Source organism: Arvicola amphibius, chromosome 4 (assembly GCF_903992535.2).
Source record: "Arvicola amphibius chromosome 4, mArvAmp1.2, whole genome shotgun sequence".
NCBI classification, from domain to species: Eukaryota; Metazoa; Chordata; class Mammalia; order Rodentia; family Cricetidae; genus Arvicola; species Arvicola amphibius.
Window position 1 is genome coordinate 98,795,435 of NC_052050.1, and position 121,896 is coordinate 98,917,330.

Here is a 121,896-nt window from a genome sequence, read left to right on the forward strand (position 1 = left end):
AAGAAGAAAGAAAACAAGAGGGAGAAGGAGAAAGAAGAGAAGGAAGAGGAGGAAGACTGGCCAAAAGGAGAAACTGTGAAGAGGTAGCAGAGGCAATTCCATAGTATCTATATTGACACCGAGAACATAGAAGTCTTCCCCAGGGAACAAAGATGGGTGCTATTAATCCAGTGTCTCCTGGAGCTAAGCTCATCCCAATGCTCCCACTAATGAAGTATAATATAACATAAAATATGGGCTTGAGAGCTGATTAAGTTCAGATCCTTGAACTTAATACCATTGTGATGTTAAGCAACTCACTCAGCTCTCTGCCTCAGTTTCCTGATCTGACCACATATTATCACCCATAGCACAGGATGACCATGTGAAGGCAATGGACCTTTATGCACAGACCATGGAGTGGTATCAGCACGTAGGACGTGCTGATAACCTGTGCCTGAAGTCATTCCACATGACTTCACCGTGAAAGCAGCCAACACCATCCATGTCTCACCATAAGAACAGTTTCTGTATGCAACATGAGGAGATCAACCTACTGTGGATAGTTTTCATTCATGGGATGCTTGCCTGCATATCTTCAACCCACTAACATGTGACCTATCTAAAAGCAGGGACCGAGTTCTAAGTTTCATATTCACGAGATGGGCATGTCTCTCAGTCTACAGACTGCTTGCCTAGCATTCGTGAAACTCTGGGTTTGGTCCCCAGCACCACATAATCTGGCTGTGGCGGCACACTGCTGTGATACCATTGCGTGAGAGGATCAGCATTTCAAGGCTACTGTTGGCTACATAATGAGTTAAGGCCAGCTTGGGCTACATAAAAGAATCACATTGGGCTGGAAGAAGGCTCAGGGGTTAAAGCACTTATTGTTATTGCAGAGGACCTGGGTTTGGTTCCCAGCATCCACACGGCTGCTCACGACCATCTGTAATTCCAGTTACAGGGGATCTCATGCCCTCCTCTGACCTTCATGGGTAACAGGCACACACAAGGTACACATACATACATATATGCAGGTAAAACAATCATACACATAAAATAAAATAAACAAATATTTTTAAAAATTCACACGCATTCCCCCAGACTGAAGCAATTGAGAAGTTCTGATCATTCTCTGCAAACGAAGTAGTATTGACACCCGGGATGCAGGTCAGCCCCCCAAGTCAGCATGGGGAGAAGAGGATTGTTCCACTGCAGAGGACAGTGCTAGAGAGCCATGTCATCTGGATTTGCTGGGACTTCATGCAGACAGTGCCTTGAAAGTACAAACATGCTGGGTACATGCACGTGCATACTCATGCACAAACACATTAAAAAATAAAAAGAAATGTCTTAAAAAGAAGAATATTGCCAGGTGGTGGTGGCACACACCTTTAATCCTAGCACTCAGGAGGCAGAGGCTGGTATAGCCCAGGAAAGACCTGGGCTGGTATAGGCCTATCTTGAAAGGATCTGGATCTCCCAAAGTCCCAAGGATCCCTGCAATTGTTGAACTCGCTACTTGCCCCAGGAAGAGGTGGACTGCAAATTGGTGAGAAGTTTGAGCCCAGAAGGATGGAGCCATGGGGAATGTTGGTAGGAAAAGGCAGCCTGCTATTTAAGTTAGCCTACCACCCTGGCAGCAAAACACAGCCCAGAGGAATGACAGAGGCCAAGGGGAGAGGGGCTGGGTCTCCTGGTGAGACGCAGGTACCTGGCCTCTGCCCTGTGTCCTTCCATGGAGTGCAGGAGACAACTTTATGCAAAAGCCATCCATGCCTCCAAAGTCATCTGCGACTCAAATCCCAGGTGTAAGTGATTGGTTGGGGGTGCTGAATTGAGGTCCAAATCTAGGTCTCCCTGACCAGAAGCCCAGGATACCATGCAATTGTCAAGCTGGCTAAATGTCCCCCCACTGCAGTATAGCTGAGCTATCCCAGCACTCTGGGATCTCACTTCTAGGTGTGGACCCAAGAGAACTGGAGCATATGCCACCACCAAACATGGACACAAATGCTTAGTAACTATTCCTGAGAACTGAAAAGCAGAAACAGCGCAAATACCCTGCAGCTTATGAATGATTAAACAAAATGTGGTACATCCATAGAATGGTATCTGGTCATAAAGAGGAATTAAATGTGGCTAAATACCCAGATAGAGACAAACCTGGAATCTACGAAGGCTAAATTGGCAAAGACGAACCTGGAATCGGTGATGGCTAAGTCAGTACAGTGCTTGCTGTACAAGCATAAGAACACAATTTCAATCCCCAGCAACCATGAAAAGTCAGGTGTGGCAGTTCCTGCTTGTGACAGCAGTGCTTGAGAAACAGACAGGCAGCTCTCGGGGGCTCACTGACCAGAGAGCCCAGCCTAAGATGCAGGTCCCATGTCCCAGGGAGAGACCCTGTCCCAAAAAACAAGGTGGGTGGGTGGGTGGGTCCTGAAAATTGAGAGCCAAGGTTGACTTCTGGCCTCCACGGATATGCACACACATGCACACGTACCTGTGCATGCTAGTGCACATATACCCCACACACATTGTATAATTTCACATGCTAATTTCACTGGGCAAAGGGGTACCTAGCAGGCTGATAAGACACTATTTGTGGATATGTCTCTGAGGATGTTTCCAGAAGGGACTGGAATTTGAATGGGGGGCCATGAAAAGGAGTCCGCCAGCAGTTGGGATGCAGACCTCTGCCAAGGCCTGAGCACAGAGCAACAGGGTAGAGGAAGAGGGGTTCACTCTCAGGCTGAGCTGGGACCCTAATCTCCTCTACCCTCAGACATCAGAGCACGCAGCCCAGACTCAACACAGACTGAGTTGTGTACAGTGGGAGCCCTGGGATTCAGACTGGGCCTCATGTCACAGGCCTCAGGTCTCCAAAGACTTTGGACTGGGACCCTCACCAACTTAATGGGAGCTCCAGTTTGTTAATAGATTCTAGTATTTCTCAGGCTCCAAAATCATGTGAACTAAGTTCTCATTATGTATGTACACACACACACATATATATACCAAAATATATATAATGTATAATTATTGATTCCATATATACACACAGACGAACACATACATACACATAACACATTACACAAACACATATACACATTTATGCACATACACTCACAGACATCTGTAACATTCCCACATATATACAAATATACATGCACACCTACACATGTACATATACATACATATACACACAAGCTATTTCTGACATTTATATCAAATTCCCAGAATAAGCAGATTATGAAGCATACTGGTGGCAGCTGGGGGCTTGTGGGAAAGAGAAATGGGAAGTGATTGCCTCATGGGCACAGAGTTTCCATCTGGGATAGTGAAGTCATTATGGAATAAGGTCATGGTCATAGCTGTACATCTCTGTGAATGTACCCAAAGCCACACTGAGCTTCAGGCTGTCAGTGAGTTGAACATACACATATACAACTCCTTGATATATGAGTTTGAGGCCCGTGTGGTCTACATAATGAGACCCTGTTTCAATAGAAGAAAACATCTCTTGGGCTGGGGGCATAGCATGAAGTCTTAGGCCCAGTTCCAGCACCCCAGAGGTCTTGGAGTCCCAGCACTAGACAGAAAAACCAGAAACCCAATGTCCTCCTTGGCGACCAAGGGAGCTCGAGGCCAGTCTGGGCTACATGACACCCTGCCTCAAAAACCAAAAGCACAGCAACCCAAAGCAAACCAAAAGCCCTCCAGAAAACGCTGCGTTAGCAAGGGCGTAGAGAGTCCACCAACTGTAAAGTGGCGTGGCTGCTCTGGGAAACGGCTCACAAGTTCCTCAAAACATAAAAAGAGAACTTTCATCCAGCCCACAGCCCCACTGCTGGGACTATATGTAAAAAAAAAAAAATCTGAGGCACCGTCTCAAAGGTGGGGTGTGCAAACCCATTTGTAGGGCAGTGTTAGTCACAAAGGCCAAGAAGTGGAAGCTGTGAGTGTCTGTAAGTGAGTGTGTCAGACTCATAAAGTGGACTAATATTCAGTCTTAAAGGAGGATAAACTTCAGGGAAAAGCCTTAAAAACATTATAGTGAGTAAAAGAGGTGGCCATAATGGGCAAACTCCGTGATTCCGTTTTTATGAAATGGCCTCAGCTTCACGAAGACAGGAAGCAGATCGTGGGTGAGCAGGTGGTTAATGGGATGGAGAATGCTTTAACAGGCACCAAATTTCACTTTTGCAGGCTTAAAACATTCTGAATTTCAGAGATGTAAACTTACCCAGCACCACTGCCCTGCACAACAGGAAAGACAGATCGGATACAGTGTTGTCTTTTAAAAAATCACAGTAAAATAAAAAAACAGACCAGTTATGATAGCTCAATCCTGTAATATCAGCACACAGAGGTTAGCCTGGGCTACCTATGAGGACCCTGCCTCAAAAAACTCTCTCTCTCTCTCTCTCTCTCTCTCTCTCTCTCTCTCTCTCTCTCTCTCTCTCTCACACACACACACACACACACACAAGCGCACACTCCCAGGATGGCAGGTATGTCCTCTTTAGCTATGCTGTGGAATTACACCATCCACGGGTGCCCAAGGAACCCCAACCTCAGCACTGTACCTCCCTGACCTGGAACCACAGGCAATAACTGTAGGGCACACATTGGCCACCTGGTCACTAAATAGTTACTGAGTAAACTGTTTGGCAGTCACATGCCAAGGTCGAGCTGGTCAAATCTTTGCATGGTACAGACTAGTCAGTGGAGGCAAGGCATGGTGACCTGTCCACAGTCCCAAAGCCATTGAGATAAGGAAAGATGTGAACTCTGGCTGTAGCCCTTCTATGAGAGTATCTGACTTCAACATGCAATCAACACGCAGTCAACATGGGATTAGGAATTCCCTACTGCAAAATGGGAAATAAACAAGAAATTCCCCACAATGGTCTTCAAGTTATACTAGTGATTCAGAATTTGGCGGACCTTGGCCTCTTTAATAATTCATAGAATGACCTACATGAAACTCAGATAAGAGTTTTCAAAGGTTCATGGACCATCCCCCCCAAATTTACCCAGATACCTCAGTTAAGAATCCCCTTAAATGCTTGTATAGTCCTGAGTTCAAGTGCTATGAGGTTAGTTTTATGTCAACTTACATAAGCAAGAGTCACTTGGCAAGCAGGACACTCAGCTGAGAAAATGCTTCCATAACATTGGCCTATAGGCAAGGTTGGAGTGTGTTTTGTTGATTAATGACCTGTATTGAAGGGCCCAGCTCAGTGGAGATGGCACACCCTGGGCAGGTGGTCCTGAACGCTGTAGGAAAGCAGGCCGGGCAAACCATGGAGAGAAAGCCAGTAAGTGGCGTTCCTCCATGGTCTCTACTTGTTTCAGCCTCCAGGTTCCTACCTTGAGCTCTGGCCCTAACTCCTTTCAGTGACAGACTGTGACCTGAGAGTTGTAAATCAAATAAACCCTTTCCTCTCCAAGTTGTTTTTGGTGATGGTGTTGTATCACAACAATAGAAACCACAACTAAGACATTCTAGAACCACACAAACCAAGTATGGTGGCACACACCTGTCAACAACACTTGGGAGGAAGGGGCAGAAGGATCAGAGATTCAAGATCATAGCAAAACTAGCCTGGACTACATGAACTCTGTCCAAAAAAAGTAAACAGAAAGTAGTAATAGAATCCACTTTAATGCCAGGTGGGGGGTGACATCTTAATCATAGCACTTGGGGGATGGAGGCAGAAGGATCCTGCGGTTGGGTGAGAGCACCATTTCAACAAACACACAAAAAACAAAACAAAACAAAAACCTAATTCTTCACACTGTCCTGAGTGCATTCTTTCTCAGGATTGTCTACACATCATAGCCCTTTGGAATCTCACGATTCCAAAATCAGCATTGGCACTCAGAGGATTCTGGGCTTGCAGCTCTCAGACTGATGAGTAGCTGCCTCCAGACCTATGGTAAGTATAATTCTTCCAGCTCCCAGGTGCCTCCCTGCTGTTCACTAAAGCTAAAGGCTCTATGACAGACCATCAGGGACCATTCAAAGCTCAACATCTCTGCCCTACAAGTGCTCCTTTAACTTTGGGCCCCAGACCAGAAGCATGAACATCATCCTTGACTCCTGACTACCTGTCTCCACCCCACACGTGGTATGTGTGTGCATGTGTGTAGTGCCAGAGGAGGGCATTAACCTTGAGATAGTATCTCTTACTGAGCCTGGACCTCATTTTTTTGCTAACTAGTGGCCAGAAAACCCCAGGAATCCTGGTCCTCCGGTGTCGAAGCATTGGGCTTATAGGAACGCATAGCCACATTCACACTTTTCTGTGAGTTCTGGGGATCTGACTCAGGCCCTCACACTTTCATAGCAAGTGCTTTATACTACTAATCTCTCTCCCCAAGTTCCCGCTCCATCACCCACCCACACCTCTACAGTGAAGGTGAACTGTACCTCCCAGTTCTGGGCCTCCCTCCTCACCTCTGTTTTCTTCTGTTCTTACACTAGTCTATGGTGGATAATCAACTACCACTTAAGAAGATCTAGAATTATCTGGGACACAGGGGATGCTCAATGTGGTTATCTTGAGTAAAAACCAATGGAAGCAGGAGGCCCCACCCACTGTGGGCATGCACCATTCCCTGGGCTTAGCTCCTAGACCATATATACAAATGGAGCTGACACAAGCATCATCACCTCTATTTCCTGACTAGAGATGCACTCTGACCTGCTGTACATGCTCCTGCCATGGTGACTCCCACATGCTGCACTTGGCTTTTGACCTGCGAGCCCAGACTAAACCCTTCCTTCCTTACGCTGCTTTCTTTTAAAGTTGGTATTTTATCACGGCAACAGAAAGAGACTAAGGCGCTGTCTTCATCCTGCAGTCCTGACCCCAACAAAATCCTTCCAGGCGAAAAGAGCTCTAGAGTTGATTCATCCAGTACAGCAGTTGAATGTGGCCATTTAGATTTACATTAAAATTAAACAGAATCAAATCCTATATCTCTAGCCACAGATAACTAGTACCATCACATTAGAACCTGGGTGAACGTGGCTGGGTGTGATTTAACTGTCAACTCGATACAACCTAGAATCACTTGAGAAGATCTCAACGCGGAATTTATTCAGGTTAGGTTGGTCTGTGGGCATGTTTGCGGGGAATTGTCTTGATTGGTAATTAATGGAGGACAGAGACCCAGTCATGGTGATTGGTACCATTCCCTAGGCAGGGCTCCTGAGCAGCATAAGGAAGGAGAAAGCAAGCGAAGGGTGTATAGGGCAGCCCCACAGCACAGCAAGAACCGAGCCTTATATAGCACAAGTGTCCCTATACACTAGCCTGGGCAACTCCACAGGTGGGGCTGGGTCCTGCACACGGCATAACCCCAGCCAGCAGCCCAGGGTCAGGCACATAGGTGGTCCTCACCAGCTACTGTACCATAATTGCCTCGATCTCCCAGACTCCTTCACCTAAGACTCCGGCTCCTACAGTATGGGAGGATGGATAATGTGCCTTCAACACCTAGGTCCCAGTCTCTGGAAACTGTAGGTGCTACAGTTTTTAGAAAAGGGACTTGGCATCTTCATTTAGTAAAGGATCTAAGAGAGACAGACAGAGATAGAGAGAGACAGAAACAGAGAGGCCCATGTAGTCCAAGCTGGTCCTGAACTCACTACGTGGCTGAGGATGACCAAGAACTTCTAATCCTTATGTCTCTGCTCCCCATGCACTGGGATTACAGGTGTGTGCCACTATGTCCAGTTTATTTAGTGCTAGGAACAGAATGGGACCCAGAGCTCTGTGCATGCTAGGCAGGAACTCCGCCAGCTGAGTTACACGAAACCAGCACGTTTACGATAATTTGTTATAGTGAGTGTATTCCATTCTAAGGGACTATTGTGTTGAAATCAGAAGATCTGAAGGCTGAGGGAGATAAAGGAACAGTGAGGATGTAACAGAGTACTCGTGTCTCAAGGCCCTCAGTTCCATCCCAAGCACCAGAAAAACAACAATAAAATGAAAGAAAGGCACCAGGGACTGGGCCCCAAGTGTGCTAGTGAGTGCGGCTGAGCTGGGAAAGTTTCTAGAGGGTCCGGTGCATAGGCCACTGGCCAGTAAGCTTCCACGTCACTTCCCCACCTTGGTCCTGCTGCCTCCTGGCTGCTGAAGGTTCCAAACAGGTCTGTGAGCTGACTTTGCATGGGGCAAGCACTTTCTCATCTTCCCAGCACCCTACTGACTCCCCTCCTACACAGTGCTGCTAAGGCCGCCAGCTTTTCAGTCACTCAAAGAGAACAACCGCCACTCAAAGAAACACGGTCCGGTTGCGTGAAGGCGTGAGTGATGGCATCTCTTGGAACCGTCTCTTGCCTCACCATGCTAGTTTTTTTTCCTACCCCTATAAAATTGTTTAACCTCATAAGTTAGTAGCAGGGTTTGTGTAACTGCACACGGTAAGTTGCTCCGTGTATTTTAATGAAGGAATTGGAGAATGACTGCAGTTGGGACCACTGGCCCAACATACCTGATCTTGGCCTTCCTAAAAGCCAGCTCTCTTCATTGCCGAAGTCTAGGGACACATCCTCAGTGTCGTCCACGAGGGCCTGGGGACACCAGGAAACAGATGGCAGGCCCCACTGACGCACACCCTGCCTCCACGGCAAAGTGCCATTTTCCTCCTTGACGGTCTCTGAGCTTCTTTTAGTCTTAGCCCCTTACCCGCTCCAGGCTTTCCCCACCCTCTTTACACTGGGGCCCAGTTCAGCCTTAGGCTCCAAGGCCAGCGCATCTATTTTCCTCCCTCGGGCTCTTTGCCATCATCCTCCTCACGACATCCCCGCATCCCACGGCATCCCCGCAGCCCTACCTGTTTCATTCTCCTGGGTACCAGTTGACCCTATAGCGCAGGCTCCAGCTTCACCCTTCACCGCCCAAAGTTAAGGAAGCCCAGCAAGCAGCCTGCCTGAGGGATGCTAGGAGCTCAGGCTCCACAGCTTTGGCTCTGGTTGACTGTAGGGGGAGGGGCTCTGCGCAGTGCGCAGTCTCCGGCTAGGGCGGTTCCAGAGAGGATCCCCAGGGAAGCTGTGACAGCCGCGAGCCTGGAGCTGTGGCAGGGAAAGGACAGACCTGCAGGACCCTGGACAGTGAGGGGATGGTGGCTGTGTGTGTGTGTGTGTGTGTGGTGTGTGTGTGTGGTGTGTGTGTTGGGAATGTTGTGGAGATTCCAGAGGGTTGAATGAATGTCTGTTCATTAGTATCCAGAAGCAACATTAAGGTTAGAAGAAAAGTTTTCAGGCTCTATGAAAAGCAGATTTTTCTGAGCCAGGCATAGTAGTAGAGACCTGTGACCCCAACACCTGGAAATCTGAGGCAGGAAATTGTCTGGCGGCATAGAAAAACAAACACACAAACACACAAACCAGGTGTGATCAGGATCATGTTGCTTGGCTCGGGGACTGTGGTTTTGTCTTAGAAATGGGCACACTGAGGAGGTAGCTATTGACATGTGAAGACCTTATTGCCCTCTCCTGGCCCAGGACAGGACTCCACCTCCCCTAGGGCCTGCCCATCTCTTTTTCCAATTCCTACATCACTACCTCCACAATCTTCCTCAGCCTGCACATCCCTGCCCTACTAGCCAAGCCTGTTGGTTCTTCTTTGCTGGTTCATGTTATTCCCTGCCCACAAGCAGGTGTTATCTGGTGACCCCACAGGGGACACTGGGCCTCAGATCCATGGCAGTTCCTTCCCTGCTGGTTCTGGTTGGGGTGCAGAGGAGCTGACTTACCTCCGATCCTCTGGCCATAGAGATGCTGTCTGGTGAAGGGATGGAGGGGACTCCTCCTAGGACAGAAGGTCACCCTCAGGGGCCAAGTCTTTAGAAGTGTTTTCCAAACCATGCCTGACATGGTAATGTTGGCCTGTAATCACAGTACTTAGGAAGGTAGGAGCAGGAGGGTCACAAGTTCTAGGCTAGCCTAAAGTACAGAACAATCTCAAGGGCAGCCTGGGCAACTTTGTAAGACCCTATCTTCTTAAAAGTTTATTTAAAAAAGGAAGTAGGGTATGTGTGTGTGCGCGCGCGCGCGCGCGCGTGTGTGGTGTGTGTGTGTGTGTTGTGGTGTGTTGATAGAGTTTCTAGAGTGTTTGCCTTGCATATAGAGGCCTTTGGTTCAGTCCCCAGTACCGTGTGTGTGTGTGTGTGTGTGTGGTGTGTTAGGGAATATTGTGGAGGTTCCAGAGGGGTGAGTTAATGAATGTGTGTGTGTGGGGGGATGTTGTGGAGACTATATATATATATATATATATATATATATATATATATATATATCCAAGTCCAGCATCCAGCATCAGTTCTAGAAGCTTCTAAATCCTCTACTTCTCAACTGCCACCATAGTCCACTGGAATCAGTCCAGTGGATTGCCAAAGCTCCCAGGGGTCAGACCCAGCGACTTCTCTCTGGCATCCCAGCTGGCAGTGTCTGTGGAAGGGCCTGAGAATGGAGTTTGCCTCCACTACCTGGGCAGCAGGGAGTTCAATTCTCTTGTGACTTCGAAGTGAGATTAAGGCCGGGATTGCCCTCGAGGCATCATGATCTATGACTACCGAGGTTGCGCTTTCTGGAAAGTTCGGTTGCCTCTTCCCCACCCACAGCTGCTCCAGGCACAGATGTGACACTGAGAAGCCAACAGGAGTGGACTGGGGGAAGCGTTCACAGTGGAGACCAGGTGGACGTGAGCATTTAGGGGTTTTTCCTCTGACCCTGAACACCTGAGCTGGGGACAGTTGGGAAAACCCCCTTGGAAGCCCCATCAGGGTTAACTCTCAGGGTGGGGATCCTCAAAAATGACCACGGCATCTGCTGCCAAGGTTACCACATGAACATGAGGTGACTGTTCTCCCCCTGACCTGGCCTGTCCTCACAGGGCAGAGGATTGGAGGGCAAAGACCAAGCACTCTTTAGGGAGTTTACCATCAGCCTTGAAGTTGGCTCCAGCCACTTTGTAAGCAGGGTTTGAGGGCAGAAGTCAGGGCTCTGGCAGCATCAATCAGCCAGGCTCAGCTACCCACCCCATACTCCAACAGGAGAGACTCGGTCAGGGCCTGGTGACCCCGTCTTCAGGGCACAGATACAAACTTAGTTTAGTAGAGGGGACAGGAGTGAGAGGTGTCACGTACGCCCAGTGAGGCAGTCCTGGTTGAGGTACGGTCCTGCCATTCACTGTGTCCGTTGGTCTCAAATATTGTTACTCTCATATCACTGATATGAACGGGGGAGTAACCTGCTCTTCCCAGGTGATCTGCTCCAGGTGCTACTGCATTATGAGGGCTGACATCGTCTGCAGTCGGTCCGCCAGGGAAGTATGCTGTTCTGGAGTCCTGGGTGACTGCAGGTCCCACATACTATCCTGTCTCTTCAGTCTTGAGGGGAAATGAAGGTAAACAGACAAGTCTTAGTAAGTCCCATGGCTATACCTAGAATTAGGCAGGAGTTCAAAATAAACACAAGGAGAGACAAAAAGTGAAGGAAGAGATGCCAGGCTTCCTCCCGGCTTTTAGTTAGCGAGGAAGTTACCTTTCACTAGGTAGGTTTGAGGATTCTGGTCCAGGCCTGGGACCACAATTGTGTATCACCATGTCTGAAACTGGGACTTGGTGAATGCCAGACAAGTGGTCTACCAACTGAGTGATAGTCTAGCCCTCACCTCGTGTGTGTGTGTGCACAGCCACATATGTGTGTGTGGTGGAACAGGCCTTCTGCAATTGGTTGAGAGAGTGGAGCCTGCCACCTCATGAGTAGGTGCTTCCTGGACCTCTGGTTTCCTCTGAGTGGCCGAGGTCCAGCACCTTCTCCATAGCTCCTGTGCTGGAGAGTACATAAGAGCCACCCCTACCCTAGCAGCTAGAGGTGCAGTTATGTTAGCCCCATAGAGAGGGTGACCTGCCTATTCAGAACCTTTGACCTTTCTTCCCTGACGTGGCCCCTAACTCTTGTGATACTCTGGTAACACCTGCCAGGCTGAGATTCCTAGAAAGTCCCAAACTCCTTGCTACCTCAGGGTTCCTGTACCTGCTGCTCCCCAGTTCCACATCCTCTCTCCCGAATCCCCCAGGGCCAAAAGTAGGAAGGCCCTTCTCAGGAGTGTCCCTCATCTGGCTCACACCCTACCCACAGGCTAAGTCCTCTCTAGTTTTAGGATCTAAACCCCAGCTGGACTTGTTTCCTTCCTAGCGCTTTCTGATAAGCTTCAATCTTCTTGTCTTAATGGCCTGCTGGGCGTTCACCTCTCCACACTCTATCTAGGACTTACCTCTAGATCAGTGGTTCTCAGCCTGTGGATCGCAACACCTTTGAGGGCATTGAATGATCTTTTCACAGTGGTCGCCTAAGACTATTAGAAAATGCAGATTTTTACATTTTGATTCATAACAGTAGCAAAATTGCAGTATGAAGTCGCAATGACATAATTTTAGGGTTAGGGTCACCACAACATGAAGAACTGTTTTAAAGAGTTGCAGCCTTAGGAAGGTTGGGAATCACGGCTCTAAAAGAATAAATGTGACTTTGAGGGATGAAGGAAGCTCCCTGCACATTCTGGGCACCGGGTGCTGTGTGGTTAGTGAGGAAAAGGTGAATAACCCCATGCAGTATGCCCGGCAGAGTCTCCACCCAGCCTAAAGAGCTAGAAATGGTGAGGCTCTAGAACCAGGGAGCAAAGAGAGGCGTGGATACCCATGCACGTCCTGTCTGGAGCTCTGAGTCTCCACTCACACACACATTGCTAGCCTACGGCCCCTGCTTCCCTGCCAGCCCAGCTCTCAAACATCCGCTCTGTATATCCAGGACACGTTTCTGCCCTGAGGCTCTGGGCCTGACGCAGTGGAGGCAGCTGACCTGGGATGAACTGGGAGTCCTGTTCTGGGGACTTTTCAAGATTGTTGTTACTATTTGGAAACAGTTCAAAGGCCTTGGCCAGCAGGCACAACACTATGTTGTCCTTAACAAAAGGAGACTGGCGAGCCTTAGAGCCAGCAGGCAGAATCACCACTTACGGGAAATGCACCCGCTGAGGAGAAAGACCCTGGCACCTACCCAAACTGGATGAGGAAGCCTTATGAGCCACAGCACACACTCTCTCTGGATGGGGGTGTGCACCCTGCCTCCTTTCACTAGCACGAAAACAAAACAGAAGCAGCAGCCACTTGAGTTGCCAGAGTGCTCACACCCTCTTCAGCTTGTTCAGCTGGGTTTGCCTCCTATCAGCTGGACTATCTCTGGCAAGCTGCTAAACCTCTGAGTCTCAAGTTTGTCATGCAATAGGTGAGGCTACTGCTGGGGGCAGCTGGATGGAATAAGAGACCCTCGTTGCCATCTGCTAAGAAGGTAGATTACATATACCGCTTCTTTGCTAAGTGTCTTGGTTAGGGTTTCTATTGTACAATAAAACACGTGACCAAAAGCAAAATGGGAAGGAAACTGTTCATTCCATCTTATAAATCCTCAAATCCCAGGCTATCATTAAAGGCTGTCAGGTCAAGAGCTCAAGGTCTGAACTGGAAGCAGGAACTACAGCAAAGGCCACGAGGGGTGCTGCTTACTGGCTTGCTCACTCCTGACTTGCTCAGAACACCTTGCCCAGGGGTGGTACCACCCACAGTGGCTGGGCCCTTTGTTATCAGCCACTAGCCATGGAAATGTCCTACTGACTTGCCTACAGGCCAGTCCTATGGAGCCGTGTCCGCAACTGGTATTGCTTCTTCCCAAATAACTCTATCTAGGACAGTAACAACTGACTGCGGCTGCTTTGTCAATTGCAGAAGATTAGAAAGGGGGACAGGTGGTGTCCACTGTGTAGCCCAGAGACTGTGGGGTTGAGAGCTCAGAAACCAGGGAAGCCACTGGGTAGCAGGAGACTTGGGTCTGTTGCCTTCTGCTCCTGGATTTTTTCCCCCAAGGGGGAATGCAGAGAGGAGGTCTCTGCAAAAGCTGTAGTGCAGTTGAAACTCAAAGCCACGCTGACCTTCAGGCATGTTTGAAGTTAACTGGAAAGAAATAAGTAAACAAGTGAAGTTTCTGGCCAATATCCAAGTCAGATGTCACTGTGGTGATATTCCTATTCCTGGTATCTTGTAGGGACTGGAAATGGAACCTGTCCTGCGACTGAGTGGCCCAAACAACAGACTTTTGTCTCCCAGTTTTGGGGGCTGGAAGCCTGAAGTCCCAGTGTCAGTGGAGCCTGCCCTCTTCAGCCTGTCCCAGGCCTTCCCCTGTTTTCTACATTGCTTCCGTTTTTGTATGGCTGCCTGTGCTATCTTAGGAAGACTCTGACTGGTGTTGGACATACAGATAATGTAGAGGTTACTGGCCTGTTAGCTACCTCTGGTTCTGGCTGAGGGAGATTGATACAGCGTGGCCCAACAGATAACACAGGTCACCAGGTTATTAATCTCCTCCAATTCTCAGATTTCTGGATGGAAGGGCAGGTTTTGTTTTTTGCTATTGCTGTTTTGTTTATTACATCTTTCCCACTGGAAAGACAATCCTGCATGTGCTAACATTCCTGGCTTCTGTGGAGATCTCTGGGAACCAGGGCCTTCATGCTGTGCTCCCAACACTCAGCTAAGCTACTTCAGACAGCTCAGGACCATCTGTCTAAGGTTATGGAGTTTGAATCCATCAGGAAAAGACCAAAAACTCAATCTAAATTATAATTAAATTAATCTATTATTACTGCTAGCAAGACAACAAAAAACTGTGTCCCTTGCTGTTCGATGTCTCCTGTGGCCCCCATCAGGGTCTCTTGTTGTTTGATGCCCCTTGTGTGACTCCCAATCAGGGTCCCTTGTTGTCCAATGTCCCCTGTGTGGCCCCCATTTGGAGCTTGGACAGAGTCTAGTTCTTTTGGCCATCACAAAGGAGCCATGTGAAAGTTGTCACACAAACCAGGTTACTTTGGGGAAAGGAAAGACATGTCATTAATGACTGGGCTAGAGTGGGGTCTTCCTGGGCAAGCAATAGCGCAGTGTCACCAGCTTAGGGCTGATTATCACAAAAATACCACTTGTGTTGAACTGGACCCTCCTACATCAATATCAATCAAGATAATCTCTTACAGATCTACCCACCAGTCAATCAGATCTGGGCAATTCCCCCAAGTGAGACTCTCTTCCCAAGTAATTCTCGGTTGTGTCAAACTGACAATAAAAACAGACCATCATAGATGAAGAGAAAGAGACCATCATAGATGAAGAGAAAGAGACCATCATAGATGAAGAGAAACAGACCATCATAGATGAAGAGAAACAGACCATCATAGATGAAGAAAAACAGACCATCATAGATGAAGAGAAACAGACCATCATAGATGAAGAGAAAGAGGAAGGTGTTTTTGGATGATGAGAAGAGATCCCTAGGGACAAAGTGAGGACAGAGAAAGAAAACAAAGCAAAACAAAAAAGCCATACATACTTAAGAAGAGTTGAGCCGGCTCCAAGGTCAGCATGGGATACTGCCAGAGTTTAAAGAGAACTTCCAGAAAAAGAGAAATCGCCATTTTTGCAGCTTTTTTCTTGATAATTGGAAGATGGTAAGGCAGGCCCTGGTTTTTAGTCCCTTATGGGATTAACAGTTTGTAAAATAACCCAGCATGCTTTTTGCTTTTGGCAAAATTTGCTAGATGTATAATAATTGAATCTTTGGCTTATGAGAATGCCAATATAGAATGCAAAAGGATCCCTGGCCCTTTAAAGATCAGATCAGCACCCACGGATAAATGGGTCTTGCATACAATGAATGTCGAGACACTTGACCATGGTACTGAAGCTTGGGTAGGAGAAACAATTTCCAATTGTTTCAAATGTTTTAATTATGGTAGAATGGGACATCTGAGAAGGGATTGTAGACAAGAGATTCCCAGGAATAATGTCTCCTCTGGGAATGGCAGAAATAGGAGGACTCAGCCTTCAAGTATATGTAGGAGGTGTGGCAAAGGCCAACATTGGACCAATGAATGTAGGTCAACGAAAGATAGACAAAGTAACCCTTTACTGTCTGGAAACACCGTGGGGGTCCTCTTGAAGGCCCCCATGATGAATGTAGTTCAGCCATTCCCAGTTACTCTGGAGAACATGTCTCACCAGGAAAATTTAAAAATCCAATTCCTGCTGTTAACAATACTGGTCTGAATGATGGGTTAAATGTGGAGGATGACTCAAAAACTCCAGTAGGATATAGGAAATGTATATTCTGGCAGCCTTCTATAAATGATCAGAGACCAAAGCTAAGAGTGTGTATAAATGACATTTTTATTGAAGGCTTATTAGACATGAGTGTGAATGTAAGTATCATTACTTCAGAATCTTGGCATCTGAATTGGCCTCTTCAAGAGGCAGATGTTCAGTTCCTGGGAATTGGAGCCCTATCTTGGGTAAAATAAAGCATGAGATGGGTTGAATGCATAGGGACAGAAGGGCAAATAGGAATACTGAGGCCATTTATAGCCATATTGCAGTAAATTTATAGGGTCATGACCTATTGTAGCAACGGAATACCCAGATTAACATTCCTGCAGCCCCAAAAACTTATGCTTCTGAGGAAAATATTAGAATATATTATAGATGATAGACACCAGCCATTCAGGCTTTATAAGAAAACAAAGCAATTGATAAACCTTCAGAGGTACCAACAGCCCTATCTTTAAAATGGTTAACTGAGAAACCAATATGGCTTAAGCAGTAGCCTCTAGCTGAGGAAAAGTTGAAGGCTTTAGAACAGCTGGTAGAAGAGCAACTAGGTGCTTGACATATAGAAGAATCTATCAGACCTTGAAATTCTCCTGTATTTATTGTTAAAAAGAAATCTGGAAAATGGAGAATGGTGACAGATCTTAGAGTTATCAACAAGGTTATTCAACTTATGGGCCCTCTATAATCTAGAATTCCTCTGCCTTCTCTGTTACCAAAGGGATGGCCTTTCATAGTTATTGATTTAAAGGATTGTTTCTTCACTATACCTTTACAAGAAAAGGATAGAGAAAATTTTGCCTTCACAGTGCCTACTTATAATAATTCTCAACCTACTAGAAGATATCAATGAACTATCCTCCCACAGGGAATGCTCAATAGCCTCACTCTGTGCCAATACTTTATCAGTCAGCCATTGGAAATAATATATATATACAATTTCCTAAGTCTATAATCTATCATTACATGGATGACATTTTATTATCTGATTCAAATACAGATACTTTAGAAAGGATGTTTGAAGAAGTAAAGAAAGTCTTGCCTAAATGGGGATTACATATTGCTCCTGAAATGATTCAAAGAAGAGATTCTGTTAATTACCTAGGTTACAGAATAGGTTTACAAAAAATTAGACCACAAAAGGTACAAGTTAGGAGACCAGTTTCGGACTCTTAATGACTTTCAAAGATTATTAGGAAACATTTCCAGTCTATGGCTGACTGCTGGGATAACATCTGATCTAATAATACATTTAAACAAAACCTTAGATGGTGATAAAGACTTGAATATCCCCAGAGAATTAACAGTTGAAGCAGAAAAGGAATTGACAATTGTTGAGGAGAAACTACAGGAGGCATATGTGGATAGGGTGAATCCAAATCTTAATTGTATTCTAGTCTTATTGCTTTCCAGAATTTCTCCTATAGGAATTTTAATACAGAGGGATGATGTTATCTTAGAATGGATCTTTTCACCACATAAACCAAGTAAAAAATTAAAAACTTATGTGAAAAAGGTCTCTGAATTAATTATAAAAGGTAAATTGAGACTTCGTCAATTAGCAGGTATAGACCTAGCAGAGATTATAGTGCCTTTTACTGCTGAAGAAATAAAAAAGTTATGGGAAGACAATGAACCCTGGCAAAGGGCTTGTGCTATTTTTTGGGAGAAATTAATAGCAATTATCCCAAAAGCAATAGACTTAACCTTATAAAGAGAACTTCTTGGATTCTTCCCCGAATTGTACGTGATGCATCAATAACTGGAGCCAGTACATTTTATACTAATGCTAATAAATCAGAGAAGGCAGGTTACAAATCAAGATAATTAAGTAAGGTGGAACAAAGCCCTTATAATTCTGTCCAGAATTATATGCCATTCTTATGGTGCTAAGTGATTTTAAATAACCTCTCAATATAGTTACTGATTCACAATATGCAGAAAGAGTTGTCTTGCATATTGAAGCTGCTGAATTTATACCAGATGATATGGAATTAACTTCATTATTTATCCATGTGCAAGACATAATCAGGAATAGGCTTTGTCCTATATACATAATACATATCCGATCCCATATAGGTCTTCCAGGTCCTCTTGTGCAAGGTAATGCAGAAATTGATAAATTATTGATTGAAAGTGTGTTGCAGGCCTCTGAATTTCATAAAAACATCATGTCAATAGCAAAGGTTTAAAGAAAGAGTTTTCTATTACATGGCAACAAGCTAAGGAGATTATAAAGAGATTTCTTACTTGCTCTTCCTATAATTAAACACCGTTGCCTGCAGAGAGTAACCCTAAGAGTAGATGAAATATGGCAGATGGATATGTTCCACTTTGCAGTATTTGGTAAATTAAAATATGGACACCACACTATAGACATGTACTCAGGTTTTCAATGGGCAATTGCCTTGAGCTTGGAAAAGGCTGATTCAGTAATCATGCATTTATTAGAAGTTATGGCCATCATGAAAATTCCTGCACAAATAAAGATAGACAATGGTCCAGCATATGTATCTAAATAAATAAAATGTTTTTTTGCCTATTATAATATAAAGCACATTACAGGTATACCAAATAATCCTACAGGTCAGGCAGTTATAGAAAGGTCAAATTGTACTATAAAGGATTTGAACAACAGAAAGGGATGGAAAATACCTCCAGAAATAGATTGCATAATGCTTTATTAACCTTGAATTTTCTTAATGCTAATGAGAAAGGAACAACAGCAGCAGTAAGGCATTGGATAATGGAAAAAATTCTGAATTGAATCAACCAGTATACTTCAAGGATGTGTTGACCTCACAATAGAAACCAGGAGATGTGTTACATTGGGGAAGGGGTTTCACTCTTATTTCCACAGGAGGAGAAAAATTATGGATACCATCAAAATTAATAAAGTTCACTTTGAAAAGGAGAAACCTATTTAAACAGAGAAATGGCAGCTCATCTACAATGGTGAAAACCATACAAGTGGTAAGGAAAGTCATAGAGGGTTGGGGCAGGGTTCTGCTCTTTTCTTTACAGGAAAATACACATCATCAAAAATTCAAGAAACCCTGTATGTTTGAATGCTGACAGAAGGAAATAACTATCCACTAAGGATCATCTAGAAAATGGAATATGGATTATAAATTCAGGTACTGGTTACACTTACATTTACACACACACACACACACACACACTAATATATTCAGCTGGTTTTGGAGTTGGACAATGACTCTGTACTTCTCTAAATCCAAGCATATTGTTAAAAGGAGCATTCAAAGTTTTTGTCTCATATCAGGAGCCATCTGGTGTGGGACAGAAGGAAGACTTTAGGAAAAATTTTACTTTCTCCATGCCTATTTTGTCTATATTGTATTCTTCATGGAATGTATGTTTATATGAATGATGTTTAAGTTTTCCATGATGAACAATAGATTTTCCTACAGATCCTTTTCCTGCAGTAATCTTTGAAGTTTTCAGGAAGAAGATGGGGCCCCACAGCAACAACTTCACATAATTGAGATAACATCGTGGTGCTGACAGTGCTACTCTAAGACCACTTTTTTGGGTACCAGCTGCTAAAATGGTGCACCTTCTCATGTCATTCTGGCCAGAACTCCAAATAAGAACTTTGAAAGAAAAAAAACACCCCTATCGACTGCTTGGAAATGGTTTGCAACTATACTCGACAGTAATTTTGAAACTTAACCATTACTTTACTTCTGCCAGATCCCATTAAGAGAATATTGCCCCTGTGACAGCAGGAAGCAATTCTAGAGGATGACACCGCATCCCAAAAAAGTTTGTCCTTAGGGTTGAGAACACTATTTAGGGGTTGTTGATTATTGTACTAGATAGAGGGTTGGGGTGAAAACTATGTTTGTTCAAAAAAAGGGGGGATAATAATAGTGGGGTAATAGAGTGAATACTTGTGAGCTATTATTTATGGATAATTTATATTACATTGGTATAGTTTTTGTATATTGATATAAGTTCAAATTATATTTGTTATTTTTGTTTATATTATTTGTACACCTATGCAATGTTATTCTGTCAGATTGTATATATGCATGTTTCTAACTCTGTTGAGGACATTTTGTATATTGATACAACTTTTAGGATATACTTTCATATTGCATTATATATTACTCCTACCTCTGATCAAGATACTTACAGATTTTTTTATATTTTGAGGTCATTGTCTTCATTTGTTGCACATTTGTTTACAGATTATTTAATATTTTGACATGAAGTTTTAGTCTTTAAGTTATACAGGTATTAAATATTATAGGTCAAAAGTTGTTCATGTTTGTTGTACATACAGTCAGATCAATTAGGTTCTTTAGATACATAGAGATTGTATTCTGTCTAAATAGGTAATCTTCAACCACTTCAAGGATTTGTGGAACATGGCATTTAAATAACTTAGGGTTCTGTTGACATGAGACATGATTGCTCCTGACAGCATCAATCTATTCCAGAGAGAATGTTGAGCACTGAAGACATTCCAGTCAGTGTTTGTTTTCTTCTTGGCACAATTGGTCTTTGGGCAAGCAACTGCCCAAACCTCAACCCCTGACAAAGTACATGGTATTCAGAAATGGGTAAGCAGGACACAAGGAAAAAGACTGTCAAATCTTGCCAAGACAGAGTAAGGTGGTTCTGAAAATTTTCATGCTTTTTAAAATGGTCTGTCAGTTACACTAGGCCTTAGCCAAAGTTGCTTGCTTCAACATTGCAAAATAGGACTCTGGGTGATTGCTCAGGTAGCTAATTGTCTCTGTCATATATTGCTTGCTTTAGAAGCAACTCTTATACAGGAAAATATTTAATTGTGATAGCTTTCTTACAGTTCAGAGGTTTAGTCCATTATCACCATGGTATGACATGGTAGTGTTCAGGCAAGCATGGTGCTTGAGAAGTAGTTGAGTGTTCATCTTGCAGGCAACAGGAAGTGGTATATCTCATAGAGGGCAAACTTGTACAGACACTATAAAATCAATCTACATCAAGACCTGGCTATACCACTCTTGGGCATATACCCAAAAGATGATCTACCCTACTACAAGGGCATTTGCTCAACTATGTTCATTGTGGCTTTATTCATAATAGCCAAACTGGAAATGACATAGGTATCCCTCAACTAAAGAATGGATAAATAAAACATGATGCCTTTATACAATGAACTATTACTCAGCTGTTTTTTTTTTAAAGGCATCATGAAATTACAGGCAAATGGATGTAACTAGAAAAAAATTCATCCTGAGTTTGGTAACCCAGACTCAGAAAGACAAACACAGCATGGGTTCACTTCTAAGTGGATATTAGCTGTTAAGTAATTAATCAAGCTGCAGTCCACAGATCCAGACAGGTTAGGTAAAGAGGAGGGCTCTAGGTGGGAGAAGGCATGGGTCTCCCTGGGACTGTGGACTAGAAAAGCAGTGAAATGCTTTAAGTGCTGCTTAATGGGCCATACCAGTAGGAGCATGGAAGACAGTGGTGTTGAATGTGACTTGATGAACTGGAGGGCTGACTCAAGAGGTTAAAGAAAATTTTAGTGTGTTGCCTAGAGATCATTCTTTTGATATTTTGGTGAAAAAAAAGTGGCTGTCTTTTGCCTTTGTCTAAAGTCTGCCTGAGGATAAAGTGTTTTGGATTAATTCCATTAGCAGAGGATCTCAAAACAGCCTAGTATAGACTTCATTTAGTGGTTACTAGTGTTAACTCTAATGAAGATATATAATGAAAAGGAACAAGCTGAGCAAGAAAAAATATTTGAGGAGAAAATGAGCACAGGGAGTGGAATGGAGCTAAGTTCTGTGTTCAAGGAGACAAAAAGATTAAGAAATAGAATAAAGGGAGTGACCTCAGGGCAAGATCCCATCCAGCTAAGTTTCCAATTTGTAAAAAGGAATTAAAGAAAAGTTTAGAGCCGATTGTGGTACACACATTTAATCCCAGGACTCAGAAGGCAGACACTGGTGGATGTCAGAGTTTGAGGCCAACCTGGTCTAGATCCTGTTTCAGGACAGTAAGCTTAGGCAGTGAAGGGCAGAAAGCTGGTGAAGATGTAACTGAACAAGGGAACCATGTTCCTGCCCCAGCAAGCAGCAGAACTTGGCAGCTTCAGTTCCATGGTTCTGGAGTTAAGGACAGAAGGAAGGTGCTATGGAATTTGCCCCTAAGGAAAGTCGGTCAGTCAGGTGTGTGTCAGGGGTATCCCTGAACGGAGGCCATTGCATGAAGCTGTGAAATTGAAGCCTGGATTGCCTTGGGGACCACAAGATGTTAGAGATGCCAGAGCTGTTGGGATTCCTGTCAAGGAAAGCTGCCAACAGTGAGTGGATCCAGAGAAAGAAGCATGCTGCAGTCAACAAAGTCTTTTTGTGTTTCTTGGTCTTTTTCCTTTGTAGTTTTTAACATTTTTCTTTGTTCTGTACATAGAGTTTTGATTATTATGCTTCAAGGGAACTTCCTTTTCTGGTCCAATCTATTTAGTGTTCTGTATGGTTCTTGTACAGGCATCTCTTTCTTTGGGTTAGCATTCTTCTATGATTTTGTCGAAAATATTTCCTAGGCCTTTGAGCTGGAATTCTTTTCCTTCTTCTATTCCTATTATTCTTATATTTAGTCTTTTCATAGTGTCCCAGATTTCTTGGTTGTGTTGTGTCAGAGATTTTTTTAGACTCAACATTTTCTTTGACCAATGTATCCATTTTTCTATCACATCTTTCTCATCTATCTCTTGAGTTCTGTTGATGATACTTGTCTGTGTAGTTCCTGTTTGCATTCCTAAATGTTTCACTTCCAGAATTCCCTGTTTGTGTTTCCTTTATTACTTCTAGTTCCATTTTCAGATCTTGAACAGTTTTATTCATTTCCTTTAACTGTTTGTTTGATTGTTTGTTTTGTCTTGGCTTTCTTTAAGGCAGTGGTTCTCAACCTTCCTGATGCTGTGACCCTTTAATTCAGTTCCTCATTCTGTAGTGACCCTCAACAATAAAATTACTTTGCTACTTCATAACTGTAATTTTGCTAGTTATGGGCAACCCCTGTGAAAGGGGTCATGACGTGCAGGTTGAGAACTGCTGTTTTAAGAGGTTTATTCAGTTCCTCCAATTATTTGTATTTTTCTGATTTTCTTTGAGGGATTTAATTTTTCCTCTTTAGGAACCTCTATTATCTTCATATAGTTGGTTTTAAGCTCTTTTTCTAGTGTTTCAGCTATGTTGGAATATTCAGGACCTGCTGTGGTAATAGCTGGGCTCTGGTGGTGGCATATTGCCCTGGATGTTATTGATTGTATGACTGTATTTTCTCTTCTTTCTTTCTTTCTTTCTTTCTTTCTTTCTTTCTTTCTTTCTTATTTTTTTGTTTTGTTTTTTTTTTTGGGTTTTTTTTGTTTTTGTTTTTTTGAGACAGGATTTCTATGTAGCTTTGGATCCTGTCCTGGAACTAGCTCTTGTAGACCAGGCTGGCCTCGAACTCACAGAGATCCGCCTGCTTCTGCTTCCGGAGTACTGGGATTAAAGGCGTGCGCCACCACTGCCCGGCTATTGATCGTATTTTCACACTGGTGTCTAGGCATCTGTTTTGAAGGTGACTATAGGTCTAGGTGCCAACTTTCGGGTTTGTCTTTGTGGGGTGGGTGTTTGTTCCTTGGTTTCTGTTTCTCTCTGGATTTCCAGAGAATGTGTTGGCTGTGTGTTACTTTTCTGGCTTGTTCATGGGGAATTCTTGCTGGTGTTGGAGACTTGTGGGGGGGGGGGCGGAGGGATGGTCTGTTGCAGCACTAGAGGCGATCCTGAGGATCAGGTCTGGGGGAACAGAGAGAATGGAGAAGGTCCACACAGCCTACCTACCTAGTCTTCTGACAGCCATCGCCTGTAGTTGAGTCCACCTGAGTTGGGGGCTGGGACACAAGGATGAGGTAGGAAGGGAAAGCAAGTGAGAGGAGGGGTCTGTGGGATCCACAGGAGGCTGCAGCTGTGTTCTGTTGTAATGCTAGGGGTGACCCTGGGATTGGGTCTGGGGCAACAGAGGGGATTTAAATTTTTGTTTTGCCTTTTGACACAGCGTAGCCTGGAACTCATAATATAGATCAGGCTGTCCTTGAACTCACAAAGATCTTCCTGCTCCTGCCTCCAAAGTACTGGAATTAAAGATGTGCCCCACATTGCTCAACTCAACCTCTAGTTTCTGGTCCTTGCTCCTCCACTTCCTGAGTGCTGGGGATCATAGGCATGCATCCCCATTTGAAGCTTTATGTGGTGCTGAGGATAAACCTGGGCTTCCTGTATGCTAGGCAAGCATGCTACACATTAAGTTACATCCCTAACCAAGAACCTCATTCATTTTTATAGCTGAGCAAGGTTCTGTTAAGTGTGTGCGTAGCATATGTGGGTACATGTGTTTATGTGTGTATACCGAATTTTATTTATCCATCCATTCATTGATGGACACCTTGTTTTATTTTTCTTGGCTAAAAAGTCTTATTTTCTTTTTAAAAAAAATTTTAGGTGGTCTGAGAGCTGCTTGGCCTGCAAGGGGACCTGACAGTCTGCCAGAGGATCCATCATTCTTTGGGGGGTTATTCTCCCCGGATACCGCCTCTCTTTCCCTGTCACTTCCCAGCTTGCACCCAGAATCCTCCCCCCCTCCCCCTGCCTCATCCTCCCGTCTTTGGGGCCACAAAATCCCACAGCTCAGCCTGTTTGGGCTCTGGGGACCTGGAATTGAGTGCACCCAGACCGGTGGGAGGTCCCCTCCTTCATTTGACTGCCCGGGGCAAGGTAGGCCTCTGTCTGAGAGCTGCTTGGCCTGCAAGGGGACCTGACAGTCTGCCAGAGGATCCATCATTCTTTGGGGTGAGTGAGGAGTGAGTGCCCGAACCGCGGCAGCTGCCCGGAGAGGGACCACCTACACTCCATAACTCCCCCTGCCTCCAGCACACTTCCTGCTCTTCCTGCAGGGGTTATTCTCCCCGGATACCGCCTCTCTCTCCCTGTCCCTTCCCAGCTTGCACCCAGAATCCTCCCCCCCTCCCCCTGCCTCATCCTCCCGTCTTTGGGGCCACAAAATCCCACAGCTCAGCCTGTTTGGGCTCTGGGGACCTGGAATTGAGTGCACCCAGACCGGTGGGAGGTCCCCTCCTTCATTTGACTGCCCGAGGCAAGGTAGGCCTTTGTCTGAGAGCTGCTTGGCCTGCAAGGGGACCTGACAGTCTGCCAGAGGATCCATCATTCTTTGGGGTGTCCTGCTCCAGTTCTAAGGCCATCCACCCAAAGGGGTCAGACTCTGGCCTCCAGGCAGGTCTGAGGATTCCTGCGGAGGGGTGCGGGCTCCTTCAGATTGTGCTGCCAGGTTCGCTGTGTGGTATTCCATCCCGCCCTGCCCCCACCTTGGCCCTTTTGTCTGGGCTGCGACCCTGGGCTGCCTGGAATCCCTGATCCTGTGCACTGACATTCCATCTGAACTGGTGAGTGAATGCGGACCCTGGGGCAACCTGCCCTGGAAGAGAGCACAGACCCCCTACCCCCACTTCCCTCTGCAGGCTTGTGTCTGTTTCTCCCGTCCACGTGTCTCCCAAGCTTTCCCTAGTGTTCTCAGGTGTCCTGCTCCTGTTCTAAGGCCATCCACCCAAAAGGGTCAGACTCGGGCCTCCAGGCAGGTCTGAGGATTCCTGCAAGGGAGTGCGGGCTTCTTCAGACTGTGTCGCAAGGAATAGGTCCTCCTCTGGCACTGGGGAGATCCAACCAGTTTCAGTCACAGCAAAGATTGGTCTAGGACACCAAACGCCTCCGGGCCCCCTTTGAAGGAAGAGATGGGCAGGCGCCAAAGCAGGAGCTCCTCCAACAACATGAAAGGCAACATGACATCACCACAAGCCAGACATCCCGAAACAACAAGAATTGAACACCCTACCCCAGAAGATATAGAAGAAACTGACCTTAAACAGTACTTTATGAAAATAATAGAGGACCTTAAACAGGAGGTAAAAAACTGCCATAAAGAAATGGAGATGACAAACAAAAAGGTAGACGAAATAAATAAATCTCTCAAAGATACCCAAGAAAAACAAGAAAAACAAGAAAAAGCAATCAAACAGGTAAGGGAAACAGTACAAGACCTGATGAATGAAATGGAGGTATTGAAGAAAACACAATCTGAGGGACGACTGGAAATGGAAACTCTGAGTAAATGAACAGAAACTTCAGAGACAAGTATTTCCAACCGAATACAAGAGATGGAAGAAAGAATCTCGGATTCTGAAGATACTATAGAGGAAATAAACTCACAGATTAAAGAACTAAACAAATCTAACAAATTCTTAACACAAAACATTCAGGAAATCTGGGACACCATGAAAAGACCAAACCTAAGAATAATTGGGGTAGAAGAAGGAGAAGAATTACAACTCAAAGGCCCAGAAAACATATTCAACAAAATTATAGAAGAAAACTTCCCCAACCTAAAGAAGGATGTTCCTATGAAGGTACAAGAAGCCTACAGAACACCAAATAGACTGGATCAAAAGAAAGCATCCCCACGCCATATAATAATCAAAACACAAAACATACAGAATAAAGAACAGATATTAAGAGCTGCAAAGGAAAAAGGTCAAGTAACATATAAAGGGAAACCTATCAGAATTACACCTGATTTCTCAATGGAAACCATGAAAGCCAGAAGAGCTTGGATAGATGTGCTACAGACACTAAGGGAACATGGATGCAAGCCTAGACTATTATACCCAGCAAAGCTTGCATTCACCATTGATGGAGAAAACAAGATATTCCAGGACAAAAACAGATTTAAACAATACGCAGCCACAAATCCAGCCTTGCAGAAAGTAATAGAAGGAAAATCACAAACCAAGGAGTCCAACAACGCCCACAATAACTCAGGCATCTAGCGACCCTTCACCAGCACAACTAGAAGAAGGGAAACACACAAACTCTACTACTAAAAATGACTGAAGATAACAACCACTGGTCATTAATATCACTTAATATCAATGGACTCAATTCACCTATAAAAAGGCACAGGCTAAGAGACTGGATACGAAAACAGAATCCAACATTTTGCTGTTTACAAGAAACACACCTCAACCACAAAGACAGACATCTACTCAGAGTAAAGGGTTGGGAAAAGGTTTATCAAGCAAATGGCCCTAAGAAACAAGCGGGTGTGGCCATTCTAATTTCCAACAAAGTTGACTTCAAACTAAAATCAATCAGAAGAGATGGAAAGGGACACTTTATACTCATAACAGGAAAAATCCATCAGAATGAAGTCTCAATCCTGAATATCTATGCCCCTAATATAAAAGCTCCCACTTATGTAAAAGAAACACTTCTAGAACTCAAGGCAGCCATCAAACCACACACACTAATAGTTGGAGACTTCAACACTCCTCTCTCACCAATGGACAGGTCAATCAGACAGAAACCTAACAGAGAATTGAAAGACTTAATGGAGGTAATGAACCAAATGGACTTAACAGACATCTATAGAACATTCCACCCAAATAGGAAAGAATATACCTTCTTCTCTGCAGCTCATGGAACCTTTTCGAAAATTGACCATATACTTGGTAACAAAGCAAACTTCCACAGTTACAAAAAAATATTAGTAACCACCTGTGTCTTATCGGATCACCATGGATTAAAATTAGAATTCAACAACAATGCTACCCCCAGAAAGCCCACAAACTCATGGAAACTGAACAGTCAACTACTGAACCACACCTGGGTCAAGGAAGAAATAAAGAAAGAAATTAAAGTCTTTCTTGTATTTAATGAAAACAAAGACACAACATACTCAAACCTATGGGACACAATGAAAGCAGTGCTAAGAGGAAAGTTCATAGCACTAAGTGCCCACTTAAAGAAAATGGAGAAAGCGCTCATTGGGGACTTAACAGCACACCTGAAAGCTCTGGAAAAAAAGAAGCAGACTCACCTAGGAGAAGTAGAAGACTGGAAATAATCAAATTGAGGGCAGAAATCAACAAAATAGAAACACAGAAAACAATTCAAAGAATCAATGAAACAAGAAGCTGGTTCTTGGAGAAAATCAACAAGATTGACAAACCCTTAGCCAAACTAATCAAACGGCAGAGGGAGAACACGCAAATTAATAAGATCAGAAATGAAAAGGGGGACATAACCACAGACACAGAGGAAATTCAGAAAATCATTAGATCTTACTACAAAAGCCTGTATGCCACAAAATTGGAAAATGTAAAAGAAATGGACAGTTTTTTAGATAAATACCATATACCAAAGTTAAACCAGGACCAGGTAAATGCTCTAAATCGTCCTGTTAGTCGCGAAGAATTAGAAACTGTTATCAGAAACCTCCCTACCAAAAAGAGCCCAGGACCAGATGGTTTCAATGCGGAATTCTACCAGAACTTCCAAGAAGACCTAATACCTATACTCCTTAAGGTATTTCATAATATAGAAACACAAGAGTCACTGCCAAATTCCTTCTATGAAGCTACAGTTACCCTGATACCTAAACCACACAAAGACTCAACCAAGAAAGAGAATTACAGGCCAATCTCACTCATGAACATTGACGCAAAAATTCTCAATAAAATACTGGCAAACCGAATCCAAGAACACATTAGAAAAATTATCCATTACGATCAAGTAGGCTTCATCCCAGAGATGCAGGGCTGGTTCAACATACGAAAATCTATCAATGTAATCCATCATATAAACAAACTGAAGGAAAAAAACCATATGGTCATCTCATTAGATGCTGAAAAAGCATTTGACAAAATTCAGCACCCTTTTATGATAAAGGTCTTGGAGAGATTAGGGATACAAGGGTCATTCCTAAATATAATAAAAGCTATTTACAGCAAGCCGACAGCTAACATCAAATTAAACGGAGAGAAACTCAAGGCTATCCCACTAAATTCAGGAACACGACAAGGCTGTTCACTCTCTCCTTATCTCTTCAATATAGTGCTTGAAGTTCTAGCAATAGCAATAAGACAACATAAGGGAATCAAGGGGATTCAATTTGGAAAGGAAGAAGTTAAACTTTCATTATTTGCAGATGATATGATAGTATACATAAGCGACCCCCAAAACTCCACCAAAGAACTCCTACAGCTGATAAACTCCTTCAGTAACGTGGCAGGTTACAAGATCAACTCCAAAAAATCAGTCGCCCTCCTATACACAAAGGATAAGGAAGCAGAGAGGGAAATCAGAGAAGTATCACCTTTCACAATAGCCACAAATAGCATAAGATATCTGGGAGTATCTCTAACCAAGGAAGTGAAGGATTTATTTGACAAGAACTTTAAGTCTTTGAAGAAAGAAATTGAAGAGGATACCAGAAAATGGAAGGATCTCCCCTGCTCGTGGATTGGGAGGATCAACATAGTAAAAACGGCAATTCTACCAAAAGCAATCTATAGATTCAATGCAATCCCAATCAAGGTCCCATTAAAAGTCTTCACAGAGATTGAGAGGACAATAATCAACTTTATATGGAAAAACAAGAAACCCAGGATAGCCAAAAAAATCTTATACAATAAAGGTTCTTCTGGAGGCATTACCATCCCTGACTTCAAACTCTATTACAAAGCTACAGTATTGAAAACGGCTTGGTATTGGCATAAAAACAGAGAGGTTGACCAATGGAATCGTATAGAAGACCCGGATCTTAAACCACAAACCTATGAACACCTGATTTTTGATAAAGGAGCCAAAAGTACACAATGGAAGAAAGAGGGCATCTTCAACAAATGGTGCTGGCATAACTGGATGTCAACCTGTAGAAGAATGAAAGTAGACCCATGTCTATCACCATGCACAAAACTCAAGTCCAAATGGATTAAAGACCTCAATATTAATTTGAACACATTGAGCTTGATAGAGGAGAAAGTGGGAAGTACTCTACAACAAATGGGCACAGGGAACCGTTTCCTACGCATAACCCCAGCTGCACAGACTTTAAGGGCAACATTGAATAAATGGGACCTCCTGAAGTTGAGCAGCTTCTGTAAAGCAAAGGACATTGTCACTAAGACACAAAGGCAGCCTACTGACTGGGAAAAGATCTTCACCAACCCTGCAACTGACAAAGGTCTGATCTCTAAAATATATAAGGAACTCAAGAGACTAGACGGTAAAATGCCAATTAACCCAATTAAAAAATGGGGCGCTGAACTGAACAGAGAATTCTCAACAGAAGAAGTTCGAATGGCCAAAAGACACTTAAGGTCATGCTCAACCTCCCTAGCTATCAGGGAAATGCAAATCAAAACAACTTTGAGATATCATCTTACACCTGGCAGATTGGCTAAAATCCAAAACACCAATAATAACCTTTGCTGGAGAGGTTGTGGGGTAAGGGGTACACTCATCCATTGCTGGTGGGAATGCAAACTTGTGCAACCACTTTGGAAAGCAGTGTGGCGGTTTCTCAGGAAATTCGGGATCAACCTACCCCAGGACCCAGCAATTCCACTATTGGGAATCTACCCAAGAGATGCCCAATCATACAACAAAAGCATATGCTCATCTATGTTCATAGCAGCATTATTTGTAATAGCCAGATCCTGGAAACAACCTAGATGCCCTTCAGTGGAAGAATGGATGAAGAAACTGTGGAATATATACATGCTAGAATACTACTCAGCGGTAAAAAAACAATAACATCTTGAATTTTGCAGGCAAATGGATGGAAATAGAAAACACTATTCTGAGTGAGGTAACCCAGACCCATAAAGATGAACATGGGATGTACTCACTCATATTCGGTTTCTAGCCATAATTAAAGGACATCGAGCCTATAAATTTGGGATCCTTGAGAAGATAATAAGAAGGTGAACTCCCAAAAAAAGATATAGTAATCCTCCTGGATATTGGAAGTAGACACGATCGCCAGGCAAAATTGGGAACTTGAGGGTTGGGCAAGACTGGGCCAAGGGAAGATGGGGAGAGAAAAGTGTGAAGGGGAGAACGGGGGGAGCTCGGAGGAATGGGGTGCTTGGGATATAGGAAGGGTGGATATGGGAGCAGGGAAGCAAATATCTTAATTTAAGGAGCTACCTGAGGGTTGTCAAGAGACTTGACCCTAGAGGGGTTCCCAGGTTTCCAGGGAGATGCCCCCAGTTAGTTCCTTGGGCAGCTGAGGAGAGGGAGCCTGAAAAGGCCAGTTCCTATAGCCATACTGATGAATTTCTTGCATATCACCATAGAACCTCCACCTGACGATAGATGAAGAAAATGACAGAGCCCCACATTGGAGCACCGGACTGAGCTCCCAAGGTCCTGATGAGGAGCAGAAGGAGAGAGAACATGAGAAAGAAAGTCAGGACCGTGAGGGAACCTCCAGCTGGCGACAGATGGGGAAGGTGACTGAGCCCCACATTGGAGCACTGGACTGAGCTCCCAAGGTCCTGATGAGGAGCAGAAGGAGCGAGAACTTGAGGGAGAAAGTCAGGAACGAGAGGGGTGCGTTCACTCATGGAGACAGTGGGACAGAACTAATGGGAGATCACCAACTCCAGTTGGAATGGGACTGATGGATCATGCGACCAAACCCGTCTCTCTGAATGTGGCCAACAGCGGGGGCTGACTGAGAAGCAAAGGACAATGGCTCTGGGCTCTGATTCTTCTGCATGGACGGGCTCTGTGGGAGCCTTCTCAGCTTGATCGATCACCTTCCTGGACCTGGGGGGAGTTGGGAGGACATTGGTCTTAGCATAGAGTGGGGAACCCTGATGGCTCCTTGGCCTTGAGAAGGAAGGAGGGGAGGTATGGGTGGAGGGGGGGGGAGGGAAGGGGGAGAAGGAGGGGAGGGAAGGGGGAGGAGGAGGGGAGGGAGGGGGGAGGAGAAGGGAAGGAGATGGAAATTTTTAAATATATATAAAAAAAATAAACCATGAAAAAAAATAAAAAAATAAAAAAAATAAAAAAAAAATTTTACACATGTGTATGCATATTCACATGAATGTGGGCACGTGTGCATGCAAGTGTGAATGCATGTGTGTGAGCATGTACCTGGAGGCCAGAGTTGGTGCCAGGTATATTATTCCATCACTCTCCATCTTATATTTTGAGGCAGGCTCTCTCTTGCACCCAGAGCTCACTGATTTGTCTAACCAGCTAGAGTTTTTGCAGGGATTCCCTGTCTCTGCCTCCTGTGTTCTGGCATCCAAGACAGACTTCAACAACCACTCAGCATGTATAAAGGTCTGGGGACCTGAACTCCAACCTCACCCTTGCAGCACAAATGGTTTACCCATTGAACCATCTCCGCAGCCCCTAGTCCTATTTTTCATAGAGGACAGAGATCCTGGATCAGTGGCTCCCTGTCACCATCTTCCACAAAGTGTCCCATCTCAGAGGCGGGCCTCCAGAACTCACATGGGAGTGCTGCCAGGGCCTGTCCACTCTTATTGGCACAGAGCATGACAGACACGAACCCTGATGAGCTAGCATCCACTTGTCATTGGGTTTCTGTGATTGCCCTTGGGACTTGGGGCTGTATTTGGGGAGGAGACCATGAACAAGGCTGAACAGGACACACTGAAATCTGGGACCAAACTTTGATCCCACCTGGGAAAACCCAGCATCTGTATTCACACAGCTTTCTCAGAATTCAGATCAACCTTGCCTTGGTGCAAAGGGTGAGTCAGTGCCATGATGCCAACCACAGAGACTCAGTAGCTATACTGTCTGCTCCCACGTCTTTCATCCCGGCCCCAGGGCTAGGTGCCAAGCACTTCCAGGTTGAGCTTTCATTTCTCAGAACCACGATGCACAGGATTCTTCATTTTAATTATTTTTAAAATTTGGAATGTGGCTTTACCTTGAAATACATCTTTGTAGATGTATTTGAAAACCTGTTTGCAGGTATGCACAACGTGTGGCTACAGTTGCACATGTCCCAGGGCACTAAGAATGAGACACATTGCGTGTGTAGATCTCCATTGCAATGTTGAAAGTTCTCCTGGCAGGACACGGTGGTGCGCACTGTGATCCCAGCACCCAGGAGGTGGAGGCTGGAGGACCAGGATCCAGAGCAGGACACTGGATAATTTTCACTCTGGAAATTCTGCTTGGAACGTTCCCTAACCCTAACCCTAATCCTAACCCATTCCCCTTTCAGGAGAGAGACAGAATCTCAGATAACCCAGAACTGCTTTGAACTCGTGTAGCCCAGTCTGTCCTAAACTTCTGATTGCCCCGGTCATGTGTGAAAGGCGTGGAGGCCACTGTCGAGCCTGACAACAACTTCATGGAGCCCTTTCTCTCTTCTACCTTTATGTGAGTCCCAGGGATTGAACTCAGTCGTCAGGCTTGTAGGGCTGTCGCTTTTACAAAGCCCCCTTTGTATGTTTCTTTCTCAGTGCAGCGGACTGAACCCAGGGCCTCACACATGCTATGCTAATGCTCTGTTACTGAGCAACAGCCTCGCCTTTTGGTATAGTTTTCAAAAATTTACAAAATATGTTTTCCAAAGCCTTCCTGAATTTTCTTCTCCAGGCTAGATTCATACTCCCTATGTAGTTGGGGATGTCCTTGAACTCCTGATCCTCCTGTCTCTACCTCCCGAGTAACAACTTTGAAGGCATACAGCACCATGCCTAGGGCTGAATTCAGGGTTTCATTCATAATTGCTAACCACTGTACCAACTGAGTTACCTCCCAGCCCCTAATTAATTTGTGTGTGCATGTGTGTGAGTGTGTGTGTGTGGGGGGGGTGGTGTGGATGCATTCCCTGGCTGTTTACACACACAAATAATTTATATGCGCATGCATACCCAGTGAAGCCCCAAATCTCGTTGCTGGTACATGGTGTGCACCCAGCACTGGGAAGACTGAAGCAGTCCAAGCTCAGCCTGAGCTATGGACAAAACATAAAGTCATAGACCCAGTACCCAGAAAACAAACCAGGATTCTGCTAGCACCCAGAAGCTCCTGTGAGTGTGTGTCCTCTCCCCCTCTCCCACGGCCGTCCCTGTTCCAGGGGGACCAGAGTCCTGCCTTCCAATAGCATAGTCTCGTTTTTTCTTCCGGAAGTTGAGTGTCTCACGCCCCCATCATCCACAGCTGACTCCACAGCCCCCAGTACTGGGTTCCATCAGTCATGGAGGTTCAGAGAATGTCTGCCACAGCTTCAGGTGTGGACCCTGTTTCCCACTGGCTCTCAGTTTCTCTCCAGTTTGTGTAGCAGGACTAACCAGAGAAGCCTCCAAAATGAAACTAAACTCCTTCTGGCCTCCCATGATCTTTTCTTCTCTCTCTGCCCTGCGGGAGGAGATAGGTAGGCCAAGGAGGCTGCGCAGAAAGCTGCCAGAGAGAAGCGGGGCCTGGACTGGAGCCAGGAACTCTCACAGAGCTCCAGGGTTTCATCTCACAGCTCCTTGAGGCTTTCCACCTGCCGGGGCTTTCCAGAGGTGCTTGACCAGGAAAGAAGTGTTTTCCAGTCTTAGGTTTCAGCTCTGACTTTGAGCTCCTGCTCTCACCTTGAGATCCAGAGCTGGACCGCCAGTCTAGGCAGTGGCTTTCCTCACAGGTATTTGGGCCAGGGTCCCATGGCCCTGAAGATTGCCCATGTGGAGGAATCCTAATGACTGAAGTATAGCCTGAGGCCTGACAGAGTGCCTTCTCAGGACGGCTTTAGGACACAGGGGGGCATGGACTATCCTTCTTGTCCTCCAGAGGAAATCATTCCCTTCTCCAAACTCTTTTCCTTACATAATGTCCTCAAGAGAGCAGAACTAGTGGGTGCCCCATGCTCAGCGTCCAGAGCACTTATTAGCCAATAAAAGGCCCCAGAAGGGGACTCGCGGGTTGAGGACAGTGGGCAGTGGCGAGTGCATTGGCGCTTCTGGCTTCCCCATCAAAGAGGGTGGGGGCTGACAGACAGAAATTGTTATCAATTCACTAATTACTGCTCTCCAGAAAAGAGTCCAGTGTGTCTCAGTGCAATTTCTTTGAAGAAGAAGCTGAGCCAGAACTGATGGCTGTGCCTATAATCCAGTCTACTTATTCATGAGGCCAGAACTGGTGCCCACACCAGGCTATTCATGAGACTAAGATCAGTATTAGTCAGGATTCCCTAAAGGAACAGGACTTACAGAATGGCTCTGTCTCTGAGACAAGAGAGAAGGGGGATTTATTATATTTATTACAATGGTTTACAGGCTGTGGTCCAGCTAGTCCAACAGTGGCTACCAGCAGATGGTTCAAGAACTCATTAGTTCAGGGCATGAAGCTGGATGGCTCAGCTGGTCTTCAGTAGACACTGGAATGCCGAAGAAGCATGCTCTAATGCCAAGGAAGGCGTGGACTTGCCAGTGAGAGCGAGGGGAAGCAGGCAAAGAGAGCAAGCTTCCTTCTTCCATGTGTTCATATAGGCTGCCAGTAGAGGTGTGGCCCAGATTATGAGTGGATCTTCCCACCTCTACTGGTCTGTATTAAAAGTGGGTCTTTGGAGGATGGAAGGGGAGAAAGGAGGAAGAAAAAGAAGTGGGAAAATATATAGCTCAATAAAAACAATTAATTTTTTTTAAAAAGTGGGTCTTCCCACTTCAAATGATTTAATCAAGAAAAATCTGTCATAGGTGTGCCTGATCATCTGACTTTTAGTTAATTCCAGATGTAGTCAGGTTGACAACCAAGAAGATCCATCACAGGAGGATCGATCATAGGTTCATGGCCTACCTGGACTACTGAGAGAGTTTGAGGTTAGCCTAGGCATTGAGGAACTGTCTCAAAACTTAAAACAAAGAGGGAGGGTGAATGATGTATGTCAGTGGTGGAGTGCTTGCTAGCACATGAAAAACCTTAGTTCAATCCCCACCACTGCCTTTCCTAACATTAATAATGATAATAATAATGATTAAATAATAATGATAATAATAATATCAACAAAAAGCTCAAGGAAAAGCAGTAGTGATAAGAGGCTTTGACTACCCTCCAGACAAGTCCGACTTACAGCCCAAATGCTGTGTGCACCCTGGGATAACCATGAATGCAAGCCAATAAAAATTATAGACTTAATTAAAAATGTGTCCACCTGGATCTGTTAACTGTCACATATCTAGAGAGGTAGAGAGAGGTCCCTGTGTTCAGGACAGGAGGCAGCAGTTCAAGCTGAAACAAGATGACCATCTGTTCCACAGGGCCTCTCACCCACACAGTCTGGGGCTGGTGAGTTCTCTGTGAGTGTTTGCTCTCAAGGCTCGGAGGCAAGTGTTTTGGTAGCAGACTCACACCTCATTGAGAGAGAAGGGGTTAGGAGTGCAGGATGTTTTAGTATATCTGTGAGTGTACATGTGTGTTTTCATGCATGTGGAGGCCCAAAGACAACCTTGGGTTTATTCTTCAGGAACCCTAAATCTTTTAAAAACAATTACTACATTCATTTACTTATTTGCCTCTTTTCTCTCTCTCTTTCTCTCTCTCTGTGTATGTATATATTTCTCTCTGTGTCTCTGTCTCTCTGTGTGATCTGTCTCTGTGTGTATCTGTGTCTCTGTCTCTCTCTGTCTGTCTCCCCCCCTCTCTCTATTCGCCCCCCATGTGTGTGTGTTGCCCTGATGAGTGTGTAGAAGTCAGGGCACTACTTTTGGGAGCTGGTCCTTGCCTTCCACCCTGTAGATTCCAGGGATTGAACTAAGGTCAATCAGGTTCCATAGCAAGCACCTCTACCTCCTGAGCCATCTTCCTGCCCACCTGCGGGAAGGACTTGACTGAGACATGCCCTGTTTGTCCAGTTGTGGGTCTCTGTACTGGCTCCCACCTACTAAAGGAGGAAGCTTCCTTGGTGATGGCTGAGCAAGGCACTCATCTATGAGTACAGCAGAAAGTCACTAGGACTGTTTTATTGCTCTATTTCTTTTTTTTTCATGGCTCCAGTTTTATTTCCTAAGTTTATCTGTGCACCATGGACTTCAGTATCATTGAGGATGATTAAAAACTAGAAGAGAGTGAAAAGTGAAGCAATAGTGACATCTCCAATAAGAAATAATTGTGGGAAAGGCGAGTTTACTCTTTCAAATGTGGATGCCTGAGGAAATACTGACTGGATTCTTCTTTGACTTCTGAACCCTGATTGCATGGTTTGCCATATTGTTGCCATATTGTTGGTCCCCGGTCATCTTCGCTGGGACCCCATATTTTGTGATTTTTTTACTTTCTTTTTTAACTTATTCTTTGTGTTTTTCACATCCCACATTCTGATCCCACCATCTCCTGTCCCCTTGCTTCTGCACTCTGTCCCTGCAACCTCTCTCCATCAAATAAAACAAAAGTTAAGATTAAAAAAAAAAAGAAAGGGAGAAAGGGAAACTCTCCTCATGGAAGCTGCAGTGTGACACAGTGAGTCATGCAGTAAGCTCCTCTGTCCATGCATTTTTACATGCAACCGTTCATCAAAAAGAATTGCTGGTGTGGTTTGAGGCCTCTAGTCTCTGCTACACTATTGACACTGGGCCCTCACTGGGTCTCTTTCTGGACATCCCATTGCCTCTCTGTGTTGTGGAGATCCTGCAGCCCTGGGTCCGCAGGACCCCCCCCCCACACACACACCTGTGCTCCAGGAGATTGTATAGACGGGGTGGATGTTGGGGTGGACCAACACTTAACCCAGGTTGTAGGTCTGGGTAGTTGCAGGGTTGGGTAGCCTGCCAGCTCTCTTCCGTCTTCACCACCAGGGTCTAGCATTGCCTCCTCTTTCCCTGGCTAGTCCACCCTTGTAGCAATGAGCAAAGAGTGGGGTCAGTTCTCCCACTTTCACGTTCTCAGGCTTGGCTCTCCCACACCTACAACTCTGTTGTCAAGTCATGGTGTAGGGACCACTCTCCCCAGTGCTGCAGCTGATGAGGACAGGGCCAGCTCTCCCACCTAGGGTTTGTGTGTAAGGAATATCTCCCCCGCCTATGCCACCACATGGCAGATCATGGGGACAGCTCTCCCATCTGCCTCGGGTGTTGATGGGGCGGGGAATCTCTCCCCCATCCATGCCACCACATTACAGACAAGTACGGGGAGCTATTGCTACATTTCTTTAGCAGGACAGTAGTATTTGGTTTTCCTCTAGGTCCATGGCCTTTTTAGTCTCAGGTTCTTGGCTATGCAAATAGTGTCAGGCATGGGTTTCATCTCATGGAGTGGGCCCTAAATCAAATGAGATAGTGGTCAGTGACCCCATTGGTGCCATGATTGTATCACATAAGAAGGTCACCACTGTAGACAGATGGAGCCTGCAGTTGAGCTGGTGCTCACGTCTCCTCTGTTAGTGCACAAAGGACCTTACGTGAACACCAGTCAGTAGGGTGAAGGCTCTAGGTATCAGCCTGACTTCTCCAGTTCAGTGAGATATATAGATGTTTTCTTCAGCAAAAAGGGCCTTACCACCAGTTTATGGAGAACAACCAATAGCCTGAGTTGTTTGGGGATCCACTTGGAAGATTTTTAAGGATAAAAATGTGTTGCAGATGATTGACCAATACCATGGATGGTTACTTAATTGCTTTGGGGGGGGGGGGGCTTCTAGATTTACCAAATAAAAACACAAATGCCTTTTGCTGGCATGGTACACGCCTGTACTAGATAATTCTTAATTATTCTCTGTGACATTCAAAATCAGATGTAACTGGCCATCCTGTATCAGATTTGACCTCCTCAGTCTCAGGTGTCTGGGGTATGTAGTCAAGGCAACGGACACTGGCATCACCATCCAGCCTTTAAGGACCCTCCCACTTGTGTTTCCACTGATCTGGAGTGATGGCTGGGTTTGATCATTAACTTGACTATATCCGGAATTAACCAACACCCAAGATGCTTGGTATGCCTGTGAGGGATTTTTCTGGATTGTATCTTTCAAGGTAGGAAGACTCAACCTAAATCCAGATCATTTGAGATGGGAAGATCCACGTTTAGTCTAGGCCACACCTCGCTGGCAGCCTATATAAATCCATGGAAGAAGAAAGCTTTGCTCTTTGCCTGCGTGCCCTCGCTCTCGCTGGCAAGACCATTCCTTTACTGCCATGAGAGCATGCTTCTTCAGGATTCTGACATCGACTGATGGCCAACTGAGCCATCCAGCCTTGTGGACCAAACAACTGATGGATTCTTGGACTTCCCATCGGGAGACAATCACTGCTGTCTCCCGTACAATCAGATCACTGGCCATAAGCCACTCCGATTAATCCTCCTACTAATTCTGTTTCTCTAGAAACCCTGACTGATAGGTCTGGATTATGCATACTCCCACAGTAAAAGCAGGTTCCATGTGACCCAGCCTTGTGAAAGAAGCATCCACGCCATGAATATGACAGTAATTTTGGTCTCAGTAACAGCTCTCAGAGGGCATCCAGTGAGACTCAGAAGACCCAGGATAGTCCCAGCTCTCACAGTGACCTGTGCCTGCATCACACCAAGCTATGAGCCTCTCGGAGAGGTGGCATCTCTGTCACTTTCCAGGACCCACTGCACTGGAGTCAGTGGTGGTGTGAAGGGGTGGTCAGTGCATGAACAGAAATACCCGCAGTTCTCCAGGCCAATCTTGGTTGCTCACTGGACTAACCCAGCTCCTGAGCTTCTATCCCAGTCTGATGAGGTGTTTTGGCCTGAATCTGAAATGTTGCCCAGGTTTATATTTTGAGTACTCATTTCTTAGCTAGTAGTGTTTCAGGAGGATGTGGGTCTGGTTGGTAGAAATAGGGCATGAGGGGGTGAGTCTTGGTTCCATGCTTGTTGACTTGAAGGCCATAGTAGGATGAGCTACTATGGCATGCCCCACAGCTGCAGACGAAGCCTGGACTTCCCCACCAGGCTGGATTGAGACCCTCTGAAATGAAGAACCAAATACAGCTTCTTCCCATACATCATTTCCCTCGAGCTTCCTCTTATAGGAACACAAAAGTAACTAATGCAGGCGAGGTGCGGGCTGGGCAGCAGGCCTTTGCACACTTCCCAAAAGATCCCTTACATGGGTATGTGTAGACTTCAGTCGATTTTTAAGCCTGTTTTCCAGCCTTTGTGCTTTCCCGTGTCTGGATCAAATGCTACCTCATTGTAAGGAAGATCTTTTACACCAAGGATACTGCTAAGGATGCATCCTTGGCCTCGCCTGCTGGGGCCTCCCCACTCTCAGTGGCATTAACTGACAGTGTCTCCAGCCAGGTTCAGTGTCTCCCAGGATGCAAAGTCACTGTGATTGATCCACTATTCTAGTAGAGCACTTGCCTAGTATGCACAAAGCCCTGGCTTCAATTTCCAGTGTTAGATAAACCAGACATGATGGCTTAACCCTGTAATCCAGCACTTGGAAGACAGGCAATATTGTTAAGAATTTGAAGCCACCCTAGGCTGCAGAGTGAGTTCTAGGCCAGCCTGTGCTACAGTGTCTCAAAAAAAAAGCCTGTTTCGTGGCAGCAGGAACTGAAAGACTGAGGACATGGACATGGTGTCATGAATTTAACCCAGCTGTGATATCCTCCGCGCTGTGGTCTGCCAGACACACGATGCCAGACACAATGCTCCACAAATCCTGAAGGGGAAGATGTTCCCTGGCCTGTTAAAGCTGCAGGTTTGCATTCCTGTTACTCAGTATGTTGACACAGGACTCCCAGCTGGCTTCTGCCTTCGCATGGCCTCCTCTTCCATCCCCACTGGTCTGTGTCTTAAACCTCTGTCATGTTTAGAAACACCATTGGAGTTACAGCCCAACAAACTTTCCACATGCTTCAATAAATCTGCACAATTTAGTTGGGTGTGGTGACTCTAATCCCAGGACCCTGGCTGCTAAGTTCAAGTCTAGTCACATAGCAAGACCTCGTCTTAATCAATCGGCCACATAATAATTTGATTCCTGTGCAACCCTACTTGCTCCCCAGAAAGCAAATTTGCAGGCTCTCTTGCTGTTTGTTGATTGAAAAGATGCTGTCAGTGAAGAAGCCAGCACCTAGCTGGGCTCCACACATTTCCTGCTCTGCTCAGATTCAGAGAAGTGGATGAATGTGTTTATTTGGAAAGGAGAACTTACTCCTGTGGTTTCTCCATCTTGGGAGGAAGTTCTGTGAAAAACAGAAAAAAAACTTTTGAAGAACTTTTTTCCAAAATATTTTGGATACTTAGAATTGACCTCAATGGTACCTAACATGGGGACAGTCGGGAGCTGAGTCAGCCTGAGCAGCAGCTGACCCTCGCCCACTGGTCTTCCTCTGTGGTTCTGGAGATGATCGGCACACACGTTCATCCTCGACCTCTCCAGGCATGGCAACATCAGATAAGCACAGATGAAGTGGCCACTAATATTTGGTGCTTAGCTGTGGACGGACTGACCAGCAGGCTCCCCAGTAGGTGGGCCAGCTCAAGGCTTTGAAATGAAGTATATTGACAGAGGGGGCTTAACTCTAGATGGGTCAGTTCAGCGGCAGAGAAGGATGTAAGGGACGAGCAGGACAGTGGTACACACTAGCTAAGTCAGATTCTAGAAGCTGCAGGACTTGCTCTCTAGGAGAGCATACACAAAGTGCCATTTACCCTTTCCCTCAGTAAACTTTTCAACTTTGGGGACACTTAAATTTTAACCTATACATATTCTTTTTTTAAATTGATATTTATTGAGCTCTACATTTTTCTCTGCTCCCCTCCTGGCCTCTCCCTTCCCTCTTCAATCCTCCTCCAAGGTCCCCATGCTCCTAATTTACTCAGGAGATCCTGTCTTTTTCTACTTCCCATATAGATTAGATCTATGTAAGTCTCTCTTAGTGCCTGCATTGTTGTCTAGGTTCTCTGAGATTGTAGTTTGTAGGCTGGCTTTCTTTGCTTTATGTTTAAAAACCACCTATGAGTGAGTACATGTGATAATTGTCTTTCTGTGTCTGGGTTACCTCACTCAAAATAATGTTTTCTAGCTCCATCCATTTTCCTGCAAAATTCAAGCTGTCGTTATTTTTTTCTGCTGTGTAGTACTCCATTGTGTAAATGTACCACATTTTTCTTACCCATTCTTCCATCGAGGGGCATTTAGGTTGCTTCTAGGTTCTGGCTATGACAAACAAAGCTGCCATAAACATAGTTGAGCATATGTCCTTGTGGCGCAATTGAGCATCCTTTAGATATATACCCAAAAGTGGTATTACTGGATCTTGAGGAAGGTTGTTTCCTAATTTTCTGAGAAATCGCCACTCTGACATCCAAAGGGGTTGTACCAGCTTGCACTCCCACCAGCAATGAAGAAGTGTTCCCATTTACCCACAACCTCTCCAGCATAAGTTGTCATCAATGTTTTTGATTTTGGCCATTCTTACAAGTGTAAGATGGAATCTCAGAGTTGTTTTGATTTGCATTTCTCTGATGACTAAGGATGTTGAACATTTCCTTAAGTGTCTTTCAGCCATTTTAGATTCCTGCTGAGAGTTCTCTGTTTAGGTCTGTACTCCATTTTTTTTTATCGGATTATGTGATTTTTTGGTATCCAATTTCTTGAGTTCTTTGTATATTTTGGAGATCAGACCTCTGTCTGATGTGGGGTTGGTGAAGATCTTTTCCCATTCTGTAGGCTGTCATTTTGTCTTGTTGACCATGTCCTTTGCTTTACAGAATCTTTTCAGTTTCAGGAGGTCCCATTTATTAATTGTTTCTCTCAGTGTCTGTGCTGCTAGGGTTATATTTAGGAAGTGGTTCCCTGTGCCAATGCGTTCAAGTGTACTTCCCACTTTCTCTTCTATGAGGTTCAGTGTGGCTGGCTTTATGTTGAGGTCTTTGATCCATTTGGAGTTGAGTTTTGTGCATGGTGATAGATATGGATCTATTTTCATTCTTCTACATGTTGATATCCAGTTATGCCAGCACCACTTGTTAAATATGCTTTCTTTTTTCCATTTGATATTTTTTTGCTTCTTTATCAAAAATTAGGTGTTCGAAGATGTGTGGGTTGATATCTGGGTCTGCAATTTGGTTCCATTGGTCCTCCTGTCTGTTCTTATGCCAATACCAGGCTGTTTTCAGTACTGTAGCTCTGTAGTAGAGTTTGAAGTTAGGGGTTGTTATGCTTCCAGAAGTTCTTTTATTGTACAGGATTTTTTTGGCTATCCTGTTTTTTTTTTGCTTTTCCAAATGAAATTAAATACCATTCATTTGAAGTCTTTGAAGAATTTTGCTGGGATTTTGATGGGGAACCCATACATATTCTTGCAGTTTATATATCTACACACAACAGACTGAATTCTGGGTAAAATGGGTTTCTATGGAAAAAGTCACACCTCTTTTCTAGAAGTGCTCACTCTGGGAGAGGCACAGAGAGGGGACAAAGGGGGGGATTTAAGCCACTTGCTCTCCAAGATGGTGTCGTTGCTTGGCTCTGCCCACTCTTCTGAAGAATATATTTCTTCCGTCATTGCATGCCCTGATTGAGCTCTTTACTGCTTATTTTATGGTGTTCCTTTTGAAGTCTTCTCCTTCGGACATGTAAGAGCTGAGGTAGATCTGGTGTTGCTGCAGAGGAAGCTGGAGACTTCCCTGTCCTAGGACCTCCTGTAGTGGGAGGGGAGGGAGAAGGCCCTGGGTTTTCAAGGGTGAAATGCTGGGTTAGCACAAGGCTTGTTTTATTTTGAAACAGGGTTTCTCGTGTAGCCCAGAATAACTTCAGACTCACTAGGATGACCTTGAATTCCTGATTCTCCTGCCTCTGCTCCCCAGTGCTGGATTGTAATTACAAGTACCAAACCCATTTAGCACAAGCACTCTGATGGTGGCTTTTGCCACTGCCTGCTGGGGGATCCACGAGCAATGGATTTGTCATTAGGAGTTTTAGTTTTCTCTGGGAAATGACTGGAAATGCCTATGCCATGCTGTGTTGTTGCTAAGAGGGTAGCAAAGTGAGAATGCCAACAGGGACATATTTCCAGAAGCCTTGATGGCACAAGGGTCATCATTGTTGTGGGTAGGACTGAAATCAGATGGACTCTAGATTCACTTGTGAGTTGAATGCCAGTGACTGCTCTTTGAAATATCAGACTCAAAATTCCTAAATACGTGAGGAACTAGAGAGGAGGCAAGGGAGGGAGGGAAGGAGGACTTTCCAAAGTCCAAAGCAGTTTGTGTTTGCTGCAAAGAGCTGCAAGGATTGCTCCATCTTGGCCAAGTGCACACATGCATCTGGGAGAGGTTGAAGCAGGAGGAGGGTGAGCTCGAGGCCAGCCTGCATAGTGACACCCTGTCTCAAAAAACAAACAGGCTCCCTCACTGTGTGTTCTGAGTTCCTCACTGGTTAAAGCAGATGTCACCGTAGCCTTGGAGACTATGAGGATTTGAAGCCCATGTCCTGTTTCCTTGGCATCTTCTGCTTTACCTCTATGTAGAACTTAGTTACCCTACGGAAGGGTGGAGGCTATCTGGGTGGCCTTGATGAGGCCTGGTAAAGCAAGCTAGTTCTTATCAAAAGATCAGAATCTAAGTTCTAGATGGAGACCTGATCTGAGCTACCCATGGTTGCCTACTCTTTGAAGAATTAATTCAGCTGGGCCTGTCTGACACCTAGTTAGGTGTCCACTTGCCTCAGGAAACCCAAATACTCCAAGACTGGAGAAAGAAAAAGGGACAATCCCCTCAATGAGATAGCATCCTTTTCCTTCCTGGATGTCCCTCCTGGGGCAGTCACCTGTACAGCTAGCATCACACAGCCCTTTGGAATCCTGACTTCTCCTTTCCTGCTTGTTTTGTTTGGATACTTTCCCAATGCTGTGACAAGACATCATGCCCAGGAAATTTCTAGAAAAAAAGGGTTTCAATGCTTGGAGACGGCAGAGCAAAGGCATGGCAGCAGGAGCAGCTGGAGAGCTCACGTATCCAGCTGCAAGCAGGAAGCAGAGAACATACTGGAAGTGGCATAAGTCTTTGAAACCTCAAAACCTGACCCTGTGACACATCACCTCCAGCAAGGCCACACCTCCTAACCCTTCCCAAACCATCCGCCAACTGGAAATGAAGCATTTAAACTTATGGGTCTGTGTGGTCATTTTCACTAAAACCTCCACAGCCTGGGCATGATGTCCTTGAGGCTCCGGGCCTTCTCACTCTTCTGGAAGCTCTCCTCAGTCCCCATCCTTCTGCCTTCAGTAGCCAGCCTCCATTACAAAGGCAGAACTCTCTCCCTTCCCTTCCTCCTTCTCTCTATTCTGGGCCACTGTTGAGGTACACGGATGGAATCCTCCTCAGGCTTCCTTTCAAGTATGTTTCTAGCTTATTTTATTAACAAGGCTAAGAACCCATGAAAGGGAACCCCCCATTTCCTCAGGAGCTAAAGACTGGAATATCTGCTGTGGGGATGGAGAAGTGGCTCAGGTGGAATGCTTGGTTGTACCACCACCTCTGAACAAAGCCATACTAAATCCGGACGTTTAGGAGGTGGAGACAGGAAGATCTGGAAGTCTGGCCATCTTCATCTACACAGTGAATTCAAGGCCAGTGTGCGATACACATGCGGAAAATCCCCCACTGTAAGCGTGTAATGTATGCAGTGTAGCACAGAACAGTGGTCGATTCCCAGACAGATCCGGACCCAAAGGAGTACACCTTGTCCTTGGGATGCGTGAAGTCTGCTTATCTTAGGCTTAGGGTTAGTCATTGTGATGTAGAAGAAGCTCAGAGTAATGGAGTGGATGTTAGAAAGGGGTTGCTGATAGATTTTCTTAGAAGACACTAAATCATACCAAGTAGAATTTAGCTAAGGGAATACTGCTTCCAAAATACCCAAAGATAAGTACCATGCTAACCTATTAGAGATAAACAACATTCACAATGTTAGGTTCACCAAAGCTGGCCAGACATTAGGCCCATCCCCAAAGAACATGTCTCCAACCACCAGCTCAAGGGAGAAAGAAGCACAAGCCCACAGCCACCCTTAAGTCCTGGTTTGCCTTGAAGTCTCCTCGCACTCTTATCAGGAAATGTACAATTCTGCCAGGTGGGCAAGATGAACCTGGGTAATAACTGTTTGAGAAGAACAACGCTGGTGTTGGTAAAATAATTCTGGAAATATCTAATATCTTTGCTGTGTAAATATCCCATCTGCCCAAGTGGCCAAATTTGCAGTTTCCTGCCTCTGTCTAAATTGTTCAAAATGTAACCTGGGGCCAGACCTAAAGAGATTTAAGGATGACATCATGTACGGAAAGTGAAAACCTAGCGTTTAGGTAAGCTAGGGAGATCTCCATGTAAGGCTGGTTCTTCCTTGGACACCAGCCTCACCAGCTGTGCCCCCCCCCCCACTTTTCAGTAAAGAGTTTTCCCTTTCCAGCCCCTAAGTGTATGGAGCGATTTCTCACCAGCAAAGAGTATCATTTCTATTGGAGTGGGAGAAGGAAGCCATGTTGCCTGAGAATCTACCACCACGTGCAGATGGTCATTCTGATTTGTGGCTGGAATTCACAGCACTATGTAGACAAAGAAAACCTCATGCACGTCATTTAAAGATGTGACAAGTCGGAAATAAGTATCCAAGGGCTGACAGGGTGATGTTAACTGCTCTCTGACGTCTTGAGGGTGCCAGCTTGTACGGTCTCGGAAACCCAGAGACAGACGCAGAAGGGCAGTCAGTCTAAGGTCAGCCTGGTCACTCTGCCTCAAAAACAGTGAACAAATAAGAAGAAAGAAAGACAAAGAGACGAACAGAGAGAAAATGGAGAAGAAAGGCACTGCCAATGAAGTTAGCAGGGAGACGAGCTGAAGATGACCGTGAGCTCCCAGGTGCCGTGGCTACAGGCATGTGCCACCATTCCTGGGTTATAGAATCCTGGGGATTCAACCCAAGGCTTCACAAATGCTACCAAGTGCTCTACCAACCAAGTCACATTCCCAGCCTGGTTCACTAACTCATAGAAAATATGAAAGGTCTAGACAGGTAGGTGAGACAACACACTCCTGAAACTTTGGTATGATATGATATGGTGTAATATAATACAATGTGGTATGGTGTGTGTGGTGTTGTATGGTGTGAGGTGTGGTGTGAGGTGCGGTGCGGTGAGGTGAGGTGTGGCGTGGTGTGGTGTATGTAGTGTGGTGAGGTGTGGTGTAGTATGGTGTGGTGTGGTGTGTGTGTGGTATAGTGTGGTGTATGTAGTGTGGTGTAGTATGGTATGGTATGGTGTGGTGTGGTGTGGTGAGGTGTGTGTGGTGTGGTGTGGTGTAGTATGGTGTGATGTGGTGTGGTGTGATGTGATGTAGTATGGTGTGGTGTGGTATAGTATGGTGAGGAGTGGTGTAGTATGGTGTGGTGTGTGTGGTGTGGTGTGGTATGGTGTGTGTGGTGTGGTGTGGTATAGTAAGGTGTGATGTGGTGTGGTATGGTGTGTGTGGTGTGGTGTATGTAGTGTGGTGTGGTGAGGTGTGAGATTACATGAAATGTAAATGTAAACACTGCGTTTACCTCTCTAGATCATGAAATGAAAGAGCTTCATAGGAAAAGGGAAAAGTGCCTCAGCTGGAGAACTGAGCTTCCCTCTCTTCCCTAGTCCACACTAGCTGCTTTGATTGTTTAACCTAGGTCCCATTAGCATTCCTGGGCAGAGAGTACTGGAGCTGGGGACAAGCACTCTCACTGAGTCCCTGGTTCACCTGTAACGGAGCTGCTGTTGTCTAGGGACCACTTGTGCATGGCTCTGGTCACCTATATTCCCCGGTCTCGAAGGACTCTTAGCTTGTTTGGTTTGCCTCCAGTTGATAGGAAATCTTCAAGGATTGCAGCTTTAGCTAACAGGGTAGGCTCCACGTGGGCGGGGACTTCTGTTTACACATACTCCACCCTCCCCCACCCCATCTCCCCAACCCAAGTGCACCCAAAGCCTCACACTTTAATTGGACACTGAACAAAATAATAAATATTCCGATGCCTACTCTGTGCTGTCTTGGCCTATTCTGTGCTGTGCTTGCTTGTATTTGTGTGTGTGTGTGTGTGTGTGTGTGTGTGTGTGTGTGAGAGAGAGAGAGATAGAGAGATAGAGATAGAGACAGAGATAGAGAGAGAGAGAGACAGACAGACAGACAGACAGACAGAGACAGAGACAGAGGGTGTGTATGCATGTGTGGTGTATGCAGGTATGTACAGGTGGGCACACTCATGGAGGCCATGGGGAACACTGGTACCCTGCTCTATCCCTCTCTACCTTATTCATTTGAGTCAGGGTCTCTCACTGAACCTGGAGCTAGGCTGGTGGCCAGCAAGCCCCAGTGGCCTCCTCTCCCCTCCAACAACACTGGCTGTAGGTATATGCTACCTCATCCAGCTTTTTACATAGGTTCCGGGGACTTGTGCGCAGACCCTCGTGTGTGTCCAGCTAGCACTCCTACCACCAGGCCCATCTTCCTACTTCCTGGTTATTACATGAGCAACACTATTTCTTGGGTCCTGAGGTCCAGAGGTGTTCAAGGCACAATAAAACTTGTTCATGATAAATCGGGGATTAAATCCATATGCATCAACAGAGTTCAGTGGCATGGGACTGTTAACCGAGGCCTTAGGAAGGCAGGAAGGTGGAAAGTTCAAGGCCTTCCTTTTTTGAAGAATGAGTTGAAGACCAGCCTGGACAACTGAGTGAAAGTCTGTCTCAAAACCAAAAGTAAAAAGAGATGCGGGATGGGATGGTGGAGCACAGCGGTGGAGCATAGTGATGGAGCACAGGGACGGAGCTCAGTGATAGAGCACAGCAGTGGAGCACAGCAGCAGAGCACAGAGACAGAGCACAGTGGTGGATCACACTGGTGGTGCACAGCAGCAGAGCACAGCGGCGGAGCACTTGCCTAACAGGTTAAGGCTCCCAGTTCTGTCTTCAGTACTTTAAACTGTGAGAGGGGCCCTGGGAGTTGGCTCAGTCTTATGGTCAAGTACTGACCTTGCGAGCATGAGCACCTGAGTTTGATCTCCAGAACCAGCACAGAAGCTCTGTATGATGACACAGGTTTGTCATCCAGTGCTGGGGAAGTGAGGGCAGACAGATGCCTGGGCAAAAAGTGAGAACTCTTGTTTTAGAAAACCAAAGTGGACTGAAGAAGACTTTCAAAGCTAACTTCTGGCCTACACACACACACACACACACACACACACACACACACACACACACACGCGCGCGCGCGTGCGCGCGCGCGCAAACACCACACACACACATGCACACATACACACAAGCATGCACACACATGTACACACGTGCACACATACCACACACATGTACACACCACACATACTCCATGCACACGCACACGTACACACACCACACACTACACAATACACATGCACACAAAGATACACCACACATACACCATGAACATGCACACATGCACATACCACACACACACACACCACACATGCACACACACACACACACACACACCACAACATGCACATACCACATACACGCAAACCACACACCACACAAACATGCACACACACACACTTCACAGGTGCTAGAAACAAAATCCATCTTGCCCTTTCCATCCTGGCTGCTTTCTGGTGTGAGGCATTGACCTCTGTAGCCCATTTACAGTCATTTATAGTTGCAACAGGGTACCAATGTATTGCAAGATCACTTTGCTGAGCTGAGGAGAGTCTGGCAGAAGTCGACACTGGGGCCTAGGGAAAACAGTCCCCTGGCTGTGGTGTAAATTTACACCTTTGGGTCATTTGCCTCCAGGAAACAAACAGCAAGACAGAATTGGGGTGCCAGAGGGCTCCAGGCATACAGCCTCTGAAGGACAGTGGGGTTGGGGACATTCCAAAAGAGTGGGTAGGTCTGACATAGGGAAAGAGGAAAGGAAGGGGTTACAGGAAAAGCTTTCAGTGGGGTTGGTCACAGAGGATGCCACACTGTTTAGACTCATCCTGACTGGTGTCACTGCACTTCTTCTTGCCCAGAACTGCCTGGAAAGCACCTGGTGTCTACTTACAAGCCGAGGAAGAGACCATGCGCTTCTGCAGGAGGCTGGAAGCTGCTACCCATGGCATGTTCTCTCCGGGGGACCAGTGAGTCGCATCTCAGAGGCCTTGGTTGTTTGAAAACGGGTGTACTTGCTCTTGTATGTGTGAGTACCTATGCACAGGGACGAAGTCCAGAAATCAGCTTCAGGGACCAGTCTTCAGATGCCTTCAGGTATCTGAATTTTTACCTGGAGCTCACATATTTGGCTGTGATACTTGTCTCTGTCTCTCCCTCTGCAGTGCTGTGATTAGTGTGGGCCACTATACTGAAATTTTTGTTGTTGCTGTTATATCACGGGTTCTGAGAGTCCAGCTCAGGTCCTCATTGCTTGAGAAGCAAACATTGGCCAACTGCACCATCTCCCCAACCCACACAACCTTGACATTTCACAATATCAAGTCCTTGAAGTCCTAGCAGGCCTTTATAGTCATTCTCTGCGAGAATCCTAGCACTTGTAGGCTGTGTGGGCTTTCACAAGATGCTTGACATCTCTGAACTTCAGGTTCCTGCAATGCCCACGTTGCCTCCCTCTGTCCTGTTTTTTTGTAGAGAAAGCTAGTTGGCCTCTCTGTGTCTCCAGACCTGAATCATACATGAAAGTAGTAGTAAGTGGTTACCCATACTTGCATGTTAGGAGGTTTAGAGAAAACACATAGGCACGTTATGACCTTGAATCTTCTTCACATCCCTTACATCACAGTGAAAGCAGGACTACAAGATCTCTGGCTATGGTAGAGATTATTCCAAAGAGGAACCTGGGCCCAGAGGCCACTGGAGGGCTTGTGGTGGGATCAGTGTTGACCGTGGTGGAGTATGGAGTTAGGGAGCCCATGGTCATCAAGAAGAAGAAGAGATAGTTATGGAGGAAGTACAATTGGCAAGACCACAAAAGGGCTAACAGCAATGACAGAAGTGGTAGGAATGGTGGCACAGATGACAGAGAGGAGCAGTGGTGGTGAGCTTGACTCTGACACCCCTTTGGCATTCTGTCTCCTAACTCTCATGGACCATGCTGTCTTTCTGGGACTGCCAGTCTGTTCTGTTCCGCCCACTTGCCCTGTGCCTCTTCAGTCTAAGCGAGGAGCGCACTCCATGTGCCTTGGGTGGGGGGAATCCAAGAAGCAGAGGAAGCAACATGTATCCCCAAGCAGCGGCCAAGGTGACTCAGGCTGAGATGTTGTAAGGTATTGCCCTGGCCTGTGGGCAGACATGCAGGAGCCACAGGGACCTACCCAACCGCGCCTGTAGACCTTGAGAGCATGTCTCCTGACCTCTCAGAAGGAAGCAGCCACTCTGGTGAATGCTAAGTTCCAGGCCCTTTTCTCCTTTACAAACCCACAGCTGGCCTCCTCTAGAGGACCCCTCTGTACCACTTGTTTCCCCTCTCTGAGTCTCCTAAGATTCTATGGGCCAAGACCCAGGTCTCATTTTATGACATAATTATGAGTACAGGCACTACAGCAGTGCTTCTTCAAGCAGAGTTCTTGTACCACCCTGCTAGTAACCAACAAAAAAGAGAGCAAGTTCAAGTCACCATCTTCATCACCATCACCACTATCATCATCACCATCACCACCACCATAATCATCACCACCACTATCATCATCACCATCACCATCATCATCACCACCATCATCACCATCATCATCATCATCATCATCATCACCACCACCATAATCATCACCACCACTATCATCATCACCATCACCATCATCATCACCACCATCATCACCATCATCATCATCATCATCATCATCATCATCATCATCACCACCACAACCATTTGGGTCTCACAAAATGGAATGACAATTTTAAACAAATATTTATTTTTTAAATTTTATTTATGTGTATCTGTGGGTATGTGCAGCTGAGTGCAGGTGAGTGCAGGTGTCTGTAGAGGTCAGAAGGTGTCAGATCCCCAGGACCTGGAGTTACAGACAACAGTGTGAGCTGCCTCCCCAGTGTAGGGGCTGAAAACTGAACTCGGGTCTTCTGTAAGAGCAGAACATGCTCTTAACTGTTGAGTCATCCCTCCAACCCCTGGAAACACTTTATTTATACATAAATCAAGATAAATGTCAGCAATTTCATGTGACTGTTGGCTATGGCTTTAGACATATGTGAAGTTATAATCAGCCAAGGACCAGCTCTGAAGTCTCAGCTAATGAAGTGAGGCTGAGCATACTCTCCAGGCTCAGGAGCTCCCTTTCCCAGGCCCTTCCCTCAAAAGGTTTGCCCATGTGGATTGTACTATTTCAGTTTGCAGTTGTCATACCTTTCCCTGTCTGAACCTTTCAGCTGCTTGGCTGCTTTGTGTCTGTATTGGTTGCCTTTATGATGAAGCCGTAAAATACCAGACAAAAGCGATCCTTCAGGGAAGGATGAGGTGCATCGTGTGTGTGTGTGTGTGTGTGTGTGTGTGTGTGTGTGTGTGTGTGTGAGAGAGAGAGAGAGAGAGAGAGAGAGAGAGAGAGAGAAAAAGAGAGGGGGGGCTGGTGTTCAGCTCCTTTTTCTTGTTTGTTTATTGAACACAGGCCCTGGCCCATGGGGTGGTGTTGTCCACATTCAAGGCAGCCCTTCCCTCCTAAGTTAAATCTCTCTGGAAACATTTTGACTGAGGGTATTGGATACTGTTGTGCAATATACATGCTAGATGTCTGAGAAGTTTATCCACAAAACTTGGAGACATTCATGTTACTATGCTCTGTGTTTACTTTACTTGCCAGCTACTTTTTTAAAAGACAGAGTCTCATTCCAGGCTGGATGTGAACTTACTAGGTAGCTGAGGCTAGCCTTGATAGTCCTGTGTCCTTCTCCCCACTACTGGATTTCAGATGTGTGCTACCGTGATGGCTTCAACCTCAATTTTGTGTTTGTGTTCCATTTATTCCGAGTTTCAGAGAAAAATAATTTCCCTTTTTCTTTTTTTCTGTCTTTTTGAGGCAGTCTCATGTAACTTGGGCTAGGCTTGAAGTTGCCTGACCACCCCGCTTCTACCTCTCTTATGGGGCTGTACCGCCACACCTAGCTTCTGTGGTGCTGGGGATTAAAACCAAGGTATTATAGAAGCAAAGCCCTCACTCTGCCAAGTCAGCTACTTCTTCTTCTTCTTTTAATTTTAGGTGTCCTAGCTAACTTACCTAGAATATTATATTAGCATATGGAGGGCCTGGGACTTGAGCCCTCGAAGCTTAGTTCTGAAGCCAACCTTAATGCCACAGGGCCTTCATTCCATGATGAGCCATGAGCAAGATCCATCACTTAAGGGACATCACAGAGGCAGGTTCCTCTCCATCTCTCCTGGCTTGGCTCCCACAGAATCCCCAGGCTGGGAGTTCTCAAGCATCTGCACCCGGGTGGTAGGTACCCAGAGCCGAGGAGGAGTGTAACAGGGATCATTACAGGTTCAGGTAAGGTTAACCCAAAGAACTGGGGTCTCAGAAACTCCAGTCACTCCAGCAGTGGTTTCTGGGTTGCTTTCCTCAGGATCTCAATGGAATGACCACAGTAGAGGGCAAGGAGGTTTCACTGAGCTGGGAGCCAGCTCCCTAAACAGAAGGAGCCAGCTCGCTGGAGGGGCCTCCTCTGGGGTCATTCTTAGGCCTGGTACTAAAACTCATTGACTAGAGCCTGTGTGTAAACAGAATTGAGCTGAGGAGCTTCTGGGAGGCTAAACTGGTTGGGTGTTGCATGGGGAACTAGGAGAGGAGAAGGACCACTCAAAGTTTCAAAAGAGAGGGAGAATCAGGAAGAGAGGAGGGCAATGATTGTGACAAGGTGAGGCCTTTTACAGCTTGTGAGCTAAATCGACGGAAAGGACTTGCCAAGCTGAAGCTAAGGCGCCCCTGTGCTCACGCACAGAAGGGCTTTCTGAGCTCAGTGCGGTTTTGCAGTGTGCTGTCTCCACTCACTCTCAACAGTGTCTGTCAGGAAGCCTTATGTTGGTTTGCTGATAAACTTCTGCCTGCATGGCACTTACGGAGGGGTGCCCATCAGCAATAGTTTTCCTACTCCTCAGGGGCTTCTTATCTAACTTTTAAAAAGATAAAAATAACTTGGCTGGGCAGAGGTGGTGCACAACTTTAACCCCAGCACTAGGGTGACAAGAGTGAGTGGATCTCTGTGAGTTCGAGGCCAGCCTGGTCTACAAGAGCTAGTTCCTGGACAGGCTCTAGAAACTCCAGGGTAACCCTGTCTCGAAAAACCAAAAAAAAAAAAATAAAAATAAAAAAATAAAAAAAGATAAAAACATAAATTTTAAAAGCAGAAAGAAAAGCAGAAATTCCCTTATCTCTATCCGAATCACCCTGAACTTATTTCCGTTCGCCAGGCACCCTGGTCTGCACACGAATGAGGAAATATTCCTAAGAAGGAATAGGCCACACTGACAGCAGAGGTTCCCTCATCCTGGCTCTCACTTCACGTTTTGGATGCTGCAAGGCTGGGTGAGAGAAGACTCCAGGCAGCTGGCCTGCCCCGGGCACTGCCATGAACCACTTCCAGGCCATTCTGGCTGAGGTGCGGATGCTGCTCTCCAGTCAGCAGCCCAGGCAGGTTCAGGCCCTCCTGGACGGCCTGCTGGAGGAAGAGCTGCTCTCCAAGGAATACCACCGTGCCCTGCTCCATGAGCCTGACGGCGAAGCTCTGGCCCGGAAGATTTCCCTGACCCTGCTGGAGAAAGGGGGCTTAGGCTTGGCTTGCTCGAGCTGGGTCCGCAGCAGGCTGCAGGACCCAGTGGTAGAGAGGGCCACCAGCTACAGGGACCATGGAGGTAAGCCGGCATCCCTTGGAGTCAAGAGCAGTGATGTGTGGACAGCCCTAAGGTGTCCTTTCTTCTCTGAAAGGGAAATCCGTGGACAGGATGCAGGGAGAGCTCCTGGAAACCCTGGGTGACTGAGTGCTGGGGGCATGTAGCATGCTTCCCACATTGAGCAGAGCATCCTCAGGGGATACTGCTGACTACCTGCTTGGTCCATGCCTAAGAGCCATCAACACTGGACTGCAAGGTGCATGGTAGACAGAAGGACTCTTGCTTCAGGCAGGAAGACAGAAAGAGGTGTAATTAGTCACTTCAGGTCAAAAACAGAGAAACTGTGTCTGGGGATGTAATTGAGTTGGTAGAGAGCTGGCCTAGCAAGCACCAAGTACTAAGTTTGATCCCAGCATTGCTTAAAGCGGAAGTAATAGTGCACATTTGTAATTTCAGCACTTGGAAGATAGAATCAGGAGAATTAGAAGCTCATCCTTGGCTGTACAGTGAGAGCAGCCTGTGCCACAGGAGACCCTGTTTAAAAACGTAGGGAAAGGGAGGTTATGGAAATAAGGGGCAAAAGAGCTGGGGATTCGAGGGCAGTGTGTTTGTGTGTGTGTGAGAAAGAGAGAGAGAGAGAGACAGAGAGACAGAGAGACAGAGACAGAAAAAGAGAGACAGACAGACAGACACACACACACACACAGAGACAGAGACACAGAGACAGAGAGAACTGACTGGCAAAGGGATAGAGAAAAAGAAAACCAAAGATGCCCAGGTGGACCAAGAGAGAAAAGGGAGGAGACAGGAAAGCTGGAAGGAGGGGATTGAAAATCTGGCAGGAGACAGAGACATGGAGAAATAGAAGCCAGTTCACGAGGAAAGAGAAGGGGTGTCTTATTTTTTTAATTACATTTATTTCTTTGTGAGGGAGGTCAGAGCACAACTTGTGGGAGTTGATTCTCTCCTTCCATGTGTGTTCCAGGGATTGAACTCAGGTCGTCAGCACCTTTACTGCCGGTCCTGGTGTCTTAGGGTACCGCTACAGTGTTCTTTTGTTCACTTTCTTCGGTGCTGAGGACGGAACCCAAGTCTTTGTGTGTGCCGGCATGTGCCCCATCACTGAGCTCCACTCTAGCCTGCTTCTGCCTCTTAAGTCCAGAGAGAAGTCAGTGTCACTGCCTCTGCTCCCATCCGTCCCTCCCTCAGCATGTCTGACTTCCTCCTCAGTAGCAAAGAGATGCTCACCAAGACAGAGCTTTTTCTGTTCTCCATCTGTGCTGTTTGGTATCAGATTGGGGTCATAGATTCCAGCCTCTTCGGTCCCATCATATTTCCAAAGCTACATCCTGCAATTGGTACCTATGGAGTCCTTAGAGTGTGTAGGGCACAGGTGAAACAATCCGTGCCCACTTCCCAGGTCTCCCACCCATCCCAGCCCTTTGAATGCATGTGTCCCTCATCTAATGCACAAAGCACAGGCTAACTATGCCACAAGGTAGGAAGGGGCAGAGGCCAGTTTAGAAGACAGACAAGTGCTCCTGAGTCTGACGGGGGTGGGGAGTGTTCAATGTTTTTTGATGACTATGAAACACTAGACAATGCCAGATTCCCCCATGTTTCTGCTATGGCATTATATATCAGCGGGGCTGGCTGTTCTTGTGTATAAATTCCCAAGTCGATGGTATCTTTCCTCTGCTGAAATTCTCATTCTCATTCTCTCTGCTCTCATTCTCTCTCCTAACATGGACACAGTAGGAAACCTTTACTCTCTTTCATCTCTCTGGATTTCCAACAGGGTGAAAGTGGCCAACGTCATCCCACTAGGGCAGAACTCCCCCTGGGGAAGCAGTGCAAGTCCTTCCTCTTTCTCCCGACCACCACCAAGGGCAGCTCCCTCCCTCCACTGATGCCCACACCTCAGCCACGCTATCCCCTCTTCCTGAATACACTGGTTCCTGTTTTTTAACTCTGTTTCCTTCCTGGGGGTGTAATATTTTGTTTTGGATCTCACGTGACTTCAGAAAATGGAAGTGGACTCAGGGTATGATCACCAGGGGCTGGGAGACAGAGGGGCATGTTCCCTATTCCCTCTTCCTGTCCTCCAAGCCAGCTCTGTCCCAGACTGGGGACACACATGGTGTGTGTGTGTGTGTGTGTGTGTGTGTGTGTGTGTGTGTGTGAGAGAGAGAGAGAGAGAGAGAGAGAGAGAGAGAGAGACGGAGAATGGAGGAGGGGGGAGGCCCCACAGGGAAGAAAGCACACTGACTGAATTCAAAAGAAAGTTGCAAAAAGGAAACCACTGGTGTTGGGTTTGTGCTCACTTGGGAACGATCTAGGCCCTCCACTGCCCTGACACTGCACTGACTCCTGCTTCGCTGAGGAAAATCTGGATGATAGCACACAGGCCTGCCCCATTCTGGTTCTCATCATCTCTCCGGCCTCGATCCCTGCTGTTGTCTACTCAGCCCTCCCATGTCCTCAGTGTCCCAGATGCATCTGCTCACCGCCTGCCTCAGGACCTCTGTGTGTTCTCTCCTCTGCCCGGAGTACTCTTCCCCAGGAATCCTCTTGACCAACGGCTTAAAATGTCCTTTACCTCTTGCTTCAAATATCACTTATCGTCAAAGCCTACCCTGAATATCCCAAGTCATACAAGTCCCTCTCTGTTGTATCCCTGTGCTGAGGGGGCAGGGACAGGAGGGTCTCTGGGGCCTTCTGGCTGTCACCCTAGTGCCGAGTTCAGCAGAGACTGTCTCAGGGAATAAAGTGGAGAGAGAGAGAGCAGGACACCCAGTTCCCTCCCTTGACCTCTGTGCCTGCTGCAAACCTTGCAAACCCCCCCCCCTCTCTCTCTCTCTCTCTGTCACACACACACACATACCACACACACACACACACACACACAGCACACACCCTGCCCAGACTGACTTCTTTTTAACCATGTATATAATTTATTCTTGTGTTTTGTGTGTTTGTGTAGAAGCTCCACAAGGACACGTTTATGTTTTAATCATGATATGTCTCAAATACCCTATGGTATCATCCTAGGGAAACTTTTGGCATGTAATACGTAATCATTGAATGTTGGATGGTTTCGTATATGGATTGATGAGTGGATGGTGGATGGTAGATGTAGGTAGATGAATATGTGGCAGTGAATGGATAGGTAAGGGAGTGGGTGAACATGATGGGTGGGTGGATGGATGGATGGATGGATGGATGGATGGGAGGATGGGAGGATGGATGGATGAGTGGGTGGATGGGTGAGTGGATGGATGGATGAGTGGGTAGATGAGTGGGTGGGTAGATGGATGGGTGGATGGATGGGAGGATGGATGGATGAGTGGGTGGATGGGTGAGTGGATGGATGAATAGATGGGTGGATGAATGGGTGGATGGATGGATGGATGGATGGATGGATGGATGAGTGGGTGAATGGATGAGTGGGTGGATGGGTGAGTGGATGGATGGATGGATGAGTGGGTGGCTGGATGGATGGGTAGGTGGGTGGGTGGGTGGATGGATGGGTGGATGGATGGTGAAAGGCAGTTGAATGAGTGGCTAGATTGATAAATGGATGTATGACTGTGGGAATAGGTTTATGGATGGATAAGTAGATGAGTGAGTAGGTAAATAAGTGAGGTAGAAGAAGGTAGATAGGTGGATAGGTGAGTGCATGGGTGGATGGGTAGGTGAATAGATGGATGAATGGATAGATGTGTATATGTACATATGTATGCATGTATTTATGAATGGATGGATGGATAGGTAGATAGGGGTGGGTAGACGGATGAATGGATAGATGTGTATGTGTACATATATGTATGTATTTATGAATGGACAGATGGATGGATAGGTAGATAGGGGTGGGCAGATGGATGAATGGATAAATTATTGGGTGAGTGTGTGGGTGGGTAGACAGATGGTGAATATACACATGTCATGCACTACCACCATTCTCTCTTTACAAATGAATAAGCTGAGGCCCGGAGAAGTTAAATAACCATGTGCCTTGGAGCTAGGAGAGGGCTATTTCATCTAAAGAGAGTGGACCCATTCTAGACTTTCTGCTTGACTCCCTTTTCTGAACAGCTCCAGGATCCAGAAAATCTACCAGAACAGGTGAGCAATCTCTAAACTTTGATGGGCTGATGACAGGTGGTGGCCTGCCCTCACTGCAACCGTGTAAGAAAGTCCTGTCTGGAAGAAGACCCGGAAGGTGGACTCTGACCTACAGAGAGCAGCCTGTGTACACACAGCCTCAGGAGAGCTCCAGGGAGTCTGGAGCTCAAAGTTTCATCCTGAGGAAACTCAGTGGGCTCAATGAGAAACCAAATCAGACACTCAGACAGAAGCTAGTCAGTCATAGCTGATAGCCCCTGAGAAGGTAGTCACAAGCCAGGGAAAGGCAAACTCGGAAGGGTCCTGATGAAAAAATTAGCTGTAAAATAGAGGTGGCAGGAGTCACATAGTCACTTTTCTGACATTCGATGTGAGACACGAACATTCCCAGTCCCTGTCAGCTGCTTCTGACTCTGAGACATCAAAGCTGGTGTCTTAGGTGACCATGGTCTGGTGTGACCAGGAGAGGATGGCCCCTGTCTTGGGTTTGTTGATGAGCTAGGAAGTCTTTTGATCTTTTTTTTCTGATATTCAGGACATCCCTTCCAAGCTCCTGACTCTGGGCTATTTTTTATTGCACCATACTCTGTTTTGAGTACTACATTACTGCCCACTGTCTCGGGGACTCTGGGATTTCTTCATATGGGTTCCACTCTGGGAAATACAACATAAAGTCTCCCTCTAGGATGCTACCTGATTTATTGGAAAGGGATGTTCCCTAGCCCCCAAATTCCTTCCCCATTTGGAGATTAGGGTGAGGGGGCTGCCTATATGGGCTTCCTCCCTCCTCCCTCTTCCAGGTGTCTTCCCCAGCTCCTGCCCTGCTCCCAATAGCATGCCTCCTTGCCTTGAGGACTCAGTTTTCCCCTGGTATGCCTCCCAGCAGTTAGCCTGTGGTTCTTTCACTCCCAGAAGCCACAAAAGGAGAAGTGCGTGTGCTGGGAAGGGGAAGTTGGCTCTTCCAGGAGGATTTTCCCAGCCTGCTCTGTGTCCTCTTGCCTCAGAACTTGACTCCTGACCAAGCCAGCGACTATTTCTGATTCTGATGCTATTGCCTTGAGTGGCTCACCTGGACCCTTTCTTCCGGTCACCTCCTGGGCACTTCATATCTCCCTCCAGCACACTTTCTTCATCCCCAACCTTCTCCAATCGACTTCTTGATGAATCCATTTATAACCCATATTGACTTACCAAATTCAAATAGCTTTTCTATTTGCCTATCCACTCACTTGTGTATATTTATATAATGACCTACTCACCTACTTTCCTACCAGTGGGTGAGTCCATTTACATATCCATCATTCTGGAAGTGGCATTCTCACATAACTTCCTGCCTTCCTAACTTGTAACATGCCACCTTTATCCTAACTTATCGTTTTTGTCTCCTCCCCGAGTCACTTATTTAGCTCCCCCTGGGAATTATGTGTATACCAAGAACCATGAGGCAAGAAGACACTTATGGCAAGCAAAGGGACCGTCTTCAACCACTTAGGACTCAAGCCAGCCTTGGTCAGCAAAACAGTTGCCCTCTATCCATTGAGACAATTCCAGAATTGGGTGTGTGCACACACACAGGGCCATGTTTGTGCATCTGTACATGTTTGGGGAGTGGGGTGTGCATGCACACGTGTATACCTACCTGTGAATAGGCACCAGAGATCACCATTGGTGTCTTCCTTAATCACTCTTTACCTTTTGTTTTGAGACAGAGCCTCTCACTAAACTTGGAGCTCACTAATTGCTCAACACTAAGGCCAGCAAGTCTTAGTGATCTTCCTGCTATGGGATCATAGGTGCAGATCACCATGCCAGTTTTTACTTGGGTGCTGAAATCTGAGTTCAGATCCTCATGTTTGTACAGTAAACACTTTGTCAGTGGAGCATCTCCTAGTTCCCAAATAGGGGCTTTGAGGAAAAGATTGCCCAGGGCTGGGTTGACCCTTCCTTTCCATGCCTTGTCTCCATTTGCTGTCTACGCTATCCTGTGCCCTTCCATTGTTTCCCCATCTTCACTGACCTCTGATGGGTACCAGCATTGTTCTGAATCTCCAGCATTATTCTCCTGGGTGCTGATATGGCACCCTGTCATAGTGCTGTTCAGAAACTGTCTGCACAGGCATGGGCACACTTCTCCTTAGTTATTGAGGCACATGGGTCTGGGATCTAGGGATGTCAAGGAGGATGTAGAGAAACCAGGTAAGAGCACAGGTATATGGTGCTGCCAGCCACGTGTATTCAGGCTGAGCCCTACTGTAACACTGACTGGCCTTGGTGATGCAACTCTGGGGTGGCTGGGGGCCATCAGAACTAGCTGCCTCTAAAAACAAGAAGGGACCTTACATGTGTCTCAGAAGAGCAGAGTATCTGATGCCAGTACCTCTCCTTGTTCCAGGTCATGAGGCTGGGAAGGGGCATAGTGAGATTTCTATTGTTAACTGTTTTCCCTACCAAACAAAAGCTGTTTCAAGTTGACTCCTGGCATTTCTCATTTGTCTGTCTACTTCCCTCTTGGGACTTTAGCAAGCAGTGGTGATGGCTATAAAACTGTCACCATACAAAGACAGTTACTGCACACATTTTACCCATGGGGAAACGAAGACTCTCAGATGGGAATCGAGGGGCTTAAGGTCACCCAGCTGCCAGGAACAGCCACACCACCCTTTGTCCCCCAAAATTCACCCACTTTGGTGCCACCTCCACAGTCCTCCTACCACCCACACGAGGATTTCCTTGACGTGTTTTCCAAGCCGTTCACTTTTATAATTCATTTTCAAAGCAAGTTTTGTTTTCTGCGACGAGGAGGGAAAAGAGTCCAAACAGCAGTGTTGTTTGTTTTCGGCAGGGTCTTGTGTAGCTAGTCTGGCCTCCAATTCTCTGCAGCATTTGGGGTGATCTTAAAGTTCTGATTCTAACTACTGGCCTCTACATCCTGAATCCTGGGATCGCATGTATGCACCACCATACCTGGTTTGTGCAGTGGATTAAACCCAGGGCTTCATGTATAGTAGGCAAGCACCTCACCAGCTGAGCCCCAGCTCCAGCCCCAGCTCCAGCCTCAGCCCCGGCAAGTCATTTTTAAAGAAAAAAAAATCGAGCAATAATAGTAGATTCAAGCCAGATACTGCTCCCTGATAGGGAGCTGCCATCTGTGAGGCTTTCAAAACAGAGTCATCCAAACCAAAATTCTTTTTTCACTGATGTCACCTGAAGGATGGGCAGAGTGAAAAGGTACTCACTCTCTCCGTCTGTGACTCAATGTTGCTTATCCCTACAACTAAGTCACCCTGAGCCAGGGAGCTCTCAGGCTACACTCTTTGAGTCAACATTCCGTGTGCAACTTGGGTTTTAATTCAACATGTAGGAATAAAAATGATGACCCTTCCAGCGAAATCCAAAGCAGTTTGCTATGTCCATGAGGGTGACAGTAGGGAGCAGGAGCTAGCACTCCCCCATAAACTGAACAGCTCTTTGGTGTCTTGTGGGCATGCGTGGGAATCTGATGCAGGCCCTGTCCTGCAGAAGATGGCAGAGACGGTAGCAGGCACCAGTGTGGATCCATAGCAATCATCCTTTCAGGTGTCTTAGCCAATGTGCAGCCTTCTGTGGTCACCCAATTTGGCTTGCAATGAGGAACTGAAATTAAATAAGAAGCTGTGGGTGGCTAAGGGAGTATGGGCAAATTAGAGGGTATCCAGCTACAGGATATGAACCGTTTGGGCTTCATTGCCATTTTCAGTTGGTCCCCTATTTGCTTCCTTTGCATGCTAGCTGAGTTTGGTAGGCTCTGGGCTCCTGACTGGTCTAGGGAGGCAGGTGAGTGGTGAGGTCACCCACTTCTCACCTGGATATCTGAGGACCTTTTTGAAGAAGTCTAGAACACCAGGAGGGACAGCTGAATCCCAGACACTGTGCATCTCTGCCCTCCACATCATGCGCAGCCTGGTTCCTTGCCCTTCTGGGTCTTACCTGCCGGAGTTGCAAGGTAAAAAGGAGGGACGGACAAAACTGATGTGACTAGAGCTTTCATGAGCGTGGTGAGGGGCTTGCCGGACAGACAGAGTCGCTGCTGCTGTGAGTTGGTGGAGGAGGTAAGGAAAGGGGTCTGTGTCCCACTGGGGTGGGCCTAGTGGAAAGTCTTTTCATTTGAGAGACACTGGAAACATCTAGATGCCTGGCAAAAAGTCTTTCTCAGCACTCAGATGTCTAAGGGCTGTGTTGGCAGCACTTGGCTCTGCTGAGGTTTGGGGGTTACCTGGTCTTTCATCTCCTCCTCTTCTTCTTCCTCCTCTTTCTCCTTCTCTGCTTCCTTGAGGATATTGAACCAAGATCCTGAGCACGCTAAATAAGCTCTCTACCCCTGAGCTACATCTCAAGCCCAGCTCTGTCTTTGGGTAACTGAGACATGTCTCTGTAGGAGACTTCTACTCCATCCCTGGGAAGCTTAGCACTCCCCAAACTGTAATCAGGCCTGGTGTGTATCTGGTAGGCACAGAGCTTCTGGCAGACTCTACTCTCTCTGGTCTCCGGGGGGGTTGAGGAGTAGGTACAGGGACAGACGTTGAGCATTGACTCTCTCATGGAGCATCTGCGTTGGGGACAGCACAGTAGGTTCACCACCCAGCTACACTCTTTGCTGCATCTGTGTTGTGCCTCTGAACCACCGCTAAGCTCCGAGTTTCAGTTTTCCTCAGCGGTCACAGAGTGGGCTCACAGGAATGTGTCTGTGGTAAGGTAACAGTGAGAATCAGACAGTGCAGCGTAGTACCTGATTCTTTGTAGTAACCTCCTGTCGGGGTCCTTGGTAAATGTTACTGTATGGTTAGAAAGGGTTGCATCCCTTTTCTCAGACGACCCTGAAATGTACCGACTAAACCATAGTGGCAAGTGTTCAAGCGGTTGACGGTTCTGGGTGTGAGGCAGTGTTTTAGGTGGAGGGAGAGGTCAGAATCGAACTTGACTGAGCGCCACAGATGAGGAAATCTAGCCATGAAAGGGGAAGTGACCTCTCCAAGAAGGCATGTCCTGGAAAAGCAGAGGGTCTGAGAGCCTTATTAGTGAGTCTCAGTCTAAATGCCCCAAGGAGCAGCTTATCTGTCGCTGTTGTTGGGCTGAGTGGAGAGAAACAGAGGGCCACTAGGGCTGTAGGTGAGATGGCCTGCAAAGTCAAACACGTGCTCTGGAGCTCAGCTCCGCTGCCTCAACTCTGAAGCCCTCTCCTCCTACGTAAGAGCTGGCCTAAGTGAGATCTGCCTGAGGGTGAGTCTCTGGGGACACTCAGTCCATGCAAACTGGGTTTGCCATGTGGATACTTCTGAGAAAGCACGTGGTCGGTGTTGCTTGCAGGAGGGAGGGTGTTTATTTCTTTCTTTGTCCCAAAGCTGGAGGTGCAGATAGAAAGTGAAAGGCGGGGGGAGGGGGGCACGGGGACGAGGGGGAGCCGCCACAGAGCAGGAGTGAAGTGGCTGCCAGGAGACTGCCTGCCCCAAGCTCCTAGGAGCCGCTGAGGCACTGGCGGCAGGAAGAGGACTAGCAGAGCCCAGGAGTTGGGGCATTGCCGCGGTAGATGTCGTCAAGGTGCGACTGGGAATCTGAAGTTCTGAGGCCGGCAACTCTTTGCCCGAGGTCAGACGGCCAGGCTGGAAAGAGCTGGACGGGTGTGCAGACGGTAGGGAGGCTTCTCCAATCCTGGGCTGCTCCTGGACTGCGTGGGGGACTTGGGAGCTGGGAGTCAGAGCCCCTAGGCTGGGCGCAAAGCTCACGGGGAGGGCATGAGGTGGGGGAGGGGCGCGGGGAGCAGGGGAGGGGAGACAGCCTTGCAGAGTGTTTGCCGCTCTGGCAGACAGGCAGGTGTGCACTTCACCAGTCCTCGACATCTACCCAGGGACGCGCGCAAAGGAGGGAGCCGGGACCTTGGACCAGGGAACTCCCATCTCTAGACCTTCATTTGCCTGTAGGGACATACCACTTTGGAGTCTGGATACAGGGCACTTCTTGCGAGGATTTTTGCACATAGGGTGCAGAGTTCTGGCAATGAACATCTAGGGGGTGAGGCAGAGGCATCTGCCTTACTTTGCCACATCCTTTAAAGACAGTTGCAATGAATGCCAGAAGGGGTGGGGAGAGTTCTCCTGGGGACCCAGGCAGTTGTAAGGGCAGCCACTGTGCCTAGCTTTGTATGGGACCTTACGCAAGTACTCTCCTCCTACAGAGTCCCACAGCTCTCTTCTTCTCCCATGCCTCATGCATGCACCTAGTCCCTCACAAAACGGACCTCTTCCTTTCAAGGCCAGTGGTTCCTCACTTCTGAGCAAAATCTTAAGCAATGCTTCCAAATAAATAAATATAATTTCTCAGGCAGATTGATGAAACTTAACTAAGGAAACTTGGCTTTCCTCCTTTGTAGCCTGGTGTAGCCAAAGGGCATCACCTTCCCACTGCAAATCCCGCTTTCCTGGAGGCTCGGAATGAAGGTGGGGAGAAGCCCTCACAGATGCTTGAGCAGCACGAACCAGTAGCCCAGGTTTGGGAAATCTGAGAGGCTGTTCAAGGCAGGTCCCTGGTCACATGGTCCCAAGCCCTGCCCCAGGCTCGGTTCTCAGATACCAGCCCCAACCCCAAGGTCTCAGGCAGGCCCTGGAGTACCAGGCCCTGCCTCTGTCCTACAGGTGTTCCCTGGGTGCATAGTCTGGGAACCTGGGTTAAATAACCTCTCCATGCTGATTCTAGCGACTTTCAAGGAGAAGCACTAATGTGATCTGAGGAAACTGAGTCTGGGGAAGTGGTCTTTTGTTGTTTTTAAGTACATGCTAGTATATCCACATATATTAATTTACTTTAAACTCATAATCAAGCAATATATAATTTATATATACACATAACCTATAAAAGTATATATAATCACATTTATTAATTAATATATTTATGTTTGATTTTGTTTTGTCAAAAGTCATAAAGCAAGCTGTTGAGAGGATTTGAACCCAGATCTCCTGAGAACCCTGTCTGCTGCCTGGGTAGCAAATGTGAATTCCCATGAATGTTTGTGGGCTCTGAGCAGACTATCAAAGAGAAACCCGGCAGTTAGTAGAGCAGAGGCCATCTGATGGGCCAGAGATTTTATTTGGCATACATTCTGGAAATTAACTGGAGGATGATGTGCCAAGGCCCTGTCTCAGGCAATCAGGGGAGTGGCTGGAGGGCGGGGAAGCTTCTAGCTTTGACTCTCAGGCTTGTCTTCACTCATCCTGGCTGACAAGTGGCTTTCCTTCTCCCTCACTGCTCTGTAGAACATGCAAAACACAAGAGATTTCTGGACAGCTGTCCGACTCACGCAGGAGTGCTTTGGAAACTCACCAGTGTGTGTCAGAAGGAAAGGGCTTTGAGAGAACTGGTGCACACCCAAAGGAGTGTCACAAAGAGGCAGTGGCTGAGGAAGCTTCTCACTCGGGGAACCCTTACTCAAAAGAGAATCTGGACTTCACTGTCACTGTCTTTAACAGACTAGTGATTTCCTCCTCCTCCCCCTGCTCTTCCTCCACTTCCTCATTCTGGTCTCTCTCCCATTCCTTCCCCCTTCTTCCCTTTCTCTTCCTCCTCTTTTCCCCTCCTCTTAAAAATGCAATTGCACTTTGTTTATTATTTATCTAGCTGTGGTGTGGAAGGGGGCGGCACATGAACCAACGTGCGTGTGTGGAGGTCAGAGGACAACCCTGCAAGACTTGGTTCTCTCTTTCCACCACGTGGGTCCTGGAGATTGAATGTAGCTCTTCAGGCTTGGCCGCGCTAGCTCTCTCTCCCCTCTTTTGAGATAAGGTCTAGATGTAGCTCAGTGAGACTCAAACATACCATCCTCCTGCTCAGGTCCCCTGAGAACTGGGGGTTCTTGGGGGTTGCCACTACTGTTAACACAGTGCTAGAAAAGTTGATGCTATTTCAATAGTGCTGTTTTGTTTTGGTGGCAGGTGGCATCATTGTTTCCTGGCAGTTCAAGACAATGATAGAAAGTATTACTGTAAAAGCGTGGTGAAAACGTGCAACATAAATCTACTACTGAGCATGCTCATAGTGTTCTGGAACCATCGCTACCTCTGTCTCTAGAACTTTCCACCCCACTCCCAAATGGAAACTCTGGGCAATGGGGCAGTAACTCCTCCTCTCCTGGTCCCTGGCGACTTCCATTCTGCATCTGGCTCTCTGATTCCGACTGCTCTGAGTGCTTTGTGTAAGTGCAGTCCTTCGGTGTCTGGCTTCCTTTGTTAGCACATCTTCAGGGTTTATCTCTGCTGCACCCTGGGTCTGAACACAATGAGGGAAGAATATCCTAACACAGAGAGACCATGTGTCATGCTTGTAGGCAGTTTTGGGGTGTACACAGCTTGTTTCTGCCTTTGAACTTTGTCTTATTTTCCTTTTTTGTTGTATTTGTAGTTGTTTGGGTTATAATTTTGAGACCTGGGTATAACGTTCTCACTCTGTACCCCAAGCTGGCAGTCTCCTGCCTCTGCTTCTGCAAAGTGCCGAGATTACAAATGAAGTGAGCACCACCATGCCCAGCAGCCTATGGACTACTTGTAATATTGATGTCAATGATCTGCTTGGCTATTTGCTTTTAATTTCAAAAATTTCTTTTTTTCTTTTATGTTTTACTCTCATTCTAGCCCAAAATGGCTTCATGCTATGTTCAGTAACATCATCTACTTCAGCATCCAGAGTGCTGGGATTACAGGCATGAACCACCACACTCTGCCAGATTTTTTTCATTTATTTCTTTGCACATTTATTCATTTATTTGGTTGTCTAGGTTTGGGAGCCAGTACCATGGCATGCCTGTGCAGGTCAGAGGACATCCTGTGGAAGTCAATTCTCTCCTTCCAGCTTGTGGTTCCTGGGAATCCCCTTTACCCGCTGAGTAATCTCTACCACCTGAGTAACTTTCTTTTAAAATAAGTATATTTGAGTAAGACAGCGACACACATCTGTAACCCCAGCATTTAGGGACTGAAAGATACAATGAGACCCTTTCTCAAACAAACAAATTAAGACCCCAAACATGTGGTGGCACATGGTTTTAATGCCAGCTCATTGGTGGCAGAGGCTGGCAGATCTCTGACAGTTCAAGGCCAGCCTGGTCTATATAGCAAGTTACAGGCCAGCCATGGTTAAAAAATCATCATTATCATCATCATCATCATCATCATCATAGTGAATAATCCCAAACAATAAGCCCACACTTGTGTTTCTTCACAATGTTAGTTACGGAAGATACTAGAGTAAATAAGTTGGGTATTGTCAAGCAACAGTCCAGAGCAGACTGGACAACACTGAATTAGAGGAAAGGAAGATGAGACTGTGGAGAAGTCCAGGCCAAGGGCCAGGTCACTCTATGGAGGGCAGCCGAGACGCTTTCAAAAAGAAACCCAGAAGAATGGAAGAAGTGTCTGACCTGCTCCTGAAGTTGCCCGCTGAGGGGAAGTATGGGAAATATGGCAGAATGCAGGGAACTATGGGAGGAGCCAGGCAAGCTAAGAGGTGGAGTCTGCCTGGCAAGGGAGTAGGCATGGGGCTTTGGAAATTAAGCCTCCCTTCTTTTTAAGAGAATATTTATTTTTGTATCATTTTTAATTATGTGTAGGCATGCATGTGTATGCATGGGGGTATAAGCATATGAGTGTAGGTGTCCACAGAGGCTGAAGGCATTGGGTCCTCTGGAGCTGTGAGCTGTCTGCTGTGGGTGCTGGAGTCCAAACTCAAGTCCTCTGCACGAGGTGCAAGCGCTCTTAACCACTGAGCCATCTCTTCAGCCCCAGCTCCACTCATTCTTCAGCGTCAGTGGAGAGCAAGTGTGAGGAAAGGAGCATTATGGGGGATTCTGGGTGTTACATGTAAACAGAGTTAGTGCACGCTGGCAACCAGCACTTGAGAGCTGAGGCAGGGGAACTGAGTTCCAGAACAGCCTGGGTTGCACAGAGAGACCGTCTCAGAAGAAAAACATCAACCCCAAATCCAAGGCCTGGGAGCATAGCTCAGTGACAGAGCTCATGTCTGGGATACAGGACTCTAGATTCTCTATCCCACCACAAGGGGCGAAACTTAGAATAGTAATTACACCTGGAGAGGGAGAGACACATATTAAATGGCAGTAAGGCAGTCCCAGATTCTCTGGGTGAAGCTTTCAGACTTGTCAGGCATCAAAACCCAGAGAGTATCCCCTGACCACCAGAAAACATCAGACAGGCCGAGTGCCATGTATGTCAGTGCACATTTGTGAACTGAGACAGGAGGATTGCTATGAGTTCTAGACCAAACTAGTATAGAACATAGCCTGACCCTGTCCTTAAAAACAAAAACAAATAACAAAAGCCACAAAAAGTGCAGCTCCCGGGCTCAGCTGAAGACCCTGTGCCTGGTGTGAGCACAGGATGTTGCTGTATGATTCCTGCCCTTGAAAGTGTGTTCAAGGTTAAGACTGGGACCTCAGAGTCAATACAGAACACACCAGATCCAAATTCTCAGCACAAAGGAGATTTATTTACTCTGAAGGGGACAAGGAAGGGAGGATGCCACCTCTGGATCAGACAAAGACAGCAGCAGGTGCTGCACAAGAATAGTTTTTAAGAAGAAAACTGGGGAAATCTGCATTATGTGAGTCCTGGTTGGACATGTTAGTGGGTGTAGCCAAATAATGAATTTTGGTTGCTGGACCTTGGTGTTTTGATACCTGAATCTTGGTGATCAGCCTCAGGAGTCAGTCAGGCATAAGGAAGTGGCCAAATAAGGGAATGGACCTGAGTGGCTAGCTTTAGGAATGTGACCTAATGGTTTAACGTGGGAGAAGGAAGTGGCAGGGCAGGACCTGCAGGCACCATGTTTACCATGCTCCGGCCTGTGAAAGTCCTTCAGTGAAGGCCTTGGGTCTCCACCTTCAGCTTCCTGAAAGCAGGCCACTCCTAATTCATGTCATGGTTGGGGCTGGAGTTTAGGGCCCTGCTTTGATAAACTACAGCTGTAAGACCTTCCTCCTCCCTGCTCACCCTCTGGTTTGGGTTTCTTTCTAGCAAAATATGCTGACTTTTCTCTCCAAGTCACTGGTTGCCATGGGAAAGTTGAGACTCACTGGGCTGCCTGGAGCTGGGGAGGGGTTCCTGTTAGAGACAGGGTGCTGGCACCCCTGGTCCTCTGTCTGCAGCTCTCCCAGTGTGTCCCCTTTTTCCTTTCCTGTTGGGAGCAGTGAGACCCCAGATCCTGAATTTCTTGTAATTCCCTGATCTGAGTGCCTATAGCTGTTCTGAGCACAAGACCTTCAGGAGTTCCTGATGGCAGAGTGGTTTCTGGTGGGTTTGGCTGGGGCGTGGCTATCTCTATATAATCTGCCCCTGAACACAATAAAGGGGGCATTCTTGGGGAATTCAAGGATGACCCGTGTCGCTGCCTGTCTGTGTTTGTGTATTTTAACCTCCTGCCCCTTGCCCGAATCTCATGAACTGGGTGCCAGCGCACCGAACACAGACAGGGGGGTGTGGTGCACGGCACTTTTCTAGGCCCCAGATGCCTGCCATTTACCAGTACCTGTGGAGGCTGCATTTGCTCCATTTGTGGTTCAGTGGGTGCTTCCATTCAGGGCTCAGAGCACAGATGAGGAGGCTTGCTTGTAGTAGCCACAGTAGTGTCTTCTTCCATATGATTTTCAGTTCATATTCGGGAAAATGTATTTTAAAATATCATCAGAGGTGAGGCTCCCATAGAACCCAGCACTGAGCTGGAGATGCTCATATCAGAGGTGGCCTGGGTTTGGAGTGAGGTTCACTGGGGGACAGAGGCAGAGCTGGATAGACAGGGGACACGGCTACAATGAGGTCACTCTGCAGATCACAGCACATCCCCTAGGGAGCCTAGGAGTTGACTCTCTGAGATATCTCAGATTAAAGCGAGGAGAGGAGACCTTGTGCCTATGCTTGGGTGTGAGCTGGGGTCTTTGTCCGTGTTCTGATGCTGGAGCTGAGTATCACCGTCGGGTGGAGGTAGGCTGAGCTTAAAGTCTGAACTCTGGAAAGTTCAAGAGTTTGGCTGTGGACCCTGTCAGGGACCTTCTTACTGTCATGTGGCAAGATGAAGCCAGTGTACCCTCAGGACTATTTCTCTTTTGAGGAAGGGTTTTGCTAACCCAACCATGAGGTTTCCCCCTAGTGAAATCATCTAACATTAATTTTCCCTCCTCTGAGTACCAGAAGGCTAAGGTTAGGTGACTGGTACATGAATTCTGAAGACATCCTCTGGGAGAAGTGGCGTCACTTTGGTCCCAGGGAGACCTATCAAGGACCACAAGCTGCTGGATGGTACTCCAGCATCCACACAGGCTGATGCATCAAGCCAGAGCACTGTGGGTGTCACACTTGAGCTGTAGTGTAAAATGGTTGTTATTTCTTTCCTTCCTTCCTTCTTCCTTTCTTCTTCCTTCCTTCCACCTTCCTTCCATTTCCTTTCTCTCCTCTTTTTCTTCCATTTCTTCCCTCTTCCTTTGATTCCTCTCCTTTTTTTCACTTCCATTTTTCTTTCTTCTTTCGTTCCTCTCTCCCTCTCTTCCTTCTTTTTTCTTATTCACATCTATTTTTTTCTTTATATGTGTATGTGTGATTGTGCATGTGGGAACCAGAGACCAACTTTGGGTGTCACTCCTCAGGCGTTGTCCACCTAAGGACCACATTTCTGAGATAGTGTCTCTTGCTGGAATCTTGGGCTCTCTGACTAGGCTAGGTAGATGGCCAGTAAACTCCAGGAATCCTTCTGTCTATACCTCCTCAGGGCTGGGACTACAGGCACTTAACACCATAACCAGCCTTCTTCATTGTTGTTGCTTTCTCTCTCCATCTTGTGTGTGTGTGGTATGGTGTTCGTGTGTATACATGTGCATGTGGGTGTGAGGGTAGTATGTGCAAATCTTATTATTCTAACAAGGTCCCTCACTGAACCTGGAGGTCGTTGATTGATTGGCTACACTGGTTGATTAGTGAGTTCTGGGAAATCTGCCTGTGCCCACGCTCGAGCACTATGAATAAGACACACACGACCTTGCTGGACTTCTTATATGGGTCCTGGGGATCCAAACTCGGGCCCTCGCTCTTGTGTAGCAGGCATTTTCGTGTCTGAACCATCTCCCTAGCCTTGATCTTCTTTAGATTGTTTACTTTCTTGCTTTTTCACTTTTTGAAACATTATTAGGGTTGTGGTGATACTTAAGAGAAGTCGGAGAGTTGTGTTTTATTCTCGTCTACCATGTCCATGAATGCATAGCCTCCCCAGCTACTCACCTGCATCCCATAGCAGTCCAGGTCACCATCTTTGACTCTGCAACAGCACCTCATAGTCACTTAAAAATCAAAGCCAAAGTTTGTGTTCAGTCTTGGTAGGGTGCATTCCATGAATTTGGACCAGTGTGTGTTTGGATCAGCATGTCCATGATGACAGTGTCTTCTAGAGTGGTTTCCCTGCCCCATAAACTACAACACTCCAGCCATTATTTCTCTGTGGCTCTGCCCAGGCTCTGGCAGCCCTTTGGAGTGGCGTGAAGTTGGTATTACACAAGTTGGGTCAGTGTCTTTCACTCAGAAAAGTTGTTGGAAGCTGTTCTGTTTGCTTCTGTCTTATTGTCCTGAGGGCAGAACTCAGGGCCTTCCCATGTTGAGTGATGGCTCTCTATATGTCAACCCTGTGTTTAACTTTTGTTATGTACCCCAGACTGGCCTTGAACTTGCAATCTCCTTGCTGCCACTTGAAGCTGGTATCACAAGACCTTCCACCAGGCTTGGATCTCAGTGTTGTTGTTGTTTTGTGTGCTTGAGATGAGGAACTCATGATCCTCCTGCCTCGTCTTCTTGAGCAGTTGGTATTGCAGACCTGTATGATCACATCCAGCTACAACTGTGCTTTTGAACTATTCTGTGAAGCCCCTTTTAGAGAAAAGGAGTTCTGGGCTCCTCAATGCCCTTTCAAACAACAACTTTTTCTCATTTGTTAAAGGATCTGGAATCCTTGTAAAATGTCACTTGAAAGCCATTGTTCCCCCTGCAACTCTCTTATTTAACAGATGACAGCCTTGGTAACTAGAGACGGGAAAGGGTTTTCCCAGAGTCACACAGCCTCCAAAGCAGACAGGGCTTGGCTCTCAGGGTCCATGACTCTTGCTTTGGTCTTGTGCCATTGGATTGTTGTGAACTTAGTCATCCCATGGTTAGCTACCCTTGCTTCCTCTCCCACCTCCGTCATGGAAAAGCCCTGTGGGTTGCTGCCAGAGACCAAAACCAAATCTATTTCCAGTTTTTCTAATTACTATATCTTGCCATATACTGGGTGGCTGCTCTGAGCCCAAAGGAGCTAGGGAGCTGGGATAGAAATGCCAAGATGGTTGAGAGTTCTGGGACAGAGAGGACAAACTTGGCAATAGGGTGAGGACAACCAGAGGGCGAATTCCTCTCAGATCACCTTTCCCAACATCACACAGCTGCAGCCCCGTGTTCCCTTGACATCTCTGTGCTCAGGACAGTTGTGGCCCTCAGGTCACTCATACTGACCCTGTCCCAGTGACTATCCTGAGCGATCTTTTGCAGCAAGAAGGCTTCTGCCAAGCCAGAAGGACCTAAGACAGCCTCCAATGCAAGAGGCGCAAACCAGGAGCTGAAGAAGTCATAACTGAGAATTACTAGCCTCTAGAGGACAGTCAGGAATTGGGGTTGTTAGCAACAGCAGGTTGTATGATCTGAAGAGAAACATTGTGTTGGCCACATGAACATACATGTGTACGTACACACACCACTCAAATACACTCATTAGCTTAGGAAACAAAAACACTAATATCATGGACTGATTCAAGGCCCAGTTCTGAAGCCATACTTCAACCTGCCATTCACAGTGGCAACCAAGAGTCAAACAATTGCAGCATTTTCAGAGATTCCTGATGTGAACCTTCTCATGCATGAGCCTTCCAAGCTTCCTGACTTCAAAGGAAATACCAGACCTCCTGTTCCCTTCTAAACTCCAAAGTCCCTCAGCACAGCTTTCTGGTTTGTGTGTGTGTGTGTGTGTGTGTGTGTGTGTGTGTGTGTGTGTTAAGTGTGTGTAAATGCATGTATGCACTGGGGATGGAATCCAAGGTCTTTCACATGCTAGGCAAGTGATCTACCACTGAGCTACATCACAGCCCAGCCTCTCAATATTGCTTACGTGCCTCGGTTTCTCTTCTGTCTCTTGAGACCACCTGAAGCCCCTGAAGGAAGTGAAAGTCTTAGCTGAGAGTAGCAGTTTCCGTCAGTCTCCTCTGTGTCATGGTCTTGAGCCGCCTGCCCACTCTGAGACACAGGCCTGAAAGCCATTTCCTCCTTTGTCTATGGTACTTGCCTCCTCCTGCCCAATCCTAGTCCTCATCTTCTTCCATGAGCTCTTGGAACAGGGTCATTGCCCCCCAAACTCCAGACAGCTTACAGGGTGGCAAGAACACAGTATTGTTCACTTTTTTAAAAATTATATGGGCCTGGAGAGATGTCTCAAGTGTTGATGCTGCTTGCAGCTCTTTCAGAGGAGCAGAGTTCAGTCCTCAGCATCCCCGTCAGATTGCTCACAACTGCCTGTAACTCCATCTCTAGGGCTACAACGCCTTCTTCTGACCACCATGAGCACTTCCCTCACACGCCAGCCTATACACATAAAATATTATCTTCATAACTGCAGCACAGCATCAGCTACCATCACACTTGCTGTCCGTTTAGTGGACACTTTGGGAACCTTTAAGTCTTGAGTTCATTGAACCCTTCATCTCCCAGCATGGTCATTAACCCAAGTGAAACAAAGCAAAGCCTCCACTGTGGGGCTGGATTGGTGGAATGCACTGGGGTGGCCTCTTAGGTAGGCATGGAAACCTCAGGGAAGGGCAGTTTGCAGAAGGCCCATTCACCAAAAGGCAGCCCCTGCCCTCTGGTGTGCGCAGACATTTTTTTCAGAAGAGGAAATTGTCTTGTCACCCACATGTTCCCTTCTCAAGTAACAGCCCCTCCCATGGCTGCAGCAGAGGATGTGGCCTGCCACTCATTATCGTAATCTGGTTCTTCACCCAAGAGACAGGAATGTAATTAGTTAAGGTGTGATGAGACCTAAGGGGTGACATGTGTGAAGCTCGTCATACAACACGAGGAACTGGGAGTATCTGTGCGATCTTCCCTGCACTGTTCCTAGGTGCGGGAATGTGCTGCAGGCTTGGGGCAGGGTGCTGTGCTAGCTACCGGTCGGTCTCACCGCTGTGACAAAATACTTGACAAGAACAATGTGAGGGATCCTTGGCTTGGCTCACAGTTTGAAGGGACATTGTATCCAGAAGGCACAGTGACTGGAGAGGGAGGAAGCGGCTCACACTGCACCCACAACCAGGAAGCAGAGGGAGATGCATGCTGTTGCTCAGTTCTGAACCCCTAGCCCACAGAGTGATGCTGCTCACAATTAGGATGGGTCCTCCCGTCTCAGTCACTACAGTCTAGAAACTCACAGGCCTGGCCACAAGCTTGTCTCCTTGGTAATTCTAGATCCTGGCAAGGTGATAATCAAGATGAACCATTACAGGTGCGAAGTGGGCAGGGTCTTTCTTTGTTCATCCACACATGACTTGAGCAGTCTACCCTGGGCTGGGGCAGATAAAGAGGACCCTTCTTCACACTGGGGTGAGCAGGGTCATCTCTGCCTTTCACCCCTTTTGGAACTGCCGGCAGAGGAGAAGGTCTATTTCAGTGACTTTTGAAAAAATTCCTAAGCAAGCAGAAACATGGGGAGCATGGCCCCCAGAGGCATTGGGAGCCCTGGGTGTGAGTGGAAGCAGGGTTAGTGTGGCTAGAGGATCCAAATTGGGAGAGGAGAGTCCCTTCTCTGAGTCCCCCAACATAATGAACTTCCTTTGACTGGAGGTTTCCATGTGACTGTCACACTGCACCACGCCACCCTTGGCCTTTCAGGGTTCTCCCCATGTCTCCAGAGAACTGATACTTAGAGAAGGTAAGTCACTTGCCTAAGGCCCCACAGCTGGGCCTCAAACTCCCATCTCAGTGCCTGATGCCCCTTTGTTCATGACCTCTGGCTCCTTCCACTCCCAGCCATCAACAGTCTTGGATGTTCATGCACTGCCTTTTCCTACCACCTGTGAAACAGCTGAATGTGTCTTTCCTCCAAGGCCATAGTCTGTGTGCCACCATGGAATTGGGGCTTCCAGAGGGCAGCTACCTGGAGCTACTTAACAGCGATGCTGACCCCCTCCACCTCTACCACTTGTATGACCAGATGGACCTGGCTGGGGAGGAGATCGAGCTCAGCTCAGGTGAGCCTCTTTCCTCCCCTCTGCTGGCTAAGACAGTCAGCAAGCGTCAGGACCACGGACAGCTCCCAGCCCATTGCACTCCCCTCAACTGGAGACTGCTGCTCTCCTTCCCCATCATCCCTCCTTCCAGACTCCCAAGATTCACCCTAGGGGCTTTTCCCTTCCAGAGCCAGACACAGACACCATCAACTGTGACCAGTTCAGCAAGCTGTTGCAGGACATGGAAGGGGATGAAGAGACCAGGGAGGCCTATGCCAACATCGGTAAGACCAGAGAAAGGACAGAGAAAAAAAATCTCCTTCACTAACCTCACTGAGTCACCTTGAACAACAAAAATTTCCCTCCTACCAAAATTGTAGCTAGGGGGAGCAGTTAGGGCTGAAAGAGGACTGCAGGGAGAAAGGAGGAGGGAGCTGGGTCCCTTCCCTGATGACTGTCAAGCCAACCATGGCCTTTATGGTACTTCCCTTCCTTTCTTTCCTTTTCTTTCTGATTTTTGTGTTATGTTCATTTTATTTTATTTTTGAGACAGGGTCTTATCTAGACCATGCTGTCCTGCAACTCACTATACATCCCAGGCCAGTCTCAAACTCATGGCAATCCTCCAGCCTCAGCTCCCCAAGTGCAGGATCATAGGCACACACCACATGCCCTTCTCTGGCATCTGAGCCACTGAGTCTGCCATTGCAGCAACTGACACTGGCAGCTTGTTCATTGCTACACTGTATGGCCAACCAAGTCCTTGGTGTGAGAGCTTCCTGCTTACAGAGGAGGAAACTGAGGCTGAAGGAGGTGATGCAGCCTCAAGGCTGATGCACATGGCCAGGAGCAGATGTGAAATCGGCTGCCAGGGCTTCCTCACTTCCAGGTCCTGACTTCAGCATGAAAAGGAAGTGCCTGAGATTGAGCAGGTTGCTAAGGCATGTCCAGCTTTGAAAAGAGATTCAGGGCCAGAAGGGTAGCCCTATGGGTGAATGGCAATTGCCACCAAGCCTAATGACCTGAGTTTAAGGTGGAAGGAAAGAACTGATTCCTGCTAGTTGCCCTCTGACCTCTACATACATCCCATGGCACTGGTGCATGTGAGTACACATACACAAATATGCACACACACACACACACACACACACACACACACACACACACACACACTGAGTTCCTGCCCATGCAAATGTCTTCCCACTAGCTCCAAGTCACGTACCACACCATTTGCCATCACTTCTGAAGTGCTTCCCATCTACCATGTTGAATGCTCTGAACACACGTCTAGCTATTTGTGTCCACCTCTGGATAGTATGTGCTGTTTGTTCTCTTTGTTCAGATGAGGAAACAGGAACCAGAAACATTAAGCAATCAGCTCAAGATTGTCCAGCAAATGGAGCTAGTGGAGAATAAAGACCTAGCTTGAGCTCAACCCCAAGACCAGCATTACTGTTCTTCTTGGAGTTATTTTATGATGTAGATATGTTTTCATGAGCACATATTTTACTCATTCCATGAAAGGCAATGTCTCCCTGTTGTTCATTCAGCTTACACTCAGCCACCTTTATAGAGACCTTACTGTGCACCAGACCCAGGAAGCCCCTAGGCTTGACCCACGGCAGGACCTTTGGGAGACCTTCTGACTGACTTTGTGCTTTCTCCCCTGGCAGCGGAACTGGATCAGTATGTGTTTCAGGACACACAGCTGGAGGGCCTGAGCAAGGACCTCTTCAGTAAGTCGGGGGATGCTGATAGTGGCCCTGCCTCAGTTTCTTCCTGTCCTGAAGAAATGCCTGGCAGTCACAGCTACTCACTGTAGAGACCCTACTGGGGGCTCTGGGATTGTGACATGGGTCTCTGGTGTTTCTCCAAAGTAGAGCACATTGGAGCAGAGGAAGGCTTTGGTGAGAGCATGGAAGTTTCTGGAGAAGCAGGACAGAGGCCCCAGAAGAGACGTGAGTGAACCCCTTCTTGACCTAGTCTGGCCTTTCTCAGATCTAGTCCCTCCTTATCTCTGCAGCCTGCTGTGGTCACAATTACTCCATTAAGTCCTGTCTGCCTCCCACCACAACCCCTGCCACTGCTTCCCAGGGAGGAACAGGCATCTCATGAGCAAAGCTCCCTCCTCCTGGTAGAGTCTCTGTGGGCTGCTTCGGTTCCTGTTCCTCAATGACTTTTGAGTCCCACTTCCCCTTCCCTTGGGGTATCTGAGGGAGGTCTCTTTAAGCCAGGGGTATGGCCTCAGCCAGGATTGGGTTGGAATCCTGAATAGCTGTTTATGGGCTGTGTGACCTTAGCTAGGTATCTGCACCCCTCTGAGCCTCCTGCCCAGACTCTTGCCTACTTAGTCTGCCCTCATCTAGTGGTCATCGGTGCTTCGCCGTACAGATTATGGTATCCCTGCTTTGCTGACCCTCCAGCTGTCACAGGATACATTCTGAGAGGCCTGTGTGTACCATCCTTCCTCTTCTTCTGGCTCATAGAGAGACACTACATTGGCTACACTCTTTTCCCCATGCGGCAGCCCATGCAGACTGCCGCATTGCCCCTCTTCCTGAAGCATTTCCTCTCTTCCCGTAGTTAGGTCCTTCCAAAGCATTAGCCCACCTCACCCAGGAAGTCCTCCCTGACCACTCATCCACATAAAGTCACTGTCTTATTCACGTTTAGCTCTCTTCTTTAGTGTGTTTATTTAATGTGTATGAGTGGTTTACCTGCATGCATGTCTGTGTACCACATGTGTGTTTGGTGCCCACAGAGGCCAGAAGAGGGGGATGAGATATCTCTCCAGTTTATGTTTATTTCTTGTGTGAGGTTGGTGTGTGTGTGCATGAGTGCGTGTGTGCTATGGGGATGAAGCCCAGGCCTTTGGAATGCTACACAAACACTCTACACTGAGCTGCAACCCCAGGCCTTGCACACTTGTTTACCGGTGGGCATGGAAGTCTGGTGTGTGCTGTAATCTAGCGTGCCAGGAATGGGCAGTGGGAGAGTTTGCCTCCAGCCCATCCCTTCCTTAGCACTTCCCCCCGAAGGCAGTTTGTGTCCACCTCTCCCTCTGAATCTTGTCAGAAATACTCTACTCACCTGATCCACCCCCACCACATATACCAACATATATATGAACATACACTTACATATATGCACAATATACACACATGTACAAACATATGTACATATATACAAATACATATGCATACACTATTTCACTCTCTGCCCTTAGCATGTCTTGGATGGCATTTCTAGATTGCTGCTGGAGAACACAAGGATCTGTCTCCAGAATACCCCCCACTTCTCCTCTTCTTCTTCTTCTCTCTTTTCTTCTCTCCCTTCCTCTTTGCAAATTTCTTTCTTCCCTATTATTGTGTGTATGGGCACATGCATGCTATATGAGCATGTCCATGTCAGACAGCTTTGCAGAGTCAGTTCTGTCTTTTCAACTTTACATAGTTCTGGGGATTGAACTTGGGTCTCTGGGCTTGCATTACAAGTATTGTACCCACATAGCGACCTCACAGGCCCCTCCACTCTCTTTCCTTTTGCCCTTTCTCTCCTTCTTCCCTTTCTCTCTCACTCCTTTTCTTCCCTACACCCAACCTTCCTCCCTGCCAACCTCCCTCCCTCCCTCCTTCCTTCCCTTCCTGTCTCCCTCCCTCCCTGCCTCCTTCCATTCCTGTCTCCCTCTCTCCCTGCCTCCCTCTCTCCCTGCCTCCCTCCATTCCTGCCTCCTTCCCTCCCTGCCTCCCCACCTTCTTCTCTCCCTCTGTCCCTCCATTCTTCCATCCCTCTGTCCCTTCCTCCCTCTCTCCTGCTACACTGAGCTAAGGTATGAGTCCCTCTGTGAGCAAGCATATCTCCCCTCTTCTTGAATTCCATAGTTAATATTGGGACCTATGTGCCTTGAGCTGCTTCACCCATTGGTAGATTCCTTGATCCTTCTATCCATCTCCTTTTGGTGCCTTCCTAGTAAATTACAGCCTGTGATTCCCCTTGCCACATACCCACCAGCATCCTGACTCTTTCACATCTGGCCCAAGCTGGGTCCTTGACTGGCTGCCCCACAGTTGGCTGTACAGGCCTCTTGCTGAGGTACATGGTTTTTGCCACTGATCTGTTGAGACATTCTCTGCTTTTCACTGCTGTCTGCAAGTGGACAAGTGTTTGCAAGGGTATAGCATCCATAGAGGAAGCATTAACTCTCTCTGGCAGGCTATGGGGGCAACCTGGGCAGAGCCCAGAGCAGCGGGCTCCAACCTCACATGATCTGTGACTTTGTGCCTCTGCCTCTCCTCTACTCTCACCTACCTGCCGAGATTCTTGTAGCTGAGACTTGGACTCAAGCAAGAACTGGCCAACACCCTGAGGAGTAGGGAGGAAGTGGGGCACAGTACCTCAAGACCTCAGGCAAGGTCACATGACCTGTTGAGAACCAAGAAAGTCCCGTGGCTGGGCACATCCCAACCCAGGGCCACTGATCTCAGGGTTCTCTCTGCAGGCCCCACAGAAGAGCACGCTATGGACTCCAAGCACAGGAAGCTAGGTGAGATGGGCAGATGATCCAGAGAGCCACTTTTGGAGGAGCATAGGCCTCCTCAAATGTAGCACAAGCTGACATTGAACACCAGGAATCGGGGTTGGGAGCAGTTCGGGGTTAAAATGTGTGCCTATTGTGAGCAAGGTCCTAGGTTGTATTCTAGCACCATGGAAGAAGAAAGAAAGAAAGGAGGGGACAGAGGGGAGAAGGGGAAGAGAGAGGAAAAGAAAGAGAGGATGGAAGGAAGGGAAATCCTAAGAGAGAAACCAAGGGAGAGAGGGAAGGAAATAGCTCAGAGAAACAAAGTCACGTGACTAAGATCACACAGCTAGGAGAGAATGAGTGAGGTACAAACAGAGATGGTGATTCCTCAGCCTGCGCTGTGGTAGGAGGTTCATCTTCCGTCCCCTCCAAACCTCTCTCCTACTAGCTTCCATGGATCCCCCAAGATGATGGAGAGGTAGCTTCAGTCCTTAGGGAGTCCCAACCTGATGAGGGAGGCAGGACCCATCCCATCTCACAGCTCTCCCATTCAGTAGAAGAGAGTGCTGTGTCCACCCTCATGGGAGCATGTGGTACTGCTCCCATCCATTGGACAGAAGCTGGAGGCTGAGGGTAGTGCTTAGTCTCCCAGGGGTTTAGTGACCTGCTGTCTCCGAGTGGGAGGGGCCAAGTCATAGGTTTCTTGTGTGAGGTTTCTAGGAAGGCCCCTAAGCCCAGCCACAAGGAAAGGCTGGGTATTGTTGGCATAGATCAACAGCTGAGCAACCCAGCTACTTGGGGTCAGAGGGGGGAAGGCATTTCCTTTAACTCCCAAGAGAGAGATTCTTGCTGTCCTGGGAGGCCTACCCCATTCCAGGTGTCCATCCAGCCTCTAACCCACCCCTTTCTCACAGCCGAGCCCTCTTCAATGCCCATATTGACTGGCAGCTTCCTGATGGGACCAGCAAGCCTCTCCACCTTGCCTTACTTATCACCTGCTCTATCCAATCAAGAGCCAGTGTCCAGCCATTTATACCTAGAGGAAGCTGTTCAGACATCTGGTATGTTGAGGGATTGGAGAAGATGTGAGAAATGAGAGACCCTTGGGAGGGAGCTGAATGTTCACCCCACATCCCTAAACAGAAGTACAAAATGGGTGCTGTGGATGGTACCTGCTCACTGCCTCTGTCTCCTGCAGGCCCCCCCCCCTAGGTCCTCACTGAACTGTCGGGATCTCCCCATCAGACACGTCCAGCTTCTTCCGACTCTGCCCCAGGGACTTTTGCAAATCTCAGGGGCTGGCACAGGTCTCTCCAGTGTTCTGATCTACCATGGTGAGTGTACAAGCCAGCATCACAGCTGAGGGTCTCTCCTTCCTCCCTCCCCCTTACCAGCTCTCTCTCATTGCAGGCACTTGGAATTATAACACAGCACCTATTCATGAATCCTCCCTCCCCACAACACCTTTCTCTATTCTCATTTCCCCCAAAGTCAAGGTAGTCTGCATAGGTGACCAAACTCACAGCCTTCTGTGTCACTATTTTCTCTCAGCTTAGTTTTTCCTCAAAAAAAAAAGTTTAAAAAGATTTTGTCTTAATTTTGTATGTGTGTGTGTGTGTGTGTGCGCGCACACACACACACACACACACACACACGAGAATGCTTTATTGCAGTTCCTGAAGAAGCCAGAGGTGACTTCTCTCTGGAGTTGGAGTTACAGGTTGTTGTGAGCATCCTAACATGGATTCTGAGAGCCAAACTCAGGACCTCTGAATAAGTAGTACATGCTCTTTGCCACCGAGCTATCTCTCCAGCCCTTAAACAAACAAGCAAGCACCCTCAGCTTTGTTATTAAACTCAATGACACTCATTATGAAGCAAAACAATAAGAGACTATAGAGTTAACTGTCTCTTTGCCCCTCTTCAGTGTGTTGTGGGCAGTCTTGTGTGCATCCTTGCACGGCTCTCTCTAATTTGCCTTTTTTCTGATCAATTAAATGGTGCCTGTTGACACACCATACTGAGGCTTCCAATAAGCCCTGGGAAGGCATGTCTGGACTCTCAGGGATGAGGATGGTTACACTACAGTCCACAAACTCCTTTTAGGGTTGCATGACTGTTTCTATTTAAGATAATGGTGTCCCAGAAGCAAGGGAGCAACTTCTAACATGTAGGAATGCCAGGAAGCATCTGTCCTGAGTGCCCTGTGAGCTGACTGTGTCCACTCCACGGATGGGAGTTGGATGTAACTTGGGGTTCCCTCCCTAGGTGAAATACCTTCACTAGGAAGTTTCCTCTCTCCCCAAACTCACCGAGCACTCACCTCAACAGCAGTAAGAGATCATTTTCTGGAGCCGGATGGGAGAGACCATTGCCAGGAACACAGATTTACGATGCCCCAAATACCTCAATCCAGCGTGACAATAGCTAAATGAACTTTTAATAGTAACAGACCAAAGAGAGTTATAAGCCAGGTCATCTTTCAGATGCATTAGTAGAAACCCCAGGCAGGTTACAGCAAGGTAGGGTACCTCTGCTAGAGTCCTCGGATGCTACCTGCTGGCATTCTTAGCTTTGGGTGGGTGGAAAAGGCATCTCCTGGTGCATTGCCAAAAGGATTTTTTTTTACCTGAAGTCTTGAGGATGACAGGCCAAATACAGAGGTTTGGCAATTAATGTCTATGAGGGTGGGTGCTAAAGACACCCCAAGACAATTTGGCTCTGGACCTGCAACTTTTCAGAAGCTCTAGTTATTCAGTCGATGCAGCACCCCCACCCTGGGAAAGTCAGTTCACACTCCACAGTGTAGTTGAAGTGTAGTGACCCAGCACACTTCTGGATGAGTCCCTAACGGTTCTTACACTCCTCTTTTCCTTCTGTACAGGTGAAATGGCCCAAGTCAACCAAGCAGTCCCTTCAGGCAGCCCCACTGTCCCCAGCCTCCCCAAATCCCCAGGGCGGCCAGGCTCCACCAGCCCCTTTGCACCATCTGCAGCAGACCTGCCCAGTATGCCTGAACCTGCGCTGACCTCCCGTGTTAATGAGACGGGTGAGGACCGGGACTCTAATAAAGGCTTTGGAACCGAGACAGAGGGCTTGGGGCAGGATATTTCTCAGTCAGTCAGAGCTGCCTGAAGAGGTGGGCAAGCCACATACATTCATGGGTGACTGGTCATGAGGAAGGGTGTGTGAGGGAGGGTGTGTGAGGTCTGGTGAAGCAGGGAGTGTAACTGAGGGTTGGGTGACAACTGGAACATGTCTGTCCACCCAAGCAGAGCCACAAGCCACAGGCCTCCTGTTGATCTTTAGGGTGTAAGAGCACGCCCAGCCTGACTGGGCCTTCTAAAGCTGGAAGCCCAGGTTTTATTGAATCCCATGCTTTTAATTTTGCTTTTCTTTGTTTGGAGACAGGGTCTTGTTATACATCATCAGCTGGCCAGCAACTCAGTTTGTGCCTATTAGTCTGACTCTAAACTTGCAAAAATCCCCCTACCTCACCCCCTGAAGGCTGGGATTACAGATAGTACAGTGCCTGGCTTGCAGTAATCTTTAAAACACTGGTTTAAAAGGTGTTTGTTTGTAAGTACAGCTGGCTAAAATAAGGATCTCATATACAGTTGAGCTGTCTTCTTGTGACCTGGCCTTGGAGGCTCAGGCACATGGTTCTGTCCTCTGGATGCCCCTAATACTGGCAGGAGTTCATGGGGACCCTCCATACTCTGATTGACATTTGTTTCTCCATCCTCAGAGAACATAACATCCCCCTCCCCATGCCAGGAAGGTCCCGAGTCTTCCATCAAGCTTCCAAAATGGCCTGGTGAGTGTTACTATTGAGCCCTTCTGTACTGGAGACCTGATACAAAAAGCTTCACCCATGTAATACTTAGCCAGGCCCTCATCAGCACACTTGCTTGTTCATTCATTACTTATTCATTCATTTATCACCCAATTGATTTCCCCACTGTTGCAACGTCTGCTCAGCCATCCAAGTAGTAGTACACAGGACATAAGTCACTATTCCTAGGAGTCACCTGTGGGAACTGAGCTTGCATTGTGAGGGAGAAGATAGAAGAGGAGAGAGTGAGCTAGCGGGTGAAGGAAGTGCAGGGTAGTTAGAAGGGAAGGACTGCCAGAGGAAGTGAGAGAAAGCTAAGCCACTGGATGGTCCTTCTAGGCCCACCCCAAGCTTTGCATTAACGCCTTTCCAGCCCCTGCATCACCCCCATTTCACAGATGAACTGTCCTGAAGCATAGCAGGGCGTACAGATGTTCATGGCCACACAAACAAAGGAGGCAGGATTTGACTCAGACACATGGGCTCCCAAGTTTTAGCTCTTTTCGTTGCTGTTGACATTATTTATTCAGAGACAGACTCTCACTATGTTGCTCACACCCTTGACCTGACTCTGTAACTCAGGCTGCCCTTGAACTCACATCCCTACTGTCTCAGTCTCCTGAGCACTAAGATTATAGGTGTGCAACACCATGACCACTGCCTTCGTCTTCCTTTCTTCCTTTTCTCCTATTCTCTTTCTTTCTTTCTTTCTTTCTTTCTTTCTTTCTTTCTTTCTTTCTTTCTTTCCAACTTGCTATGTGTTTAAGGAAAACTTTGAATTTCTGATCCTCTTGTCTTTATGTCCCAATTCCAGGGATTATAGGCATGTACTACCACATTCATGGTTTTGAAACCCAGGGCTTCGTACTCACAAGGCAAATACTCTACCAACAGCTAAAATTTCACCAGTTCCATCGTCTTTTCAAAGGCCTTGAATTACATGTATTTGTTTGGTTTTTATTCAGTGTGTGTCTGCATATGTGTGTATATGTGTGTGCATGTGTCCGTGTATAGTACACACATCAAAGAATGTCTTGCAGGAGTCGGTTCTCTCCTTCCACCATGAGGAGCCAGAGGTGGAACTCAGGTTTTCAGGTTTAGCAGGAAGTACATCATTGTTAAAATGATGGATTTCATCCTGACAATTTCATACACACACACACACACACACACACACACATACACACACATATATTATTTTATTCGTACTCACACCTTTATCATCTGTTGTTCCATTTCCTTCTCTCCCAATGGTCCCCTTCCTGCCACTTAATGCTCTTCTATTTTCATGCTCCCCTACACACACACACACACATATACACACATGTATATACACATATACACACATGTATATATATTATCTATATCTATGTATCTGTCTCTGTGTGTGTTTCCAGGCTCCACATATAAAAGGAAACATGTGATATATGTCTTTCTGAGCCTGGCTCATTTCACCTAACATGATGAATCCACAAATAACCAATTCTCCTTCCAAACCACAAAGGGATGAGTGGCCCAGCCTAGTGGTAACTGAAGGGGCTGGGGAGCAGTTTAGTGGTAGAGGAAGTGCCCAGAATGCTGGACACCCTTGGTTTCATCCACAATAAACATCCTCCCCCCAGACACACACACACATACACATACACACACACCACAGAGTAGCCAGATATAGTTGAGTCTGAGGTCATCCTGGGCTACAAAGTAAGATTCTGAATCAAAAGCTACAAAAGGTTTTGGGACTGTAGTTCAGCCGGTGGGCTGTAGCTCAGCAGGTGGACTGCTCGCTTAGCATGAATAAAGCCCTGGGTTCAATCCCAAGACCACAACACTAAGGAGATGTAAGCAGGAAGACCAGAAGTTCAAGGTCATCTCAGCTATTAAGTAAGTTCAAGAACAGTCTGGGTTATATGAGCCCCATCTCATAAATAATTTAAAAGGCGGAAAGAAATGGATAAAAAGATAAAATTAATGGTGTGGATGAATGAATGGGCCGCTGACTGGAAATGGGCAGTGAATGGGAAAGTGGTGAGGTGAGAGGAGGCTCTGGCCACCTCCCCTTCCCCAACCCCTACTCTGCTAACTCTCTGGCTCACCCTCTCTGGCTTTCCTAGAGTCTGTGGAGCGGTTCCAGCACTCCCTGCAGGACAAGTACCAGATGGAGCCTGAGAGCCTGAGCAGTCCCCTGGTAACCATGGAGCTGGTACGGGCCAGGTTGGAGAGAGGCAGCAACAAGAGCCAGGAAAGGGAGCTAGCCACTCCAGACTGGACAGAGCGCCAGCTAGCCCATAGTGGCCTAGCTGAGGTGCTTCAGGTTGTCGGCAGCCGCCGGTGGCCACGAGAGACACAGGTGGTCGCTGTGCTGGCCAAGGCTGGCCAAGGCAAAAGCCACTGGGCTCGGATGGTGAGTCAGACCTGGGCCCGTGGCCAGTTGCCACAATACGACTTTGTCTTCTATGTCCCTTGTCACTGCTTGGATCGTCCAGGCGACTCCTACCACCTCCGCGATCTGCTCTGTCCCCCAAGCCTGCAGCCACTGGTCATGGATGATGAGGTCTCAAGTCATATTGTGAGGCAACCAGACCGTGTCCTGCTCATTCTAGATGCTTTTGAGGAGCTAGAGGCCCAAGATGGTCTCCTGCACGGACCATGTGGACCTCTGCCCCCAGAGCCCTGCTCCTTCCGGGGACTGCTAGCTGGGCTGTTCCAGAGGAAGCTGCTGCGCGGCTGTACCCTGCTCCTCACGGCACGGCCCCGGGGCCGCCTGGCTCAGAGCCTGAGCAAGGCAGACGCCATCTTCGAGGTGCCCAGCTTCTCTATTAAACAGGCCCAGACTTATATGAGGCACTACTTTGAGAACTCGGGGGCAGCAGGGGACCAAGACAAGGCCCTGGGCCTCCTGGAGCGCCAGCCCTTTCTCCTCAGCCACAGCCACAGTCCTGCTCTGTGCAGGGCCGTGTGCCAGCTCTCCAAGGCCCTGCTGGAACAGGGCACGGAGACCCAGCTGCCTGGTACACTTACAGGACTCTATGTCAGCCTGCTAGGCCCGGCAGTCCGAGACAGTCCTCCGGGGGCCTTAACTGAGCTGGCCAAACTGGCCTGGGAGCTGGGCCGCAGACACCAAAGCACCTTGCAAAAGACTCAGTTACTATCCGTGGAGGTGAGGACCTGGGCAGTGACCCAAGGCTTGGTGCAGCCCGCCCTGGGGACCACAGAGGACCAGCTGGCCTTCTCTAGTTTTCTGCTACAGTGCTTCCTGGGTGCTGTGTGGCTGGCACAGTGTGATGAAATCAGAGACAAGGAGCTGCCACAGTACCTGGCCCTGACCCCGAGGAAGAAGAGACCCTATGACAACTGGCTGGAGGGTGTACCACGGTTTCTGGCTGGATTGGTTTTCCAGCCGCGAACCCACTGCCTGGGAGCTCTGGTGGAGTCTGCAGTGACAGAAAGGAAACGGAAGGTTCTTACCCGGTACCTGAAGCGCCTACAGCTGGGGACGCTGCGTGCTGGCCGACTGCTGGAGCTGCTACATTGTGCCCACGAGACACAGGAACCTGGGATTTGGGAGCATGTAACCCACCAGCTCCCTGGGCATCTCTCCTTCCTGGGCACCCGGCTCACACCCCCAGATTCGCACATGCTGGGCAGGGCCCTAGAGACGGCCAGCCAGGACTTCTCCCTGGACCTTCGTCAGACTGGCATTGAGCCCTCTGGACTGGGGGACCTCGTGGGACTCAGCTGTGTCACCAGTTTCAGGTGTGGGCAGGATACAGGGAAGACATGGACTGTAGCTCTGGGGACCCCTATCCTATGAGCACAGCATCAGATGGGCAGGACAGTCCCCTCCAATTTTAAGATGATAATGCTGGGGGTCAGAGAAAGGTAATTAGCCACGCAGCCCGTGGGGGGAGAGTGCCATTGTTCTAACCAATATTTGAATGCCTGCCATTCACCAGGCGCTGGAACACCTCTGCAGTCTCAGCCTAGCCCATCCTTCAGATTGTCCCCATCCTTCCGTTGCCACCGTGTGCCACCATTTTCTCATGCTCAGAGACATGGCCCCCGTGTCTCTGCCTCAGCCTCCTCTTTCTCTCTGCTCTTTGTATTCAGTCCGCAGAGCAGCCTTCCCAGAATGAGAACGAGGTCGGGTTCCAGGGGTGCTCGCAGCCCTGCAAGGACACCCTGCACCTCAAATGGGCTCTGAATTCTTTCATTTGACTCATTCAAGTCCACTTTGCAGTTTGCTTGAGCACTTCAGGGTCTCTCCAGAAAAACTTCCTCCCATGTTCCCGATAAACAGATCTTACTCAAGTTATGAGGTCTGCCACAGGTGAGCCCAGAATTTAGCACTGAGCTTCCTGGCAGTCAGAGAAAAAGTGGGCCTTTTTCAAGAAAGGTAAAGCCATAAGGGTGGGTGAGGTCACGGGAGTTGGAGATCAAGCTAAGAAAAGAAAGGATCTGAGGATCTGAGATAGGCGGTCCCCTTATGGAGCCACACCCCTGTTGTGTAGACCGGCCAGCGTGCCTAGGTCTGAGGCCCTCCCTCCACAGGGCCTCCTTGAGTGACACAATGGTGCTATGGGAGTCCCTACGGCAGAAGGGAGAGTCCCAGCTACTCCAGGCAGCAGAGGAAAAATTCACCATTGAGCCATTCAAGGCCAAGTCTCCGAAGGATGTGGAAGACCTGGACAGCTTGGTGCAGACCCAGAGGTGAGAAGGCGAGGGGTAGGAGGTGGCTATGCGGATGGGCTGCATGTCACATGCATGTCCTGTCCACAGAGCTGCCTAGTGCCCTGACTCTTGGTATAGCCACCCAGGCCCTGCGCTGCAGTCCACTCAGACAGGGACACAGATTTTGCCCTTTGCTCCATTCTAAGCCAGACCCTTGGCTAAAGCCAAGGAGTAATCACCTGCTGGGGATTAACAAGGATCCCATCAGCATCTGCTAGCTGAAGGAACCCTCACTGCCTCTCACGCAACCTGGTCCCATTTCAGCCATAATAGAGTCAAGGTACAGAGGATAAAGAAGAGGGGATACAGCATCGCCTAAGACCTAGGTGTTGCTGAGTGCCTGTTTTTCTCTCTCTGAACCTCACACATGCTAGGCAAGTTCTCTATCACTAAGCTAATCTCCACTTTTAGTTTTTATTTAGAGACAGGGTGTTACTAAAAGTTGTTCGGTGAGGCTGGCCTGAGATTGGATATGTAGTTGAAGCTGGCCTCTGATTTATGATCCTCCTCTCATCCTCTCAAATGACTGGTAATAAATAGGCTCATGCCACTCTGCCTGGCCCTAAGTCTCTTCTTTTAAAAGTGTTTTATTTTTAACTATGTATATACATGTGTGTCTGAGTGCCTGTGAGGCCAGAAGAGGGCATCAACATCCCTTAGAACTGGAGGACAGGCAGTTAGGAGGCAAACTCTGGTTCTCTGCAAGAGCAATACAAACTCAACCATGAGCTGTCTCTCCAGCCCCCTAAGGTCATTCTTTTCAGTGGAGGATCAACAACAGCTCCCAATGAAGACAGTCTTGGAGGTACACCCATGGGGCTACCCCTACTTACTGAAGCCCTTTCTCTCTAGGCTGAGAAACCCCTCGGAGGATGCAGCTCCAGATCTTCCTGCCATCCGGGACCTTAAGAAGCTAGAGTTTGCGTAAGTGAAGGGTGGACAGTTGCCTCAGTTTCTGCCATCTTAGCTGATCTGGGGTCAGAGGCATGGTGAGTGGCTGGGCAGAGCTGGGATGATTCCTGCTCTCTCAGTTACCACTGGGAAAGCAGTGTCCATTGCTGGGTGTGACCTGTCTAGGTGAGTGCAGGAGATGCTCAGAACAGCAGAGAACTGGCCCATTTGCAGGACAACACACACGTACACCCCACCCCATATACAATGCACACACTTATATGTTTACACACTCACATGCACACATATAACACACTCACACACTTGTGCACACATACCTTGCACACACTCACTCATGCACTCACAACTCACAAACATATAACACAGATGCCTTACACACACACTCACATATGTATAAAATACACAACATACACACATATAATACACACATACACTGACAAGCACACATATAACACACTCATACACATTTGTACACACGCATGCCTCACACACATTCACATACACACATATAACATACACATATATGTGCACTAAAACACATGCATGCAAACATACACACTCACACACATGTGGATGCACACCCAGGAGCTCATGTTAATTCACTCATAAAAGCTCTTTGAGGAGCAGAGGCTGCTGTCCATGATGAACATGTGCCAGCAAGTTCCCTTGCAGGGTGGGCTGGGGACTTCCTGGAGGAGGTCTTGAGAAATTGAGATGAACTCACAGGGGCTGGAGAGGAAGTCTTGAAGGAATGCCAGTATTCCCAGACCACGACCTCGGTCCCCAGGACCTCAGTTTTGGCCTTTTCCCTGCTGAACTAGGAATTGCATCCTCTTCCTATGCCTGGGCTGATCGCTCCCCTGGGCACATGTACTCCCCCAGGGGAATGCAGAGCCTGGCCACTGCCCATTTAATTCAGGCATCCTTACTGTCTGCAGGGACTGGGTCCAGCCTGGGTGCTTAGTAGACTTACTAGGGTTCCCAGTCATGCACATGCTTAGACCCCACCCTACTTCATACTTGCTTCTCTGGGTGTTCCTTCAGTTAGAAGGATCCTTCTTGAGAAATTCTGCTGTCTAACTCCAGTGAGCTAGGGTCCAGCTTGCCTAGGTTTGGTCTAATTTGGCACTGAGAATCTCAGCAAACTGGGACCGTTGGTCTCCAAGCCTATGCAGCCAGGCCTGGGAGCCACCTTCCTGAGCAGTGCCACCAGGGTAGAAGGAACAGATGATGGAGCACAATAAGTTCTAGGGAATCTAGCATGGCTGGGTTATGACAGGGCCAGAACATGGGCCCTGAAGAGCCCCAGGAGTTACGTTGAATCTGACTGCCTAAACAGCTCGTCCCTGCAATGCTGGGGATTGAGCCCAGGGCCATATACATACTAGGTGAGCATTCTACCACTATATCACCAACCCATTTATTTGCCTGTTTGCTTATTTATTTACTTTTTAGAGTTTCATGTACTCCAGGCTGATTATATAGCCAGGTCAAGCTGTATAACCTTTAACTTCTAACCCCGCTGCCTCTCCCTCCCAAATGTTGGGGTTATAGGCACACTCCACCACACAAGCTTGTGCAGAACAAGGAATAGAACCCAGGGCTTTGTGCACGCTAAGCAAGCACTCCGCCAATTCAGCTACATTCTCAACTCATGTGTTTCTTATTTTGAAAAGGGGTTTTAATATTTAGCCCAGTCTAGCCTTGAACGTTTGCTTCCCCTTGCCTCAGCCCTGCCAAGTGCCCAGCAGTGAAGGTGCGCACTCCACCACCAGCTGTTACACAGCTTCTCAACTGCAAAGCATTTCCACCCCGGTATCTGAGACAGCTGGAGGAGGGCACTGCTATCCTCTCTCATTTACAAACAGGCATAATGAGACCTGAGAGAAGCACAGTTTGTTCAAAGTTATAAGCACCAGGTTAGCCTGTCTAGTCAACTGACAAGCTCTATCGATGTTTGTCCTGTTAGAGAGGAGATACGGCCAGCCAGGTGTGGTGGCACACACCTGTAACACCAGCACTTGGAGACCTTGGTGGGAAGATAAAAAGTCTAAGGCCACTCAGGACTACACAGAGAGCCCTTGTCACAAAATCAAGAGCGCCACCCACAAGATCCCCGGAGCCTTTTACAGACAGTCTCCTTCGTGGGAAGAGCTGTCTAGGAAGAGAGTCAGTGGGCAGATTTGGAAACTGAGGCGATGTTAGTGATGTGTCTGCAGTCCAGGCTGGTCACCCACTCACTGCCAGCTCCTCTGCACCCCCACAGATAATCAAGCCCCTCTTGTTTTCAACAGAACATAAAATGCCAAATTTGTAAAGAGGTAAAAATATTGCTGAAAAGAGGAAATGTCTGAAGACAGCCGCAGGGTGCTTTCTGGCTTTGAATTATTTTCAGCTTAAAAAGTCCCTCCCTGGAGGTCGGAACTGCGCTCTGGGTACCGGAGGTTATGGAGTGGAACAGGCTAGGGCCAGACCAACAGCCACCTACAGGCTGGAAGCCCCGAGACGGTTCTGAGGAAGAAAGGAAGGAAACAAAAGACTATTTTGGGTGTCCCCCACCCTGCCAGCCTCTTTGGCTGTCTGATCAGTCCACGTGAAAACCCCACATGTATGTGAGGTGCAGGTGGACATATGACACTTCCTAGTGTACATAAAGCGCTGGTTCAATCCCCAGCACGACCTACCTTGTGGCACACACCTGCTGTCCCGGCACCTGAAGGTAGAGGCAGGAGAACCAAGTTGGAGGCTTAAGCTAGAAAGCTCCTCAGGCAGGCTCAGAGCCTCGGCACTCCTCTCCCATCTCCCCTCCAGTCTCTTCCTGAGTCCCTGCCTACCCTATGCTCCTCCTTCTGGCCTTCAGTCTCCTGAAATGAGATTCAGCCCCAGGCCTTTGCCATGGCAGCACCTCTGCCCTGACTACTTTTCCTTACACAGCAGATCGACCCAAGCTAAAAAGTGGCATTGTGTGTTTGCTTATTTGTTTAGATACATGTATGTGCATGCATGCCTTGGTGTGCCTGTGGAGGTCAGAGGACACTTTGCAGCAGTTGGTTCTCTCTGTCGTGCTGGTCTCAGGCCCCAGTGCAGACCCCTTGACCCATTGACTGTGTATCTCAGGTTCTGAACTCCTTCCTGCACCGTTTGTAGCATTTCTTATCTCACAGACTAGAGCCTGGCTAATCCCTGTGATTATCTCTCCCCGCAATGGCAGCTCCATGCAGGTGGGAACTTCTGTTTGTTTGCTCATGGCTTTCTTGCCTTGGTCTGGTACCTGGCAGACAGGCAGTGAGATTAGGTGCTGGGTAAAGAGATGATGGCCTTTCTATTCCTGACGGCCTCCTGAGAGCAGTACAGAAGGACTAAGACCCAAGGGATCACAGGGGACCCCAGCACAAGGCTGAACCAGCTCTGAACTATGGCCTTTCCTGAAAGTTGGAGGTTTCAGAGTGTGGGCCCCAGACATGGAGGACATTCCATAATGAATTTACGTTACTATGTACAGTAATCTCTTGATGTTCACAAGTATGTTCATTTAAACAAACAAATATTAAGTGTAGTTAGTACTCAGGGAGCTGAGGCAGGAGGATGATGATTTCAAGGCCAGTCTGGGGAAGGAGAGAGAGAGAGAGAAAGAAAGAGAGAGAGAGAGAGAGAGAGAGAGAGAGAGAGAGAGAGAGAGAGAGAGAGAACCTCAAATAGCAATCATAAGAATCCCCACTGGTGTTGCCATAATTTTATCAAACAACGACTATTTCAAAAGAATTCATGCTGGTGGCACAGCCAAGAAGAGCCCACACGTCAGGAGGAAGAACCATCTCCGGCAGCTGTCTTGGTCCTCACATGTGTATCTTGACATACGTGTGCATGCACACAATGAATCAATAAGTAAGTAAGGTAATAAGTTAATTAACAAAACAAGTTTAAGTCCAAGGGCTAGGGAGACAGCTCAGAGGTTAGGGGTGCTTGCTGTTTTTTCCAGGTACCCAGGTGCAGTTTCTGCATCGAGGAGCTCACCACAGCCTATAACTCCGGCTCCAACGGCTCCAAGGTCTCCTGGCCCCTACAGCCACCACCCGCACCCCACATGTGACGTGCAGTGCACTTACATAAAAATACATTTTAAAGGCTCAAAAATGTAATTTTAGACTAAAAGTTCTTTTTAATTATATCTTATAATTAACTAAAATCTAGAACAAAGTCCTTTACACTGAATATATTTAGCCATTTTTTAGAAACCAAACCATGGTCTCTGTGCTGTCCTTATCTTATTGGTTCCCTTGAATACTGGTCAATCAGGCTGTGTGAACTTGTATGAGTTACCTAACCTGTGCCTTGGCTTCCTAATCTGTAAAATGGGGGTAAGAGGACCCTCAGCTCAGAGCTGTGATTTACATGCAACCTAAGCTCACAGGCTTAGCACGTGCTAAGTATTCAAGAAATGGTTCTCTCTTTCTTGTTCCTTTGCTCTCACTCTTTTTGAGACAGAGTATCATACAGTCCAGGCTGGATTCAAACTCTATTTAGCCAAGGATCCTTCTGTCTCCATCTCCTGAGAGCTAAGAACTCCACCAACTGAACTGTCTCTCCAGCCCCCATCCAATGTGTGTGTGTGTCTATGTGTGTCTCTGTGTGTGTGTGTGTGTGTGTGTGTTATTAAAAAGCAAAGAAGAAGTCTAAAGAGAGAGAGAACTCAGTGATAAGGTGCTTGTGGGAGGGCCTGAGTTTGGGTCCCCAGAACCCACAGAAAAGCCTGGTGTGGATCCTAGCACCGGGGGAGAGAATTTCCCAGTTTGCTAAATCAGTGAGATTTGCAGGTTCAGTAAGACCCTATCTCAAAAATAAAGTAGAAATTGAAGAAGATCCCTAACCCTGACCTCTGACCTCCATATCTATGCACATGAAACTCCCCCCCCCCGACACACACACGGGAGGGGGTAGATATTTAAAAATGCAAAAACAAGCTGGGCTGTAGTGGCACACATGTTTAATCCCAGCACTCGGGAGGCAGAGGCAGGTGGATCTTTGAGTTCAAGGCCAGTCTGGTCCAAAGACTGGGTTCTAGACAGCTAGGGCCACATAGAGAAACTTGTCTCAAGCACACACACACACACACAAATGCAAATGCAAAGACAGGCGATCTGGTGTGACCTTGAGAATGGACCTTGGCTGGCACTGGGGAGAACATCGCAGTGCATGTGAGGGTATGTGACATCAGCAGGAATGAGACCTGGCTTGATGCTGAAAGTGGAAAGTGAAGTCAGGAAGTCTCAGCAGGCCTCTCAGTGGTCCTAAGCAGGCATTGGGAGCCCAGCTGGTAAGTCAGGGAGGCAGGGAAAGGGCCTCAGACTGTCCTTCCAGCCTGCAGTCCACTGTGACTGTTCAGTGTCTGACTTCTGCCCATTTCTTCCTAGGTTGGGCCCGGTATTGGGCCCCCAGGCTTTCCCCACACTGGCAAAGATCCTTCCTGTGTTCTCATCCCTGCAGCACCTGGAGTGAGTTACAGACCCTGGGCCCCCTCCCCCCACACTCTGACAAGTCCTGGGCCCCCTCCCCCCACACTCTGACAAGTCCTGGGACCCCTCCCCCTGTGCTCTGACAAACCCTGGGACCCCTCCCCCTGTGCTCTGACAAACCCAGACTTGGGGAACCTTTCTTGTTTTTTTCTCCTCTGTTCCCCACTACTTTCTCAGCGGGAGAAGTATATGGGGGCCAGATAACCTCATTGTGGGGACTTGTGACCCCCTAGTACAGGGAAGGGACAGAGGACTGGAATCCCCAGATTTAAAAAAAGTTTAGAGTTCTTTTGAAAGTTTTGAAGTCCTTTTCCCCACACAGCCCCTTCACTGCTCTTAGCAACCCCAAAGGGCACACCAGCAGGAGCAGGAAACTGCTCAATAGTTGAGGCTCCAGGGGGTTAGAGAAGCCGACCTGCTCAGGAGACTCCTACAAAGCCAAGCTGAGGTTCCAGTTCAGGGTGCTAGCCATGGCCCCTGGCCAGCTGATGGTGCCCCCAGGTGGTGCACACCAGCTCCCATAAGCTCAGAGTGAAGCAGGTGGCACCAGGGTTGGAGGTGGCTGATCTGGGACCAGAGGGCTAATGACCACCATCTGATCCCACTGCAGCCTGGACTCACTCAGTGAGAACAAGATTGGGGACGAGGGTGTGTCAAAGCTCTCAACCACCTTTCCTCAGCTCAAGGTCCTGGAGACGCTCAAGTGAGTACAATGGGGTTGCCTCCCCACCGCCTCGGTTCTGCCCCATCATCTGCCCCCCACTCTGCCATTCACTCCTGTTCTGGGTCACCATACACTCTCCCCTCCAGCCACTGCTTGTCCATTAGTGTTCTTCCTGTGTGTGCACATGTGTGTGCATGTGAGTGTATGTGTGTGCGCGCGCATATGTGTGTGTGTGTGTGTGTGTGTGTGTATTATGTGTGTGTTGTCCAGGGACCGTCTCAGCAACACTGCCCACCTCTTTTAAGACAGTGTCTCTCTCTGGCTTGGAACTCACCAGTTAGTTATGCCAGGTTAGCCAGCCAGTAAGCCCCCGAGTTATACTCGTGCTGGAATTACAAGCATGCACCACCATGCCTAGGTTTCTATGTGGGTTCTGGGGATCAACTTCCTGTCTTTATGCTTATGAGACAAGCACCTTACTGAGCCATTTCTCCAGACCTCCAAGAACCCTTCCTGTCTATCATAGGCAACAGTGAAGAACCTGAAGATCCTGCTTCCAGGCCTCAGGCATCTTTACATATGATAAGCCTGAAGCAAACAACAAATAAATCATAATTATAATACAGGAAGCTGGGCATAGTAGCTTGGGGAGGCTGAGACAGTAGGATGACCATGAGTTTAAGGCCAGCCTGGAGAATCAGTCTCAAGAAAATAAAAGGTAGGGGAAGGCTGGCAGGGTGACTTAGCCAGCAAAGGTGGCTGCTGCCAAATTAACAATTTGAGTTCCATCCTCAGGACCCACACGGGAGCAGGAGAAAACTGACTGAGTCCTGCACATTATCTGACTTACACACACACTAGAAAAGAGAAAGAGAAAAAAATATATAAAGTATGACATAATAAAATCCATTGTAATAAAAGTTGAGTGAATGATGGTGGAAGGGAAGCAACAGATTAGGGTTTACCAGTAAAGCACCTGGCGATGGTCTCGTTTGAACCATTCTGGAGTGGGTATGGGGATTAGACATGGTTTCCGGTTGAACCACGGGGCACACACCTGTGATCCCCACACTGGTGAGACTGCACAACAGGGAACCCTTGAGCTCACGGCCGGCCTGGTCTACATAATCAGACCCTGCCTCAGAATAAAGATTTAAAAGGGGCCAGTAAGATGACACAGAGGGTGAAGGTACCTCTGAGTACAGCTGGGGGCCCGAGTCTGCTTTCCGGAACTCATGGGAAAGTGTGCCAATGCCGAAACACCGCTCTCCTCCTAGACGCACTTAAGAGTTTATTTGGGAGCCATGAGGAGTGAGCAATGCTTGGGAACACAGATTTAGACACTTCAATTCCAGGTTCCAACATGGATGCATCTCATGAAGTGTTACAGTTTAACAGAACAAAGACAGCCATAAATCAAGGCAGTTTAAAGTAAGTTGGGGGTGGGGCAGCGCATGCCTTTAATCCCAGCACTCGGAGGCAGAGACAGGCAAATGCCTGAGTTTGAGGACAGCCTGATCTACAGAGCAAGTTCCAGGACAGCCAGGGCTGTTACAAGAGAAACCCTGCCTTGAAACACAACACAAAACAAACAAAAAATACACTGGTGTCTTCACCAGAGAGGCGGGTACAGCAAGATGGGGGAAGCTTTTCTATAGGCCCAAGATGCTGTCTGACAGTCCTAGCTCTTGGGCTGGTGGAAGCTAGTGGTCCGCTAAGTTAATAGACTCTAAGAGGGTTCTATCTATTAGCCCCACCCCGTCACTGCCGCTCTAGTCAGTCTCTGTAGTCACAGCTTCTTTCTGGGAGTTCTAATTCACAACTCCACAAAGCTGTCCTCCGCACATGCGCACGATGACAGCACGCCCCTCCACAGATGCATGTCCTCTGCACATGCACATGTCAGCATGCCCTTCCACATATACATGTCCTCTGCACATGCGCACGGTGGCAGCACGCCCCTCCACACATACATGTCCTCTGCATACGCGCACGATGGCAGCACACCCCTCCACGAATTACAACAATGATATTTTTTTGAATTCAAAGCACTAGGAACACAGCAATGGGAGAGCACTTGTCTAGCATGCATAAGGCCCTGGGTTCGATTCCCACAACAAAACAAACAAAACATTTTTTAAAATCTGTCAACATTCCATGTTATAAACCAAGTTAAGATGCCTAAAATGTCGCAAGAATTCACGTAGCCATTTCCTTGATATACAGTGTAGATGTCTTCATAATTTATAGTGGCCTAGGTATACCACGAGATAGGTTTCCCTCTCTCCTCTCATCTTTCTATTCCCGGACATGCCCACATTTATTGAGCACCTACTGTGTGTAGTTAGAGTGCTGGAAAACGGTCCAAGAGGAAAGGAGCCACTAGCAAATCAGAGAGCAGGCAGAAGAGGGGAGCGCTCTTTCTCTCACCTCGCACCCTGCCACCCACTGTCTCTGTAACAAGCCTTCCTGTGGGTACTACTGCATGCCCATGACCTCCCTGAGACTCGCTATCACAGGTCTGTGACTACTGGCCACCTGGCGGGAGGGAATACATTTCTAGCCTCATGATGGGGGCCAATGGGAAAGTGAGAGCCTTCCACTCCTGAACTCTTTCCTCTCTGCGTCCCTCCCTGTAGCCTGTCCCAGAACAGCATCACGGACGTGGGTGCCTGCAAGCTTGCCGAAGCCTTGCCTGCCCTAGCCAAGTCCCTCCTAAGGCTGAGGTGAGTGGGGTGGGCTGGGGACATGGGGGGGCAGGAAGATGGTCTCTTGCTGGCTGCAAGGTCTTTGCTTCACCTGGTGGTGTTGTTATGCTTAGATCAACGAAGTTCCCCCCAAACCAACAAGGAGACCAAATCCGATATGTAAAAGCAAAGAGCCTTCATTCTATACAAGTTTGCAAACTCTGACTCTCTATGTGTCCAACATATTGGAACAATCGCAGCACCCGAGCTCAGTTAGAGTTGGGTTTTTATAGTAGTAAAGGTGGGGTGAGGGATTTCTAAGGTTCAGGACCCCTGATTGGCTGACATTTGTCTGGGGTGTCCTGGTGAGTGTGTGCTGGCAGGTGATCGTATCTACAATGGTTGGAACTTAGGCATTTCGTTTGGTTGGTCTGTTCTTGGGTGGTGCTCAGGTAATCTCAGTTTGTGGTCCTTCCTGCAAACAGGTATTGCTTCAGGGTAAACTATTGAGACTCTGGCCTCTATCGAGCTTATCATGGCTGGGTCCTACAGTGAAGCGACCTAGAATGAGTTGAACATCACCAGAGCCTTGGGGCAAGTTGCTTACTTATTTTAAACCTCTATTTCCTCATCTGGAAAATAAGAATCATGTCAGAGGATGACATGCCATACCCCAATCTGTCCCTAGTGAGCAGTGGATGGCTGTGCCTTAGCCTCTACCCACAGCAGGAGAGCAGACTGGAGCCCTGCCGGCTGGCTTCTGAGAGGTCCATTACCACACTAGTCAGTGCTTACATTGCCACCCTCTGGTGGGTCTCAGTGTAGCAGTTCCAACTTTTTCAGCCAGTCTTGGTGTGGTTCTAGGGGCTGAGAGGGAAGGGAGTTTGAGCCAGAGTCCCAGTCGCTGAGCTCAGCTCTAGCAGCTCTTGGCTATCCAGCTGGGAAAGAATTCCTTCCCCCAAGGCATGTTCCAGGAAAGGCGACTTCTGTCCATCTCTAACACCCTTCCAACCAGGCCCTCTGTGCGGATGAACGGGTCGTGCACCACACAAGTCATAACATAGGTACTTGGTGCTCACCTGACAACCTATAGTTGTGCTAAGTGCATAGTATTCCCTACCTTAAACCATGGGATGTCCTTGCCTTCGAGTTGCATACAGGACAGAGCACAGACATAAAGAGGGGGGTTTAGGACAGTGATTTATTCCAGGAAAGGAATTGGTATGTCCCAGGAGAGTACAATGGGAGTGTCACCAGCTTATTTCAGAGAGCAGGGGTGCTGTGACGTGGTGAGACATGGCCCTGTGTGGGAAACTAGAGGTGAGCAGCTCTACAGGGCAGCAGGTACAATGGCCTCAAAGCAGGAAGAGGATGGATTCTCAGGAGCAGAAGGGCTCCTGAGGTGGCTGAATGGGAGGTGGGATGGGAGGGTGGGAGGTCAGAAAAGTCCAGAACACACAGGCAGGTGCTTGTGGGCCAGGCAGGCTTGCTCACTACCATTGTCACCACCACCAGATACCTAACAAAGACAGCTTGAGGAAGGAATGGGTTGTTAGGGCTCACAGTGTGAGGTGCACTCCATCATGGTGGGGAACACGGTGGCCAGAGTGTGAGGCGGCTGCCTCTGTGGTCCAGAAGCAGAGAGCAATGAACCATGGTGCTCAGCTCATTTTCTTTTTTTTTAATTTTTAAAAAATATTTTTATTTTATGGACACAGGTGTCATGTCTGTGTGTACACCCATGTGCCAAATGTATGCAGTACCTGCAGAGGCCAGAAGAGGGTATCAGATCCCCTGGAATCTTCGGGAGTTACAGAGGACTTATGGCTATCTCATGCAGAATACACTCATCCCAACATCATAGTCTCCAGAGTCTTAGCAGTTTCCAGGGTTTCTTTTTCCCATGGCTAAAACAGGTCACCCCTTCTGTGGTGTCTCACGTGGCCCTCAGTGGTTTCTGTGAGTATGTCACACTTTGAGATCCTGGCTAACATTTAGTCCACTACATAAACCAGCAAGAACCCACCCACTTTCCCCACAGAGACCCCTTCCTACCCATTTTACATTGAACAACAGCATGCATAGGGGAATCCAGTGACCTGCCCAGATAGAAAGAGGCATGCCTTCTAACCTGGGAAGTTTTTCTCCTTGGAGTTTCCAAATGCTTTGGGCTGGGAAGCACCTTTACCCCTCCCTCTCCTCTCCTCACTCATCTCTCCCCCACTTCTTTCCTCTTCTCTTTCCCTCTCCCTCTCCCCCCTTTCCCCCTCCTGCCTTCCTGTCTCCTCCCCCACCCCGTGTGTGTGTGTGTGTGTGTGTGCTTGAGTGTGTGTACGCTCACGCATGTGCGTGTGTTACTGGGGATGGAGCCTAGAGCTACTTCATGTACACCAGACAAACATGCTACACTAAGCTCCAACCCCAGCCTTCTTTAACCTTCTGTTTTTAGGGGCTTCAGCTAAGAGCACTGGCTGCTCCCGCAAAGGACCTGGATTCAATTTCTAGCTAACACATTTTGCTCACAACCATCTGTAACTGCAGTCCCAGTGATCCCTTGCCCTTACCTGGTCTCCTCAGGCACTGCACACACATGAAGGCAAACAACCCATACACAAAAATAATAAAAATAAAAAAGCAGAAAATTAAACCAACCTTCCTATTTTGAGACAAGGTCTCGAGTATCCCAGGCTGGCCTAAACCTATAATCTCTCTGCCTCAGTTTCCTACATAGCTAGAATTATAGACCTGACCTATCAAAGCCAGTGTACAACTCTATGTTTCTTGAACTCACCATGAAACTACAGATAACTGTCTGCAACTCTCTGGGCCTCAATTAGTCCATCTGTAAAGTGGGACAGTAGGGCCTGTCTGGGGACGTAGCTCAGTTGGCAGAGTGTTTGCCTAGCATGTATGAGGCCCTGGATTTATTCCATCCCCAGCACTGCAGAAGCTGGGTGTGATGGCACATGCCTGTAGTCCTAGTTCTCAGAAGGCGGAGACAGGAGAATCAGAAGTTCAAAGTTATCTTTGACTACATATCAAGTTCCAGGATAGCTTGAGATACGTGGTCCCTTTTCTATTAGGTAGGTAGGTAGGTAAGTAGGTAGGTAGGTAGGTAGGTAGGTAGGTCGGTGGGTAGGTAGGTAGGTCGGTGGGTAGGTAGGTAGGTAGGCAGGTAGGTAGATAGGTAGGTAGGCAGGCAGATAGGTAGGTTGGTAGTAGGTAGGCAGGCAGATAGGTAGGTTGGTAGGTAGGTAGTAGGTAGGCAGGCAGATAGGTAGGTTGGTAGGTAGGTAGATAGGTAGGTAGGTATGTAGGTAGATAGGTAGGTAGGCAGGTAGGCAGGCAGGTAGGTAGGCAGGCAGGTAGGTAGATAGGTAGGTAGGCAGGCAGATAGGTAGGTTGGTAGGTAGGTAGATATGTAGGTAGGTAGGTATGTAGGTAGATAGGTAGGTAGGTAGGTAGGTAGGCAGACAGGTAGGTAGATAGGTAGTTAGGCAGGCAGGCAGGTAGATAGGTAGGTAGGTAGGCAGGCAGGTAGGCAGGCAGCCAGTTAGGTAGGTACGTAGGTAGGCAGGCAGGCAGGCAGGCAGGTATATAGGTAGGTAGGCAGGTAGGCAGGTAGGCAGGTAGGCAGGCAGGCAGTTAGGTAGGTAGGCAGGTAGGCAGGCAGGCAGTTAGGTAGGTAGGCAGGTAGGCAGGCAGGCAGTTAGGTAGGTAGGTAGGTAGGCAGGCAGTTAGGTAGATATGTAGGCAGGCAGGCAGGCAGATAAGCTGACAGATAAAATGGAGCCGTCATCTCAATTGAGTGTGGATCCCACCTTATTCTGAGCTAGCCCAGCACCCAAACCCTCTTCCTTCCTGTTTCTGGCAGCTTGTATAATAACTGCATCCGTGACGCAGGAGCCAAGAGCCTGGCACAAGTGCTTCCAGACATGGTGTCCCTGCGAGTAGTGGAGTGAGTGGAGGGGTTCAGTGGTATCTGGGGAGGCAAAGGGTCTCCTACTGCATCATGGGAAGGGTTGTGATGTGAGTAGCCAGGCCTCAGGATGGGTCTCTCTCTTCAGTGTCCAGTTCAACAAGTTCACGGCTGCCGGTGCCCAGCAGCTGGCCTCCAGCCTTCAGAAGTGCCCTCAAGTGGAAACACTGGCGTAAGTTGTGCTGTCCCTGGGGTTGGAGATCCTTGTGTGACTCTAGAATCCAAACCCCACCCCTGCTTAGCAATCTATGCGCTTGGGCTGGCAAGTGATTTGCCCTGCAGGCCTTGGTTTCTTCCTCTCTGGACAAGGATATGAAATCTGCAGAGAGACTTGAGATGGTTATGTTAGTCAGGAAATGTCTTTGTGGGAGCCAGGGTCTCGTGCAGCCTGAGTTGGCCTGGAACTTGCTATGAAGCCAAGGATGACCCTCTTGCCTCCATCTCCCAAATGCTGAAATTACAGACATGCACTGCCACATCCAATCCCATGTGGCAAAGGGGATCAAAGTCAGGACTTGGTGTGTGCTAGGCAAGTGGTCCAACACCTGGGCCATGTCCTCAGCCAGAAACTCTTAGGACACCATTGCCACGTAAAACACAATAAATATTTCATCAGGGTAAGCCATATGAAACTGCTGAATCCAGTCATCCTTAGAACATAAAATACTGACTTCATATAGTTAGACCATTTTTTACTTGTGTTTGAAGCAGAATTGCACTTGAACTCCCGATCCCCCTGCCTCAGCCTTCTGCAGCTGGTACTACAGATGCATGTGCTGTGCCCAGCTTTAAACTTATTCTTATTAAGCCACTGTGATGTTTGGCATCCAGCACCTTTTGCTCTTTGGGTGGTTTTGATCTGCACAGTTGTGTCCATCTTCCGGGATAGACAGTGGCCTCTCTAGATTCCTTTCTCGTTGTGACCATAACACCCAGCAGAAGCAAGGAAAAGGAGGAAAGGTGCATTTGGGCTCACAGGCTCACATGGTGCTGCCCATGTCCATTGTGATGGGAAGGCATTGGTTGCAAGAGCATGTGCCTGCAGCTGCTCACACTCTGCAAAGGAGCAGCCAGCTGCTGGAACTTGCTTGGCTATTGCCTTCAAAGGTCCACCCACAATGACCTGATTATGCCTTCAAACCAGTGTCCCAGTCACGTGAACCTGTGGAGGACAGGCCATACTAAAACACCGTAGGATTCACTTTGCAGCTAAAGAGAATTTGGCAGAGCAGACCTATTCAAGGCCACACAGCAAGTCAGGATTGAAAGGGGGCCTTGTAGCGCCCTGTTTATCCATGCTGGTCTGCGCACTGCCAGGTGGGGTGTGTTTAAGGCTCTATGCAGAGTGGGAGGTGGGGCTTGGGTAGCTTGTCCTGGGGAGTCTTGACCCTGAAGCTCAATGTCCCCTCTGCAGAATGTGGACACCTACTATCCCCTTTGGGGTTCAGGAACACTTGCAGCAGCTGGATTCCCGAATCAGCCTGAGATGACCCTGCTGTGCTCTGGACAAGGTAACTGGGTAGGGACACTTGGGTCAGTATCCTTGTGAGGTGGGACCAAAGGCATCAAGCAAGGTTGGTTGGGTTCACGTGTTATCTGGAGCTATCCTGTTTCCAAATTAGCAAGGGTTCTTCAGACTTTGGGGACTTGGGCCAAGGAACCTCCCTGAGGTCGGGCTTAAAGACTAGGGAAGACAGGCTGAGCTGGTCATCTATAATCTCTATCTTGGGATTGGGCAGTCCTTCCATTGAAATTTGCAAGTCTTTCTTCTTGCTATTTCTCTTGGGTTCATCTTCATAGGAAATTAATACATTTCCTGCCACAATATTAAGACCATTCTCCCCTTACCCTGTTTGTCCACATCCCCCCCTGACCTGTGTTACAGTCATCCCCCACATTCTGACATCCCCTCCTCTGCTGTCAAGGATCTTCCCCTGGAAGCTCATTGACTCATCTGTGTCTCCTGATCCCCCACAGCACGGACTCGGGGACATTGACCACGCTGGACCTTGCACTGGGTACTGTGGACTCAGCGCTTCTGTGGGTAGTCGGCCTCTGATCACCCTGCCCCTGCAGGCTCAGAGTCACCTCTGCCTCCATGAGGGATGGACACAAGTCTTGGTCTTCTACAGGCCCCAGGAGCAGTTCCTTGCTCTTACAGGGCCAGGTAGGAAGCCAGCCCCATTCGGTGGTTCTGAGCACTAGTAGACAGGCCTGGGGCTGCATTCAGTGGTTTCACCCAGGAGGCCGAAGACCTTCTCTCTGACATTCCAGAGTGCAGAACTGAAGCAGTCAAGCACCAGCCAAGCCAAGGCCAGCCTGGTGAGAAGGTACTTCTTCCCTGCCGCTCCTGATAGGGCCTGCTGAGCGCTCTGAAGACACTCAGGGTGGCCCTCGGCCTGCAGACTTCTAAATGTGACAGGGAGTCTATGACAGCTCTTTCTACTTGTGGCACTGTTTCCACAAGCCTTCAGTCAAGGCTGAGTCAGGCCTGGCTGAGATCCTGGGCGTGAACCAAGAGCTAGGGAAATGGTAGGCTACAGGATTGGAAGGCTGTGCTGGGAGCTGCTGCGCTGGGAGCTGCTCTACCTTCTTCACACACCCACTACATTTCAAATGCACCAGCTACTCTCAATGCAGCTATGGAGCCTGGTTTATCCCACAAGTTCCATCTGGGGACACCTTCTGTACTGGTTATCTAATGCAAAAGAAACCACCCAAGCCACAATAACTTAAAATAGCCCACACTCCTATTCTGCCCTGACCCCTGATAGCTCACCTGGCACCACCAACCCTCTGAGTCAATTGGAGCAGCTAGAAGCCGGGCTGGAATCATCTGAAGGCTCTTGCGTGTGTGTCTGGCTTGTGACAGGGGTTGCTGGCTGGGAGCCCCGAGTCCTTAATGGGACAGCTGGCTGGGGACTTCTCCAAGGAGTGCTGGCTTGCCTTCCAGGGAGAACAGAGGGGAGAAAGTGAGGAGACACGAGCAGCAGAGAGCATCTGTGCACTGCTCACAGCAGCCACGGAGGCTGCGGAGCACTGTCTAACCACATGCTGCAATACAGAGCATGCCCTGAGCCCATGCGCACACCATGCACGCACACCGTGCAGTTCAGCTCTGTCCACATCCTGCATCTTCTGCAGCTTCTAAGAGTCAATGGAAAGTTATTGATTCCCGGGCCTAAGGGCTGAAGCACTGACCATTTGTACAAAGGGGGGTGCTCTCCTCTTCTGCTTGGCTGAACATTGGGAGCAGTTCTGGAGCCAAGTTGGCCAGCCTTAGCTGCAGCTATCCGAAGAGGGCAGGCAGCACCAGCTCCACTGTTCTTGCGTCCTCTGAGGTCAGACACCATCGATCCCTCCATCAGGACAGTGACAGCTTGCTTCCTTGCCTTGGCAGAAGAGCCATCTGTATGGCTCCAGCATGCTAGCCCTGATGTCAGTAGGACTGGCCACACCCCAGTAAGTGGCAACTGAGCTAGAGGGCCTAGCGGGGTGGTTTGCATGGCTGCTTGGGGGTGATTCTTGGAGATATGTCCAGCTGCTGAGGGCATCTGTGCTGAGGCTTCAGGCTCAGGGGTGGCACCTGAAAGTTCAATTTGTGCGGCCACAAGGGACAGCACAGAGGCACTCTCTAAGGCAGGTATCTGCTACACCTGCCACTCATGTAGGCAGACCCTTACCTCTGCCTTTGGTCTATCTGGAGATACCACAAGTACCTCTCCTTACTCTGCCGAGGGCTGTTACTTCTTAACGGGTTCATTTATGTAAGACATTGGCTGTGCCAGGGACACAGTTAATGCTCAATAAACCTCACCGGTTCTGGATCCTGTGCGCTGGGCAGCATCTTAAGCCACCTGGCTCCTGAAGTGAGGCAGCCTAGAACTGTGTGACATCAACTCTTGGCTGAGCTGCCTGGTCTCATGCTCCGTCTCGCCATATATGCAGGCAAGTGTCTTTTGTGTCTTAGCCATCTGTAAAATAGGCAGACTATCCTCCTCACTGGATTATGTGAAGACCCAATGTGGAAACAAAGATATTAATTAAACAGGTCAGCAAAATGGCTCAGGGATAAGCAAGTCCAGTGGTCTGAGCTTGATCCCCAGATTCACACATGGAGAACCAACTCCTACAAGAAGTCTTTTGAGTTTCTGTCCACCCGTGAACTGATGAGCTACAGGCTGTTGTTGGCCTCCATGTTGGTGCTGGGAGCAGAACTCAGGTCCCCTACAAAGGCAGCAAGCCATCTTAATCACTGAGTCATCTTTCCATCCCATAAATAAATAAATAAATAAATAAATAAATAAATAAATAAATAAATAAAATTAAAAATAAAATTTTAAGAGTTGACAGCAAGGCCTGGCACGGGGTTCTGCTGCCCTCTTCTGGACCCCACGAGCACTGCATGAACTTGGTGCCCAGACAGATACACAGGCAAACACTCATACATATAAGACAAAGAAATCTTGAAGAAAAAAAAAGTCATGTGTGGTAGCACACCTTTGATCCCAGCACTTGGAAAGCAGAGGTAGGAGGAGCTCTGTGAGTTCAAGGCCGGCCTGGTCTACACTCCTTCCACTGTGTTTTATTCCTGCCTTTGTCTGGAATGTTCTCAGATCTCTGTATGTAATCCTACAGGATTCCATAGTTCCTCAGGCAGATTCTCTGTCTCTCATCCCCTTGTACCATACCCACTCTTGATCTCAACAATCTCTTTTGTTGTCTGCCTGTCTAGGATGTGAGCTTTGGGGGACCAGGGGGTTTCTCTGCTGTGATCACCCCTCTGCCCTCTATACCCAGTCAAGTGCCTGTACATAGTAGGTGCTCAGTAAGTGTGGGATGGATGGCTAATCCTCAGTACCAGCTCACTTAGTCATTGTGTGGCTGTGCACTGAGGACACATGCGTGAACAAGATGCTCAAGGCTCCTGAGCTGGAAGCCTTGCATCTAAGAGCGACCAGGAGCGTCTGGCCAGGCTGCGCCCTGCACAAGGCTCCTGGACAGTGGATACACGAGCATTGTACACTACTGGAGCCTGGAGTGGAAATGCACCAGTTTAGAGGAGAGCCTCCTGGTGATTAGCATGGTGTCATCTCAAGGGGTGGGTAAGTTGTGGTTCCCGTTAGAAACTTGGCATTTATAGAGGAGTTAACGTACCAGCTTGGCCTGTGACCCCTTTGAAGGATCTCTGTGGGTATGGGGCACAGTGTGCTAAAATAGGTTGCCAGTCCCACTTGTGATGTGAGAAGCAGTTCTGGGGGAACTGGCAGGCTGTTCACGCAGCACACTTCAATCCAAGGTCCTCCTCAGTCCTCAACTTCCCTCCAGGTCTCTCTCCCAGGGAGTATGTCTCTCTTCCTGTTGTATATGACCGTCCTTAGAGCCAAAAACCTGCCATCTTGGGGAATTCTGCTGCACCCTGTTGCATGACAGATTATCCTGTCCTGGAGAGGTGGAGAGTGTCATCACTGCCATCTGTTGTGTGCCATGCTGCTCTAACTGCACATGGCTGCGGGGGGGGGGGGGGGAGCTAAAGCTATACTCTAGACTAGAGAAGACCAGGGGAAAAGGCTCCAATTTTTTGTGGGTTTTAGAGGCAAAGTCTAATATAGCCCAGGATGACCTTGAACTTCTGATCTTCCTGCTTTCATTTTTGAACTTCTGATTCTTTTATCTCTGCCTCTGGATTGCTGGCATTATAAGCACATACCACTGTGCCTGTTTTTATGTGGTCCTGGGGCCCAGGGCTTTGTGCAAGCCAATTCCATTCCTAGACTCTTTCCCATTCTTTAATTTTTAAGGTAAGGTCTCACTGTGTAGCCCTGGCTGGTTTGGAACCCACTCTTTAGACCTGGTTAGACTAGAACTCATAGATATCTACCTCCTTAGCTTCCTGAGTGCTGGGATTAAATGTGTGTACCACTACACCTAGTCCCTCCCTCATTGTTCATGGAGGTGTATCATATGTTCCATGTGTGGGACTCAGGCCCAAGTTCTCCAGAGTCCCCTAGCTTTCCCCACCGTAACTCGGGCTTTCAGAAGGTGGGAGGAGGTGGCCTCTCTAGAGTGAGTCCCCTAGTACCTCCTGTATCTCCAGACTGGGTCATCTGCCTTTTTTGCCAATCATAATGTCAGTCATAATGTACCCTTTCCGAAATTCAAAACAAAACAAACAAAGCAAGCAAGCAAACAAACAAACAGCAATCAGACAAGGCAAAAGGGGTTGGAGTTGCTTACATTTTTTTAATGAAATAAGTCAGCCTCTAAGTATTGCTTTTACAGGTTTATGGAAATCAAGTATCTACACCACTCACACTTCCAAAAATAGATTTCTAGCCAGAGACAGCCTTCTCCAGTGCGGCAGCTCAGTTCTGTCAACCTGGAGAGGTTAAGCCCCACCCTAGACCCTGGCGCATCCTTCTTCAGAGTGCTCCCTGAGACTGTGATCAACAGTCTTGGGACTGACGCTGGAGGGAGCAGCCTAAGCAGGAGTCTGTTTGCATCCCACTCAGCTCTCCTGTCCTTTCCAGAGGCTAAGTGGGGGTGGCAGGTGCAGTCGGGGGTGAAGTGCAGAAAGGTGACCTCTGGCTGGGTTCCTGTAAACAACCATCACGAAGCAGGAGAGTCAAGCCTGATCCAGGACGTCTGAGAACTGGGTGGTAGGTGAGGTCTTTGGAGCCCTTCTCCTTCCTGTAGGGCCTGGCAACTCTCCCATCTTGGCACTGGGTCCCCACCTCTCCTGGCATACTCCTGGGCTGGGGCAGGAACCCGGCTGTTGGCACAAGCAGGCCTAATCAAGAAGACAAAGGACAGTCACCAACAGAGCCACTGCATCACTGGCCTGGGGATGCATCTCTGGGGCACGGAAGCCCTGCTCTAGTCCTTCATGTCTAGGACTCTCCAGAAGTCCCACGCTCAGGCTACACTGTTTTTTCCCTCTCTTTTTCATGAGCAAGCATTCTACTAACTGAGTTACTTTATTCCAAGTTCTTATTAAAGAATTTGCTTCCCTTCTAAGATCTTGGGGAACCAGGGCAGTTTTCCAATGGAGAAGAGGGCTGCCCAGGTGATCAGAAGGGAGAGAGAGATGCTGGGGCAGCAGAAGGAGGCCAGCTATGAGGGAGGTCAAGCAGGAGCAGCTGGACAAGCTTCAGGGATTGGGCAGTGCCTCCCATCTCACCCAGGAAGCACTGTGCTTACGGGAAGGCTCACTTGATGCAGCCTGCCAACTCTGTCCCCTCTTGGCTCCTCTCCCCATGACACAGCATCACTTGTTAGTCTTGGCCCGTTTCCTCCAATCCCGAGTCCCATGTTTAGCTGTCGCCAGCATCTCTCCAACAGTGAGGTGCCCAGGTTCCCTGTCCTTTCAGCCCCCTCAGATTCTTCCCTCTACAAACACCACTGGTCATCAGTAGGATGCTCACTGTATGGGAAGCACGCAGTGTGTACAGATGAATGGCATCAAGGGCTGTGTGGGACTACCACCGGCATCACGTATTTACCAGTAGCTCTGCTGCCAACCAGTAGCACCTCCAGCTGGTAGCACCTCCAGTCACCGTAGCTGCTAAAACTGCCGCCCCCTATTTCCAAGAGCCACTAAGCAGGTATAACCATTTCCACCAGGAGCTGTGTCTCTGCCCATTTTATAGGTTACAAAACAGAGGCTCAGAGCACAGTGTGTTGCCTGCAGTTGCACAAGTAGGGCATGCAGAGCTGGCATGCACTGGTAACAAATGGGGACAATCACAATCTGAGTGCCACCACACCCAGCGCTTGTCATGTGACTTACCCCTTCCTTCCACATACTTTCCCTAGCCTGGGTGCCCTGGTCCTGCTTCCAGAGATCGCTTGGCCCAGCTGTTGCCTCCCACCAGGGACTGCTAGGAAGATAGTGGAGCACTCCCCCACCACCCAGTACCTGAGGTGACATGAGGCACGTCCTAGGCCCATTCTAGCTTCTGAGCAGGACTGAGCCCCAGACAACAATGGTAGCCTGCTCAGTGCCCACCTGCTCCACCTTGCTGGCCTCACTTCCACCCCCCACATGGAGTTCCTATGATCTCCTCCCTAATAAGCACTTAGGCGCATGGCTATCTCCACCCTTGTTATCCACCCACGAGCTGGTGTTGTTCCGTCTTTTGGGCATCAAGGCCCGGAAAGCATAAGATACTTGTTGAAAGATGCTCCGCTCAGAAGTCCTGAAATCTGCCCAGGTGTGCCCTGGTCTTGTGATTCCAGCACTAGGAAGCCAAGGCCAGAGAATGGCAGGTTAGAGGTCAGCCTGGGCTACAGAGCAAGGACTGAGTGAGTTCGAGGCGAGGCTGGGCCATCTAGTATGAGCCTGTTTCCACAAACAAAACACATGCTGTATATTACCAGCTGCTGTTCAGTTTTTACACACCAGTGTGTGACAGGCTGGGCCCCAAGCTAGAAGGCGTCATGCACTGTGTTGAGTTGTGAGCAACTTCTGCCTGGAGTAGTCCTCCCAACGAAGGGACAAGGCTGTGGGCATGGACGGAGGTCCACACAGGGCTGTGCTGCACAGGAAGGGCACCCAAGGGGAGATGGGGCTTAACTGTCTCCTCATTCTGAACAGGGTGGGGGTGGAAGCCATAGGCTGGTTTCTCCCTTCCTCCGCCAGACTCATCTACTAAAGGCCTGCTGAGGGCACCGCCATGGCTCAGGAACCTTCCCTAGTTCCCACTGACACCCCCAGACACGGCCTGTATCCCTTTGGCCTTCTCCCAGTCGCCTACAGAACTGTGGAGTGCAGAGCCACAGCCAGAAAGCCTTTCTGAGACTCCTGTCCCATCACACCAGGGCCCACCTGGAGCTGCTCTTTCAGCTCTTCCCTCTGAGGAACCCTGGGGGGAGACATGTTGCAGCTGAAAGCTGAGATTCACCCTCCTTGATTTGATGCCTACTGCAGGGATGCCCAGCCGGGTGGGAGGAGCCTCACTGGGTCCCACAGCTGCTGGTCTGACTGAGCCTGCTGTCACAGGAACTCTGTCCCTGTACCCACACTTTGCCATAGGTGTTAGCAGATACTGCTGACTTCTGGGACATCTGCTGAGTCTCTTAGAGCCAATGAGGACAGGTGCCTGTTCACACAAGTTCCTCTCCTTTCAAATCATTTTTTTTTTAATGCTTAAAAGCCAATTTAAGGACTGGAGAGATGGTTCAGCAGTTAAGAGCACTTGCGTCTCTTGCAGGACACGCAGGTCCTGCTCCCAAAGCCCACATGGTACTTCACAACTACCTAACTTCAGTTCCAGAGAATCCAGCGCCTTCTTCTGACTTCTGGGTCTCCTACACGACATGACTCAAACAGGAACATTCACATAATAAACAGATCATTTTAAAACTTGATTTAAAGAAAACAACTATATAAAGAATAATTCTGGGGCCAGCAAGGGGGCTCAGCTGATAAAGGAACTTGCCAACAAGCCTGGCCTCCTGAGTCTGACCACTAGGACCCACATGGTGGAAGGAAAAAACCAACTTCTACCAGTTTTCCTCTGGCCTATACAGCACGGCATGCACATGCCCACCCCTGCACACACAAATACATGTAAGTAATAACAGCTGAGTTGGTAGGCAGAAAGACTAGAAATCAGCTTTCGTGGGACTATGGGCTTGGGATTTCTCTTACAGACAACCTTCTAGAAAGCCCCTGTGCATCCCTCTTTCTTCACACACCCAAAGGCTTTGCAGAAATCTGGGATCTCCGTGCTGGAGGCAGACTTTGTTGCAGGAGGCCATCTGGCTCATGGCCAAGGGTGTGGTAGCAAGCTGGTCACCTCCCTGGCAGCTGCAAGGACAGAAGGGGAGAGAAGCTTCCTGTCTCCACATGGGTCAGTCCCTGATGAGACCCAGTTTCTTGGGCCTGAATTCCAACCCCACATTGGCTGTGAGTGGTCATCACCATGGGCCATCTACAGTGTTGTCTGCAGCGGTCCCCGACTCCCCTCCTTTGCCTGCCCAGCAGCTCCTAAGGCTTGTTGCACATCACCTAGACATTACTTATTTAGGCAAGTTGAGTATCTCCTCTCTAGACTGCCTGGATCAGAGTGTTTTGGATTCTGTGATATTCGAGTACAGTAATGAGATGCCCTGGGAAACTGATGCAGCCTAAATGGCTTTCATCTCCCTGCCGTGGCACTAGTATGAAGGTAGGAAGATAACTTTCATGAGACTGGTCTCTCCTTCCACCATGTGCGTCCTGGGGCTCAAACTCCCTGCCGAGCCATCCCACAAGCCCCAAACAATGTAGTTTTTGCATCTCTTTTTTTTTTCTCCCCAAGACAGAGTTTCACTGTGTAGCTTGGGCTGGACTAGCATTCTGATGCTACCCTAGTGCTGAAATTAGAGGTACTAGCCACTTCACCTGGCACAATTCAAGAGTGTTTTTATTGTTGTTTTGATACGGAGTCTCACTATACTGTCCTTGGTTAGCCTCAAATTCAGGATCCTCTTGCTTCATGCTCCTGTGTTCTGGAATTAATGGCATGTGCCACCACAACTAGAAGTCTCAAGGGAAATGTTTATATTATAACTATGGGGAAGAAAACAGTACTTGTCATAGCAAAGGTAATGTAGTAATGCTGAAGATAGAGAAGAAGCCTTACATCTGCCTCCGTGCCTGGAGCCTCTGCTCCAGGAAGGGAAAAGCAGGAAGGTAAGGGTACCATGAGCCTGACTCCTCTGGTACCTTAAAGGGACTCCTCCAAGCCAGCACCTCACTTCAGAAACTCTGGGCAAGTGGGAATGGCTTGAGGGCCAACGCGCTACCTCATAGCTGGGCATCTCAGGCGAGTCACTGAACCTCCCAAGCCTCAGTTTCCCTATCTAATGAGCCCTTCCCAGACAACATCACAAGGTGACGCTCAGGGGAAGCTAAGATGTGGGAGGGGCACCCACTTCTAACCTCCCAGTCAAGCTTCCTACCAGCCAGGAAGCCTGGGAAGGCCTTCCCTTTAGGACCGGGGATGATAGCTGCAAGGGTACCAGCATCAGTTGACACTCAGTGGGTACCAAGCATCATCACCCCCAGGCTGTTTCACAGGCAATCCACAATGATGCTCTCTACTGGTTACTGGTGCCAGAAGAACAAGGAATCCCAGAAAAGGGGGAAGGTTTCTGGGGTTAGGGGTCCCCTGGGTCTAACACCCCACACAGTGCTGCATATTACTATACACCAGTCACCAATCCACTGAATCACTGCAAGCCCCCAAGCAGGTAACATTATTCCCATTTCACAGAGAAGGAAACTGAGGCATGGGGGAGGTGATGTCACTTGTCTAAGATGTTGGGTGAACTGGGACTAAAACCTCAAATGTGATTGCAAAAGCTCTAGGAAACAATTTCAGGGGGTCACATGACCACCACTACAGCAAGCACACATTGCTCTGCAGCTCTTGGTAAAGCCGTACTACAGTCTGGTGCCAGGAACCTTTATCTGGTAGCAGCAGTTCAACACATAAAGCCGGCCCAGCCTCTGCCATCGCTGGCTTTCCTACTTGACCAGACTCTGGCACTTGTTTTCATCTATGCCGGGTGAGAGTGGCCTCCTTCTCACAGTGACAGATCCAAAGAGTCTGGGGATGCACCTCTGCAGTAGGGTGTGTGTGGCACTGGGCTGATCAGCAGAAACACCTAAAAATAAGTAAAATTAAGTCCAGAGGGCCTGGAGCTGTAGTTGGGTTGGTAGCGTGCCTTCGAGTATCCATGCAGAACTGGATCCCATCCCAGTGCCACATAAACTGGGCACTGTGGTGCATATCTATTAGCACAGAACAGGCGTGGTGACCCAAGACTAAAATCCCAGCACTTGGGACATAGAAGCAGCAAGATAAGAAGTTCAAGGGCACCCTTGGCTAAATAGTGAGTCGAAAGCCAGCCTGAACTACCTGTCTCAAACAAAAACAAATAAAAAGTCCACAAAAAAGAGACTTAAAAAACAAAACAAATGAAGCATCAAAACTGGTATTATAAAGTAAACTTAAACTATAAACGGAAAAGCAGCAACTCAACAGTGGAAGGCCCGGATGACATCACCAGGATTGGCAGGACCGGCAGCAATAAGACAGGTGACGTGTGCCTCTCAAAGCACTGCACTGAGGACATACTCTTCTGTCGCCTTCCTGCTAAGACCACATCACTTGAATGGCATCCAGAGTGCGGACATCTGACAACCCCAGGCAGAAACAGCCCACAGTGCCAGACTGGCCTCTTGAAAAGTGCCAGTGTCACCAAGATATAGAGGCCAGCCCAGAATAAGAAAGCAGAGGCCTCAGACTCCACATGTTACTGTTAAAGGACATCCCTGGGACAGATAATAATATGCGAATAAAGCCATGGATCAGCATGCTCCGAGGGTTGGATCCCTGTTGCAGTTTTTGATTCCAGCCAGGCGTGGTGGTACCCACTTGTAATCCCAGGGCTCGGGAGGTAGAGCAGGGTTCAGGAGTCGGTTACAGAAGCAGCCCATCTCAAAAACAACGTTTTGCTGGTTTTGACAACGGTGCTACAGATACCAAGTACATCCTTGTTTTAGGAAGTTATAGAGCAAAATATTCAGGACCAAAGGAACATCATGTCTGCGGGGCACTCTCAAATGTTTCGGAGATGACTGTGCACATGAGTATGTGTGTGCTCATGTGCATGCATGTGTATTCACAGAAGAATGTGAGCTTGCATTGAGCACATGGATAGGATGTCGGCTGGCAGGCTCTGGTGAGGGGAGCACAGGAGTTCTTTAGACTTTTCTGGAAACTTTGCTGTAAGGGTGGAACTTTTAAATTTTTCTAAAAGGTTTTTGGATGAATTCAGGAAAAAAGGTACAAGCATGTAGAAGAGATGGGCCTGGAGAGGCTGAGAGCTGGTACTAAAGGGGGCATGCGAGACAGGTCCTCACGGAGGCTCTTCTGCTCCCCGGGGGCCACTGTGCAGGAGACACTGCTGTCTTAATTGGCCTTGTTCTCTGAGATCCTCACTTTCTGGTCTTCAGTTTCTTTATTTGCAGGGCTGGATTAAGTCAGCAGCCATGAGGCAGGCAAGATCCTGAGTTTGAGGCTAGCTGGAGCTACCAAGTGAGACCCTGTCTCAAAAAAAGAAAAGAAAGAAAAGAAAAGGCTGTCTCTTTCAATGTGATATTCGTTTCCCAAATGCAGCGGGTGCTCTCCGAGGGTCCAGGATGAAGGCAGCAGTAATATCTGCAAGAAGTCCACCTGTTTTTCATCAAGGCTGGGAAGAGGGTGTAATGTAGGCTTTGCTTTTCTGGCTGGAATCTCCAGCCTGTGTTAACTCAGAGCCAAGAGCATAGGGCCATTGGATTCACACTGTGTTCTCAGCTGGCCTGCAGTTCTTTTATTCACGAAGGGATGGCCAGAACTGTTATAGAACTGTGACCAGGGAGCTCTCTGGCTGTCTCGCGGCAGACCAGGGCATGCACCTGCCGCCCACACCTCTAGATCCTCTTGTCTACACAATAGCCTCAGCCTCCTTCCTGTTGGCCCTCACCCTGACCGAGCACCACAGGCTACCTGTGGGTCTCCCACAGCTGGAATCTGAGTATATGGGTGACCCCATGGGAGTAACTGGCATCCTAATTAGACAGTGGCATGCTCAGCTAGGCATTCTGCTGATAGCACAGGTTACAGACTGGCAGGGAAGGCCAAGGAAGCAGTCAGTCAGATGAAGGAGTCAGTCACCCCTATTCCACAGTCACACTCAACAACAACCCCATTCCCTCTCCCACTGCATCTCAGGTGCCACGGAAGGTCCAGCAGACAGCTACCACCCGTTAGGACTCTGAAATAAGCAACCAGGCTAAGCTGCCTCTCTAACCTAACAGACGAGCAGTCAGCACCACCCCCCTCCACACACACACCCAAGGCTCCCAGGCATGCACCCAATCTTCTCCCCCAGTAAGCAAGGAGCTCCATCCCCTACTCCCCTGGGCCACACTGAACACTCTAGAAACTGCTCTCCAGAACTTCAGAACCAGGGCAGTGCCCTCGGGACTATGCGCATGAGGAAAAGTCTCTAGGGCCCAGAAAGGCAGGGAGATACAGGTAGGTGTGTGTGTGTACCAACGGGCATGTTCCCTGAGCCCATGCAGCTGGTACTTTTGCTAGCCATGGGCACAAGAAAGGTGAAGGCAGTTAGCTCCAGACTGCACCTGCCAGTCAGTAACAGAGACTGTTCATGGGCCAGTTACCATACAAGGGGGTCTAACTCTTCGTCCTCTCAACAAGGTAGATTTTTATTACCCTTATTTCATAGAAGAGGCCACTAACGTGTGGAGTTAAATGGCATTCCCAACTGTGGCTAGGCCTGCAACTTAAGTCTAGAAAATCGGAATTTAGAGTTACTACTCTTAACCCTGACTCCACATTGACTCCTCAAATAAGTGCTCAATAAAGGTATGGGAAGCTGAATTACATGTGTAGACACAAGACAAGAAGGACCCAATGAGGAAGGTGGGCGTCCTTCTTCATGCTGACACTGCCTGGCATGTCCTGTGTCCATGCCTTTTGTTAGAGTTTCCTGTCCTGGCTTGTTAGAACATGCCATGTGAGCAGGAGTGGGAAGAAGCATGCCTGGTCCTGGGGGCTCCTCTGCTGATAGAAGGGGCCAGGAGTGAAGCTGGGTCACTGTCCTCCAGGCTGCTATCAGTCACCCATCCAGCATCCTTTGGGTCTGGCCTTTCTGGCCTGGGACCAAGGTCTTCTAGCTTGCATTGGGGGACATATAGCATAGCGTGTGGGTTTCATTAGTCTCCAGCCCTGGATGTGGGATCCTCTATATTCCTTATGCTCCCTATCCCCAGGGTCAGGTAAGAAAGTCCCAAAGGAATGTTTCTTGGTGTTTCTGCTCAAATAGCATTTGCTGAAAAATATGTCAAAGCATTTGGACTTTGGATTTCGGCTTAGAATATGCCAATGTTTTCATTTGGAAGCAGCAGTGTTTCTGTTGATATAGTAAGAAGATAAAATAAGACATTTTTTTCACCAAGTTCAACTGTCTGATAGTCTACTTAGCTCAGGGACAGAGGTGCAGCTTAGGATCACAGGCATAGTCTAGACTCTGTGAGGAAAAGAAGGACCAATGCTTGTCGAATGACCACATGAGTGGACACACAGAGGAGCTAGAGCCAGGAAGGGCACCTGGTCTCTACTCCGGTTCTGAATGGATCCTGGAGATCCCACCTCTGTTAGGTGTTCCCAGTGCGTGCGTGTTTCTTCATCTTCACTAACCTCATCCTGTCCAATCCCCTGTCACTGCTGCACAGACAGCTAGCAGCCCCCTCACTGGCTTCCTTGCTCCTACTCTTGCCCTTGCATTCTGCGCATGGCTGCCAGTCGCCTTCAGAGAAGGTGAGACAGAGGGACTGTGTCACTCCCTCCTAGGACCATCAGCAGATGTTAACTGCTTTTGGCCATGGTGTCTCAGGGTCACCACTGACTTCTTTTGTTTCTGTGTCTCCAGCCTCTTTTCCAGCTGCTGAATGAGCCAGCCCTCTCCTATCTCAAGGTGTGGGCATTAGCAGTTCCCTCTGTTCAGACTGCTTTTCTCCAGAGCTCTCTGGCTAGCTCTATTAATTTGGGGTTCAGCTCACATTTTCATCTCTTCAGAGTGGCCATCTCTGACCCTCTAACTAAAGCAGCCCATGCCTACTCTGCTCTTGTGGTCACTCCTCAGAGAGCATCTGCCAGAGGTCAGGCGCTGGGCAAGCAGCAGTGAACACAGCAGCAGAGCCCCTAAACTTCTCACTGTGTTTCTGAGTACCCATTCGTGTTCCTCATCGAAGGCCTGTGTGCCAGGTTCCATCTGTCTTTGCTCACCAAGTACTCAACAAATAGGCATTTGTTCAATGAAACCATAGCTGTCAGGCTGACAGGAATGCGGAGCAGAGCAGCGGGCACATGCCCTGCCTTGTGCTTGGCTCCTGTAACGATGCCACTAACCTTAACCAAAGAGCTCTTCAAAGATACCTTGCTTTGCCCCCAAATAGCTCCTGCTTAGTGTGCATTATTTCTACAATCGACAAAGAGTTCTCCAAACTCCACCACCGGAGCCCTGATCCTGAAGTGATGGTGTTGGGAGTGATGAGGTCATGAGGGTGGATCGAAGTCCTGTGCCTGCAGTGATGCTGTTGGGGTGATTAGGTCACAAGGGTGGAGCCCTCTCATAGGATTAGTGCCCTTTGGAAAACTACGAGAATGATGTTTGCAGTCTGAGCCATGGTATTTTGGAATAGTATCCCAAACTAAGATACCCTCTTATGGCAAAGTTGGCAATCAAGTAACACAGGAGCAGAGGGGTAAATGCCTCCCTGGGGTGAGTGACATTCGTGTCTGTTATCTAAAAGGAGCCCCTGCCCATCAGTTTCATAGGACCCTTCATTGCCACTCAGGTTCTGTGGCCTGCCAAATTCCAGCGTTACCCAGCTATAAGGCAATGCCTGTCCTATAGCTGAACCCAACAGCTTGCCTGGCACAAATGTTCTCTCTCACATAGCTCAGCTGTCCCCTGTGCTTGGGAGACTTTAGCCAGTCTCACTCCTCCCTGGACTCACACTACTCTACCTCTAGCTACGACAAAGCTTCTGGCAGAAGCTCAAAGGCAGGTCTTTAGTGCAAACCATCCTGTGGTTCCTTCTGCTGACCCTATCGTCCCTGGAGGCCTTGCAAATACTGCAGACAAAGCCAGCTGCAGCTGAGAACTGCCTGCCTGTTCCATAGAGGCAGCCTATGAAAGGGACAGCCTCTGCAGATCTGAGCTAGGGATCAATCCAGGAGCTCTGAAACCTGACTCCAAATACAGCAGCAGACACACTGCCAAAAGGAAGTGCGGCGTTCTTTGCTGAAGGTTTTCTGCCGGCCTTGGCCTGAGGTCCCTGAGTTTAACTAGTCCCTCAGGAAGTCACAGAACCAAAGTGACCAGTGCCTCTTATGACAGCAGTCTATCTTTCTAGGACAAGAGAGAATTCCCCATACCCCAAGGTCACCAACAAGACAGGTTTATACTGGGGGCGGGGGGAGGCAGCTCCACCTTAAATCTTTTTGCACAAGTCATGGGGGTAAATTGCAAGATTACTCCAAACGATAATGTAGATTCTGGGTTCCTTTCATTGGAGGAAATCTCTCCAGACTCCACTATTCCTAGCATTCGAGTTAGACCCAGAGGAAAAATCAGAGGCTTGGGGAAAGGATTTGAGTATGCCCTGAGGACACCACCTTCTCCCTCCCCCGCAATATATCCCCATCTCAAGGGCACTTACGGGCCTCTTCCTGGGGTCCCATTCCGGTCCAGATGGTGCCCCCAACTAGTGGCAGTGGCATGATATGGACAGCTGGCCCAGGCCAAGAGTTGCGGATGGTGGAGGGCAAGTGTGGGGACCTTACTCCAAATATCCATCAAAGACGTCGAGCTCCGAATCGGCATCATAGAGGCCAGAGCCAGGGTCGGAGAGTACGCCGAGGTCCACCAGCGCCTGGTCCAAGTCCTCGGGCAGGAAGACGAGGCCCACGTTGAGGACGATGTATTCCATGAGGAAGGCGTAGTAGAGGATCAGCACATTGACGAAAAACAGGCCCACGTAGAACATAGAGGGCAGCAGCGGTGGCTGCACGTAGGAGACCAGGGGGCCCAGAGCGTCCAGGTGGGCTGCGACGCGGGCACCGGGCATGCAGGGGCCGGCGGTGAGGGTGGCGGCCGGGCAGTCCCAGCGACCTCAGCCGCTGCGGCGCCCGGGCGGCCGTAGAAGAGGCAGTTCGGCCATTCAGGGGGCGCCCCGGGGCTCGGTGGCGGCAGCGCTGGGCCCCGGGCGGCCACCGAAGACGCTCCTTGACCCCCGAGATGCTCGGGACCGGGTCACGGCAACCCGGAATCGGGATGCGGGCCACACGGGCCGCTCACCCCTCAAGGTCCCCCTAGAAGTGGCCAGGGGCTCGCTCGGTGCGCCGCGCTCGCGCACCCCCGCCGCAGCTCAGGGGCGAGGCCGGGTCCCCAGGGTCGTCTCACCCAGCCTCTTCTGAAGCCGGGTCCGTACACCCGAAGGCTCACGGCCCATCTCTGCGGCCGCCGCGTAGCTATGCAGCTTCCCAACACCTCCTACCCAGAGGCTTTGCGCTCATTGGCCAGTCGCATGCTCACGCGCATTTATTGGCTAGCTCAATGCTCCACCCTCATTGGCTTGATTTGGGGGGGGGGGTACTTTTTGCTCCGCCCCATGGGAGGTGCACCAATCTCTAAATTGTTCTCCTGAAGTTGGCGCTCCCTAGCCTTTGCTTAGGTTTTTTTTTTTTTTTTTTTTTTTTTTTTTTCTTTTTTTTTTTTTGGTTTTTCGAGACAGGGTTTCTCTGTGGCTTTGGAGCCTGTCCTGGAACTAGCTCTTGTAGACCAGGCTGGTCTCGAACTCACAGAGATCCGCCTGCCTCTGCCTCCCAAGTGCTGGGATTAAAGGCGTGCGCCACCACCGCCCGGCCTTTGCTTAGGTATTGTGCCTCACCTCTTTGGAACTCACTTTCCCCATTTTAAATGAAGCCAGGTAGGGAAGGGATGCCGGCAATTCCACTGAAAATCTTAGGTCGTTCCAAGGCGCTTTCTTTTCACGGTAGGGTAAGAAAAATCAGTGAGTACCTCTTATTACATTTTAGGATTCCATGACTCCCAAATGGAGAGCACCACA

The 121,896-nt window shown here is 48.1% G+C and overlaps 3 protein-coding genes across 11 annotated transcripts in view; 1 reads left to right on the forward strand and 2 right to left on the reverse strand.

The window, feature by feature from the left end:
* Tvp23a (trans-golgi network vesicle protein 23 homolog A) overlaps positions 1 to 8,973 on the reverse strand; it is a 33,265-nt gene extending 24,292 nt beyond the window's left edge. Inside the window, 3 exon segments of the mRNA XM_038325708.2 lie at positions 8,500 to 8,530; positions 8,533 to 8,578; positions 8,842 to 8,973. Of these exon segments, the coding sequence (XP_038181636.2) occupies positions 8,500 to 8,530; positions 8,533 to 8,578; positions 8,842 to 8,850 (86 nt within the window). The 5' untranslated portion in view covers positions 8,851 to 8,973.
* A 45,651-nt stretch (positions 8,974 to 54,624) lies between these two features.
* On the forward strand, positions 54,625 to 107,278 carry Ciita (class II major histocompatibility complex transactivator). 8 transcript variants are annotated; one of them, XM_038324726.1, is made up of 20 exons: positions 54,625 to 54,938; positions 76,240 to 76,383; positions 76,551 to 76,646; positions 78,036 to 78,098; positions 78,240 to 78,320; positions 80,861 to 80,905; positions 81,796 to 81,947; positions 82,086 to 82,215; positions 83,766 to 83,930; positions 84,630 to 84,698; positions 86,828 to 88,469; positions 89,265 to 89,423; positions 90,297 to 90,368; positions 95,768 to 95,848; positions 96,480 to 96,572; positions 99,173 to 99,259; positions 103,095 to 103,173; positions 103,288 to 103,371; positions 104,614 to 104,710; positions 105,177 to 107,278. In XM_038324726.1, the coding sequence occupies exons 1-20, from the start codon at positions 54,656 to 54,658 to the stop codon at positions 105,194 to 105,196; spliced, it is 3,642 nt and encodes a 1,213-aa protein (XP_038180654.1). In that variant the 5' UTR covers positions 54,625 to 54,655; the 3' UTR covers positions 105,197 to 107,278. The 8 variants fall into 8 exon arrangements, with proteins under 8 accessions (XP_038180654.1, XP_038180657.1, XP_038180653.1 ...); XM_038324729.1 differs by having other exon boundaries at positions 81,796 to 81,943; positions 82,082 to 82,215; positions 103,095 to 103,178; XM_038324725.1 differs by having other exon boundaries at positions 81,796 to 81,943; positions 82,082 to 82,215.
* Positions 107,279 to 109,422: 2,144 nt separating this feature from the next.
* Positions 109,423 to 121,315, reverse strand: Dexi (Dexi homolog). Of its 2 annotated transcripts, none has more exons than XR_006020780.1 (2): positions 120,487 to 121,315; positions 109,423 to 109,989 (listed from the first exon to the last, which is right to left on the reverse strand). XR_006020780.1 is itself a non-coding variant. In XM_038324734.1 (2 exons), exons 1-2 carry the CDS (start codon positions 120,892 to 120,894, stop codon positions 109,809 to 109,811), a joined length of 465 nt encoding a protein of 154 aa, XP_038180662.1. In that variant the 5' UTR covers positions 120,895 to 121,315; the 3' UTR covers positions 109,423 to 109,808. The 2 variants fall into 2 exon arrangements, 1 of the variants encoding a protein (XP_038180662.1); XM_038324734.1 differs by having other exon boundaries at positions 120,611 to 121,315.
* Positions 121,316 to 121,896: the final 581 nt, after the last annotated feature.

Coding starts and splice junctions, on each gene's coding strand:
- Ciita (XM_038324726.1), top strand. CDS start 54,656: ATGAACCACTTCCAGGCCATTCTGGCTGAGGTGCGGATGCTGCTCTCC. Junction 82,216..83,765: donor CAGTGTTCTGATCTACCATG/GTGAGTGTACAA, acceptor CCTTCTGTACAG/GTGAAATGGCCCAAGTCAAC. Junction 84,699..86,827: donor CAAGCTTCCAAAATGGCCTG/GTGAGTGTTACT, acceptor TGGCTTTCCTAG/AGTCTGTGGAGCGGTTCCAG.
- Dexi (XM_038324734.1), bottom strand. CDS start 120,894: ATGCCCGGTGCCCGCGTCGCAGCCCACCTGGACGCTCTGGGCCCCCTG. Junction 109,990..120,610: donor GTCTTTGATGGATATTTGGA/GTAAGGTCCCCA, acceptor CTTCTTGATTAG/GCCTGCTTGTGCCAACAGCC.